The following is a 101979-nucleotide window of genomic DNA, read 5'->3' on the forward strand; positions in this document are numbered from 1 at the left end:
AAAATAATTTTGTACTTCTAGGGGAAAAGGATTTTCATTTAAATTCCATAACACTAATCAAAATTTGGAAAACAACAAAAAGAATCTTCTACATTACTAATATAGACAAATCACCATAAACTCACAAAAGTTAGAAATCCATCCCTTCAAACTCAATCTAGAAAAGGTTTGAACTCCCAATATTTAAACAAAATTTAAATCAAAACAAGGATAAGGATTCAATATTAAATCCGAAACCAAATTAAAACCTGCATGCATGTACAGTAAAAGCCAATTCAATTCAACATGCCCTTGCAAGAGAAATTTATACTAAAATCAGACCATCGAATGCCTATCCGGGAAGCAATTATAGCAACACCCAATTAAGGGGATAACAAACAAATACTCAGAAATGAAAAACAATCACAAATTTAATAGTGATAACTAGCAATCAAGAGAACACCTTTGAAAAATCCTACCAATCAAAAAAATAAAAAAAAAAAGTGATACATGCAATAGGAAAATAAAAAAAAATTAACATTGACATAAATTTGAAATAAAAGATTGATCATTATACATTAATTGCCCTCAATGGTCAGAATCTTTACATGCATTCTCTTCAAAATATAACCTAAAATGAAAAAGGGAAAAGAACTCATTAGGAATTATCTCATAACAAGAAAAACCTAAAAAACCAAACCAGAAAACTTACAGAGTAATCTGAGCATAGTCTTTGATTGTAACTACCAAAAAGAACAAATTTCTGCCAAAAAACAGAGAAAGAAAAATGAATCTATAGCTAAATTATTTCATCAAGGCCACTTTGGAAACTTCTTTTATTTGCATTTGAGGCCCTCTCAAATCTAAACTACAAAAAAAAAAAAAAAATAGTTCTCTCTTAGCTGTAATGAGGACTGAGGAGTGAGAAGGAGGAAGAAGAGTTGGATTTTTTTATTGGATGAGTTGAATATTGGCTAGAAGTAGCAGTATTTGTAGTAGTGAACTAACGGGAAGAGGTTGACGACGGTAACTTGGGAAATGAGATGGCTGTGATAGCAAGGGGTTAAGATTTAATGGAAGATAATTTAATGGCCGTCATTTGCACGTGTAAGCATTTTTTTTTTAAAGGTTGACACCTTTCGGACCGTTCTTCCTTACCAAACTCCAAACGAGTTCCATTCTCTGTACGGCTCTTCATTTCATAACATTTCTTCTACACCCTAGCAGCACACTATAATTTCCACTTTTCTCTTTTGTTTTTTCCTTTTGAGTGGATTTGATGTTCATTGGAGTGATTCTAATATGGTCTCTTTCCAATCTGATTACGTTGTACCAAAATATACACGTTTCCAAATTTAGAAATCTATTTTCCTGTATGAGAATTATGATTAAGGCTTTTAAAGGATTATAATGTATTTGGCATGTATGGTCTTATGGTTTTAATTATTTGCAAAAATTTCCCTATGTGCTATATTCATTGAAAATGGTTTAGGTTACACAATATGAACTCGATTATTTTATATAATTAGGTTATGGAATACAAAGTGTTGATTAGATATCTATGCACGAGTTCTGTCAAAAATATACGGCTAAAATAGCTTATATAATATTTGTCATTTGTAAAGATTTAGGTTAAGAAATACGAATTGAATCACTTTACGAATTAGGTCATGGAATACAAAGCATCAAAAAAAATTCATGCTCGAGCTCTATTTGTATATAACAGTTAAAAATGACATGTAGAGCGATTTGCCGTATTTGTTTCTTGCACACAAATAATTGACCAAAAAAATCAATAATTGATGATAGTTATTCCATCATTGAATAAAGTAAAACACCAAATCGAACTTTATCGAACGAATTACTTTTATAAGAGAATCTAAAATTCTATTGAATATTCTTCACGTAATAATTAATTATTTCATGAGTTAATTGAAAAGAAATCATCATCATCGTCATCATCATGAATATCAATTATTATGTGCTTAGAGCTCATAAAACTATTTGTGCAAAAAGAATTTTACTAATTTATGTACCTCTATGTTTGCAGCATCTCTCTTGCATGATAATAACAAACTATTTTTTCAGATTTTCCATTTAACTGATTTATTTATTTAAATTGTATTGCCTTTTAAATTAGGGTTTTCTAGTACCCAGTGCCAAAAACAAAACCATGCCTGAAATCTATTTGATTTATAACTATTACAATAACATATATAATATTTGTCTTGGTTTATCTTTTATTTGTTTATGAGTGAATGACTTGAAAATAGTAATTGACAATCAAGAGTCCAACCAGAAAATGTAAAACACCAAAATCAAACAAAATATCTAATGGTCTACCATTATACGAGCATCTAATAATTTTTTTTTCAGATCTCACAATGATTTTTTGGTTTAATAGTTAAAGAAGATAATAACCGTAATATATCTCAAAGATCATTTTCTTACAACTTGTAAAAACTTGTGTAAAGAGAATCCTCTAACCTACAAGCCACTCCATTTGGTTGAATTTCACCATGATATATAGTTTTCATCATTTTTTTTATTCAATCACCAATTTGTATTTCCTAATTTAGTTTGATATTTTTGCTTTTGCTGATAATTTTTAGAGATTAGTAAATTTGCATGTATGGTCATATTTCTTTTTTCTTGTTGTTAAAGTATATACAAAAGTTTCCCTATTTGGGAATTTACCTTCATAGATTCAATTTATACATAAAAATGGACTCAGCGTAAAGATTAAGTAATAGAATTCTAATTGTTGGAAAAAAAAATCTTGTTTGACCTCAATAGTGATAGATTTGTTGAAGAACATTCTGTCATGAATTATTTGTTTTTTATTTCCTTTTATGCACATATGGCAAAAAATCAACAATTCACTATCATGATTCTATCTTAATATAATTTTTAAAGTAAAAAGCCAAAACTATATTGTATCAAATGGACCACTTTTATAAGTGGATATAATATATTTTTGTTGTATTTTCATAATAACTATTTTCTTTCCTAGTTAATTAAATTGAAATAATGTTCTTGATAACACTGACTACAAGCTTAGAACTTGTAGAAATGGTTTGTGTATAGAAATCCGAGTAATACTACTACAGGAACATGGACATCTAAATAATTTTGTTTATTGATAAAACATTTTTGGGGTGAAACATCTAATGAGGGATTTCTAAGTAGAATTGTTGAACTTTAAACGTACACAAATATCATGTTAGGCATATTCTTCATAGATTCGTCTACCTTTCTTTCTTTTCACTTGAATATTTATGGATAAATTTTTCTTAACATTTGAATTTCTTAGTATTTACTTTCTAGTGGTTTTCATTTGGTTAAAAAGTAACACAACGTTTTTAATTTTCCTTTAGAAAAACACACAACATCATGTGAGCAAAAATCTCGTGCAGCTACTATGATACTACTACCAACAAATCCACTACTTAAATTCTCACACACACAAATCTATGATGATCATAGATGCACGGATGAACTTTCACATATTCAATGATATTTATCCATGCTTATCTAAGTATTTGCTGTGATAAATGTTCTTTGTTTTCTTTTGAGGTGGTTGGTGGGGTGAGATTGTTTTTTTTGTGGAATTTTGGATTAATTATTTTCTCTCACACACGCATTATAACATGTTCACATGTAGAATCAAAATCGATTTTAAAACACGTGTAGGACATGCATGAGAAAAATGTGTTATTTCAATTACAAAATAATAAGTAAATCCAAGAAAAAAGTGAGAATGTAAGGATAGATGTCAAGCAGGAAAGAAAAGCAAATTTTGCTTTAATTGAAAAAAGTGGCCATGTGAGAATAGATATCGTGGCAAGAAGAACAAAATTTGCTTCAATTGCGGGACAACAAAAGCAGTGGAGGAAAATATAGATAACCATTGAAGATCGGTAAGATGAGTTAGTCATAAATTAACTCTATTGAAGCAGATTCCAAGGATAATTTCTCACATAAATCTGAGTCTCTCAATCTTTGGTAAGATCTAGATCAAAGTGAACCGTTCTTGTACATTGACTGATCTTACACTTTTTTTTACATGCAACTATAATACATTTGCAAGGAAATGATTCCAAGGCGTAATTTAGGCTGTGCAAAATACTCTCAAGACTTCAAAATTTTTGGGATAGCGCCATTGACACTGTAATTTTAGTTGTTATCGACACATACTAATGTTTAAGTTGTTATTTGCATAATCTAATATCTATATCTATATTATATATAAAAGGAGAGGAGAGGGTTCGTGTTAACATTTTGTGTTACTTTATGTTATATCAAAAGCACCCTTTAAAGTTAGTTTTCAAACTATTCACATTTCCTCTTTTTTTCCATAGTTTCAATTCAATAACTTCTTCCAATGTCAAACTATTCAGATTCTCTCTTTTTCTCCACCATAATCTCAAATACAATAAATTGCTCTAAAAAATTGTAATTACAGATTTTCCAAATAAACAAATACACGTGTACCATGAAATGTAATAACTTAATATGATGGAAAAAATAATCATGTATTTTTTTAAAATAAACACAAACTTAAGGTTTGCCAAAAGCACTAGTTTTAAAAAAGTATGTGATTGCTGACAAAATAAGAAGTGAATAATTTAAATATTCAAGCATACGAGAAATACACGGTTAGGAGAATTGATATTTGAGAATCATCTATAACAATAAAAGATTTTCTATTTTCCTACACAAATTAAAAAAGAAAACGTTTACATGCACACAATAATTTATGTATATAGTAATCTAAATATCATGATTAACTAAAGTGGACTTTGTAATTTTTATCACAATAAGCAATTAGAAATTATAACATCTTACAATAATATATATAAACTCAATAGAACAGTTTATATATATATATATATATATATATATATAATTAACACATGGTATTAGCCCCAATCATTGAGATGTTCATCTGGCCTCTGATTACATATATATACCAGCTGATTAAACCACTAAATGTGAACTTGGCAATTGCCAATCAGTGGAACTGTGAAACTTGTTGGTCCTTTAATCAGAAAGAGAAAGCATATGTTTATCACCAGCTTTACCATATTTGAAGGATGACAATGTACAAGCAAGAAAATACATCGAACAAAAGTAACCAGGCAATTACAACTTTTCTACATCAAATTAAGATATTAAAGGAAATCAGAATAGTCTGTTTACATAGCATATTCCAATCTATTTATTGAAGTTTTACAATATTTCACGGCTAAAAGATGCACCTGGTGCTCTACATTATTTGTCTGTGCCTTTTGAATTTCTTCCAAGCTCTTGACTAGCCAAAAAATTTTTCTGAATATCAAATTAACAAGACAGATGAAAGTAAACATGTAAACTATTTTTTTTTGGTGAAATAAACATGTAAACTTTAAGTTGTTGCCAAATTAGGACACCTCAGCAACCCATCACAGCGCAATTATACACAAAACTACCTGAATGCTTTGTTCCCAGCAATGTCCACTCTAGGGGACCTTCACCTGGCTCCCAAGCATTGATCTCTATGTACCCTCCATTCAATGCCCTTGGTCCACCGATAACCATCAATTGATTACCACAGGCCCTGAATGCCAACCCCCAGCCATTCATGGAGGTTGCCTGTTCAGGCAATCTACCTATGGTAATCCACACATTTCTTTGCTTGTCATACTTCCAGACTTCCTTTTCATCGCAATAAGCTGCATATAACTCATTCTTCACCACTGCGAGCAGAGGAGGTGCTCTTGCTGTTGCAGGAGAATCATTAGTACCCTCTCTAGCACATTGAGGGTACATATTAGGAATTTCAAACCAGGTTCCTGTCCTCAAATCATATACCTCTCCACAAGTAAGCACCTTTAAGCTAGCTCTATCGCTTGCACTTGGGTTGCCTATTCCGACACCACCGATGACATAAAACTTGCCATCTATGAATACCCCTGAACATAGTTTTCTAGGTTTATGCATTCTGGGAAGAGTCAACCAACTTTCTGTCGTTGAGTTATAAAGTTCAGCAGAGCTCAGTAAATTGCCTTTTGAGTCACAACCACCAGCCACGATCGCAATCTCTCCAAGACTAGCAGAGCCAAATAGCCATCTTGGGATGTTTGTCCTTACGCCAGACGACCATGTATTAGTTAATATGCTGTATTTGTAGATCACTTGAGACTCTATTTCCTTTCCAAAGACAAGAAGTTCAGTGCCAACAGCCAGTGACTCCTTGTCAGAAAAAAGGAAACACTCGTTTGAAATCATTTTAGGCAAAGACATCCATCTACGGCGCAAAGGATCAAAAGCTTTCCATTCAAGAAGGCTGCTAGAAACATAGACCCAATGTTCTACAATACCCAGCTGCCTCCTCAACTTATAAAGATCCCCACTTCGGATTAGAGACCTGAAACTGTGATTGAGTGAAGCGACAGTGCCATAATCTGCCCTCGAGCAGCGAAGTAAGCAATTAATTGAGAGATCTTGGCCAAGTTTGAGGATGAGTGAACTTGTATCAGTATAATAACCAGGGTGGCCTTGGTCATCCTCTTGATCCATAGATTGCCCTTGGAATGCCAGTGGCTTGGATGGTTTTATCACTCCAGTCTCTTCCTCGAGGTGCTTTCGCTTTGAGTTCCCTCCCTTGGGGCATTTTTGCTTTGAGTTTTGCCCTTGGAATGCCAGTCGCTTGGACGATTTCATCACTCCAATCTCTTCCTCAAGATGCTTTAGCTTTGAGTTCTCTCCCTTGGGCCCTTTCGCTTTGAGTTCTCGATGGAAGAATAAGTATTAAAAACCCACTTGCTCTCTTCTTCACAGGTGCTTGGCAAGTCTCGAGAGACAAGAAATGATGGCCCCTCCAATATGATGGCTGAAAGAGTGAGAAATCTAAGAACTAAACTGGTCCAACAAAGTTAAGCCTGAAGACATCAGTCCAAGCGATATTAGTTAATGCTACAATCTGGAAAATAAAGAAGCAAAAGAATACCTAAACAGTTTAGCCATAAATATATGATCTTTATTGAAGATTGGGATAATTACAATCTATATCTCTCTTTGATATGCTAAGAAGAGCAAATTCCATAATCATTAGACATCTAAAATAGGGAGTAACAAAGTGGATGTAATTGGTTAAGTATTACATTTAAAAGGCGAACAAGACCCTCTGTGATAAAACCGCGCAACGCATCATGAAATTCATGATTCGAGGAAAAAGTTTCCCAAACAGTCAGTTAAAACCTAAATCTCAATTTTGAAGACATTGATTGTTAGAGCAGTTCTACATTTGCAAGGAAATAGTTGAGTGTAAACCCAGCAACAAGGGCATGAGCACACATCTTGATACAAGCCCCGAACAAGTGCTGACAATACTAGCATGTCTAGCTCAACGATGACTAGCTCCAAGTGCCAATCTAGATCTCTTTGCCATCGTCAATATCATATATTTTTCCAAATCATCAAAATAGAAAAAAATTGGAATTGAATAGGTAGAAACATGGTTATTTAAAGTTGAGTAGATAAAACAACAAACTCTAGAATCAACTTTGGACGACAGTGAATGCCAACCGAAAAGATCCAGTTATGAATAAGAATATATTCCTTGAGTTGGAAAATGTTTTTGTATTTCCAAAAAAGAAAGGAAAGAAAGATTTAAATTCCATGAAATAAAATCCAAATGTCGAAATCAATAGAAAGGATCTTATACATTGAAAAGAGCCACTGATGAATAAGAATAATTTCCTGAGTTGGAAAATGATTTTGTACTTCTAGGGGAAAAAGATTTTCATTTAAATTCCATAACACTAATCAAAATTTGGAAAACAACAACAAGAATCTTCTACATTACTAATATAGACCAATCACCATAAACTCACAAAAGTTAGAAATCCATCCCTTCAAACTCAATCTGGAAAAGGGTTGAACTCCCAATATTTAACAAAATTTAAATCAAAAAAAGGATAAGGATTCAATATTAAATCAGAAACCAAATTAAAACCTGCATGCATGTATGGTAAAAGCCAATTCAATTCAACATGCCCCTGTAAGAGAAATTCAGACTAAAATCAGACCACCGAATGCCTATCCCAAAAGCAATTATAGCAACACCCAATTAAGGGGATAACAAGCAAATACTCAGAAATAACAATCACAAATCTAATAGTGATAACTAGCAGTCAAGAGAACACCTTTGAAAAATCCTACCAATCAAAAAAATTTTAAAAAATAGTTATACATGCAATAGGAAAATAAAAAAAATTAACATTGACATAAATTTGAAATAAAAGATTGATCATTATACATGAATTGCCCTCAATGGTCAGAATCCTTACATGCATTCCCTTCAAAATATAACCTAAAATGAAAAAGGGAAAAGAAGTCATTAGGAATTATCTCATAACAAGAAAAACCTAAAAAACCAAACCAGAAAACTTACAGAGTAATCCGAGCATAGTCTTTGATTGTAACTACCAAAAAGAACAAATTTCTGCTAATAAACAGAGAAAGAAAAATGAATCGATAGCTAAATTATTTCATCGGGGCCACTTTGGAAACTTCTTTTATTTGCATTTGGAGCCCTCTCAAATCTAAACTAGAACAAAAAAACAGTTCTCTCTTAACTGTGATGAGAACTGAGGAGTGAGAAGAAGGAAGAAGAATTGGATTTTTTATTGGATAAGTTGAATATTCGCTAGAAGTAGCAGTATTTGTAGTAGTGAACCAACGGGAAGAGGGAGACGACGGCAACTTGGGAAATGAGATGGCTGTGATAGTAAGGGGTTAAGATTTAATGGATTTAATGGCCGTCATTTGCACGTGTGAGCATTTATCTTTTGAAATGGTTGTTGCCTTTGGGACATTTTTTCCTTACCAAACTCCAAAAGAGTTCCATTCTCCGTACGGCTCTTCATTTCGTAACATTCGTTCTACACCCGAGCAACACACTATAATTTCTACTTTTCTCTTTATTTTTGCTTTTGAGTGGATTTGATTTTCATTAGAGTGATCCTAATATGATTTCTTTCCAATCTGACTACGTTGGTACCAAAATATACACGTTTCCTAATTTAGAAATCTATTTTCCTATATGAGAATTATGATTAAGGCTTTTGAAGGATTATAATGTATTTGGCATGTATGGTCTTATGGTTTTAATTATTTACAAAAATTTCCCTATGTGCTATATTCATTTAAACTGGTTTAGGTTATATAATATGAACTCGATTATTTTATATAATTAGGTTATGGAATACAAAGTGTTGATTAGATATCTATGTACTAGTTCTGTCAAAAATATATAGGCTAAAATAGCGTATATAATATTTGTCATTTGCAAAGATTTAGGTTAAGAAATACAAATTGAATCATTTACAAATTAGGTCATGGAATACAAAGCATAAAAAAAAATTCATGCTCGAGCTCTATTTGTGTATAACAATTAAAAATAATATGTACAGTGATTTGTCATATTTGTTTCTTGCACTCGAATTATTGACCAAAAAAATCAGTAATTGATGATAGTTATTGCATCATGAAATAAAACACCAAAATCGAACTTTATATAATGAATTACTTTTATAAGAGAATCTAAAATTTTTTTGTATATTCTTCATGTAATAATTAATTGTTTCATGAGTTAATTGAAAAGAAACAATAATAATAATAATAATAATCATGAATATCAATTATTATGTGCTTAGAGCTCATAAAACTATTTGTTCAAAAAGAATTTTACTAATTTATGTACCTCTATGTTTGCAGCATTTCTCTTGCATGATAATAACAAACTATTTTTTCCAGATTTTCCATTTAACTGATTTATTTATTTAAAATGCCTAATTTAGTTTTCAATTTCCTCTTGATGAGATTTACCTTTCGGGTTTGGTAGGGCAATGATGCAATAACAAAGGCTCTCGTGGTTTTAATTCTATACAACAGTTCTCAATCTTGTAATTGATTTGCAAAAATTAAAGTTGCAGAATATGAATTGTATTGCCTTTTAAATTAGGGTTTTCTAGTATCCAGTGCCAAAAACAAAACCATGCTTGAAATCTATTTGATTTATAACTATTACAATAGCATATATAATATTTGTCTTGGTTTATCTTTTATTTGTTTGTGAGTGAATGTCTTGAAAATAGTAATTGACAATCAAGAGTCCAACCAGAAAATGTAAAACACCAAAATCAAACAAAATATCTAATGGTCTACCTTTATACGAGCATCTGATAATTTTTTTTTTCAGATCACATAACAATTTTTTGGTTTAATAGTTAAAGAAGATAATAACCGTAATGAGAATATGTATTTTGGGAGAAAAAATCTAGTCACCATATTATGACTGACCAACTAGTATTTATAGGAGTACAAACCTAACACTACTAAACCGACCAAATCAAGTTCTAGGAGACTGTTTCAATCCATATAAGGATTTTTTCAGACGACAAACCAACCGCGAATTCTTCCCCTGGACAACAAATTTAGGAGGTTGTTCCATATATACTTTTTCTTCCAAATCTCCATGTAGAAACGTATTTTTCACATTCAACTGATAAAATGACCAATTATAAGTTGCTGTCAAAGAGATAAAAAGACGAAACAAATGTAATCTTTGCAACAGGAGAAAATGTTTCTAAGTAGTCGATTCCATACACATGAATAAATTCCTTAGCTACCAGATGAGTCTTCAATCTATCAATAGAACCATTAGGCTGTACTTTTATAGTGTACACATATTTACAACCAACAACTGGCTTACCAGAAAGAAGAGGAACAAGATCTCAAATATTAATTTTCTCCAAAGCAAACATCTCTTCTTGCATGGCTAATCTCCAACCAGGATGATTGAGAGTATGGGTAATAGACTTAGGAATGGATACAGAAACAAAGGAAGCAACAAAAGAAGAATATGACAGAGAGAGACGAGAATAAGAAACAAAATTAGAAATAGGATGAGAAGTACAATGTCTCTTACCTTTGGGTAAAACAATAGGAAGATCTGACTCACAGGAGGGCGTCATACCTGAATTTAAAGATTGAGAGTTAATTGGTGAAGTGCGTGGCATATCAGGAGCCTGCTCAATTATGGAACGACAAGAATAAACTTAAAGATTAGGACGAGATAATCGAGTTGTGGAATCTAGTGGACTAAACAACTCAGATAATAAGATGAAAGGACTGGTAAAACAGGAGAAGAAAAAGAGGAACACTGGTCTAACTCACAAGATATACCTTGATTCATAAAATAAGGAATGGATTCAAAAAAAGTAGTATCAACACAAGTAAAAAACGATTTAAAACTTGACTGTTACATCTATACCCTTTTTGCGCTCGTGCGTATCGTAAGAAAATACACTTAATAGTACGAGAATCTAATTTATCCACCTCGAGAGCAAGCTGATGAACAAAACACACACCAAAAAATATGAGGAGGTAATTTAAATATAAGTTCATGAGAAAAAAGAATGGAGTGAGATAATTGGCCTCCAAAAATATTGGATGTCATGCAATTAATTAAATAACATGCAGTTAAAACTGCATCACTCCAAAATTGTTTGAGCATATTCATATGTAACAAAAGTGTTCGAGCAATTTCAATTAAATGTCGAATTTTTCTTTCAGCAACTCCATTCTATTGTGGAGTGTGGAGACAAGAAAACTGATGAAGAATACCGGACTTAGTCATAAATGTATCAAAAGGAGTGAAAAAATATTCTTTTGCATTATTGCTGTGAAGTATACGTATAGGCACACCAAAATAATTCTTTATTTCTATAACAAATGCACAAAAAATGGAATATAGTTCTGAACAATCTTTCATTAAATAAAGCCATGTAACTCTGAACAAATCATCAACAAAGATTACAAAATATTTAAAATCTAACTTTGAAGTGACTCGACTAGGATCTTAAACAATAGAATAAACTAACAAAAAGGGTTCAGAAACCCGTTTATTGACTCTAGGGGTAAAAGAAATACAATGATACTTTCCTAATTGACAAGACTCACATTCTAATGAAAACAACTGATTCAAGGTAGGAACCAACTTTTTCAAATTTTGTAGAGACGAATTATTCAAACGACAGTGAATTTCAAGAGGAGAAACAATAGCAGGACACGCAATCGGATCGTTGGAGTCGATAAAATAAAGACCATTATACTCATGCCCTCCACCAATCGTTCTCTTTGTTTTCAAATCCTGAATGAAAAAAAAATCAAGAGAAAAAGTAACTGAACACTGTAGAAATTTAGTAACCTTACTAATGGACATTAGATTAAAAGGCAAAGTAGGTACGTAAAGAACAGAAGACAGTGAAAGAGATGGGTTAATTTCTACAGTGTCTAATCCTTTAACTTTAATTGTAGATCTATCAACTAAAGTAACATGAGGAAAGGAGATAGACTCTTGAAAATTAGAAAATTTTCTAAAGGTACCTGACATATGATCGGTAGCCTGGGAATTAATAATCCATGAGTCAAAATTAGAAGATGTGGAGAGACAAACCATAGCATTATTTTTTTGTGCTAAAGAAGCAAAGAGAAGAGATGCGTGATTTGTAATTTGGTACTACAGAAATTTAACATAATCTTATTAGGATATGGTAAAAGTCTTTTGGGACCCCCTTGTGCTGAAGAATTTGATTCAGTTTGGTCAGTAGTAACCACATTAGCAAATCAAGGAGGTTTTCCAACTAAATCCCAACAAGTATCACGATTATGATTTTTCAAACTACAATGAGTGCACTCACGGATGCCTCGACCTCCATGACCCCCACGACTTCCTCTACTTCTTCCTCCATGAGAGCCATGTCCAAAACTAAGTTGCTCATATCCAAAGCTAAGTTGCTCTATCTGATTGTTATTAGCAACTAAAGCAAACTTGTCATTAATTAGAGCACCATCACCCTGTGCATTGTCCTTAGATGTAGAACGTGAGACCCGAACATACGCCTCTGTAAAGGATGGTAATTGTTTACCTGCTAAAATTTGAGATTTGATTGGTTCAAATTCTGGCTTAAAGCCAGCCAAGAATTTGAGCACAAGCATTTGTTCTATTTGCCTCTGTATAACTGTAATATCACTTGAGAGAGGCATTACAACATTTAATTCTTCTGAAATTCGCTTGATATCAGCAAAATATTCAATTACTATTTTGTTATCTTATTGCAACTGAAAATACTCCAAAGAAATATCATACATCTGTGAAAGATTACTGCAGTATAATAACCGGACATAATCCCAAACTTCTTTTGTTGTCTCACAATGAGTACACATGTAAGCAATTCGTGGCTCCATAGAATTCCATATTGCTCCAAGAATTTTGGCATCCTTTTGAATCCACATTAGTCTCTTGTTGTCCTCCATAGGAGAGTCATCTGTGAGACATCGTTGCTTTCCTAGACTTGTCAGACAAATTTTAACGGCTTTTGACCACGGTTGATAATTAGTATCATTTAACTTCCAATTTGTGATTTGAGACATCACCATTGGCATAATATTAGTAGATGTCACGATACTTTTTAATAAACTTTTAACCATAGCGAATAGCAGTTCAAATTAAAAAACAGTCAAAACTCGTGATGAACAGTACCGTGTAAACAATACGCGATGAACAATGTTGCGTGAGCAGTGCATGATGAACAGTATCGCGTGAACAAGACTTTTACTAGATATTTAACCCTAACCCTAGGATTTTAGCTCTGATACCATGAGAATATGTATTTTGGGAGAAAAACATCTATTCACCGTATTATGAGTGACCAACTAGTATTTATAGGAGTTCAAACCTAACAAACTATTTACAAGAATACCCTTACTAATTTATTATCTATAAGAATACTTATATTCTCTTAACACATAATATATCTCAAAGATCATTTTCTTACAACTTGTAAAAACTACTTGTGTAAAAAGAATCCACTAGCCTACCAACCACTCCATTTGGTTGAATTTCACCATGATATATAGTTTTCATCATTTTTTTTATTCGAACACCAATTTGTACTTCCTAATTTAGTTTGCTATTTTGCTTTTGATGATGATTTTTAGAGATTAGTAAATTTGCATGTATGGTCATATTTCTTTTTTTTTTCGTTAAAGTGTATACAAAAGTTTCCTTATTTGGGAAGTTATACATAAAAACAGACTTAGCGTAAAGATTATGTAATAGAATTCAAATTGTTGGAAAAAAAAATCTTGCTTGACCTCAATAGCGATAAATTTGTTAAAGAACATTTTGTCATGAATTATTTGTTTTTTTATTTCCTTTTATGCACATATGGTAGAAAATCAACAATTCACTATCATGATTCTATATTAATATAATGTTTAAAGTAAAAAGCCAAAACTAAATTGTATCAAATGGACCACTTTTATAAGTGGATATAATATATTTTTGTTGTATTTTCATAATAATTATTTTCTTTACTAGTTAATTAAATTGAAATAATGTTCATGAAAACACTGATTACAAGCTTAGAACTCGTAAAAATGGTTTGTGTATAGATATTCGAGTAATACTACTACACGAACATGGACATCTAAATAATTTTGTTTATTGATAAAACATTTTTGGGGTGAAATATCTAATGAGGGATTTCTAAGTAGAATTGTTGAACTTTAAAAGTGCACAAATATCACGTTAGGCATATTCTTCATAGATTCGTCTACCTTGCTTTCTTTTCACTTGAATATTTATGGGTAAAATTTTTCTTAACATTTGAATTTCTTAGTATTTACTTTCTAGTGGTATTCGTTAGGTTAAAAAGTAACACAGCGTTTTTAATTTTCCTTTAGAAAAACACACAACATCACGTGAGCAAAAATCTCGTGTAGCTACTATGATACTACTACCAACAAATCCACCACTTAAATTCTCACACACACAAATCTATGATAATCATAGATGCACAGATGAACTTTCACAAATTCAATGATATTTATCCAAGCTTATCTAAGTATTTGCTGTGATAAATGTTCTTTGTTTTCTTTTGAGGTGGTTGGTGGGGTAGAGATTGTTTTTTTGTGAAATTTTGGATTAATTATTTCCTCTCACACACGCACTGTGACATGTTCACATGTAGAATCAAAATCGATTTTAAAACACATGTAGGACATGCATGAGAAAAATGTGTTATTTCAATTACAAAATAATAAGTAAATCCAAGAAAAAAGTGAGAATGCAAGGATAGAAGTCAAGCAGGAAAGAAGAGCAAATTTTGCTTTAAATGAAAAAAGTGGCCATATGAGAATGGATGTCAGGACTCCCAAATTTTCTTACTTTAAATTCCTATTATGAGTTCATTTAAATATTTATTTGGTCGTTTATTTCGAATATTTTATTTCAGCCTCTTTATACTCAATTACATGGGACTATGACCTATAAGTATTTTAAAAATGTCTTGATTCGAAAATTTATTTTTGAAAGCTCATTTAGAGTGAATGGTCGATGCACGTTTGGAGACATTAATTGATTCGAGGACACAATAAGTTTGGAAAATTGGAGACTTGCACATTAGTCTTGAAATAGGTTTTTTTACGTTTAAGTACTCAAGTGTTAGTTATTTATACTATCGTTATAAGAATTTCTTGGAAGTTTCGTCGTAATGTGTGCAAATAGAAAGTTCACGTATATTGAACCGAAGCGGTAAATTGGAGATTTGAGAAATTCATTTTAGACTATTAAGAGTGAATAATAATAGTACGAATGGAAGTGCATTAGAGGTTTAGTGCACTAATGAAACAAACTCGAGAGGAATCGAGCATGAAACACGTGCATGCGCAAATAGAGGGAGAGTTGACTTTTGAGACAATTTGAACCACACATTTAAGCTTCCCAAGAAAGCTTCATTTTTAGCAAACACACCCCTCTCTCTTCACTCATAGCAGTCGGCCACAAGGAGGAAGAAAGAACCAACATTTCTTCTTCATTTCACCACTCAAATCTCACCCAAATCACTTCAAAATTTACACACACTTTGCAAACCACTTGGAGATCAACCTAAGTTAGGAAAAGGGCTTGCTTCTCATGGTTTTCTTTAGCTTCCAAGGACTGAAGTTTTCTGTCTTAGTCATCTACAAAGGTAAACAACGATCAACCTCTTAAAACTTGGTTTATGGAAGTTATCTTGCACTTGTAAGCTCATAAATTCATGTTGGTAGCTTTATATTGTTCGAAATCTTGTGAGTGGACTCTATGAAATCCCACAATGGCTTGATGAACTGATTTGATGTTATTTATATTGGATTAGTGCTTAATCTAGTGAAAATAAATTGTATTGTGGAAGAAAGCTCAAAGGAAGTGAAAAGAGAATTTTACCGTTTCTACCCCTGCTATTGCCGTGCACTTTGGTGCATTTTTTTGTGGTCCAATTGACTTGTTTATGATTTAGATATGTTGTGTAGGTTGTGTGGAAAGTTTCACAAAAAATTACGTGATTTGGATAGGTAAATGTTGAGATTTCAAATATGTAGAAAAACTAGAAACGTAACCAGAGCCTCTCTGGCAGTGATTTTGTTTCCCATAACTCTTTGTTTCAATGTCGAAATCAAGTTCTGTTTGTGGTATTAGAAATTAGACACTTCCAGTTTTCCAACAGTGTAAAATGCATGCCCTGATTCCACCTGAGTGAGCCGTACCAACCTTGTAAATTTGCCTGTTCTGTTTCTCGTCTGTACTGGAAGCCCTGTTTGAGCTGCGACTTGATGCTCAAATATGAGTTAGTTGTGGACAGAATTTTTAAATGATTCCTTCTGAGAAATTGTAGCCTTATGAATGTAATTTTCAACGCCACCAACCACGCTCAATTCTGAGTTGAATTGAGTGAGTTGTGACCGGATTTCAGATCTGTCTTCGTAAAAGAAAACCCTAATTCTGGACTGATTTATAGCTAATCTTGATTTGGGACTTGTTATTCGAAATCTTTGGTGTTAATCATCTACCAAATGTATCTTGGATATTTATTAGACCTTGTTTTCATAAATAAATCATGTTCGAGGAAATTTTATTGGCCAAATGTTTGAAAAAAGGAAAACGCAAGTGCAGGGAAGATTTGCCTTAGCAAATTGTGGAATTTTAATGGTTTTGTTAACCAACTTTCCGAACGAATTTTTGTATGAAATTTGACATAGAAATAGCCCTTATATGGTAGTGTAATCATACCAAATTTGGTGCCATTCCGAGTCCATTTCGATGCTCAACCAAAGATTCAAAGTCTATGTTTTAATCCTAGAAAATGGTCTAACAGTCGCAACTTTTGGGTAAATTTGAACCACCATATCTTGATGCTCAAAATCCCAATTTTTGTTTTGCTTGTTTTGTTTTAAACTTTGATTATAACTCTAATTGATTTCCATATTTCAAAGGCTAGTTCGCATTGTGTGAATTTTGCCGAATTTCCAAAGTTGGCCAAAAACCAACCCCAAAAACTGCCTTAGTATTCAAAACAGCATTTTGAACCCAAAATTTGAATGTCTTTCATTTGGAATCATGGAAAAGTGTCTTGTAGAAACTTTTAGTACTTTGTAAGTACTTTCCAACGGTACCAAGTTTTCCAATTTTGGACTTACAAAGAGTGAGTTACGATTTTTCAAAGATCGCTCGACAAATCTGAAATTTTCGAACTTAAAGAAAATTGAGGGTTTCGAACTCTCCATTTTTCTTTAATATTGATAGACCATTTTACACTTGATTTCAAAGATAAAAATCAAATTTTTCTTGTGTTTTAAAACCCCACCTTTGAGCCTCAATTTGCGAGTAATTAAGGCTCATTTTCATGAGATTTTCTTAGATTGTACTCTAGTGCAATCCTCCTCGATAATTAGGGGTTTTAAGCGATAGTGTGTAATAGTTCATTATTAATTGATCAGGCATTCAAGAGAACCTGCAAGAGGATGTCACGAAAGACGCCTAAACAATCGCTTGTCATTGCTTTTTAAATTACTTGGTGAGTGTCAAGTGTATGTAAACTTGATATGTGTTTAATTGTTATTAGTGATTGGGAATTTTGAAAATACTGAGTCGAGTGTGTATCTTACCACACTCAGTCTCATTTGTATGAATCATGAATGACTTAATTGAATCGAAATGAATGAATCGTGAATGACTTGATTAAAATGAAATGAATGATTGAATGTATTGAATGATTGAATGAAATGATTAATTATACTATGGCTGCATAAGTCGATTGGAGCGATGCCTCATCGACCGCTGAGCGATTGTAAGTACCACACCGATTTGGTGGGAGGTACCTCTCGAGTCATCTCAGTACCGTAAACCATGCTAAGTCGATTGGAGCGATCCCCCACTGAACGATTGTAAGTACCATACCGATTTGGGGGGAGGTACCTCTCGAATCGTCTCAGTACCCTAAACCTCTGAACGATAGCAAGTACCACACCGATTTGGTGGGAGATGCCTCTCGAATCGTCTCAGACCTATAAACTAAGCGATAGTAAGTACCACACCGGTTTGGGTAGGAGGTGCCTCTTGAGTCGTCTCAGAAACCTAAATGGAATAGGTAAAGTGCTATGAATTTAATTATCTACCCGAGTGACGGGGTATTGTCACGAGAAGGTATTGGATTGAATTTGGGCAAAGTAAATAAAGATTAAACTCCTGAGAGATCCTACATCCTTCTCAAGGGGGTTTATTATAAATTGTGAATTTCTTAAATGTTATAGTTTTCACTATTGTGTAAGTGCTATTGCTATTGAATTACTTGTCTTACATGTTTTCTTGACCTCACGAGTATTCGCTCACCCTGTTAGATTTTTTTTCCTTAACAGGAGCTGAAATGGGAGGAATTCTGGAGAAACTTACTTGATGCTACATTTGATTAGAATTGTGAATGTATTTGTTTAGAATTTGATTTTGGAAGCTGTATATTTTGGGAATGTAAAGTAATTGGGTAGATTAGGATGTAAGACTTGAACGTTTATAAAGGAATTGACCTTCCTTTATCTCTTTGATATTTAGTATCGATTGGTTATTATTGAATTTAAATTGAATTAGTACGGAGTTCTGGCGAGAGTTGGGCAGGCGTTTCGTCGATACCCTTGAGTTCGCCCTTGGGAGAAGTGGGGGTGTCACAATAGACATCGTGGCAAGAAGAACAAAATTTGCTTCAATTGCGTGATGATAAAAGCAATCAAGGAAAAGATAGATAACCATTGAAGATCGGTGAGATGAGATAGTCATTAATTTACTCTATTGAAGCATATTCCAAGGATGATTTCTCACATAGATCTGACTCTCTCAATCTTTGGTAAGTTATAGATCCAAGTGGTACATTCTTGTACATTGACTGATCTTACAATATTATTTTTTGACATGCAACTATAATACATTTGCAAGGAAATGATCCCTAGGCATAATTTAGGTTGTGCAAAACACTCTTAAGACATTAAAATTATTGTGGTAGCACCATTGACACCATAATTTTAGTAGGTATCAACACATACTAATGTTTAAATTGTGATTTGCATCGTCTAATTTCTATATATAAAAGGAGAGGAGAGGGTTGGTGCAAATATATTGTGTCACTTTGTGTTATACCTAAAGTAACCTTTAAAGTTAGTCATCAAAACTATTCACATTTCCTCTTTTGTTTTCCACCATAGTTTCAATACAATAAATTCTTCCAAAGTCTTTTTTTTTTTTTGAATGTTTAAAATCAATGTAACATTCATAATCAAGGACCAGAAAACAGAGTTGATGGCTGAGTATTCCAGAACAAGAAGCTATTGACTCCTAGTCCAAGATGATTACCTTTAGGCAAAAATATTTCTTAGTACACTGAGGAATTAAGTCACTGCAGTCTAAGCTCTTGCACGTCTTAAATTACCAAATAGCCTACTTGAAATAAAACAAAACTGAATAAACACACGAGATTTACTAAACTTCAAAGTGAAACCGATTACTGTGAAACGCCCAACCACTTTGAGAAGTTCTCAAACTCGGTGTAATCACTATCTGAGATCATTGTTTTGTACCATGACTTTCCAGCAGCTTTTACAGCAGACGTCTCCTCCTTCGTCATTGGACTCCTCTTCTTGGCCAGCTTCTCCCTCTTAGCCTCAACACGCTGTTTCTCAGCCAAGAGAGCCATCCTCCTAGCAGTCTTGGCATAAGGATTGAGCTTGAGCAAACAATTCAAATTCTTCCAAAGTCAAACTATTCACATTCTCTCTTTTTTTCCACCATAATTTCAAATACAATAAATTGCTATAAAGAAATAGTACTTACAGATTTTCCAAATAAACACTTACATGTGTAGCATGAAATGCAATAACTTAACATGTTAGGGAAAAATCATACACTTTGTAAAATAAACACACACTTAAGGTGTGACAAAAGCACTAGTTTTGAAAAAGTAGGCGATTTGACAAAATAAGAAGTGAATGATATTAAAATTCAAACAAAATAGATGGCTAGAAGAATTGATATTTGAGAATGACTTATAACAATAAAAGTTTCTCTATTTTCCTTAGTTGAGCCTTGAATTCTCTAATTAAAGACCTAATTAAAAAGAGCCAACACAAATTATAAAAAAGAAAAGTTTACATGCCAACAATAATTTATGTGTATAGTTACCTAAATATCACGAATAACTAAAGCAGATTTTGTAATTTTTTTATCACAATAAGCAATTAGAAATTATAACATCTTACAACAATATATATAAACTCAATAGAACAGTATATATATGCATATATATATATATATATATATATGCAATCAGAGGCCAGATGAGCATCTCAATGATTGGGGCTAATATCACTTGTTAACTGACACAACTTTTAACCATAAAAGAATGAGATGTGGCAGCCCGACTACCTAGAATTTAGAACATTTCAAAACTTTTGAACATTTCAGATTTGGTTTTTGCTAAAATGTACACAACCTTCTATATTTTCCTATAGCCTATGGGAGCCAAGAGCTACGGGAAGACATTGCAAGATTTGCAGCTTAATGTCACTTATATGTACTAAAGTACTTGCTTGGTTAATGCGCATGAATTGAAGAATCTAACCTTATGACAAATGCATCACATGGTTTATATTTTATGGTTAATCCTTTTCTGGTATATATTTTATAGTTTTGGTCATTTATTGACATTAAGGATGGTGATGTTGCCTCGTGTAAGATTGACACCTCCTACCATCACATCCATAGCTATCACCCCTTTTTCAATCTCATCTATTTGAAAGAAAAGAAAGTGGCCATAACCATCTGTTGTTTTCCAAACATAGTTACCTAAGTTTGTTGAATAAAGTAATTGACAAACATGAGATTCTCGTACGAATTTTTTTAGTTGGCATCAAAGTCTATGGCTTAAATTATATACTGTGACAGGTTTGTCAGTTAGATACATTACGAAACTCAAAAAGTACAAACTTATTTCCTTATTCTGATGGAAAGACAATAATTTAAAAAAATTAAGTCACGCAACATGGGTTTTTTTTCACGCAATATGGATTTAATAAATCAAGTGCTTGGAAGGATGATTCTTGAAAAGGTGATTATGAATGTTTGGAATGCATTCCTAATGCACAACAAAGAGCATATTTACTTCCACTGACATACATTGAATCTGATATATTAGTGCTTTGGTATCTGGGAAACTGTTGTAGGATTAGAACTCTTTCGTACATTAATGATTGATGTATCAATATTCAAGGATATATGCTCAAGACTTCAAAAGGAAAAAAAATTAAATAAGAAATGAAGATCTTTCTGAATTGGTATATGTCGTGTGTTTCAAAGTTTGGCTTTGGAATTGGATATCTTGTCTATTTTGAACATTCAGTGTACTGATTTTGCTGGTATCCTTACATGACAAAGAGTATCAGTAATTAATTTAGTGACATGCATATATATAAACGTATATGTACCAGAAAAGAGTTTTTCGATTAATTTTGGATTAGAGTTTTTGGTTTCAAAATCACTTTTAGCACAAATTCAAAATTAGCAATTTTGGGATAACTTTTATTCCTTAAAAAATTAAAAATAAATTTTGACTAATTTATCATTCTATTCAAAATGTTATAAAGATTACAAATATAATTTAGAATTCAAAATCATACATTATCCAACAAAAAAAACTTACGTAAGTATAACGTTAAACGACTGAATTAGATATACATTAAAGTGTATCTAAAGTGTGTACTTTGGCATAAAAAAGTTAAAAGTTTGCAAGCGAAGTAAGATTAAGCTTACTTCTTCTCGTGTTTCTTAATAGCAGATAATTGAAGAATGTGAAGAAAAAGAAGTTCTTATCATCTAAACAATGCAATTTGTGATAGCCTACGTGCTCCCGAAAGGATCTAACTAACTATATCTTTAACGTAGTTTAAAAAAAAAAAAAAGAGAGGAAAACTTGCATTTGAGTTCTCATGTTGAACATGCTCATATCATGTTTTTGGCGTCTACAATGGAACTCGAAGTTGATCTCTTCCTCTGAACATCTTTCTCGTAGGAAAATGACATATTTTTGTCATCGCTCAAATGCCCCACAATCGGTGCGCTACATCATTACCTTACGAGTGTTAGTACCGACAAAAAAAAACACAGAAACGTGTATGCATGAAAAACAAATCAGAAAGGATGTGTTCACATAGCTCAATTGAACATGCTGTCATGAACTCACTTCTGACAAGAAAACTAGACTTCCCTTGGTTGCTGATGATACAGCTATTTGGTCCTTGCTGGAAAGCACAGGATTTTATAATCCTACCAAGATGGCCATTTTTGGTTGTTGGAAATATTTGGCATGTAATGAGAAAAAGACTTAGTGTTAAGAGTTTCTTTTGTAACGCCCTTGGATTTGTAAGAAATTAAGTTAACACAAGTTATAAAGAAAGTAGGGTGTTATTTATAAAAATTAACAAGAAAATATAACCTGACCTATACATTTATGAGACATGCTGTTTGAAGAAGCGCAGAGCTTCCCCGAGGAGAGCTGACTGATCAGCTCGGGGTGTCGATGGGAGAGCTGATCCAAGACCTGCAAAACAGAGAAGAGGGGCTAACAAAGGGGCCCCGAGGTGGTCCCCGAGGGCACTCCGACGGCCAAGTTAGTTCTCCGGTGAGTAGGGTTCACGGGGAGTGGTAACAGCCGAGGGTAATTGGCCTATAGCGAGCGTACCTTGGGCAATGGGTGTGTAGCACTATTTATACCTGGGCCAGAGTCCGACCTCCGTACGTTCCGGGACCTTCCTGATATAATCTCAATCCCGCGCCGAGCGGGATCTCCTCCGACCTCTGCGGGACGGTCTCCTGATCCCCCTGGAGCCCTAGCGGGGGTGCGGCCCAGGGCGGTAACCAGGAGCCTGGGGCCGGAACCCAACTCGGCTATACCTGGGCTGCCACGTGTCTAGGCCCAATACAGGGCCTCTGCACTAGCCCCCTAGATTAGGTAAGGCTTCCAGGCAAACCTAATCTATACTCTGTCACGTGGGAGACCAGCGTCGCGCACTGCTCTGCCCCGGTCACCTCTGGTACAGTGCTGTCACTGAGAAAACCGCGCCGATCTCCTAGGTCGAGCGTCAAACTCCCAAGTTTCGACAAACTTGATCAATGCGTGCCGACCTCATGGGACCGAGCATCAAATTAACACTAACATGGTTTAAGCCCCCGACTTTTAAAGATTTGAGCCTTGCCGACCTCTTGGGTCAAACAAACTTATTCAAGTTAAGGCACAACGTGCCGACCTCTTGGGGCCGAACATCGCACTTTCCGACTTCAAAATTTCAAGCCGTGCCGGCCTCTTGTGGCCGAGCATCATACTTTGAAGGCAGTCACGCCAACCTCCCGGGTCGAGCGTCAAACTCTGATTTTAGCGGATATGCCAACCTCTTGGGGTCGAGCATCACATTTCCAAGGCAGTTATGCCGACCTCCTGGGTCGAGCGTTGAACTCCATGATTTTAGCAGACGTGCCGACCTCTTGGGGTCGAGCATCACATTTTCCAGGCAGTCATGCCGACCTCTTGGGTCGAGCATTACATTCTCAGGGCAGTTATGCCGACCTCCTGGGCCGAGCGTTGAACTCCATGATTTTAGCAGACGTGCCGACTTCTTGGGGTCGAGCATCACATTTTCCAGGCAGTCATGCCGACCTCCTGGGTCGAGCATTACATTCTCAGGGCAATCGTGCCGACCTCCTGGGCCGAGCCAGCGTGCTCCCTGGTTTTGACAAGCTGCCTCAAAGTAAGTCACGGCGTGCCGACCTCTTGGGCTCGAGCATCACACCTTCAAGACGGTCATGCCGATCTTTTGGGTTGAGCGTCAAGCCCCCCGTCTTTAACAGGCGTGCCGACCTCTTGGGGTCGAGTATCGCACTCTCAAATTTCGCAATTTCAAGCCGTTTGCGGACCTCATGGGGGGTTTTTCCGTCCTCTCCGCTCTCCGAGCCCCCCGCGCCCCCGGCCGCCTCGGTCTCCGCTCGCTAGGATCCCTCGCCGGCTCTCGGGCCGGTGCTCTCAATGGTTCGCTTGGATCGTGTTCTTGCCATCAATACAACAATAATTACCTTGCGTTTCCCACAGACGGCGCCAACTGAAGAAGCGCAGAGCTTCCCCGAGGAGAGCTGACTGATCAGCTCGGGGTGTCGATGGGAGAGCTGATCCAAGACCTGCAAAACAGAGAAGAGGGGCTAACAAAGGGGCCCCGAGGTGGTCCCCGAGGGCACTCCGACGGCCAAGTTAGTTCTCCGGTGAGTAGGGTTCACGGGGAGTGGTAACAGCCGGGGGTAATTGGCCTATAGCGAGCGTACCTTGGGCAATGGGTGTGTAGCACTATTTATACCTGGGCCAGAGTCCGACCTCCGTACGTTCCGGGACCTTCCTGATATAATCTCAATCCCGCGCCGAGCGGGATCTCCTCCGACCTCTGCGGGACGGTCTCCTGATCCCCCTGGAGCCCTAGCGGGGGTGCGGCCCAGGGCGGTAGCCAGGAGCCTGGGGCCGGAACCCAACTCGGCTATACCTGGGCTGCCACGTGTCTAGGCCCAATACAGGGCCTCTGCACTGTTTGACAATTTTAACTAACCTAAGAGTTTTATAATGAATAATCACTGGTCAATGATACAATAATCATCCATTAGAAACCTATTTACTTAATGTCGTATTCGCGTGCTTATCAAATTAGTTAGACCAAAGTAAAAAAAAAAAAACTCCGATCCAAGTTTGTTATCTATTATCTAATAAGCATTGTTTTATAGAGGGGTGTCAATTATTAGTTTTTTGTTTAAAAAATTAAGATTAAATAAAGAAATTATACAAATACTAATGAATGATATGTGATATATATAGTGTGTGTGCACTTAAATGATTAGATTAAAATAGATATGCTAACAAATACCTGATAAGCATTGATTTAAAAAAAAAAAGTCCTTCAATTAACATGATTTTCATATTTTCATGTTATTAAAGGGAGGTTAAAAGTACAATGAAATTGAGTTTAGGTCCTAAACACTCAAAGCTGGTTTTAACAACAAATGGAGGGTTAATTCCATTTTGCAGCCTTCAGGTATAAATTGGAATATTTTAGTCCCTAAACTATATCCTGATTCTCACTTCAATCTCTAAACTCGTTATTTTGAGATTTTTGTTTATTGTTTGATTGCATATTCCTTCTGTGCCCTTACAAGATGCAACCATACTGCTCATGTGACTAACATTACGTTAGTTTTGCAGATTTTCTTAACAATTATACTTAAGTAGGATGAGTGGAACTAAATGTCCCATTCATGTTCAAGGATCAAAGTCGGAATTGAGATAAAGTTGACAGGTGCAATATGGAATTAACACACAAATGAACGAGTTAAAACAAACTCATACATTTATGCTGTTTCTCTTTTGTTACCGATACCGCACTAACTGTTTGAAATTCCAAAATGAGAAAAAAGTTAACATCTCTAAGTTATACATTATGACCAAACAAACAACTTTTATTGTGAACCTTTTATGTTTAATTTGGCATACGTTGTGTCCGAATCTCCTATCATCCAGCATAAGTTGGGGTTAGATCTACTTCGCATTCTTAACTATACCTGAGTTTTAACTTTGATTGCTAAACTTTAAAATGAGACACTTTAATTTCAAATTATCCTAAAATATAAAACTTGTCCATTTTAGTCCCTAAAATATAAAATTTGTTCCAATTTAATTCCTAAAGTACATCCACTTAGGCATAAAATCTATCTCATTTTCTTAACGACGTTACTTAAGTGGGACAAATTTTATAACTTAGGGACTAAAGTGCCTCATTTTTAAGTCCAAGGACTAAAGTGAAAATTTAGGTATAATTGATGGGTGCAAAGTGAAATTAGCCGTATAAGTTGAGAATAGGTGGTTGTAATACGAATACACAGCAGTAACGACTAATAAGCTCAAGAATACTTTCCTTTTGATGTACAAAGGTGAAGATTATGAACCTTTATGCTTACGTGAAGTTTGTGAAGGTTATGAACATTTATGCTTATGTATAAAGGTGAAGGTGAAGGCTATGAACCTTTAACACCTTCTCTTTATGCTTGGTTGACAAGGATAGCTTGAATCACATCTTTCCTCATTGCCCTCTTGCAGTGCAGGTTTGGGCTCTGTGTTATCTTTACAGCAAGCTACATCTAGATAGGCCCCAAGTTTTTTCTTCTTGATTTCCTTCCCTTCTCCTTTTCCTGCCTGCGTCAGACATGGAACTTGTTGCTACTATTTTGTGGAGTTTATGGAATAACAGGAATGGGAAAATATTTGAAGGGACTTCTAAAGACCTTCGGTACCACTATTCGGTTCTGGTATTTTAAAATACCTTCAGAACTAAAGTTGAAATAAGTCGTTTCCCCTTTTTCCACCTTCTCTCCCTATTTCCGCACCATTGAATCCCCCTTTTGAGCTTCTTTAATCCGCTCCAGTAGGATGGAGGTTACCCTAATATTACCAAAAATCACTTTATGACTTCCAAGGCAGGGTTTTCACTCGCAAACGGATTCCAACAAATTCCATTCCTTGATCATCAGTCCTGCTACCTGAGTCTTGCGACTTAAGACATCGGCTACCACATTCGCCTTTCCCGGATGGTAGTTAATGGTGCAGTCGTAATCCTCTAAAAATTCCATCCACTGCCGCTGTCTCATATTCAATTCCTTTTGAGAGAAAAGATACCTAAGGCTTTTATGGTCGGAATACACCTCGAACGTTACCCCATATAAGTAGTGTCTCCATTTCTTCAAAGCGAAAACAACCGCGGCTAATTCTAAATCATGGGTTGGGTAGTTTTGCTCGTGGGGTTTTAACTTCCTAGAGGCAAAAGATATCACATTTCGGTTCTACATCAGTACACACCCTAAGCCTTTTTGTGAAGCATCGGTATAAATGGCAAACCCATCAACTCCGTTAGGCAGGACTAAAACTGGCGCCATAGTCAACCTTTTCTTTAACTCCTGAAAGCTCGCGTCACATCTGGCATTCCACACAAATCGGCCGATCAACTTTCGCTAGTCTCTTTAGCAACTAGCTTTTGGAAAGATTACCAAGAAGCCGTCCAGAGTTCGCTACATGGTTCTCCTGTACCTACTTCAGCCCCTACATTTTTTAAAGGCCAACTTTGATGGAGGAGTTTTTCAAAACGAAGGCTGCTGTGGCATTGGAGTAGTTATTAGAGATAATTCTCGTAATTTCATAGCTAGACTGACAAGCCAAGTTGATGGTGTTTTATCAGTAAAGGCTATAGGAGCTTTAGCTGCTAAAACTGCATTTCATGTCCTACTTCAGCTTCAAGCTACGGATATTATCCTCAAGGGTGATTCTCAAGCAATCATTGAGAGCATTATTTCATTGGAGGATGATTGGTCCAGTTTTTAGATGATCCCAAGAACTTGGGAAGCCAATTGGATCCCAAGAACTTAACAATGTTATGCATATAGCAGTTGGCTTGTCATGCAAAACATATAAGCTAAATGCTTCTAGGTGGGATTCTACTCCGCCCAGACTTTTGTTATTTTCGCTCTTAATGTGGACATTAGTTGATAATAAAATCTATGGTTCTTTATCAAAAAAGAATGTGAGCAAATTGGTCTAAGGGGAGTTGGTTGTCAGTCTTATTTATGCGATTTACATTATCTACTTGGATCACGCTTGGCCATCATGGAAGCAGGCTCAAATCTTGGTTCAAAGTCGCGAACGTGGTCCGAACAGTTCTACATCGGTTTCAGCATATCGGTCGTTGTCTCGTCGATCGAGATGCAAATTTTTGAAATATTTAATATTTTAAAAAATATGATAAACAAAAATAATTAAAAATAATAGCAAAAATAATAAAAATTCGAATTGATTCGAAAGGATTCGACCATTTCTATTCCGTCTCGATCAAGTTTTCAGCGATTTATTATCTCGGAATCATCTTGTCCTGATATCGGATCGGAAAGCCCCGTTCTAGTGACGACTCGACCGAGTCTTTGAACCATGGCTCAAATGCGGTGTTTGTAATCTCTGCAACTGATAGTTGCTCATGGTGTGCCTTTTCTGCAGAAATAACAGGTGCGTAGGAGGAATGCATGAAATGGATGCGTGGGTATGGCACCAAGTTTGTTTGGAATTCAGTAACATCCACGTTAAGAGCACCATCAAAGCGAAAAGATGCTGTCAAGGAGGAGATCACCTGCATGCAAAAGACAGATTATGCTCGAAGACATCCATCAATCAGGGATCTTTGTTGGTCAGCTGATCTATTTCCCCATTTGACATCCATTTCTACTTCTAGTTGACATCAAATTCTAGAATTTTCAAAAAACAAGGCACAACATTACCAAAGATACCAGCAAGATAAATGAATGGACTAGCCACGACATGTTGTGTTATTCCATATTTAACAAGTGCAAACAGCTTTACCTTTCAAACAGTAATAGGGGTGGCCAGAATAAATGTCATTATATTTCATACCTGCGAAACCAGCCTGTTCAGATTGATGTAGGTAGGCCTCTCAATATCCAGTGATCTACGACAAATATCATAAATGGCTTCATTGTCCAAAAGCATTGAAACATCTGTGTGCTCAAGGAGCGAGTGAGTGGAAAGAACGCTGTTGTAAGGCTGAACAACAGCTGTTGAGACCTGGGGAGAGGGACAAATTGTGAACCCAAGCTTTGATTTCTTGCCATAGTCGACTGAAAGCCTCTCCAACAGTAAGGAACCAAGGCCAGAGCCAGTTCCACCACCAACAGCATGAAAAACTAAGAATTCTTGTAATCCTGTGCTGTTGTGAGCTAGCTTTCTTTCTACTTCAACATTTATAGATAAATTTTTCTCAACGTTTGAATTTCGTAGTATTTTCTTTCTAATAGTTTTTACTAAGTTAAAATGTAACACGATATTTTTAATTTTTCTTTTAGAAAAACACAACAAGCCTCTAAAAGAGGATCCCGTGCAACTGCTATACTACCATCAAATCCACCACTTGGATTTTTACACACACTAATTTATGATGATAAAAATGCAACTTTCGCAAATTCAATGATATTTATCCCTGCTGATCTAAGTATTTGTTGTGATAAATGTCCTTTTGATTTCTTTTGAGGTGGTTGGTGGGTTGGAGGTTTTTTTTTTGTGGAATTTTGGATTAATTATTTCCTCTCTCTCTCTCTCTCTCTCTCTCTCTCTCTCTCTCTCTCACACACACAAGCGATATATACACTATGACACAGTCACATATAGAGTCAGAATCAATTTTAAAACGTGTATGACATGCATGAGAAAATTGTGTTATTTCAATTTAAAAAATAATAAGTAAATCCAAGAAAATAGTGAGAATGGGAGGATAGACATCGAGTTGGAAAGAAGAACAAAATTTGCTTTAAATGAAAAAATTGGCCATGTGAGAATAGACATCATGGCAAGAAGAACAAAATTTGCTTCAATTGCGTGATGACAAAAGCAGTCGAGAAAAAGATGGATAACCATTGAAGATCGGTGAGATGAGCTAGTTATAAATTAACTCTATTGAAGCAGATTCCAAGGATGATTTCTTACATATATCCAAGTCTCTCAATCTACGGTGGGTTATAGATCCAAGTGGTACATTCTTGACATTGATTGATCTTACAAATTCTTTTTTTACATGCAACTATAATACATTTGCAACGAAATGATCCCTAGGCGTAAATCGACACATACGAATGTTTAAATTGTTATTTGCGTTGTCTAATATCTATATCTATATTATATATAAAAGGAGAGGAGAGGGTTGGTGTAAACATTTTGTGTTACTTTATGTTATACCAAAAGCAACCTTTAAAATTAGTTTTCAAACTATTCACATTTCATCTTTTTTTTTTCCACCATAATTTCAATACAATAACTTCTTCCAATGTCAAACTATTCAGATTCTCTCTTTTCCTCCACCATAATCTCAAATACAATAAATTGCTCTAAAAAATTGTAATTACAGATTTTCCAAATAAACAAATACACATGTACCATGAAATGTAATAACTTAATATGATGGAAAAATAATCATATTTTTTTTAAAAAATAAACACACACTTAAGGTGTGCCGAAAGCACTAGTTTTAAAAAAAGTATGTGATTGCTGACAAAATAAGAAGTGAATAATTTAAATATTCAAGCATACAAGAAATACACAGTTACGAGAATTGATATTTGAAAATCATCTATAACAGTAAAAGATTTTCTATTTTCCTACACAAATTATAAGAAAACATTTAAATGCACACAATAATTTATGTGTATAGTAACCTAAATATCATGATTAACTAAAGTGGTGGAATTTGTAATTTTTATCAGAATAAGCAATTAGAAATTATAACATCTTACAATAATATATATAAACTCAATAGAACAGTTTATATATATATATATATATATATATATATATATATATATATATATATATAATTAACACGTGGTATTAGCCCCCATCATTGAGATGTTCATCTAGCCTCTAATTGCATATATATACCTGCTGATTAAACCACTAAATGTGAACTCGGCAATTGCCAATCAGTGGAACTGTGAAACTTGTTGGTCCTTTAATTAGAAGGAGAAAGGACATGTTTATCACTAGCTTTACCATATTTGAAGGATGACAATATACAAGCAAGAAAATACATAGAACAAAAGAAACCAGGCAATTTCAACATTTCTACATCAAATTAAGATATTAAAGGAAATCAGAATTGTCTATTTACATAGCATATTCCATTCTGTTTATTGAAGTTTTACAATATTTCACAGCTAAAAGATGCACCTAGTGCTCTACATTATTTGTCTATGCCAGTTGAATTTCTTTCAAGCTCTTGACTAGCCAAAATTTTTTTTTGAATATCAAATTAACAAGACATTTGAAAGTAAACATGTAAACTCTGAGTTGTTGCCAAATTAAGACACCTCAACAGCCCATAACAGCGCAATTATACACAAAACTTCCTGAATGCTTTGTTCCCAACAATGTCCACTCGAGAGGACCTTCATCTGGCTCCCAAGCATTGATCTCTATTCACCCTCCATTCAATGCCCTTGGTCCATCGATAACCATTAGTTGATTACCACAGGCCCTGAATGCCAACCCCCTGCCATTCATGGTGGTTGCCTGTTCAGGTAATCTACCTATGGTAATCCACACATTTCTCTGCTTGTCATACTTCCAGACTACCTTTTCATCGCAATAAGCTGCATATAACTCATTCTTCACCACTGCGAGCAGAGGAGGTGCTCTTGCTGTTGTAGGAGAATCATAAGTACCCTCTCTAGCACATTGAGGGTACATATCAAGAATTTCAAACCAGGTTCCTGTCCTTAAATCATATACCTCTCCACAGGTAAGCACCTTTAAGCTAGCTCCATAGCTCGCACTTGGGTTGCCTATTCCGACACCACCGATGACATAAAACTTGCCATCTATGAATACCCCTGAACATAGTTTTCTGGGTTTATGCATTCTGGGGAGAGTGCACCAACTTTCTGTCATCGAGTTATAAAGTTCAGCAGAGCTCAGTAAATTGCCTTTTGAGTCACAACCACCAGCCACAATTGCAATCTCTTCAAGACTAGCAGAGCCAAACAGCCATCTTGGGATGTTTGTCCTTACACCAGACGATCATGTATTGGTTAATATGCTGTATTTGTAGATCACTTGAGACTCTATTTCCTTTCCAAAGACAAGAAGTTCGGTGCCAACAGCCAGTGACTCCTTGTCAGAAAAAAGGAAACACTCGTTTGAAATCATTTTAGGCAAAGACATCCATCTACGGCGCAAAGGATCAAAAGCTTCCCATTCAAGAAGGCTGCAAGAAACATAAACCCAATGTTCTACAATACTCAGCTGCCTCCTCAACTTATAAAGATCCCCTCTTCGGATTAGTGACCTGAAACTCTAATTGAGTGAAGCGATAGTGCCATAATCTGCCCTCGAGCAGCGAAGTAAGCAATTAATTGAGAGATCTTGGCCAAGTTGGAGGACGAGTGAACTTGTATCAGTATAATACCCATAGTGGCCTTGGTCATCTTCTTGATCCATAGCTTGCCCTTGGAATGCCAGTGGCTTGGATGGTTTCATCACTCCAGTCTCTTCCTCGAGGTGCTTTCACTTTGAGTTCCCTCCCTTGGGACACTTTTGCTTTGAGCCTTGCCCTCAGAATGCTAGTCGCTTGGATGATTTCATCACTCCAGTCTCTTCCTCGGGATACTTTAGCTTTGAGTTCTCTCCCTCAGGCCCTTTCGCTTTGAGTTCTCGATAGCAGAATAAGTATTAAAAACCCACTTGCTCTCTTCTTCACAGGTGCTTGGCAAGTCCCGACAGACAAGAAATGATAGCCCCTCCAATATGATGGCAGAAAGACCGAGAAATCTGAGAACTAAACTGGTCCAACAAAGTTAAGCCTGAAGACATTAGTCCAAGCGATATTAGTTAATGGTACAATCTATAAAATAAAGAAGCAAAACAATACCTAAATAGCTCAACCATAAATATATGATCTTTATTGAAGATTGGAATAACTACAATCTATATCTCTCTTTGCTATGCTAAGAAGAGCAGATTCCATAACCATAAGACATATAAAACAGGGAGTAACAAAGTGGATGTAATTGGTTAGGCATTGCATTTAAAAAGTGAACGAGACCCTCTGTGAGAAAACCATGCAACGCATCATGAAATACATGATTAGAGGAAAAATTTTCACAAACAGTCAGTTAAAACCCAAAACTCAATTTTGAAGACATTGATTGTTGGAGCAGTTCTACATTTGCAAGGAAACAGATGAGTGTAAACTCAACAACAAGGGCATGAGCACACATCTTGATACAAGCACAAACAAGTGCTGACAATATTAGCATGTCTAGCTCAATGATAACTAGCTCCAAGTGCCAATCTAGATCTCTTTGCCATCATCAATATCATATATTTTTCCAAATCATCAAAACAGAAAAAATTGGAATTGAATAGGTAGAAACATGGTTATTTAAAGTTGAGTAGATAAAACAACAAACTCTATAATCAACTATGGACGACAGTGAATTCCAGCCGAAAAGTTCCAAATATGAATAAGAATAAATTCCTTGAATTGGAAAATGTTTTTGTATTTCCAAAAAAGAAAGGAAAGAAAGATTTAAATTCCATGAAATGAATTCCAAATGCTAAAATCAACAGAAAGGATCTTATACATTGAAAAGAGCCACTAATGAATAAGAATAAATTCCTGAATTGGAAAATAATTTTGTACTTATAGGGGAAAAAGATTTTCATTTAAATTCCAGAACACTAATCAAAATTTGGAAAACAACAACAAGAATCTTCTATATTACTAATATAGACCAATCACCATAAACTCACAAAAGTTAGAAATCCATCCCTTCAAACTCAATCTAGAAAAGGATTGAACTCCCAATATTTAAACAAAATTTAAATCAAAACAAGGACAAGGATTCAATATTAAATCCGAAACCAAATTAAAACCTGCATGCATGTACAGTAAAAGCCAATTCAATTCAACTAGACCTTGCAAGAGAAATTCACACTAAAATCATACCACCGAATACCTATCCTGGAAGCAAATATAACAACACCCAATTAAGGGGATAACAAGCAAATACTCATAAATGAAAAAACAATCACAAATTTAATAGTGATAACTAGCAGTCAAGAGAACACCTTTGAAAAAACCTACCAATCAAAAAAATAAAAAAATAGTGATACATGCAATAGGAAAATAAAAAAAAATTAACATTGACATAAATTTGAAATAAAAGATTGATCATTATACATGAATTGTCCTCAATGGTCAGAATCTTTACATGCATTCCCTTCAAAATATAACCTAAAATGAAAAAAGGAAAAGAACTCATTAGGAATTATCTAATAACAAGAAAAACCTAAAAACCCAAACCAGAAAACTTACAGAGTAATCCGAGTATAGTCTTTCATTGTAACTACGAAAAAGAACAAATTTCTGCTAAAAAACAGAGAAAGAAAAATGAATCAGTAGCTAAATTATTTCATCAGGGCCACTTTGGAAACTTCTTTTATTTGCATTTGAGGCCCTCTCAAATCTAAACTACAAAAAAAAAAAAATAGTTCTCTCTTCGCTGTGATGAGAACTGAGGAGTGAGAAGGAGGAAGAAGAGTTGGATTTTTTATTGGATGAGTTGAATATTGGCTAGAAGTAGCAGTATTTGTAGTAATGAACTAACGGGAAGAGGGAGACGACAGTAACTTGGGAAATGAGATGGCGGTGATAGCAAGGGGTTAAGATTTAATGGAAGATAATTTGATGGCCATCATTTGCACGTGTAAGCATTTTTTTTTTTTTAAATGGTTGTCACCTTTTGGACCGTTCTTCCTTACCAAACTCCAAAAGAGTTCAATTCTCCGTACGGCTCTTCATTTCATAGCATTTCTTCTACACCCTAGCAACACACTATAATTTCCACTTTTCTCTTTAGTTTTTTCCTTTTGAGTGGATTTGATGTTCATTAGAGTGATCCTAATATGGTCTCTTTCCAATCCGATTACGTTGGTACCAAAATATACACGTTTCCTAATTTAGGAATCTATTTTCCTATATGAGAATAATGATTAAGGCTTTTGAAGAATTATAATGTATTTGGCATGTATGGTCTTATGGTTTTAATTATTTACAAAAATTTCCCTATGTGCTATATTCGTTTAAAATGGTTTAGGTTACACAATATGAACTCAATTATTTTATATAATTAGGTTATGGAATACAAAGTGTTGATTAGATATCTATGCACGAGTTCTATCAAAAATATATGGCTAAAATAGCTTATATAATATTTGTCATTTGCAAAGATTCTAAGTTAAGAAATACGAATTGAATTACTTTACAAATTAGGTCATGGAATACAAAGCATCAAAAAAAAATTCATGCTCGAGCTCTATTTGTATATAACTGTTAAAAATGACATGTAGAGCGATTTGTCGTATTTGTTTCTTGCACACAAATAATTGACCAAAAATCAATAATTGATGATAGTTATTCCATCATTAAATAAAGTAAAACACCAAAATCGAACTTTATCTGACAAATTACTTTTATAAGAGAATCTAAAATTCTATTGTATATTCTTCATGTAATAATTAATTGTTTCATGAGCTAATTGAAAAGAAATAATAATAATAATAATAATAATAATCATCATCATCATCATCATGAATATCAATTATTATGTGCTTAGAGCTCATAAAACTATTTGTGCAAAAAGAATTTTACTAATTTATGTACCTCTATGTTTGCAGCATCTCTCTTGCATGATAATAACAAACTATTTTTCCAGATTTCCATTTAACTAATCTATTTATTTAAATTTCCTAATTTAGTTTTCAATTTCCTCTAGATGATAATTACCTTTCAGGTTTGGTAGGGCAATGATGCAATAACAAAGGCTCCCATGGTTTTAATTCTATACAATAGTTCTCAATCTTGTAATTCATTTGCAAAAATTAAAGTTGCAGAATATGAATTGTATTGCCTTTTAAATTAGGGTTTTCTAGTACCTACTGCCAAAAACAAAACCATGCCTGAAATCTATTTGATTTATAACAATTACAATAGCATATATAATATTTGTCTTGGTTTAACTTTTATTTGTTTGTGAGTGAATGACTTGAAAATAGTAATTGACAATCAAGAGTCCAACCAGAAAATGTAAAACACCAAAATCAAACAAAATATCTAATGGTCTCTCTTTATACGAGCATCTAATAATTTTTTTTTCCAGATCTCACAATGATTTTTTGGTTTAATAGTTAAAGAAGATAATAACCGTAATATATCTCAAAGATCATTTTCTTACAACTCGTAAAAACTACTTGTGTAAAGAGAATCCTCTAACCTACAAGCCACTCCATTTGGTTGAATTTTACCATGATATATAGTTTTCATCATTTTTTTTTATTCAATCACCAATTTGTATTTCCTAATTTAGTTTGCTATTTTGCTTTTGATGATGATTTTTAGAGATTAGTAAATTTGCATGTATGGCCATATTTCTTTTTTCTTGTTGTTTAAGTATATACAAAAGTTTCCCTATTTCGGAATTTACCTTCAGAGATTCAAGTTATACATAAAAACAGATTCAGCGTAAAGATTAAGTAATAGAATTCAAATTGTTAAAAAAAAAAATCTTGCTTGACCTCAATAGTGATAAATTTGTTGAAGAACATTCTGTCATGAATTATTTGTTTTTTATTAATTTTATGCATATATGGCAGAAAATCAACAATTCACTATTATGATTATATCTTAATATAATTTTTAAAGTAAAAAGCCAAAACTATATTGTATCAAATGGACCACTGTTATAAGTGGATATAATATATTTTTGTTGTATTTTCATAATAATTATTTTCTTTACTAGTTAATTAAATTGAAATAATGTTCTTGATAACACTGATTACAAGCTTAGAACTCGTAAAAATGGTTTGTGTATAAAAATTCGAGTAATACTACTATACGAACATGGACATCTAAATAATTTTGTTTATTGATAAAATATTTTTGGGGTGAAACATCTAATGAGGGATTTCTAAGTAGAATTGTTGAACTTTAAACATACACAAATATCATGTAAGGCATATTCTTCATAGATTCAATTTTTCATCTATCTTTCTTTCTTTTCACTTGAATATTTATGGATAAATTTTTCTTAATGTTTGAATTTCATAGTATTTACTTTCTAGTGGTTTTCATTAGGTTAAAAAGTAACATAACGTTTTTAATTTTCCTTTAGAAAAACACACAATTTCACGTGAGCAAAAATCTCGTGCAGCTACTATGATACTACTACCAACAAATCCACCACTGAAATTCTCACATACACAAATCTGTGATGATCATAGATGCACAGATGAACTTTCACAAATTCAATGATATTTATCCATGCTTATCTAAGTATTTGCTGTGATAAATGTTATTTTATTTTCTTTTGAGGTGGTTGGTGGGTGGAGATTGCTTTTTTGTGGAATTTTGGATTAATTATTTCCTCTCACACACGCACTATGACATGTTCACATGTAGAATCAAAATCGATTTTAAAACACGTGTAGGACATGCATGAGAAAAATGTGTTATTTAATTTAAAAAATAATAAGTAAATCCAAGAAAAAAGTGAGAATGCAAGGATAGATGTCAAGTAGGAAAGAAGAGCAAATTTTGCTTTAAATGAAAATAGTGGCCATGTGAGAATAGACATCGTGGCAAGAAGAACAAAATTTGCTTCAATTGCGTGAGGACAAAAGCAGTGGAGGAAAAGATAGATAACCGTTGAAGATCAGTCAGATGAGTTAGTCATAAATTAACTCTATTGAAGCAGATTCCAAGGATAATTTCTCACATAAATCCGAGTCTCTCAATCTTTAGTAAGATCTAGATCAAAGTGTACCATTCATGTACATTGACTGATCTTACAATTTTTTTTTTACATGCAACTATATTACATTTGCAAGGAAATGTTCCCTAGGCGTAATTTAGGCTATGCAAAATACTCTCAAGACTTTGAAATCGATCTACTCCAGCCGTTGCCATCATGCGCATGGATTGGCAATGGGAATATGATGGCTTCTGGCAGAACTGTGTTCTCGAAAATTTCCCCAAGTACTGCTCGCACTGTTATCGGCAGGGACATGGGAAGGATGAATGTCATGTTCTCCACCCTACGCTCCGCCCTCCTAAAATTGAGAATCAGCGTCACAACAAAGAACGAGCCACGGCAGCGGAGCCAGGTGAGATACGGTGTGCGGAGGACGCTTTGGGCAGTGTGAGGCTGCCTGCCGCATCCGTTGGGAGGGGTGACTTTGGAGGAAGCCCATGGCCTGGGCGAGGCTGCTGCAGATTTGGGTGTAGAGGAAGGGGTGGTGTTTGCGGGTGACCAGACTGGAGATGCTCAGCAGCCTGCTGTGCTTGGTGCAGTGGACTACTTTCTGGTGGCACAACCAGACCAGCGGTGTGACGGAGGGCACGACCAGCAGGTGCCTCCTCCTCAGGTTGACACGGTGGAGGTGAAGACTAGTGGGGATGAAACTGAAAGGCCAGTGACGCTCCATGCTGGTTCTGAGGTTGACCAGGGGTTCATAGTGGATCTTCGAGACTTCCAGGGGAGATTTGGTAGTAGTTCTCCTCAGGGCACAGTAGGTTGTGGGTCTTAGCAAAGAAGTGAGTCATTGCATTTCCCTCGCCTAAGGGAGCTACCTCCCTCGCCTAAGGGAGTAGGCCCTCCGGGTGAAGCACAGAACACACAACGAGGGATGCGGGCTCGCTTTCCACTTGATCGCATTTTATGCTCAAGTAAGTCCAGCTCTTCTAACTCCTTCACCGTGTTGTCCGATGATTAAAATGCTATTTTAGAACATAAGGGGTGTCACTCGCATCCCCCATCTTAGAAGGCTAAAAAAATTAGTAAAACTTCACTCGTTATAGTTGGTTGCAATTTGTGAACCAAAAGTGGGTTTAGGCCATATGAGTCATGTGCAGTTGACGTTAGGAATGGACTTTTGTGTCTCAAACCAATGGGGGACCATTTGGGTCTTCTATAAATCCCCTCTATCTTGTACTGTGATTGGGGAGTCATGTCAACATGTCTCGCTTCAGGTTCAATGTCCGATGTTCCCATCACCCGTTTATTTTTCTTTTGTTCATGCCAAGTGCACCGTTCATGAGCGGCAGATGCTGTGGGCGGACTTGACGAAGGGTATTCTACCTGATACTCCTTGGCTTTTAACTGGAGACTTTAATATCATTATTAATGAGGGGGAGAAGCGTGGGGGACTGCTATTCCGCTTGACCGAGGGGGAGGATTTTTTGCATTTCATGATGGAAGCGAGGGTCTCAGACATGGGTTTCTCCGGGTCCAACTACACTTGGTTCAACAACAGGTAAGGGCGAGCCTGAGTCTGGAAGCGTCTAGATCATTTGCTTCTCAATTTGAAGGCCCTCCGTATGGATTCGGATATTTGGGTATAGCACTTGGCAAGAGACCCATCGAACCATGCCCCACTTCTACTGACGACCTCGACTCGGTTGGACAATAAGCCAAAGCCTTTCCCCTTTTTAAATTTTTGGACAACCAAAACAGGGTTGTTGGACGTGATTAGGGATGGGTGGCAGGAGGAGATAGTGGGATCTCCTCTGAGTGTGCTAGCTGCTAAACTACGTACAATCAAGCAAATGCTGAAGGGGTGGTCCAAGGAAGCCTTTGGTGACATCTTTGAGGCTGTTAAAGAAGCGGAAAGTGCGATGGCGGAGATAGAGAGGGTTCAGGAGAAGGACTTGTCCGACCAGGCGACGAGAGGCTTGAATGAAGCCCGTGAGCGGTTGAGGAATACATTGGCTATTGAGGAAGCCTTTTGGAGACAGAAGGCAAGGGCCAAGTGGTTGAAGGATGGGGACTACAACTCAAAATATTTTCATACTGTGGTGGCCGAGAGGAGAAGTAGGGCGGTCATTCATAGGATCCGTGACTCGAATGGTGCCTGGGTGGAATCGAAGGACCTCATTAGTAGGGAGGAAATTTCCTTCTTCCAGAGGCTCTTTACGGTGGAGTCGCCCTCCTATGCTTACGGGCTCCTGAACACTATTCCAAAACTTGTGACGGAACAGGACAACTCCCGCCTAATGGAACCCCCTTCTATGGCAGAGGTGAAAGAGATGGTCTTCTCAATGGATGGGAAAAGTGCAGCGGGCCCAGATAGGTATACAGGAAAGTTCTTCACCTTCGCTTGGGAGGTGATTGCAGAGGATGTCTACAGGGCTGTCTTGAGTTTCTTCTGTGGTACAGAGTTGCCCCGAAGTATTACTGCCACATCCATTGTCTTGATTCCTAAAGTTCCTTGTCCGCAGGACTTCACACAATATCGCCCGATCAGCCTATGCAATTTCATCAACAAGGTGATTTCCCGCATCCTAACGGATCGTCTAGCTCCGCTACTACCTCGAGTCATTTCTCCTAAGCAAAGCGATTTTGTTAAAGGGCGTCAGATCTCTGATAACTTCCTCCTAGTACAAGAGATTGTGACGGGCATTAGGAAGTCTGCCTACGGCGGTAACGTGGTACTCAAACTAGACATGATGAAAGCCTACGATAGGGTGTTTTGATGTTTTCTGTTGCAGGTTTTGAGGCGATTCGGTTTCTTGGAGGCCTGGATTGATTCAATCTGGAAACTGATCTCGAATGTTTGGTTCTCTGTCTTGGTCAATGGCACTCCGCAGGGTTTTTATCGGTCGTCACGTGGTTTGCGGCAAGGGGATCCAATCTCTCCGGCCTTATTTGTGATTGGGACCGAAGCTCTGTCGAGGGCTCTGAATGCCTTAGTTAGGCAACGCCAGTTTCATCCGTTCAAGGTTTCGCCCGGATGCCCGATTGTCACCCATTTATCTTTTGCGGACGATGTGGTCATTTTCTCGAGTGGCTTGAAGCCCACTTTGCAACTGTTAATACGGGTCCTGGAGGAGTATTTTGCAGTCTCGGGACAGAAGATCAATGAGCAGAAGAGCTACTTTTTAGTGCACCCTCGACTCGGCCCCCGACGCAGCAAGATTATCAGGTAGATTACAGGCTTTTAGAAGAGGGAGTTCCCGATCAGGTACCTAGGTTGTCCCCTGTTCATTGGCAGACAGAAGAAGGAGCACTTCGTGGAGATGTGTAAGGGTGTTGTCAATAGGATTTTATCTTGGAAGCATCGTATTTTATCGCCTGGGGGACGGATTGTGCTGCTAAAGCACGTTTTGTCCTCGATGCCCATTCACTTACTGGCGGTAACAGCGCCTCCCAAAGGGATGTTGCGGGAGCTAGAACGGGTCCTGGCTATCTTCCTGTAGAGCTCAACAGAGGTTGGCCCACACTTCCATTGGATGAAATGGGCGACCCTATGTCGACCCCACAGCGAAGGGGATCTAGGTCTCCGGCGAGTGACGGAGGTTTTTCAGGCCTTTTCCATGAAGCTGTGGTGAAAGTTAAGACAAGGTCGCTCGCTTTGGGCTTCTTTTATGTAGGGGTGGCAATTCCTAACACGACACAAATCTAACACGAAATTAATGGATTTGGGTTGAGGTTTCGAGAGTTCGGGTCAGAATCGGGTCAAACCCGATGAACCCGAAAAGAAAACAAGTCAATTTCGGGTCAATCCGTAATGACCTGATATGACCCGATATGACCCGTTTATAAATTAAAACTAATTTAATAAACATGAAAATTATTTTATCTAACTAAACTAAATCATTCTTTTTTTCCAAAGGCATTAATTACTTAATCCTAAATGAATTTATTAAACTTGTGTGAAGTTAAAATTATTATATTTGGACAAATAATATATTATGTTATTTATTACTTTTATGCTGTTTTAATTTATTTTATATTTGGTTTGGGATAAAACACTTTTATGGTGTTTAATTTATTTTGGATTTGGTTTGAAATTATTTATTTAAATTTTTATTACTTGATGATGTAATTAATTTTGTGAAAATTTGATTTTATTAGAAATTACAGTGATAAATTAATAAATTAAAATTAAATTTCGGGTCGACCCGCCAACCCGAAATTTTCGGGTTCATGTCAGGTACCCTGACCCATTTCGGATTGGCGGGTTGGGTTCAGGTCAGCAGATTCTTTGTTATACTTAGGTCTCAACTCGACCCGCCAACCCGAACCCTTTCCGATTGCCACCTCTACTTTTATGGCATCCAAGTATTATAAGGGCCAGCACCCTTGCCTTGTGGAGGAGAGACTTGGCAGTTCCTATACATGGAGACGATTGTTGAGGTCCAAGGGGTCATGAAGGAAAACACAGGCTGGATTGTGCAGGAGGGGTTGATGGATTTCTGGCACGATAACTGGGCAGGGTCTGGTCTGCTATGCCACCAGGTGGAGATTTTTCAGGATCAGCAGGTGGTGGATTTTGCTTCTGGAGGGGAATGGGACATCCGAGCTCTTTCGCAGGTACTGTCACCGGAATTGGTGCAACTTGTGTTGGCTTGCAAGCCTCCGTCAAGCCAGGAGGAGGACAGGATGGTATGGATGTAGACATCCAATGGGGAGTTCTCGGTGGCCTTGGCTTTGGCGCTTATCCGAACCCGCTCTTAAGGATCTCTTGGCTTTGCTAGTATCTGGCACAGATCACTGCCAGTCACAATTTCATTTTTCATGCTCCGCTTGCTATGGAGTAGACTGCCTCTCCTGGAGTAGCTGCGTCACTTCGGTGTCCATGGTTCTTCTCGGTGTTGTTGTTGCTCTGATCCCGAGGAGGAGAGTTTGGACCACCTCTTTTGCACTGGTGAAACTGTCTGACAGGTGTGGGGGGCATTTGCGGTTCAGGAGGGGATGACGTCGCATTGCTACACGGCCTGGCATATGGCAATCTCGTGGTGGTTACGCCCAATGCCGCAGAGGTACTTGGCTTTTGTGTATCAGATCATTCCTTCTATCATCTATTGCGAACTTTGGCGGGCGAGAACTAGGGCGGTGGTGCACGGGGGGAGGATAGTAAGGGGTGGTGGTGGCCTAAACCTTATATCGTCTTAGGGAATTATTGCAGATCCAATTCCCATCGCAAGCATGGCCACACGGATCTTGGGAGAGCTTGTATTCGACCTTGCAAGCTCGGCAGAGGATGTTGACTGTTCGGCCTGTCAGATGGGCGTCCCCGGGAGCGGGCTATAAGTTGAATACTGACGGCTATTCGCTTGGGAATCCAGGGCGGAGTGGAGGAAGAGGCGTGGTGCCGGATTCTCAAGGGGGTTTTCTGCTTGGATTCTCATGTTTCTTTGGCGCCACTAAGAGCCTCCATGCCGAATTGAAGGCTTTGGTTTATGGGGTTAATCAATGCATTGCTCGGGGATATTTGGAGTTGCATCTAGAGGTGGACTCACTATCCCTGGTTCGCATTATATTTGGGGACCATGGGTGCCCCTGGCATTTGCAGGTGGAATTGGACGATCTCATGCAACATCGGGGTCTGTTTCGCTCCGTTAAGCATTGTTATAAAGAGGCGAACAAACCGTCGGACAGGCTGACTAAGATGGGTGCAGCGCTAGGCACCGCCTCTGCATTTGATTCCTTTGCAGCGCTTCCCCTGCTGGTCCGCGGGGATATCTGACTGGATAGATTAGGGTTCCCTAACTTCCGTAAGAGGGCTCAATAGCCGTGCCTCTATGTTGCTTCTTACTATGTGTGACTTTCTTATGATTCAATAAAGATAAGTTTTTCAAAAAAAAAAAATTTTTGGGATAGCGCCGTTGACACCATAATTTTAGTAGTTATCGACACATACTAATGTTTAAATTGTTATTTGCATCGTCTAATATCTATATCTATATTATATATAAAAGGAAAGGAAAGGGTTCGTGTTAACATTTTGTGTTACTTTATGTTATACCAAAAGCACCCTTTAAAGTTAGTTTTCAAACTATTCACATTTCCTCTTTTTTTCCACCATACTTTCAATACAATAACTTCTTCCAATGTTAAACTATTCAAATTCTCTCTTTTTCTCCACCATAATCTCAAATACAATAAATTGCTCTAAAAAATTGTAATTACAGATTTTACAAATAAACAAATACACCTGTACCATGAAATGTAATAACTTAATATGAAGGAAAGAATAATCATATATTTTTAAAAAATAAACACATACTTAAGGTGTGCCAAAAGCACTAGTTTTTAAAAAGTATGTGATTGCTGACAAAATAAGAAGTGAATAATTTAAATATTCAAGCATACAAGAAATACACGGTTAGGAGAATTGATATTTGAGAATCATCTATAACAATAAAAGATTTTTTATTTTCCTACACAAATTAAAAGAAAACGTTTACACGCACACAATAATTTGTGTATAGTAACCTAAATATCATGATTAACTAAAGTGGACTTTGTAATTTTTATCACAATAAGCAATTAGAAATTATAACATCTTACAATAATATATATAAACTCAATAGAACAGTTTATATATATATATATATATATATATATATATATATATAATTAACACATGGTATTAGCCCCAATCATTGAGATGTTCATCTGGCCTCTGATTGCACATATATACCAGCTGATTAAACCACAAAATGTGAACTTGGCAATTGCCAATCAGTGGAACTGTGAAACTTGTTGGTCCTTTAATCAGAAAGAGAAAGCATATGTTTATCACCAGTTTTACCATATTTGAAGGATGACAATGTACAAGCAAGAAAATACATCGAACAAAAGTAACCAGGCAATTACAACTTTTCTACATCAAATTAAGATATTAAAGGAAATCAGAATTGTCTGTTTACATAGCATATTCCATTCTATTTATTGAAGTTTTACAATATTTCACGGCTAAAAGATGCACCTGGTGCTCTACATTATTTGTCTATGCCGCTTGAATTTCTTTCAAGCTCTTGACTAGCCAAAAATTTTTTCTGAATATCAAATTAACAAAATAGATGAAAGTAAACATGTAAACTATGAGTTGTTGCCAAATCAGGACACCTCAGCAACCCATCACAGCGCAATTATAAACAAAACTACCTGAATGCTTTGTTCCCAGCAATGTCCACTCTAGGGGACCTTCATCTGGCTCCCAAGCATTGATCTCTATGTACCCTCCATTCAATGCCCTTGGTCCACCGATAACCATCAATTGATTACCACAGGCCCTGAATGCCAACCCCCCAGCCATTCATGGAGGTTGCTTGTTCAGGCAATCTACCTATGGTAATCCACACATTTCTCTGCTTGTCATACTTCCAGACTTCCTTTTCATCGCAATAAGCTGCATATAACTCATTCTTCACCACTGCGAGTAGAGGAGGTGCTCTTGCTGTTGCAGGAGAATCATTAGTACCCACTCTAGCACATTGAGGGTACATATCAGGAATTTCAAACCAGGTTCCTGTCCTCAAATCATATACCTCTCCACAGGTAAGCACCTTTAAGCTGGCTCCAACGCTTGCACTTGGGTTGCCTATTCCGACACCACCGATGACATAAAACTTGCCATCTATGAATACCCCAGAACATAGTTTTCTAGGTTTATGCATTCTGGGAAGAGTCAACCAACTTTCTGTCATTGAGTTATAAAGTTCAGCAGAGCTTAGTAAATTGCCTTTTGAGTCGCAACCACCAGCCACGATCGCAATCTCTCCAAGACTAGCAGAGCCAAATAACCATCTTGGGATGTTTGTCCTTACGCCAGACGACCATGTATTGGTTAATATGGTATATTTGTAGATCACTTGAGACTCTATTTCCTTTCCAAAGACAAGAAGTTCAGTGCCAACAGCCAGTGACTCCTTGTCAGAAAAAAGGAAACACTCGTTTGAAATCATTTTAGGCAAAGACATCCATCTATGGCGCAAAGGATCAAAAGCTTCCCATTCAAGAAGGCTATAAGAAACATAGACCCAATGTTCTACAATACCCAGCTGCCTCCTCAACTTATAAAGATCCCCACTTTGGATTAGAGACCTGAAACTCTGATTGAGTGAAGCGATAGTGCCATAATCTGCCCTCGAGCAGCGAAGTAAGCAATTAATTGAGAGATCTTGGCCAAGTTTGAGGATGAGTGAACTTGTATCAGTATAATACCCATAGTGGCCTTGGTCATCTTCTTGATCCATAGCTTGCCCTTGGAATGCCAGTGGCTTGGATGGTTTCATCACTCCAGTCTCTTCCTCGAGGTGCTTTCGCTTTGAGTTCCCTCCCTTGGGGCACTTTTGCTTTGAGCCTTGCCCTTGGAATGCCAGTCGCTTGGATGATTTCATCACTTAAGTCTCTTCCTCAGGATGCTTTAGCTTTGAGTTCTCGCCCTTGGACCCTTTCGCTTTGAGTTCTCGATAGAAGAATAAGTATTAAAAACCCACTTGCTCTCTTCTTCACAGGCGCTTGCAAGTCCCGAGAGACAAGAAATGATGGCCCTTCCAATATGATGGCTGAAAGAGTGAGAAATCTGAGAACTAAACTTGTCCAACAAAGTTAACCCTGAAGACATCAGTCCAAGCGATATTAGTTAATGCTACAATCTGGAAAATAAAGAAGCAAAAAAATACCTAAACAGTTTAGCCTTAAATATATGATCTTTCTTGAAGATTGGGATAATTACAATCTATATCTCTCTTTGATATGCTAAGAAGAGCAAATTCCATAACCATAAGACATCTAAAATAGGGAGTAACAAAGTGGATGTAATTGGTTAGGTATTACATTTAAAAGGCGAACGAGAGCCTCGGTGAGAAAATCGTGCAACACATCATGAAATGCATGATTCGAGGAAAAAGTTTCCCAAACAGTCAGTTAAAACCCAAAACTCAATTTTGAAGACATTGATTGTTGGCGCAGTTCTACATTTGCAAGGAAACAGTTGAGTGTATACTAAACAACAAGGGCATGAACACACATCTTGATACAAGCACAAACAAGTGCTGACAATACTAGCATGTTTAGCTTCAAGTGCCAATCTAGATCTCTTTGCCATCGTCAATACCAAACACTTTTCCAAATCATCAAAACAAAAAAAAAATTGGAATTGAATGGGTAGAAACATGGTTATTTAAAGTTGAGTAGATGAAACAACAAACTCTAGAATCAACTGTGGACAACAGTGAATGCCAGCTGAAAAGATCTAGTTATGAATAAGAATATATTCCTTGAATTGGAAAATGTTTTTGTATTTCCAAAAAAGAAAGGAAAGAAAGATTTAAATTCCATGAAATAAATTCCAAATGTCAAAATCAACAGAAAGGATCTTATACATTGAAAAGAGCCACTGATGAATAAGAATAAATTCCTAAATTGGAAAATGATTTTGTACTTCTAGGGGAAAATATTTTCATTTAAATTCCATAAAACTAATCAAAATTTGGAAAACAACAAAATGAATCTTCTACATTACTAATATAGACCAATCACCATAAACTCACAAAAGTGAGAAATCCATCCCTTCAAACTCAATCTGGAAAAGGGTTGAACTCCCAATATTTAAACAAAATTTAAATCAAAACAAGGATAAGGATTCAATATTAAATCCGAAACCAAATTAAAACCTGCATGCATGTATGGTAAAAGCCAATTCAATTCAACATGCCCCTACAAGAGAAATTCATACTAAAATCAGACCACCGAATGCCTATCCTAGAAGCAATTACAGCAACACCCAATTAAGGGGATAGCAGGCAAATACTCAGAAATGAAAAAACAATCACAAATCTAATAGTGATAACTAGCAGTCAAGAGAACACCCTTGAAAAATCCTACCAATCAAAAAAATAAAAAAAAATAGTGATACATGCAATAGGAAAATAAAAAAAATTAACATTGACATAAATTTGAAATAAAAGATTGATTATTATACATGAATTGCCCTCAATGGTCAGAATCTTTGCATGCAATCCCTTCAAAATAAAACCTAAAGTGAAAAAGGGAAAAGAACTCATTAGGAATTATCTCATAACAAGAAAAACCTAAAAAATCAAACCAAAAAACTTACAGAGTAATCCGAGCATAGTCTTTCATTGTAACTACCAAAAAGAACAAATTTTTGCTAAAAAACAGAGAAAGAAAAATGAATCGGTAGCTAAATTATTTCATCAGGGCCATTTTGGAAACTGCTTTTATTTGCATTTGGAGCCGTCTCAAATCTAAACTACAACAAAAAAAAAAATTCTCTCTTAACTGTGATGAGAACTGAGGAGTGAGAAGGAGGAAGAAGAGTTGGATTTTTTATTGGATGAGTTGAATATTGGCTAGAAGTAGCAGTATTTGTAGTAGTGAACCAACGGGAAGAGGGAGACGATAGCAACTTGGGAAATGAGAAGGCTGTGATAGCAAGCGGTTAAGATTTAATGGAAGATAATTTAATGGCCGTCATTTGCACGTGTAAGCATTTTTTTTTTTTTGAAATGGTTGTCACTATTTGGACTGTTCTTCCTTACCAAAATCCAAAAGAGTTCCATTCTCTGTACGGCTCTTCGTTTCATAACATTTCTTCTACACCCTAGCAACACACTATAATTTCCACTTTTCCCTTTTGTTTTTTCTTTTTGAGTGGATTTGATGTTCATTAGAGTGATCCTAATATGGTCTCTTTCCAATCCGATTACGTTGGTACCAAAATATACACGTTTCCTAATTTAGGAATCTATTTTCCTGTATGAGAATTATGATTAAGGCTTTTGAAGGATTATAATGTATTTGGCATGTATGGTCTTATGGTTTTAATTATTTACAAAAATTTCCCTATGTGCTATATTCGTTTAAAATGGTTTAGGTTACACAATATGAACTCGATTATTTTATATAATTAGGTTATGGAATACAAAGTGTTGATTAGATATCTATGCACGAGTTCTATAAAAAATATATGGCTAAAATAGCTTATATAATATTTGTCATTTGCAAAGATTCTAAGTTAATAAATACGAATTGAATTACTTTACAAATTAGGTCATGGAATACAAAGCATAAAAAAAAATTCATGCTCGAGCTCTATTTGTATATAACTGTTAAAAATGACATGTAGAGCGATTTGTCGTATTTGTTTCTTGCACACAAATAATTGACCAAAAAAATCAATAATTGATGATAGTTATTCCATCATTAAATAAAGTAAAACACCAAAATCGAACTTTATCTGACAAATTACTTTTATAAGAGAATCTAAAATTCTATTGTATATTCTTCATGTAATAAATAATTGTTTCATGAGTTAATTGAAAAGAAATAATAATAATAATAATAATCATCATCATCATCATGAATATCAATTATTATGTGCTCTAAGCTCATAAAACTATTTGTGAAAAAAGAATTTTAGTAATTTATGTACCTCTATGTTTGTAGCATTTCTCTTGCATGATAATGACAAACTATTTTTTCAGATTTTCCATTTAACTAATTTATTTATTTAAATTTCCTAATTTAGTTTTCAATTTCCTCTTGATGAGAATTACATTTCAGGTTTGGTAGTGCGATGATGCAATAACAAAGGCTCTCATGGTTTTAATTCTATACAACAGTTCTCAATCTTGTAATTCATTTACAAAAATTAATGTTGCAGAATATGAATTGTATTGCCTTTTAAATTAGGGTTTTCTAGTACCCAGTGCCAAAAACAAAACCATGCCTAAAATCTATTTGATTTATAACTATTACAATAGCATATATAATATTTGTCTTGGTTTATCTTTTATTTGTTTGTGAGTGAATGACTTGAAAATAGTAATTGACAATCAAGAGTCCAACCAGAAAATGTAAAACACCAATATCAAACAAAATATCTAATGGTCTACATTTATACGAGCATCTAATAATTTTTTTTTTTCAGATCTCATAACAATTTTTTGGTTTAATTGTTAAAGAAGATAATAACCGTAATATATATCAAAGATTATTTTCTTACAACTCGTAAAAACTACTTGTGTAAAGAGAATTCCTCTAACCTACAAGCCACTCCATTTGGTTGAATTTCACCATGATATATAGTTTTCATCATTTGTTTATTCTATCACCAATTTGTATTTCCTAATTTAGTTTGCAATTTTGCTTTTGATGATGACTTTTAGAGATTAGTAAATTTGCATGTATGGTCACAATTCTTTTTTTTTTTTTTGTTAAAGTGTATACAAAAGTTTCCCTATTTGGGAATTTACCTTCAAAGATTCAAGTTATACATAAAAACGGACTCAGCGTAAAGATTAAGTAATAGAATTCAAATTGTTGAAAAAAAAATCTTACTTAACCTCAATAGCAATAAATTTGTTAAAGAACATTCTGACATGAATTATTTGTTTTTTATTTCCTTTTATGCACATATGGCAGAAAATCAACAAATCACTATCATGATTCTATCTTAATATAATGTTTAAAGTAAAAAGCGAAAACTAAATTGTATCAAATGGACCACTTTTATTATAAGTGGATATAATATTTTTTTTGTATTTTCATAATAATTATTTTCTTTACTAGTTAATTAAATTGAAATAATGTTCTTGATAACACTGATTACAAGCTTAGAACTCGTAAAAATGGTTTGTGTATAGAAATTCGAGTAATACTACTATACGAACATGGACATCTAAATAATTTTGTTTATTGATAGAACATTTTAGGGGTGAAACATCTAATGAGGGATTTCTAAGTAGAATTGTTGAACTCTAAAAATACACAAATATCATGTTAGGCATATTCTTCGTAGATTCAATTTTCATCTACCTTTCTTTCTTTTCACTTGAATATTTATGGATAAATTTTTCTTAATGTTTGAATTTCGTAGTATTTACTTTCTAGTGGTTTTCATTAGGTTAAAAAGTAACACAACGTTTTTAATTTTCCTTTAGAAATACACACAACATCACGTGAGCAAAAATCTCGTGCATGTACTATGATACTACTACCAACAAATCCATCACTTAAATTCTTAGACACACAAATCTGTGATGATCATAGATGCACGGATGAACTTTCACAAATTCAATGATATTTATCCATGCTTATCTAAGTATTTGCTGTGATAAATGTTATTTTGTTTTCTTTTGAGGTGGTTGGTGGGGGTGGAGATTTTTTTTTTTTTGGTGGAATTTTGGATTAATTATTTTCTCTCACACACGCACTGTGACATGTTCACATGTAGAATCAAAATCGATTTTAAAACACGTGTAGGACATGCAAGAGAAAAATGTGTTATTTCAATTACAAAATAATAAGTAAATCCAAGAAAAAAGTGAGAATGCATGGATAGATGTCAATTAGGAAAGAAGAGCAAATTTTGCTTTACATGAAAAAAGTGGCCATGTGAGAATAGACATCGTGGCAAGAAGAACAAAATTTGCTTCAATTGCGTGAGGACAAAAGCAGTGGAGGAAAAGATAGATAACCATTGAAGATCAGTGAGACGAGTTAGTCATAAATTAACTCTATTGAAGCAGAATCCAAGGATAATTTCTCACATAGATCCGAGTCTCTCAATCTTTGATAAGTTATAGATCCAAGGGGTACATTCTTGTACATTGACTGATGTTACAATTTTTTTTTTTTTTGACATGCAACTATAATACATTTGCAAGGAAATGATCCCTAGGCATAATTTAGGTTGTGCAAAGCACTCTTAAGACATTAAAATTTTTGTGATAGCACCATTGACACCATAATTTTAATAGTTATCGACACAAACTAATGTTTAAATTGTTATTTGCATCGTCTAATTTCTATATATGAAAGGAGAGGAGAGGGTTGGTGTAAATATTTTGTGTCACTTTGTGTTATACCAAAAGTAACCTTTAAAGTTAGTTATCAAACTATTCACATTTCCTCTTTTGTTTTCCACCATAGTTTCAATACAATAACTTCTTCCAAAGTCAAACTATTCACATTCTCTCTTTTTTTCCACCATAATTTCAAATACAATAAATTGCTATAAAGAAATAGTACTTACAGATTTTCCAAATAAACACATACATGTGTACCATGAAATGTAATAACTTAATATGTTAGGGAAAAAATCATACAATTTGTAAAATGAACACACACTTAAGGTGTGACAAAAGCACTAGTTTTGAAAAAGTATGTGATTGTTGACAAAATAAGAAGTGAATAATATTAAAATTCAAGCAAAATAGATGGCTAGAAGAATTGATATTTGAGAATCACTTATAACAATAAAAGTTTCTCTATTGGAGTTCTTGACAGTTCGGTGGCGGCTTTGAGAAACAAACAAAAAGGTATTCGTGCACATTTCCCTTCTGATAGGCAATTACGTTCTAAATTGATAAATTCGCAGAATTCTCTTCCTGCTTTGTCCCATGATTAAGGGTTTATTTTGGAATGTTCGGGGCATTTCTAAAGCCCTGAAATTGAGAAGGATTAAAAAATTGATTCAACTGCACAATTTACAATTTTTGGCTTTTTGTGAACCTTGGTTGGAGGTTGATAAAGCCGAACGGTATAGACATAAATTAGGGTTTCATGGAGTGGTGCATAACTTGGTGGGCTCGATCTGGGTGTTCTTCCAAGAGCCTTTTTCAGGCTTGGTGGTTGGAGAGAGTCCCCAGCATGTGTCAGTGCGCCTTTCTCACGATCATGTGCCGGGCTCCCACCTTGTTGTCTCCTTTGTGCATGCGCGGTGTACTCCTGTGGAGAGGTGTGAGCTATGGGAGGGTTTAATGCGGGATAACCCGGGTTCCGCTGCATGGCTTGTGGGTGGGGATTTCAATGTAATTTTAGATGCTGAGGAGAAGAAAGGGGGTCGGGCTTTTACTCTTGGTGAAGCTATGGAGTTTAGACAGTTTATCAATGAGGCGAATCTCACGGATGTCGGTTTCTCAGGGGCTCGGTTTACCTGGTGTAACAATAGACATGGCAGGGCAAGAATTTGGAAAAGATTGGATCGGATTTTAGTGAATGAGGGTTTTTTTGACACAGGGATGTCATTGGCGGTGTCGCACTTAGCCCAGGAGTCGTCAGACCATGCTCCGCTCCTTCTTTCACTGTTAACCAGGCTGGACACTAAGCCGCGGTCGTTTAGGTTCCTTAATGTCTGGACGAGGCATGAGGATTTCTTGTCTATGGTTCAGGCTTCTTGGGAGCAGCCGTGCGCTGGTTCCCCTTTGCAAGTTCTTTGTTGCAAATTAAAACGGCTGAGGGGCACTATACGGGATTGGAGTAGGAGAGTTTTTGGGAATATCTTTCAGACAGTTAGGAATAAGGAAGAGGAAGTACGGCTGGCAGAGGTCCGTGTAGAAAGTGATGATTCAGATGCTGCTAGGGTGCATCTACATCTTGCCAAAGGTCAGTTGCGGGCGGCCTTGAGAGTGGAGGAGTTGTTTTGGAAGCAGAAGGCTTGGGTTAGGTAGTTTCAAGAGGGAGACCGAAATACAAGGTTTTTTCATTCTGTCGTCAAAAATAGAAGGGTACATTCGATCATTCACACGATTAGAAATGGCCAAGGGGAATGGGTGGAATCGGACGAGGGGATTGGAGCAGAGGCGGTTCGGTATTTCGAGGGGTTGTTTACGGCTCAGCGTCCACCATCTTCCTCTGAATTGCTTCAGCATATTCCAACACTTTTGACTGATGAGGAGAATGATTTCCTGGAGCAGTTTCCCTCTGAGATGGAGATTCGGAGTGCGGTGTTCGCAATGGATGGGGAGAGTGCACCGGGGCCGGATGGTTAAATGGGTAAATTCTTTACGGTAGCATGGTCAGTTGTTGGTGCGGATGTGGTTAACGCAGTTTGTAGTTTTTTCTGCGGTGCTGAGTTGCCTCGTGCTGTTACAGCGACTTCCATTGCGCTCATTCCTAAGGTGGGGCACCCACAGGATTTTTCGCAATTCCGGCCGGTTAGTTTGTGTAACTTTGTTAACAAGTTAATTTCGCGAGTTTTGGCCGATCGCTTGACCCAAGTCCTTCCAAAGATCATATTCCCACAGCAGAGTGGATTTGTTCGGGGGAGGCTTATATCGGATAATTTCTTGCTTGCACAAGAGTTGCTTTCTAATATGGGGAGGACCTCTAGAAATGCCGATGTTGCTCTGAAGTTAGATATGGCAAAGGCTTATGATCGTGTTTCATGGGTCTTTTTGACAATGGTCTTGAGAAGATTTGGGTTTAGGGAGCAATGGATTGATAGGATTTGGAGATTGGTCTCGAATGTGTGGTTTTCGGTTCTAATAAACGGGGCCAGTGTGGGTTTCTTTAAGTCTACGCGAGGGCTTCGTCAAGGGGACCCATTATCTCCAGGTTTGTTTATTATTGGCGCGGAGGTGTTGTCCCGTTCTTTAAACAAGTTAGTGGAGCATCAGGGTTTCAAGTGCTTTTCTGTTCCGCGGGGCAGTCCTAAGATCACTCATCTCAGTTACGCAGATGACGTCCTGGTTTTTTCGGGTGCTTCATCCTCTTCGCTGAGATGTGTTATGCAGACAATTGAGAATTATGAAGCAGTTTCGGGACAGGAGATTAATGTTCAGAAGTGTGGGTTCATGGTGCATGCTAAACTGCATAGGCAATGTGTGGCAAGGTTTCGACGGGTAACTGGGTTTGGTCTTAAGTCGTTTCCTGTGCGTTACTAGGGATGTCCGCTTTTTGTGGGGCGCCGGAAGTGCCTATACTTCATGGAGCTAGTACAGTCAGTCATTTCTAAAGTTTCATCATGGAGTTCCAGATTTCTATCCAATGGGGGTCGGATTGTACTCATCAAACACGTACTGTCAGCAATTCCAATTCATTTATTGGCAGCTTCATGTCCTCCAAAGGGAGTCCTAGCCTTGGTTGAACGGGCTATGGCAAATTTTCTCTGGGGGGAGCGTGAAGGTGGCCTCCGACATCATTGGATCAAGTGGGCAGACCTCTGTGCCGACTCGTCACAAGGGGGGTTGGTGTTCGGTCGTTACTGGATGTTTATACAGCATTCTCGCTCAAATTGTGGTGGCGGTTTCGTACGGGTGAGTGTCTATGGGCGACATTTATGAGATCCAAGTATTGTCGTCAGAGTCATCCATGCATGGTAGGGGCGGGTCAAGGCAGTTCATATATGTAGAGGCGCTTGCTTCAAATCCGCGAGGTGGCGGAGCAAAACCTTTGGTGGGAGTTGCGGTCGGGACAGTGTAATTTCTGGTTTGACAATTGGATGGGTTCTGGCCCTCTGTGTCAACGGTTACAAAGTGTTTCTGATCACTTAGTTAGGGATTTCGTATTGAATGGAAGGTGGAATCAACAGTTGCTGCGGCTTTGGGTTCCTGATGACATTGTCTCAGAGATAGTTACTAAAGTTGCCCCAGTGGGGTCCGCGGACGATCGTGTGGTGTGGGCCTTGACGGAGTCAGGGGATTTCTCCATTGCTTCCACGTACACGCTGGTTGGTAGCCAGACCCCCTCGTCTTTCATGTTTGATAGGGTTTGGCACTCTGTAATCCCAATCAAGATATCTTTCTTCATGGTAAGGCTCCTGCTGGATCGGTAACCGATGGCGTCGTCACTAGGAAGATTGCAAGTGTATGGTCCATCCAAGTGTTTTTGCTGTTTGGCCTCGCAATCTGAATCGTTGGAGCACGTCTTTGCGGAAGGTGAGCTAGCTCAATTTTTGTGGACCTTTTTTGGAAATGGCGCTGGAGTGAGGTATAGAGGATTAGGGGTGCAGTTGCGTTTGGCGGCTTGGTGGTGCCTACCGGTTCGGCACTCTCGTATGGAGGCATTACACTCGGTTTTGCCTTCCATTATTTGCTGGTATATTTGGTTGGCACGGAATCTGGCAATTTTTTATGGGCAGCTCCTGCGGTGACAGACCATTTGTGATCGTATCTTGGCAGATGTCGTAGGGCTATTTTCCAGAAAGTTTGCAAGTGAGTTTACTGGGGTTGGCTCCTGGCCGGCGGTCTACTCCAACATATTTGGGTGGAGGCCTCGATATTCCCATAGAGTTGTTTGTTGGGAATTTCCAGCCCAGGGGGTCTTCAAGTTAAATACCGATGGGTGTTCGCTTGGCAACCCGGGCGTTAGTGGCGGGGGTGGTGTGCTTAGGGACTCTTCTGGTGCTTTGTTGTTTGGATTTTCTGTTCCGTTTGGGGAGCTGACTTGTCTTCAAGCGGAGATAAAGGCTTTGGTGTTTGGGATTCAGCAATGCTGTCTTCGGGGATTCTCGCGGATTCGGGTGGAGGTGGACTCTCTTGTGTTAGTCAACCTACTTGTAAGACGATGGAGGTGTCCGTGGTTAGTGCGGTCAGATCTGGATGCGTTACTGGCAATGCAGGGTGTGGAGTGGACGGTGGGGCATTGTTATCAGGAAATGAATCAAGTGGCGGATGCCTTAGCCAAGGTGGGGGCACTGTCTGAGGGGATTATTTTGTATACGTCACAGTCTGAGTTGCCAAGATTGGCAAGGGGGGCCTTAGGGTTAGATAGGTCGCAAACTCCTGCTATTCGTTCTCGAGCTGTTTCTCACTAAAGTCTGTGTTCTTTGGTTTTCTTGCTTTTAATAAAAAAAAGTAGCCACATTGGTTGGAAAAAAAAAAGGTGTCAATATATGGAAATTGTGATGTATAAATAAGTGTGATTCTATATATATATATATATATAAAGTTTCTCTATTTTCCTTAGTTGTGCCTTGAATTCTCTAATTAAAGACCTAATTAAAAAGAACCAACACAAATTATAAAAAAAAATATTACATGCGAACAATAATTTATGTGTATAGTTACCTAAATATCACGAATAACTAAAACAGATTTTGTAATTTTTTTTTATCACAATAAGCAATTAGAAATTATAACATCTTACAACAATATATATAAACTCAATAGAACAGTATATATATATATATATATATATATGCAATCAGAGGCTAGATGAGCATCTCAATGATTGGGGTTAATACCACATGTTAACTGACACAACTTTTAACCATAAAAGAATGAGATGTGGCAGCCTGACTACCTAGAATTTAGAACATTTCAAAACTTTGGAACATTTCAGATTTGGTTTTTGCTAAAATGTACACAACCTTCTATATTTTCCTATAGCCTATGGGAGCCAAGAGCTACGGGAAGACATTGCAAGATTTGCAGCTTAATGTCACTTATATGTACTAAAGTACTTGCTTGGTTAATGCGCATGAATTGAAGAATCTAACTTTATGACAAATGCATCACATGGTTTATATTTTATGGTTAATCCTTTTCTGGTATATATTTTCTAGTTTTGGTCATTTATTGACATTAAGGATGGTGATGTTGCCTCGTGTAAGATTGACACCTCCCACCATCACATCCATACACTACAAGAAAATTGTTCATCAGTGACAACACAAAGTCATCACAAAACATACAAATATCGTCACAAATACCTTTCATTGACGACTTTTTGATCGTCACAAAGTCGTCACTAAATCCCCGTCGGTAAAAGTAAACAGTGACGACCTAAAATGTCGTCACTAAATAGTTGTCATTAGTGACGACTTTAAGTAGAGCATTTTTTACAAAAGATCAAGTCGTCAATAAAACACTTCCAGATTGTCGTCACTAATGACAACTATTTAGTGACGACCTGAAATGTCGTCACTAAATAGTTGTCATTAGTGACAACAATCCGGAAGTGTTTTATTGACGAATTGACCTTTTGTCAAAAATGCTCTACTTAAGGTCGTCACTAAAAAGCACCGAAAGCCATTGTATATAACTATTTTACTGACAACAATTGTCGTCACAAATGTAGCTTAGATTTAGTGACAGTCTCTGTTGTGACAAAGAGTTTTTATTTTCTATTTTGTGACAACTTTTTTTTGTCATTAGATAATTTCTCATTAGTGACAGCCTCCGAAGGTTGTCACTGAGCTTTGTTTTGAAGAGTTGAAATTAACCATTATGAATATAGCATTGTCATAGCAATTTCAACAAATTATAGTAGAACATTCAATTTGACTAAAGGCAAAATTCATGTAGAATGAAGCTACAAATTCATATATATGGCCATAAACATTTGTGAATTCATCAAAATAGAAGTTAACCAGAAATGTTGTGTCCCAAAACCCACATAATCAATTCAAGCACTAATGGCCAATATGCATCCTTCCCAAAAAATAGAGTACTAGCTTTCTAAACTAAAGCAAAGATTGCACCACCAATGTCGGACTTCAACCATCTCTATCATCATATCCAACAATCTCCTCGTGATCAATATCAAACTGGACTGCATTGAGAATAAAATATTATATGCATTAGTATAGACTTTAGTAAAAAAATATGCTATTACAACCTTACACAAGTTATCTAAGTACAAGAAACAGTTAAAAAGTTGTGTATTATCTAAGTACAAGAAGTTAACAAGAAGTTTAGATTATAAGGACTAGAAACTGACAATGAATTGAGTTTCATATCATCTACATGCCATTTTAAATTATTCACAAGCATTATATTGTGATATTGGATATCTTCTTTATTAAAAAACTTGTTCAAATCACATTATGAGAACATCTAACTTTTTGATTATCAAAGTAATTGACTTCGAGGCCTGGAACAGCAAGTACTTTTGTCAGTGGACAAGGTTAGATCATATTGGGTGAGTTTGCATTGCTCCATAGTTGAAGTGATTTTACTTGAGTTCTGTCCACAAACTCTTTGGTTGTCACAATGAAGTAATCTCAATTAGCCAATACGGCATAAATATCCACTTGTGAAAATACATAAGGAGTTCCTCAAAAAATAGGTAATTTTGGAAATTTACTGATTGTTGCTAAGTGTGGTTCCTAGCACAGATCCACAGATGTACTCTTAGTGCTAGCTATGGTCCATCCCAAATTCGATAATCAGAAGCAACTCCAATCTATTACTTACTCACACAACCATCTAACAATCATAGGACTTCTGATAGTCATCAAATAACTGACGTTCTACTTCATGTACTGGTCATATCACTTATACCAATATCACCAAATCCTTTAAGCAAACAAGAAAACAAAAACAGATAACCAGCATGATAGCTGTTTTGAAGACAAATTTATAGTAACAAGGTCGGAATTTGTTTACCTGCTTGGATGAAACATCGTATTCATCTTCCCAACCAGTACAGGCCTTCTCTGATGAAGAAATCTTCCGAGACTTATCCTTTAACACTCTCTACGTGGCATCTCCTTGGAAGATGAAAGAACCAATGAGGGAGCAAGAAGAGAGAAGAGATTTGCAGCAGATAATGAGAAATGTATATTGATCTGGAAGGTTGCCAAAGAGAAAATCATTATTGTCAAATGACCAGGATAAATGTTTCTTGGTATACCACTAGGAACATGATAAAAAAGATACAAAGATAAATGTTCACAAGTAAATCTTGGAAGCCCTTGGTAAGTGTCTTGGCAAGTCACATAATCATACCTGACCTAAAAAATATCATTTCATTTTACTGGTCACAAACCCATAGCAAGTTGAGAGGCCAAAATGCCATACCTCAATATCGTAGCTCAGTGAATCACACTTGCTTACGATATATATACTGCCCAATATGTAATAGAAAGAGACCTCCCCAACAAGTGAAAAAAAGTAATCAGACATCAAGAAAATTGATTGCGAGTAAGTATTTGGGGTCTGGAGATTACAAAAAGGAGCTTACACAGTCATTCAAACGTTACTTACACTCATGATAGCAACAGACTGGCTGTATATTTCATGGCTAGAAACAGTAGCTAGTTTCAAGTACGAATTGGTACAAATGACCGTGATATCATGATCCAAAAGGTTTAAATTAAAAAAATCTTAAAGGTAGTTATGAGAATTAGAACAAGTCATGTAGGTGCAACTAAAGACAAAGGACTTGATAAATAGACAAATAAAAAGAGATGGCCAAAAAGGTTCTTTCTGGAAAGATTACTGTAACTTTTTACAATTAGCTGCAAATCCACAACTGGACGAGAATGACCATGGCAAACAAGGGGAACATCACCCTTTTCTTATCCATTACTTAACCGATCCAGCGAAAAAGAAAAAAAATGAAAGAAAATTATAACTTTTGGGATCAGCAATCATAAAAGTACATTTGGAAGTAGCAGACACATGGGATGAGAAAAAGTAAACTGCAAGTTTTCATTTAAAACAACCGTTTATATCCAACTCCACAAAAGGATGAAAAGCAACAATCTTTCTTACTTTTACCAAAAAACCAAATCAAGACTGAAGCGTTCACCTCTTAAAAATAACTCAGGTTTCAGATTTTATGAAAAGCCAAAATGGATCAGCTCGTTCATTATTCTTAGCTATAAGAAATAGCACTTCCAAAGAGACCTGACGAATTTGACCAAATTTTGCTAGAACCCAAATCAAGATTCACATCATTCTAGCCAAAAATCACTAACAAAGAATCAATTCATGAAAATCCAACAAATCTATAAGAACAGAACAGAAGGGATTCAAAACTTGTTGATGCTTAAATCAGAGACTAACAAGATTGAACCTAAAAACTAAATCTGACGAAACAGAGAAGGTGCAACTAGCCGTACCCACAAAAAATATATACCATGCATTGCAAAATCAGACACATAATATTGAAATTACCTCAAACTATACCTTCATTCCCTAACTTCTCATTTTTCCCAAGCTTCAAGCTCTAAACTCCAGCTTTCACCCAAATTTTCAAGCCCTAATTTTTTATTTCTTGCCACCAAGCCAGTGTAACAGCTGAATTAGGTATGTTGGTGGTTCGAACTTGATAAAGTTGCCTAAATTGATGACAATGGCAAACTTCAGTTCATGATGGATTTGGTAGTGCGAGCTTGAAAGAGAGGAGTGCACCTACATATGCATTATATACATAGTGCATTTAGTAGCTGTATAGCAACATTTCAATTTTTAGGATGATTTAGAAAGTATAAATTTATAGTGAATTGGATTGGCTATAAATAACAGAAAAAAAGAAGCAAAGAGGAGATAGAGAGTATAAGGGTACCACAAGCGAAAATGGTAGCTTGATTGGTAGATTGTAATATCCTAGACCCAAATCCGAATCCGAAGCCTCTGCCAACAGGTTCAATTGCTGCAAATAATAACAAAAATCAGTCGACTGCAGGAGACATTAAGAAGCTAACTTGAAGCTAATACTAGCACTAGAAAACTATAGAAGGAATTCTTGGTCCTAAAACTAATTGAGAGCCCTCTTGGCCAATAAGTCAGCAAACAATAATGCAAAAAAAAGGAAGCTGAATCAATTACTCTCACACAAACAACTCAACTAAACCATGCAAAAACTTCCAAAAGGAAGGAAAAGAAAATTACTCCTATCATATTCATTAATTGGCAGGAAAATCAAACACAAATCAGAGACCACTTGTAGCTTGTTTATATGCAAATGTCTCCTAGAACAAAGTGAAAATTGTCACTTTTACAGAAACTTTGTTGACAAGACCCAACCATTTGAAACAAGTCTAACATAGATAGAAAGGAGTATATACTTACCCAAACATCACAATAATTGGGAATTCCATCGCAGGGACCAATAGCATCAGCATAATGAGCTGCAAGACAATAACAAACCAATGATGTCCCTGCGAAATGATAATGTGCATTATAAGCTCGAAGACAATGAATAAAATGGTAGCTGTAGTTCTTAAAAGAAAATGTTTGCATATAAAACATATGTTTTCTTCTTTTAATTTTGATACTAATCTATACTTGTACCTAATTACGTTACAACTACATATTCCAAGAGCACTACATAATCATCAAAACTTACATATTCATTCGATTTATTTATTTATATTTTTTTTAAGTCCAAATATAAGCAATTGGAACACCTATTCATATCACAGTAATAATGATACACAACTTTCAGGCTGAGTTCCAAGTTCAAAATAAGCTACTCATTGCTCGCGTATAATCTACACCTATACCTACATAATTCTACATACAAACTCACATTCAAGAATTAAAGCAAATTATCTCATTCACTTTTGATATCACTTAGAAACCAAAAGGATCTCAGGCTTTTTAGCCTTACTGGGTGTATTAGCATTGGAGGTAGCAGTGGCAGCTGCAGTTGCAGCAACAGCCTCGCGTGCCCTGTTATCTAGCTAAATCAGACTGCTAGTCGCCAAAATGGCCTGCGGCTTCAGGTCGTGGGAGGCCCAGCATACAAGCTCCTTATTGCCACTGAAGTTGCTGCTTTCACATCCTCTGTAATCAAATGCCCTAGCAAGCAGTGCCCCAAAATCCTCAATGCCGGCTGTAATAACTCCCATGGCAGCGGAATTCTCACCCCCTGTGACCTCAACTCGTCATCCCTCCCCTCACTTCGCAAATGCCGAATTTCTTCCACAACATCCTCAATCTCATTGTGACCCCTCGAGTCACCCGAAAGCCCATGGCTACTTTCAGTAAAATTATTAGGTTTTTGGGTAGTAAAATCATCGAAATCAGATTTACAAGGGCAATCCTGACTTGCCCAATCTGCCGAAAATTTGCAAAAATCAAGCTTTGACCAACTGGGCATTTGCGAGATCTGCTTATAATAACAATCAAGGGCAATGCCTACAATGGAAGCTCGTTTAGTAGACTTCACCGCCATCTGGGGTTCGAGAGGAGGCGATAGAACGCCGACTAGAGGCCGAGACAAGGGGTTATTGTTAATGGGGTTCGATTTATTCGAAGGGGGATTTCGAGAAGAGTGATAAAGAGAAGGTTGAGAGAGATCAGGGATTGAAATGAACACGGGTATACCCGAATGAGCCGTGACTTCAGATGAGTAGAGGACAAGAAGGACAGCTTCGAAGCCGGCGAGATTAGTGGTGGGGGAGATAGCGGATGTGGTGGAGGAGGAGTGGATGCGGGATAGATAGAAGGAGGAGAGGAGAGGGATATAGCAGAGGACAACGAGGCGGAGTTCGGAGTCAGCGGAGAGGAAGGTGTCGTATAGCCACAGGCAAAGAGAGTCGTCGTCGGAGCCGGATGAAGGGGAGGAGAGGGAAGATGAGATGGAAGAATAGGCGGCGGAAGAGAGGAGGAGGGAGCTGGCAGGGCGGTCGGAGTCGGCAAGGAACGAGAGAACTGAGGAGGTTTCGGGGAGAAGAGTGGAGAGGAGATGGATTCGAGTGCGGGCTTTTGATATGGACTCCCACCAGGAGTGCATCGAGTCGGAGTTATTTGCTCCTGCAGCGATGCAGTGGGGAGCAGGACCACCGTTTTGGTGGTTGAAGGAAGTGGAGTTAGATGGGTTAATCTCGGTGGAAGAGGTGGATGAAGAAGGGGATCCACTCCTACCACTATAGCTAATTAAAACCTTCACCTTCGTCCCCAAACTCAATCTCTCAAACCCGTTTCCACCACCAACTCCGCTAAAAACCTTTATCTTGCACAATAAAAAAATGAAGTAATGGTATTCACAACTAAAATAATTCTAGTGGAGATGATTTCGCCCATAACTCAAACAATATCCAAAAAACTTGGGCACAAATTTTCATATCAAATTAACTGATAATCATTCTAAGTTAAGTAGTTACAAGTTTATTTACACTAATGAATTATTTATTTATTCAATTATTTTTATTCTAATGAAGTTATTACATATACAAGAAAATTAAATTAATAAGGAGGCTCATAAGTATATAACAGTTAAAAATCATTAGAGAACACATAATGATTACAAAAACACAATGCTTTTTTTTATTTTTAATTTGGTTTGAAGCATATATTTTATTGATATAGTATTATTCTTTATTTTTTAGTACAAAAACACAAATTTTCATCAATATAGGTGGCAAAATTTGTTAATTACATATAAGTGAAAATATACTTTTATAATTTGTAAATATTTTAGCCCTGCAATTTTTTATAATTGCAGCACTAAAGTACATCATTAATTGAAAATAACGAAAGTTAAATTCTATGGTTATAACAGACTTTCATTAAAAATAATCAAATGCTATTAATAAGACATTATTGTTAAGTCAAAATCAAAGAAAATTTAGTGATGACATAATGTTATCACTAATTTATTCAAGATTATAATGACAAGAAAAGTCGTCACTAATTAAATTGCTAGTTTTTAATATTGTCAATTGCTAGTTTTTAATACTTTTGTGAAAATATTGATAATGGTTGAGAAAAATTTGTTACATTACCGCAAGTGATAAATGTACTTTTGTTCTTTTTGAAACATTTATTTTAATGTTTAATTTTGTTTAAAACTATTGTACTAGTATAGATTTGCAAGACAAAACTTAAGTTCTCAATAGTTAAAAAATTCATTACAGAGAAAACACAAAGTAGTAGTTGCAAAATGTGTATAAATTACAAATATTTTAATGTGTATAAATTACAGTTTATTTTAATGTTTAATTTTGTTTGAAACTATTTTACTAGTATACATTTGCAAGACACAGATTTATGGGTAATTTCTTTTTTTTTTTTTTGCTTTCACATATTTAATTTATGTTAAATACAAAACCTACCAGTTTCCCTTCCATAAAAATATTAGTGCAACACTTTTTGAATTTTACTTACAAACATTTATGTATTTAACATAAATTAAATGATTCGTAGTGAAATGCCCATAAAGACCAGAATATTTGTTCATATAATGGAGGAAACCCACAAAGAGTTGGTACTTTATGGGCCATTTCTTTTTTTAAAAAAATTTAATTTATGTTAAAAAGATAACCTGCCAGTTTTCGTTTTGTAATAAATCAGTGTAACACTTTTTGAATTTTACTTACAAACATTTATAAATTTATCATAAATTATATGTTTGAGAGTAAAATGCCCATAAAAAGTTGGTACTTTGAATAGATAATGCTCATTTGCCCATAAACTACACTCCCTGAAGGCTATTTTGTTAATTACTTTGTAGTACTTTGTTATTCCTTTGCTAATACTACTTGGCATGTAGTACAAAGGATAAATCTGGCATAAATTTCTTATTCCATTGATAAAAAAACCTGTCTGCCTTATAACTATTGTAATGAAAGATATATCTTTAGAGTTTATAACAAATTATTACTTAAGTTTGAGAAAATTATAAAATATTTATGCATAGTTTATCAAGATACCATTCGCAATTTCCTAATAAAAAAATAGGGGCTAAATTGTAAAAGTTAGGGTGCCATAATAGAAATAATAAAATTGGTGTATTACATATGGGGGTTAAATTGCAAAAGTTAGAGTGCCATAGTAGAATTAATGAAATTGGTGAATTACATATGGGGCTAAATTACAAATGTTAGGGAGCAATAATAGAATTAAAGAAATCGGTGTACTATATATGGGGTTCAATTGTAAAAGTTAAGGTATAATAATGAAATTTTTTACAACATTTGGGGTTAAATCGCAAAAGTTAGGGTGGCACAGTAGAATTAATGAAAGTGACTTAGAAATAAGTACTTTAAACAGTGACGATCAATTCTTGCACTAAATCCGAATCGGTAGAGTGACAGTGACGATATTAGAAGTTGTCACTATATAGAGCATTTTAGTGACAACATTTTCAAGGTCGTCACTGAAGACTTAGTTGCTTTGAACAATTATGACAACTTTCCTTGTCGTCACTAAACAACCACGTTTTGTGACGACTTTTGTAGTCACTAGAAAATGTTGTCACTAATGACCATATTTCTTGTAGTGTAGTTTGTGACGAAAATAACGGGTCGTCACTAAACATTTAGTTGCTTTGATGCAATTGTGACAACTTTAGGTGTCGCGATTAAAGAAGCTCCTTTTGTGACGACCTATTGTCATCACTACAAAATGTTGTCACTAATAACCTTTTTTTTTTAGTGATCAGTGACGACAACAAAAAGTCGTCCGTAAATAGGCCAAACAATAGTGATGATGTTCTTAATGTCGTCACTATTGTGTGTTCTAAACACTCCCGCGCTCTTGCTAAATCTTGGCCGGAATTTACTAGTGACGACTTTTCTAAGTCGTCACAAATGAGTTGGCTCCCATTAGAGGTTTGTGACGAGCTAGAAAGTCGTCAATAAAGGATCAACTTTTGTGACAACTTTTTTTCGTCACAGAGAAAAGTTGTCACTGATGACCAATTTTCTTGTAGTGATAGCTATCACCCCTTTTTCAATCTCATCTATTTGAAAGAAAAGAAAGTGGCCATATCCATCTGTTGTTTTCCAAACATAGTCTACCTAAGTTTGTTGAATAAAGTAATTGACAAACATGAGATTCTCGTACGAGTTTTTTTAGTTGGCATCAAAATCTATGGCTTAAATTATATACTGTGACAGGTTTGTCATTTAGATAAATTACGAAATCAAAAAGTATAAAATTATTTCCTTATTCTGACGGAAAGACAATAATTTAAAAAAAAAAATTAAGTCACGCAACATGGGTTTTTTCAGTGCTTCATTCGGGCTTGGAAGGATGATTCTTGGAAAGGCGATTATGAATGTTTGGAATGCATCCTAATGCACAACAAAGAGCATATTTACTTCCACTGACATACATGGAATCTGATATATTAGTGCTTTGATATCTGGGAAACTATTGTAGGATTAGAACTCTCTCGTACATTAATGATTGATGCATCAATATTCAAGGATATATGCTCAAGACTTCAAAAGGAAAAAAAATTAAATAAGAATTGAAGATCTTTCTGAATTGGTATATATCGTGTGTTTCAAAGTTTGGTTTTGGAATTGGATATCCTGCCTATTTTGAACGTTCAGTGTACTGATTTTGCTGGTATCCTTACATGACAAAGAGTATCAGTAATTAATTTAGTGACATGCACATATATAAATGTATATGTACCAGAAAAGAGTTTTTGGAATAATTTAGGATTAGAGATTTTGGTTTCAAATCACTTTTAGCACAAATTCAAAATTAGTAATTTTGGGATAACTTTTATTCCTTAAAAAATTAAAAATAAAATTTAACTAATTTATCATTATATTCAAAATCTTATAAAGATTACAAATATAATTTAGAATTCAAAATCATACATTATCCAACAAAAAAACGCTTATGTAAGTATAACGTTAAACAACTGAATTAGATACACTTTAAAGTGTATCTAAAGTGTGTACTTTAGCATAAAAAAGTTAAAGGTTTGCAAGCGAAGTAAGATTAAGCTTACTTCTTATCGTGTTCCTTAATAGCAGATAATAGAAGAATGTGAAGAAAAAGAAGTTCTTATCATATAAACTGTTAGGGTCCAAGCGCAGAACAAACAACTATTAAGATATCAAATATACGATAATTTAATTATAATAAGTCACAAAAATGAAAGATAGACGACACATGATATTTAACGTGGTTCGACTCCACCATTAAATATACGTCCACGAAGAGAAATTCGTTCTTTATTATGAGAAGAAAACCTTATACAAGAATACAACTTGAACCCAAACCCAATCCTTGTATAATATCTCTTATCTCCTAAGAACCCTCTTTCACCACCCATGTATAAGACTACATTTTACCCTTGTGTGTCCTTGTGTGTCTCTTGTGTAGTATATCAACCCATCTATTTATAAGAAACATTATTTGGCCAAAACCCAAATAACAATCAAAAACCAATTCTAATTCCTAGACTTGTACAAAATAAGAAATAACTTCTAATTCTACACTAAATTAATTATTCCTTGGCTACTATTTCAAGTAACTAAAACCAATTAGGAAACTAGTTACTTCCACACAAAACAAAAAATCTACTTAAAAGAAATTAAGTCAATTTTCTAACAAATATCCACCTTGGCGAAAATTTCTTTTAGCTACCATTTGTTTTCAACTATCAAATAATATGGTACTGAACTACACACTCGAATCAATACAGTCCTGACACCAAATTGATTCAATCGACAAATGAACATGTATAGTTACCCCGAATCCAACCTCTAGTTGACTCGTGAGAAGGTGCCTCAATTCACCATCCCCATTTGCAGGATTTCTTTTCACCACCACTTGCAACTCGAGATCCCCTTCTGTGAGCTCTAACCCTAACCATTGAGGCAACTAAGTGGTAAAATCACCATACTTCTTCCCATTCTCAGGACTGTCTCGCCATGTGTGGTTTCCAAGATTCCATCTAAAATAAAAAACTTGTAATTGTCAGAACCTTTTGGTGCATGAAAATTAGATCTCTTTATTTCTTTAGGACACGTGTCATACCACCCAAAAAGCATAACTGAAATCTAAAAGCCACCGGAATGAAATATCAACCGTTGGAGGTGAGAGAAAATCTCCACCGATTCACTTTCAAAATCAATATTGAACTCCACCTTTTTCTTGACTCTTGAATCACCTGCCTAGATTCACCGTCAAGTATTTCTATACTTTTCATCTTCCCATCCTTCACCATCAATGCTTCTTACTAAGCAATTGAAACAAGGATATCACTCATTAAATTGTTCAATTAGTAACAGCCGCTAATCTACTTGATCTCAATATTTAACCAGGGCCCAACCTTGAACAACCACACTCTTGATCCAATCATTTAGTTTGTTGGGATTCAAGTGCTTGTAAACAGCCCAGTTTCGCAACCAAACCCTGATACCACTTGTTAGGATCCAAGTGCGGAACAAACAACTATTGAGATATCAAATATACGACAATTTAATGATAAATAAGCCATAAGCATGAAAAATAGACGACACACAATATTTAATATGGTTCGACTCCACCATTGAGCCTACGTCCACGGAGAGAAACATGTTCTTTATTATGAGAGGAAAACTCTATACAAGAATATAACTTGCATCCAAATCCAACCCTTATATTCCATCTCTCATCTCCCAAGAACCCTCTCTCACCACCCATGTATAAGGCTACATGTTATCCTTGTATGCCCTTCTGTATCTCCTGTGTAGTATGCCAATCCATTTCTTTATAAAGAACATTATTTGGACAAAATCCAAACAATAATAGGAAACCAATTCTAATTCCTAGACTTGTACAAAATAAAAAATAACTTCTAATTCTAAACTAAATAGAATATTTCTTGGCTACCACTTCAACTAACTAAAATCAATTAGGAAGCTAGTTACTTCCACACAAAACAAGAAATCTACCTAAAAGAAATTAAGCCAATTTCCTAACATAAACAATGCAATTTGTGATAGCCTACGTGCTGCCGAAAGGATCTAACTAACTATATCTTTAATGTAGTTTAAAAAAAAAAGAAAAAAAAAGGAGGAAAACTAGCATTTGAGTTCTCATGTTGAACAACATAATGCTCATATCATGTTTTTGGCGTCTACAATGGAACTCGAAGGTGATCTCTTCCTCTCAACATCTTTCTCGCAGGAAAATGACATATTTTTGTCATCACTCAAATGCCCCACAATCGGTGCTCTACATCATCATTACCTTACGAGTGTTAGTACCGAAAAAAAAAACACAGAAACGTGTATGCATGAAGAACAAATCAGAAAGGATCAGTTCACATAGCTCAATTGAACATGCTGTCATGAACTCACTTCTGACAAGAAAATCAGACGTCCCTTGGTTGCTGATGACACAGTTATTTGTTTCTGATTAAATGATCAGACCTCCTTGGTCCTTGCTGGAAAGAACAGGATTTTATAATCCTACCAAGATGGCTATTTTTGGTTGTTGGAAATATTTGGCATGTAATGAGAAAAAGACTTAGTGTTAAGAGTTTCTTTTGTAATGCCCTTGGATTTGTAAGAAATTAAGTTTATAAAGAAAGTAGGATGTTATTTATAAAAATTAACAAGAAAATATAACGTGACCTATATATTTATGAGACATGCTGTTCGACAATTTTAACTGAGCCTAAGAGTTTTATAATGAATAATCACTGTTCAATGATATAATAATCATCCATTATAAACCTATTTACTTAATGTCGTATTTGCGTGCTAATTAAATTAGTTAGACCAAAGTTTTTAAAAAAATAAAACTCAGATCAAAGGTCTGTTATCTATTAGGGTTAATACCACTTTGTCCCCCCAAACTTTGGACGATTACCCATTTCAGTCCCTAAACTTCAAAATTAGACACTTAAATCCCTAAACTTATAAATACCTCCCACTTAAGGAAAATTGTTAACAAATCCTGAATGCCGTTGGTGGTCGAAGTGTCCCATTTTATAAGGGTTTAGGGATTTAAGTGTCCCATTTTATAAGTTTAGGGACTTAAGTGGGAGATATTTATAGGTTTAGGGACTTAAGTGTTCCATTTTGAAGTTTAGGGACTGAAGTAGGTAATCTTCCAAAGTTGGGGAGACAAAATGGAATTAACCCTATCTATTATCTAAAAAGCATTGTTTTATAGAGGGGTGTCAATTGTTAGTTTTTTGTTTAAAAAAATTAAGATTAAATAGAGAGATTATACAAACACTAATGAATGATGTATGAAATATGTAGTGTGGCCGCACTCAAATGATCAGATTAAAATAGATATGTTAACAAATACCTAATGAGCATTGATTAAAAAAAGTCCTTCAATTAAAATGATTTTCTTATTCTCATGTTATTAAAGGGAGGTTAAAAGTACACTAAAATTGAGTTTAGCACTTCCTAAACACTCAAAGCTGGTTTTAACAACAAATGGCGGGTTAATTCCATTTTGCAGCCTTCCAGTATAAATTGGAACATTTTAGTCCCTAAACCATATTCTGATTCTCACTTCAATCTCTAAACTCTAAATTTAGATAATTTAATCCATAAATTATACTTTGATTTCCACTAATTGGTCCCTAAACTCCATCTTTATTTTGAGATTTTTTTTTATTGTTTGATTGGATTTTCCTTCTGTGCCCTTACAAGGTGCAACCATACTGCTCTTGTGACTAACGTTAGTTTTGGAGATTTTGTTAACAATTGTACTTAAGCAGGATGAGTGGAACTAAATATCCCGATTCACAGTTCAAGGATCAAAGTAGGAATTGAGAAAGGTGCAAAATGGAACTAATACACAAACGAACGAGTTAAAACAAACTCATACATTTATAATTGGTTGGCTGGTCATGTTTGCAGTTTCTCTTTTGTTACTGATACTGCACAACTTTTTGAAATTTTGAAATGAGAAAAAAGTTAACATCTCTAAGTTATACGTTATGACCAAACAAACAACTTTTATTGTGATTTTTTATGTTTAATTTGGCATACGTTGTATCTGAATCTCCTATCATCCAGCATAAGTTGGGGTTAGATCCACTTTGCATCCTTTAACTATATCCTGAGTTCTAATTTTGATCCCTAAACTTTAAAATGAGGCATTTTAATTTCTAAATTATCCTAAAATATAGAACTTATCCATTTTAGTCCCTAAAATATAAATTTTTTCCCAATTTAGTCCCAACAGTACATCCACTTAGGCATAAAATCTATCTCATTTTCTTAACGATATTACTTAAGTGGGAAAATTTTTATAACTTAGGTACTATAGTGTCTCATTTTTAAGTCCAAGGACTAAAGTGAAAATTTAGGTATAATTGAAGGGCGCAAAGTGAAATTAACCCGCATAAGTTGAGAATAGGTAGTTGTAATACGAATACACAGCAGTAATGACTAATAAGCTCAAGAATACTTTCCTGTTGATGTACAAAGGTGAAGGTTATGAACCTTTATGCTTATGGGAAGGTTGCGAAGGTAATGAACATTTATGCTAATGTATAAAGGTAAAGGTGAAGGTTATGAACCTTCAACACATTCTCTTTATGCTTGGCTGACAAGCATAGCTTGAATCAGATCTTTCTTTATTGCCCTCTGGCAGTGCAGGTTTGGGCTCTGTGTTATCTTTACAGCAAGCTACATCTAGATAGGCCCCAAGTTTTTTCAACTTGATTTCCTTCCCTTCTCCTTTTCCTGCATGCGTCAGACATGGGACTTGTTGCTACTATTTTGTGGAGTTTATGGAATAACAGGAATGGGAAAATATTTGAAGGGACTTCTAAAGATCAACTTTCACTAGTCTCTTTTGCAACTAGTTTTTGGAAAGATTACCAAGAAGCCGTTCAGAGTTCGCTACATGGCTCTCATATACCTACTTCGGCCCCTACATCTTGGATGAAACAGCAGCAAGGTTTTTTAAAGGCCAACTTTGATGGAGGAGTTTTTCAAAATGAAGGCTGCTGTGGCATTGGAGTAGTTATTAGAGATAATTAATTCTCATAATTTCATAGCTAGACTGACAAACCAAGTTGATGGTGTTCTATCAGTAAAGGCTACTGGAGCTTTAGCTGCTAAAACTGCATTTCATGCTCTACTTCAGCTTCAAGCTACGGATATTATCCTCAAGGATGATTCTCAAGCAATCATTGAGAGCATTATTTCATTGGAGGATGATTGGTCCAGTTTTTAGATGATCCCAAGAACTTGGGAAGCCAACTGGATCCCAAGAACTTAACAATGTTATGCATATAGCTGTTGGCTTGTCATGCAAAACATATAAGCTAATGCTTCTAGGTGGGATTCTACTCCCCCAGACTTTGTCATTTTCCCTCTTAATGTGGACATTAGTTGATAATAAAATCTATGGTTCTTTATCAAACAAAAAAAAATTGAGAAAATTTGTCTAAGGGGAGTTGGTTTTCAGTCTTATTTATGGGTTTTACATTATATACTTGGTTCAAAATTTAAATAATTATCAATTACTTAGAATATATGGTTTTGACATGGTTTAACTTAACAATAAGTTAACTTACTATTAGAGTTCGATTGTACTACATTAAAGTTTAAGAGTTATTCTGGTAAAAACAACTAAATGCAACTTGAACTTTTTGAAGCAATGAACCGTTTAGGTACTTCCATGCACTTTTAAGATGCACAATGTATCTAAAAACATATTTCTTGTATCTCATTTAGTCGAATAAATACAGAACTCTGTGGGATAGTGCTTGTCACAAAACAGCTGAGGTAAAAGATGAAAAAAAAAAAAGTGTAATTGGCTAGTTATTATCCCCCGGCTAGCTAAAAAGCACTGAAAAATCTTTGCCAATTTCCTATCAGCCAAAGATTGAAGTAAATGCCTGGAACTTTTTGTGCAAGTTCTCTTTTTAGATGTGTCCCTTTAGGTGTGCAACAAAACTAACCTGATTACATGTATAAACTTGAAACGAGAGTACCTCTGACTAAATTAGTTTACAATTGCTAAAATTACTAAAACTCCAATGTCCCAACACTAACTTGAACATATAAACTTAGAGTAACATACTACCAGACTGAATAAGTGCATCATTGCTAAAATTATTAGAACTACAATGTCTAGTACTAATATAGTCCCTAAACTTTTCTAACAGATAGTCTAATTTCCCATTGCCTGCGAGTCACGATTGGTGAAGTCAGTGGAGCCAAGTCTAATATTCTAAGCCCTCATCATCATCTTCACCGTCAATATCCTCTGCACCAACTTCTTCATAGTCCTTCTCCAAAGCAGCCAAGTCTTCGCGAGCCTCAGAAAACTCGCCTTCTTCCATTCCCTCACCAACGTACCAGTGCACGAAGGCACGCTTAGCATACATGAGATCGAACTTGTGGTCAATTCTTGAAAACACTTCTGCTACACTAGTAGAGTTTGAGATCATACAAACTGCCCTCTGCACCTTGGCCAAGTCTCCACCAGGAACAACTGAGGGAGTTTGGTAGTTGATTCCACACTTGAATCCAGTCGGACACCAGTCCACGAATTGGATGGTTCTCTTTGTTTTGATAGTAGCAACAGCTGCATTGACATCCTTTGGAACCACATCACCACGATACATCAAACAGCAAGCCATGTACTTTCCATGTCGAGGATCACATTTGGCCATCATGGAAGCAGGCTCAAATGCACTATTTGTTATCTCTGCAACTGATAGTTGCTCATGGTATGCCTTTTCTGCAGAAATAACAGGTGCATAGGAGGAAAGCATGAAATGGATACGTGGGTATGGCACCAAGTTCGTTTGGAATTCAGTAACATCCACGTTAAGAGCACCATCAAAGCGAAGAGATGCTGTCAAGGAGGAGATCACCTGCATGCAAAAGACAGATTATGCTCAAAGACAAGCATCAATCAGGGATCTTCATTGGTCAGCTGATGATCTATTTCACTATTTGACATCCTTTTCTACTTCTAGTTGACATCAGATTCTAGAATTTTCAAAAAACAAGGCACAACATTACCAAACATACCAGCAAGACAAATGAATGGACTAGCCATGACATGTAGTGTTATTCCACATTTAACAAATGCAAACAGCTTTAACTTTCAAACAGTAATAAGGGTGGCCAGAATAAATGTCATTATATTTCATACCTGTGAAACCAACCTGTTCAGATTGGTGTAGGTAGGCCTCTCAATATCCAGTGATCTATGACAAATATCATAAATGGCTTCATTGTCCAAAAGCACTGAAACATCTGTGTGCTCAAGGAGCGAGTGAGTGGAAAGAACGCTGTTGTAAGGCTCAACAACAGCTGTTGAGACCTGGGGAGAGGGATAAATTGTGAACCCAAGCTTTGATTTCTTGCCATAGTCAACTGAAAGCCTCTCCAACAGTAATGAACCAAGGCCAGAGCCAGTTCCACCACCAACAGCATGAAAAACTAAGAATCCTTGTAATCCTGTGCAGTTGTCAGCTAGCTTCCTAATGCGGTCCAGGCAGAGATCCACTATTTCTTTCCCAACTGAAGAGACCAAGAATGAAAGATACATTAAAACATTACCAAAGTTTTGGAATAAGTGAAAATGGAAAACCAATATGTGAATACTTCTTAAATTATCTCCACATAAAGAATCTTACAACCGAAAGGGAAATTGCTTTGGATGGTTAATTGAAGTGATTTGGCCACAAAATGGTGACACCATAGTCTCCTATACCACCTTCCACATTCAGATTGATTATTAAGGAATGATTAACTGCTTTCCATTATTTCCCACTCCCACAGTAATAAAGAGGCATACACAAAGTCTAATATCACAATAGCTCATGCATGATCCAATACTCATTTATCAGGAATGTTTGCTTCGTTGCTGTTGCGACTCAAACAAGCATGGCAGAACTAAATGGCTTCAATCACCATGAAATTTCTGAATCATCAACTGAAAGTTCCCATCATCATTGACAAATAAATTTAGTAATATCAAATAAATTGTTTTAAGCATAGAAGTTACTTAACTTAGCAAAACCAAACACCAGAAAAAGGAAAATGTGCACTATTAACACTAATAACCCATAAAAGTACAACCAGAAATCATAAATCAAATGAGCGGTAAATGGTTCTGAGTTCCTTACTGGTATAATGGCCACGAGCGAAGTTGTTAGCAGCATCTTCTTTGCCACTAATAAGTTGTTCAGGGTGGAAGAGCTGCCTATAATCACCAGTTCGCACCTCATCAATGACAGCTGGCTCAAGATCAACAAAAACAGCTCGAGGGACATGCTTCCCTGCCCCTGTTTCGCTGAAAAAGGTATTGAAGGCATCATGTTCTCCCCCAACTGTCTTATCACCTGGCATTTGTCCATCAGGCTGCATTAAACAATGTAACAACAATTAGATCAAGTCCAGTATAAATAAAAATCACAAAACCATGAAGGAAAAGAGTCAAAATAATTCAAGAAAAAAGACTTTATAAGGTGGTGGTTCAACAAAAGGGTCTAGCTAGCCAACAATAATAAACATTAAAAACCCAGAAAAGATGCAATTTTTGATTGTTCAATAGATGAAAAACTTAAGATGGCTTACGGAAAAAGTCAATCGCTAGTTCCATACCCCAATAAACATCAGAGACCGAGACAAAAGAAATAGACATATTTGAAGAAATGGCAAATTTATCAAATAAACATCACAAACTCAGAAAAGGAAAGCCGAAAATAATTCAAGAAATTGAAATCCTAGGGTGGTTACAGAAAAAAGGGCCCATCACTATGCCAAAACCGAACATAACAAAATCCGAAATATTTAAGAAAATGCAATTGTAAGGCGTCTCAAGAAAAGGGTCAATCCTAATTCATCAAATACACAAACCCAGAAAGAAAATGCAGAAATCATTCAAAAATATCGACATTGCGATGGTTTAAGGAAACGGTTAATCCCAAATCCCAATACTAGTTACAAAACAAACCAGGAAAATAAAATGCAAAGCTAATTCCAGAAAAGGTAGGTTCAATAAGTTAGAGTAAAACAAGAAGTAGAACTGAGAAAGAGAATAGGAAATTAGGTTACCCGAATGCCATGTTCAAGACAATAGAGTTCCCAGCAGGCATTGCCAACTTGAATGCCAGCCTGACCAATGTGGATTGAAATGCATTCCCTCATTTTGTTTCTTTTTTTTTTGCCCTTTTTCTTTGCTTGGCCTCGTTACAGAGAAATGTTTCTTTGTTTATTACTAAGACTGAAAATGAGAAAGTATTATCTTAAAAAGAGGATTAGGTTTTGTTAGGGGTTGAGAACCTTGATATATAGGCACAGTTATGAAAGGTAGCCGTTAAAGTTTTTCTTTTTCTTTTTTAAATTCTGCAACGGTATGAGCAAAACCGGGCTTTAAAGTTTTTGAAATTTGAATTGATGGATTGAGGATTAATCAAGCCTTTATCGACATTAGAGTTTTAATCAAGGGCTGAAAATAATGGACTCTTAGATTGGGACTATTTCTTGGACCATGTAATAATTTCAATCATTTGCAACGTGGACTCTTAAATTGTGATTATTTCTTAGAGGGGCCATAGAATTTCTCATAAATAATTAGGACATTACTAGCTAAAATCTAAACCAAGGTGCTCAAGTCATTAAACAGGATACATGGTAACTGTTCTAAAATCGTCGATTCCAATTTTATGAAGAAGTGAAATCAATATTGCAGCCTATAAGACGGTTTTGATAATGATTCTAAAACTGTTAGATTTGATTCCAGTTATATTTTTGATTTCTTACGATTGCAATTTTGATTCTTTTACTTTCGGTTCTAGTTACTTATGGTTATACTTAATTATTTATCATTCAAAATTTTGATGTGAAAGTAAGGTGACAATAGATTTAAGATAGAGAGAACGAGACCAAAAAAAAGTATTAAAAAAAACAAGATTTTGATTTTTTTAAGTACTGAATAAGGAAAAAAATGATACAAACTTTATGAAATTTTCATCACACTATTGAATGTTAGTAGCCATTTTAAATAAAAGATACACACGATTTTAGAGACATTAAGAGTATCTCCAAGGTGGACAACTTGGACTTAGGCCAAGCTTATCTACCTTTATCAGACTATTCCAAACTAGAACCGAAACTGGCGGTTCTGATTATACTTTTACAGGACCAGAATCGATAGCTTTATCTACAATTCCCTTCTTGGTTTCGGTTCCCAATTCCAAATTTCAATTCTGGTTCAATTTGGATACGGTCTAATTTGATGCGGTTCTCGATTCAAAATGGAACCCTAGCCATGTACACATATGGTTATGATTCTAGCCACAATGGTTTTTATAGGTAGGGTTAAAAGTTGAACTAAATTATTTGATACTCAAATCAAGCTCAACCTAGTAAGAGCTCGTTCAAATTGTCGTTAACTAGTCCAGTCTAATTTAAACAACATTTTATGTTTAATGATATTCAAACTCAATGAACAAACTCATTCTAGATCGGCTCGACAATAAATGAGTCTAGTTTAGTTAAAATAATCAAATAAATTCGAATACTAGATTGTTCGATTTAATTAGACTCATTTACACCCCTATTTTTTGGCTATAAACTGCCTAACTCGTGCCATGAGTCCATGATTCAATCACTTAGTCATTTAAAGTTCAATAATAGATTTCATTTTACCAAGAAGCGCATCTTTACAACTTATCATGCCTTGAGCACAATCAGATTGTACTGCAATGAAATTTACATGGTACTTCTAACACTAGATTTACATATATCCATGGTACTCAAACTCAGACGTACGGACATGTTGGTTAATATGGGTATTATCGTATTTTGTATTCAAACTATCATTCACAAATCTTTGTACATATATCTTACCCAATTCCCTTCACTCAAATTTGTTGGAATGTATGTCCTAAAACAATGATTTTGTTTAATACATTCCTTATTATGTTTTGTATCTTATAACTTCTTCTTTATATGTTAAATGTTAAATATAACTAATAAAGTTCTTAGAATACTTATTGATGTGATGGTAGTCACAAGTATTGATAACTATGAGATATAAATCACATTTATAGTAATATTTTTAAACTCTCCTAGTCATAGTACTAATGAAATAGGATATCATTAATACGGAAAAACTAGTATACAATTAGTCTCTACTTAATGTAAGTAGTGGTTGTTCTCATCAACCATGGTATATAGATACCTAGGTTAATGTGTAGATGATTTGTAAAGTACAAATACATTGGAATAATCCACTTAGAGATCCCATTAGGATATCTATCTTGTGCCAATGGTTGTATCTCTTGTGGAAAGTTATGTGAATGATCCTACAACTTGAGATCACCATAGTATATTGAGTGTGAATCACTATATTTTGACTCTATTGCTTGGTACTTATTGAGAGTAACTTAGAGAATAGAGATTGGGTGTAGTGTGAAGCACGGAAAGATAATGAGTGATCAAGATAGGATTCACCACTCAGATAGTAGGAGTTGATATCCGGATGGCCACTAGTGGGAAATTAACCCTAAAAGGTCGACTATGTTAGGTTAATTGAAGAATATTTTCAAGTTAACCTAATCTAGGGTTAATTCTAGAAACTAGTAAATTTAATTAGTCATTAGTGAATTGACACTTATTCCTTATTCTCTGACTAATTGGATATCGGTGGTGAAAAGATAATAATTACATGGTAACTTTTCATGGAAAGGTTAGGTCAAAATTCCCTTGACTAATTCCGGGTACTTGGGTGATCATGATGTGTCGCTAGACACCGCTCATGATTTATAATTATGAATTAATTAATTATTGTAATTAATGATAAAATAAAGTTGTTTATTTTATCTAATTCTTTTTGGGAATTATAAGTCATAATTATTGCCAATGTATTTGGAGGCTATTGAATCACACGCATTAGAGTTTTGATTCTGGATTAAAATTATGTGTCCGAGTGAAAACTTGGAAATAAAGTATAAGATACTTTTGGGATTTAATTACAAAGAAAATAAATTCCAAACCTATTTGAGCAGATAGGAGAAAATAGTTATCCCCTATCTATCAGATAGCTGAAAGATAGAGTTTGTTATTGGATAAATTTTCGTTTGATTTGTAATAAAACAATAAAAACCTATCTTTTCTTTTTCTTTCTGTCAATCCTATCTCTGTTAGTACGATGAAAAACCTATGACTTTTTTTTAAAGGAAAAAGGATTCGTGACAAACATAGAGAGTGGAGAATGAAAAGTATGTGAGACATACATAGAGAGAAAAAATAGACAAGGAAAGGTGAAAAGAAAGGCTAGCAACTTTCATCACTTTCACACAAAAATCGTAGAGACGATCCAGATATTACTCTCGTGTGGATTTCGATAGAGGTAGGACATCTGAACTGCTCAAGGGGTTGTTTGTCTTCTCCAATACCTCAGAGGAACATCACAAAGATTAAGGTAATCTGTTTTTTCCCTTTCTTGTTGAACATTCGCAAAACCTAGGGTGATCCTGAGTGGTTTTTTGGGAAATTTTTTTATTTTTTCTGCTGCCTTATGTCCCAAAAACCCATCAAAAATTTCCGCATAGAATAAGTGGAAAGTTGATTGTCAAAAAGAATATGCTTGTTTGAGAAGCAAAACATTTAGTTTAGGGTGACTAATGTACATAATGTTTATAGTTTGGACCCTTCAGTAAATTAGTTATTATTTGTCTAAAATTGGTAGTCTTTTAAAATTAGTATAATGTTTAAAATAGATAATCTTCAAAACCCAATATAACTGGTTTTAACGTTAGTTTAATGACCACGAGATCTACGATTCGAGACTTGAGACCTCTTATTCCCCCTTTCGCCTCATAAGCCCATCAATAAACTTGTCAATGGAACACTATAAGTAGGGGTGGCAATTCGGGTCCAAATCAGGTTGGCGGGTCGGGTTCTGACTCGACCCGTCAGAAAATTTGTTGATCCGAACCCGACCCGCCAACCCGTGACGGGTCAGGTATGCTGACCCGAACCCGAAAATTTCAGGTTGACGGGTTGGCGGGGTCGACCCGAAATGACCCGAAACTTAATTTTAATTTATTAATTCATCACTGTAATTTCTAATAAAATCAATTTCTTACAAAACTAATTACATAATCAAGTAATAAAAATTTAAATAAATAATTCCAAACCAAATCTAAAATAAATTAAACACCGTAAAAGTGTTTTATCCCAAACAAAATATAAAATAAATTAAAACAGTATAAAAGTAAAAAATAATATAATATATTATTTGTCCAAATATAATAATTTCAACTTCACACAAATTAAATAAAATCATTTAGGATTAAGTAATTAATGCCTTTGAAAAAAAGAATAACTTAGTTTAGTTAGATAAAATTATTTTTATGTTTATTAAATTATTTTTAATTCGTAAATGGGTCATATCAGGTCACCACGGGTTGACCCGAAATCGACCTGTTTTCTTTTCGGGTTCATCGGGTTCAACCCAATTCTGACCTGAATTCCCGAAACCTCAACCCAAACCCATTAATTTCGTATTAGGTTCGTGTCGTGTTTTCATGTCGTGTCGAAAATTGCCACCCCTAACTATAAGCCCGTCAATATTGCATACACCTGATGTAGATAAAACAAAATAATTTATAATTGTATGTTTTTGAATGTGTTGTGTTTCTTTTTTGAGTTTGAGTTTTACTGATGGGCTTAAAGTTTCTATGAAGCCTAACAAACAGTGTCAAAAGAAAATGGGCTTTTTTTCTTTTGTTTAGATCCCTCTGTATCATACTGGGATGGCTATAAACACCCTGTGAAAAAAGGAAAAAAGTCATTTTATGAAATACCTTGCAAAAAAAAAAGAAGAAGAAGAAGAAGAAAGCATCTCCATATTTTTCTAGTTAATCGAAGTCGTCCACACTTTTCAGATTTTTACCCTCTAAATCTTGGTAGAAAGCAGGTCCTAGTTTGAACATATTCTAACCTCTCTATGCTTCTTTTGTATACATCGATCGATCAACACTAATTAGTCTAAATCTTGTACGATGATTTCTGGCAAGGAAATTAAATTTGTCCAGCATATTGTGCAAAATGGGTATTTTGACAAACTAATACACGTTTCTACACCTGTTAAATTAAGTACGGCTTTACATTTTTCTCGTTCATTGAAGATTAATTGGTTTTGGTGGGGGAGGGGGGGGGGTTCTGACGATTTGCTCTGGTTTTATTATTAAAAAGGTGGGCAACTGGTCCAAAACTTGCATGGCCGGTGGATCCATAGCGCTTGCTTCTGTATAATCTCTTTTGGTTTTCTTTAGCGTACCTGTATTATCATGAGAACTTTCCAAGACAACCCCTTTGAGGCTTTGACATGTTATTTACACATCTATCTTTCAGTTATTTTAGCTTTGTTATTTGTTTTTCGAGATTATCAAGCACTTTTTTGTTCTACTGAAATTGATAGCTGAAATTGGAAGCTATCATCCTTCTGAAATTGATAGTTATCATCACGTTGCCGTAGAATCCTAATATTAGTTACATAGAATTTACATAGTTTGACCTATGTCTATAAGAAAATGCAAGGGAACCAACAAAAGACTTAACAGCTCAAAGAATTAAATAGTCTACTAATGAACTCTCTTGGTTTGGTACTAAAACCAAATATTTCTCTTGAATTGAGGCGTAAACCTCCCTAAAACTTCTTTTGAACCAGTGTCTTAGTACATTTAAATTCGTTCATACCCAATATATTTAAAACCACTACAAGGAGAGGTTTTTTTTTATATATATATAGAATTCTCGATTGTATCCACCAAGAGAAGAGATTTCTTTGTAAAATTCTCGATGTAAAATACAAAGATAACTCAATAATAGTGTTATGAATGAAATGTATGTGTACACATAATAAGTTTAGTATATTTTAAATGAGTAAATCTTTCCTATACTGAAGGTGTATACACTATCATCGTTGGATTCATGACATATGTGTAAAAGTTGAATTTCAAATTCAAATTTTGCATATTTGTCATTAATCCAACGCTGATAGTGTATACACTGTCAGTGCAGGAAAGATTAATCCATTTTAAATATACTAACAAGTACCTTAGAACCCCTAAACTTAAACTCTTGGCAGATTAACTTTAACCCATCCATCATTGGCTGTTTAACTCTTTGAACCATAATTCAACATCACCACTAGGTTTTGTGAGTCTCAACTCGGCCTTCACTTGCCAGGGACACCGATCAAATTGAGGTAACTCATAAATAAAAAAAAATATTGAAAAACAATTAAATTTCCATACCTAACAACGCAGGGATAAAGTGCCCCAAGATTTGAACCATGCAAATAAATCTGCAACATACCAAAAAATTAAATATGCATGCGTCCGAGACAAAATGTGCTCCAAGAGTTTGCATGCATAATTTACCTCCACTTGCATGTATAGTTGCAATATAGGACAGATGAGACTGAGTTTTGGAAGTGAAACTATGATATAATAATGTTAGAAGCAGTGGTCACTGTTAAGGATGAATGAGATGAATGTTTCCACGTACGAGGCAGTCTGCTAATTGCCTACTAATCAATAAAATTCTGCAAACTCGATTTGACATGGCCAATCTCCATATAGGAGTGTCAGCAAATTTATGCAACTTGCGTTACGTGATAGTAATTAAAGACAATGTGTACAACTAATTAAGAAGCTTACTCGGACATGACAAATTAGATGACTATGTTAAACTGCAGCTTCCGTTTTCTAGAGTGTAATTGTATAATAAAAACAAGAATAGTATGTACTTGTTGGTCCTAGAGCTTTCACGTCTTCTAACAACTTGATCTTTCTTTATGAAACCACAGATCGAGCATAACAGTAAAGTTTAGTGTTAGGGACAATTTCACAAACCTCCCCTGAGGTTTTTAATAGTTACAAAGAGCTCCCCTCAAGTTTTAAAATTACACATACCTCCCCTACTTTTATTGTTTATATAACAATATAGGTCCAACAAATTAGATTCTCTCAAAAATCCTAAATTCATCTTTTGTACAAAACTAAGAAAGCAAAATATAGTATGCTTAATCATTTTCTTCCACACTTTGTACAAATCAACAAGTATAATCCTTAACAGCCATCCAAGCATAAGTTCTAAATCCAAATAACTATTCAAAAAATTCCAAATTACATATACAACATTAGTATTTGCCACGTAAAAAAAAAAAAAAAAAACTCATACAGACACACACCTCCTATTATCTCAACGCTCAAATACCTTTTCAATACAAGATACTCTGATCTAGAACCAGCATTACAACCTTCTTATGGTCTTAAAAATATTAATATTCCAAAAGTAGAGAATAAATTCTGTCTCCACAATAAAATCATAACCAAAAATTTCCAATCCAATGAAAGAAATCCTTATGTAATTATTGACATTTTATAAAAAATTTTCATGACAACAAATAAAATATGACAAATTTCACATCTTTAATTCTTCTTCCTATTTCAATCATCAATTTCATTATTTATTTCTCTATCACTGCGAGTCTCTTCATTTCCTTTTAGTTTAATACATAATCTACTGTCTCTCTATTAATTTTGTAATTTCAATTTACTAATATCTACAAAACTAAAGATAATAAAAAAAGGGTATAGCAGTATATTAACTATAAAAGAAAAGAGTGAAAGTAGACAAGATACAAAAAATAATTTTTTTGGGTTTTGTAAATCTATTGCCTTAAATTTAGAATTGTCTACCAAGTGGAGGGTATTATAGGTATTTTTTATGCCAAGGGAGGTAAGTGTAATTTCTTAAATTTGAGGGGAGCCGAGTGAAATTGTAAGAAACCTCAAAGGAGGTTTCTAAAATTATCCCTTAGTGTTATGTAAAATCATAAAAGGGAAAAAATTCTTATGACAAGGAAAAAAACAAAAAAAAAAGTACGTTAAACGAACAAAATTTACATCTAGCTATTTTATTTTTATATCTGAGGTGCCACAGTCCAAATCATACACTAGTTTTTAAAAGATGAAGGGTTAAAAACAAAAAATCCCCCTGTGGTATATGTAATATACAGAAAAGCCCCCCATAATTTCAAAACATACAAAATGACACCTCATGTTTTGAACTAAATTATAAATTAACAGAATTCGTTAAATTTAACAGAAAATTTAACGAAATCCGGTAAATTTAACGGCAAACTTAACGGAATCCGATAAGTTTAACGGCTGAAACCGTCATTTTCGTTAAATTTAACGAATTCTGTTAGTTTACAATTTAGTTTAAAATATGAGGTGTTGTTTTATATGTTTTGAAATTACAGGGGGTTTTTCTGTAGATTAGGTATACCATAGGGAGCTTTTTTGTTTTTAACCCAAAGATGAATTATATCACATATTTTAAGAGAGATTTGGTCTGTTTAACATTGTCATTTAATTTTCTATACATGAAAAAGAGATAAAAAATTTCTCATTTAATTTTCTAGCACAGTGATATTTTCGTAATCCCTTTACTAGGAGTATTTTTCATTCAACTTGTTTCTTTATGTATCTAATTTTTTATTTTAATTATCCCTTTTCTTCAACAGCAAACGATGACAGTTTTTCAATACGTCTTTGTTAAATGGGCAAAAAAATGTATATAAAAGCTCTTTTTGCACGTAATTCCCGCATAATTTGGCCAGCAGTACTCATATATTCATGTGTTGCAAATTCGTACGACTATTACAAATAGGATTATTGATTAATCACTATCCTACTCATTTGCTAGGCCATGATTATCAGGTTACTCCAATCTATCGGAGAGGTACTTGAAAAGGAGAAGCTTATAGCAAAGAAGATAGACGGATGGACTAAAGTTTATATTGCAATGAAGTCCAAAATTTGTTCAAATTAATATATGGAGATTTCAAGTATTATTTTTACCATCATATTCAATTTTGACAAGAAAACCAAGAAAAGATAAGTTTTTGGCTTATATTTGTGTATCTTCGTGGTCTTGAATCTTATTCCTGCCCTCAGTATTTATCAAATTATGAAGATGGAAGGGTAAAGCAATACATTGGAGAAACGGGAGACAGTTATTTTTGTTTCTTTTTTCTTTTATGGTTATGTTTCTATCACTAGTTCTAATATCTTTTTTCTGTTTATCGTTTTCTAGCAAAAGACAGGTGAAATTTAAGAAATGCGGAGGAAGCAGAGGAGCTAGGATTCAAAACTTCTAATTTTTGGAGTTTCAATATTAGCCACTAGACCAAAGCTTCTTCGACGCCAGTTCTAATATCCTAACACTTGAATTAAGCGACACAAAGACAAGGACAATAATTAATTTCCTTTTATTTGTTGCCTTCACAAATGTTTTTGGCATTTATGATAGACATTCTTTCTAACTTTTTTCGGTTGCCCTTCATGTATTATCATTAATTCTGCAATAAATTTCTTTTGTTAAGTTATCTTGTATGTATTACCAATACGACTTTACTAGATATTCATAGTTACAGGAAAAAGATTAATCCTATAATTTGCTCAGACAATCCTTTTTTTTTTTTTTTGTGGGGGTAAATCAAACTAGTCAACAACTGACCATTTGACTAAACAAATTTCTACCTTAGTACAGGATGCCATGTTCTATCGATCTGTTGCATACGAATTTTTTTACTGTGATGAAAGCTTAAGCTTAATCTATTCAACGGAATAGGAAAAAATTTCTAGTCCATTGAAACTAACCCATGGTCTAAAATTTGGAAATATTTTGCTCTTTAATCGATGTAATCACTGAAGAAAGGACAAAATGGTTAGATTCAATTCCTGATTAATGTTGCAGTTATACATCGTAATATGCACATTTATAGCATAATATTATTTCTCTTCCATCAAGGCATGGATCGAAGAAAAGATGCTAAACTATGACTACACGTGCTCAGGTTATTAAACTCTTTCCTTCAAGTTCAATTTTACGAAAACCTTCACCGGCCAATCTATTTCTTCTAGGCAACCTTGCTTGCCAGTTTATTATGGAATCAATCACAAAAGATGATGGTATATTCCAATTTTTGTTTTTTGTGACAGTCCTATAACTATTAGGTGTTTAAAATAGAACACAAAATATTATAGGAAGTAATAAATCCTGAGACAGGCATATATTGGCTTCTTTTTTTCTTTTTTTTTTTTTGGCTATAGCACAATAATCTAGGTAGGGAAATAAGCTTCTAACGTCATACTCAGTATCCTACTTAGTTAAATCTATCCACACTTTATTAACTCATGTATCTTAGATTTTTTTTTCTTGATGTTAATTATTTATGGGACTAATTATCACCCTATAGAGACCAAAACATGGCACATTGTTCAAGAATGATGAAACTAATTATAGCTGTTAATTATAAGATTCCCCAACGGACTAGAACATAATTAATTATACCTAGGAACAAAAATTCCAACTTATTAAATTACGCTCAGTAAAATGACACAAACAGTTGAAATGGTCCCCCAGAGAAAGTATCTATGTATAATTTTATTTTCTAAGTGACGTGCGCGGGATATACATATACAATTTGCTCATCCATAATCGAGTTTTACATTTATAAATCCTAAATACCCCACACGCAATTTATTGCAAGTATCCGAATTGTAAGCGAGTATAAGGTATTAAAGATCGATCCCGCAGAAAAGAGTGACAATTATCGGTAGTTTTCAAACTCCTTATTATCTAGACTACCATAAACATAAAAGTAATGAAAATTAGAACTAGAAAGCTCCTAGAGATATAGAATTCCTTACTACTCTTGTAAATAAGATTACCGGTTAAGTGAATGCTATTATCTTAGCTAGTTATGGCGTAATTTCCTAATGTATGTGAAACCTACTCTCGTAGTGAATCAACTATACTTGTAGTTAAACCATACCTACTCTCATGGTTATGAAATTAACTACAAACTCATTTTTTCTATGAAATTACATGAAACAAGTCACTAAAGCCACAAAGGTGTTCCTCTACTCTCATGAGTGAACTCCCTAGATTTATCACTTCCTTAAACTAGTGTTAAATTCCAATTCTTATTGTAATCTTAACATCTTAAGATTATTACAATTAATGGCCGGTTAATTATGATTAGAAAAGCAAAAGTGATAAATAACTTGCTCAAAATAATATCATCAAATAACCAAGTAAACATCACAAATAAGATATAGAAAGTTCATCCATACTCTAGGCATAAACTTTAACAAAACATGAAAATAAAATCCAAACTTGTATTATAATTAAACATGAATTCAAATACAAAAGAGAAAGTGATATGAGAGATGTCACCCTTGTCACATGAGCTCTAACTCTCTATCTTTGCTCTTCAAATTTTCATTCAAATCTAACTACAAATTAATACAAGATGGAAAAACTACACTAACTATACTAATCTACCCTAATTAATGAACTAAGGAAATTCTAGTGAAAGCTACATTTTTTGTGAGTTTCTCTAGTCTTCCAAAGTTCTGAAAATGTCTTCCAAATGCTGCTATTTATAGAGGAATTCAAGGTCAAGAAGAGTTGTTAAAGTTGTCATTTTTTGACACTTGAACTCCTATGAGTTGTCTCTCCAACTTTCCACCCTTTTCTTGGTCAGATACAGCCAGAATTGCTAACTAGAATTGAGTTGAAAAAGTTGTGTGAAAGCAAGGCAAGTTGATGAGCAAGTTACAGAAATCATGTGAGAATATGCGACTTCTTCTCGTGTATTGAATAGTCGCGTATTGAGTTTTGCACACTTCAACTGCTATTTTCTCAATGATGGAGGTCAAAATAGCTTTCGTGCAAAACATGAAAGTTGTAGCCCTTTGGGTTAGCTTTCCAATGCCTCAAGAATCATCCAATTTGGATCTCGGGAGAGATGATCAGAATACCATCAACTGGTCAAAGATCTATTTCAGCTTTTGACAACAGAGTTGCACTTCTATATTTTGACTTTTTAACAATGAAAAAGGCTGAACTAGACTTCGATGTCTTCATACCAAATGTAGATCCAACTCTTAGTTTTAACATGGTTTAGGAATCATTTCAATCCAATGCCTGTAACTCAAGATATAGCCAAAATATCACAATGTGTCAAAGTAAGAAAACTTTTCTTCTTTTGTTCTTGATTGCATTTCCTCTCTTGCGCTTCATATTCTCTTTTTATCACTTCAAACCATCATCAATCATCCAATTATCTTCTCAATTCACTCAATTTGATGATTGACTCATTAAACCTACAAAAACATAAAGTTTTCACCATAAAAATCCATAGAAATACAATTTTCACACTTTAAACCATAAAATACATTTTTTCACTAAAATCCTAGTTCATTAGCTAAAAACATAACTAAAACACACCAAAACTAAATAATAAAACACGTAAAATATATATTTATCACTAGGAATAGGAATTTCAAAAGTTAATCACTTGAAATTCAGTAATTAACCAAATTCAAGTCAGGTATCAGGTGTAAAAAGTTCATTTTGGTCGGTGTCACCGGTTTAGTTTGGTAGTTGAAATGCTCAATTATTAACCATGTACAAGGGTGGTCACAATTTAAGATTGAACCACAACTAGATCGGTAGTTTGTTGGATAGGAATTCGAATCAAATTTTAAAAATCAAAACCCAAATCATAATTGTGACAAAAGAATTAGGTTTATGTTCACCAAAAATTTGAATCAGAATTGGAACGGGAACCGAAACCTTCGGTATAGGACTGATTCAAACCGTCTAAAAAAATACTTACTATCTAAATCTATTTAGTCAGTTTAGAATTCAATACCAATAGTCAGCACTCAACACCAGCAACTCCAATCCTAACCAACAACCCGTTGTCTCATTCTATTAGTGAACCTAGACCCCATAACTAATCTAAGTTCAAGACCAATCTAATGTAATCAACAATGAAGAATTTTTTTTTTTTTTTTATAAAATTTGCATCACTTTATCATTTTCCTTGCACATGATAATACAATAGAGTTCTTATTTTCTTCTACATTTATTGTCATATTTTTGTTAAATCAATTTTATAACTAAAAGAACCAAAACTGTAATTGGAAGAAACTGAAACTATAATCAGAATAAAACTGAAATCGGAGGTTCAACAACCGTAACCACAACCGTCTTTATAAAGGTCGATTCAATTTTCACCTTTTTAGAAGAATCGGAACCGTAGATATTAAATAGGAAATGATAGTTTTGAAACCGTGGCCATGTACAAATGATAATGGCGTCCATACCCAAACTAGATTGTAATAGTGATACATTTACAAAGGGATGTTTATTTGAATTTACTAAATTTGTTTGCGTTCAGACCACATTTATTGGATATGGGATACCACAATTTACTCGTATAGTAAAGATGTACAAACAAGTTAATTTGGATTTTGAAGTTTTATGAGCTCTATTTGTTTCAGTTGCACGTACGCTATGAATTAATGTGACACATTTGGACTGGCATATTTTGTAGGAGTGAGTCACAAATTACTAATTTCAATTGTAGAAAATAAGTTTTTGAAAATATTAGTAAAAAAGAAAGTTCTTTCATATTTTTATCTTTATCTTTTTATTTTTAATCTAAAATAGTTTGGGAGATGGGGAAAGTTACCAATTTCGATATCAAGACAGGTCATCAAAACATGTTTTCAACCGTTTATAGGGATTCTTATAAGTCACTTATCAATAAGAGATTAATCGAAGTGAAACTTAAACCAAAATCTTCTTTATATACGGTGAACAGATTTTACCAACTAGACATATTTCATACATTAATAGTTTATGATTATATCACCCCACAGCACCAAGCATATGCAAAGAAGATTATTGAGTATCTTTCTTGGAGTCTCAAAAGGACTAATTAATTATCATTGTAAGAGAAACAGCCAGCCCATTGGATTTTGATGGAAGAAAATGAAGGGAAAAAAAAAATGGTTCCTCGTGACTTCGACTTCAGTCCTCGCTGTCTATTGGATCAAAATCATGTGCTCCGAAAGGCACGCTGAGCATTCCTTTTTTTTTTTTTTTCTGTCATCTATATTCTGAATAAATTGGATTAAAAAAATGCTACGATTTTTCATTTATATTAGTCTTTTTTGTCGACACACACAGCCATGTAAGAAGACTAGATGAGAAGATGTTCATGACACATTAAAAATTCAACCAGCAACTTTAGGAAATCGGTTAATTTATAGGAGTAGGTTGATTGTAGTAATATTCCTGAACATGTTTCTGAGGTAAATGATGTTTCCAACTACCACAGCATATTCATTTAGGCATTGGGTCAGGGTAAAAAAAGAGCTTTACTTTTCTGGTTATTTGTTTTTTGAAATTTAGCTAGGAAACTAAAGTTAGGGGTGGAAGAAGCCGGAAAGTGCAATTAATTAGAGGCATATATCAATTGAACTTTAGTTCCAAGAAGAAAGACAGATTTTAGACCATAAACTTTATTATCATATGCAGAAACAATATTTTTTTTCCTCATATTCGTTTTTGGAGAAAAGTATTTTGCATTTTGGATAAATTTAATTTAATTTAAATTTAAATTTGGATGAATATAATTTGTATTTTGACCAGATTTTTGCACATTAGAGCAAGTAGAAATAGAATGGTCCAGCGGCAGCGCCTCTCACCAGTGAACCTTGAGATCACAAGTTCGAGTCTCCGCTCCGCTGGATTCCTCCGCACACTTAACGTGTTCGGGCCAGGTTGGGGCACCGGGTCTGGGCCGCAGGGGATTAGTCGGGCCCCGTAAGGATTGACCCGGACACCCCTGTGTCGACAAAACAAAAAAAAAAAAAAAGTAGAAATAGAGAACAGTAACAATTGTACACCATAGATTCAGGATGAGATAAGGTCTTTTGATTTTTTTTTTTCTGTAAAAAAAAGGTTGAGAAGGAGGCGAAACTTACATCATTTTAAGGTAAACCAATAATATTTTTCGACAGTTTTTATAAATCATTTACCAATTAGAAACTGCTGACAAAGAGACTCGAATTTGAGTTTTTCTTTGGCAAGATAAACTAGTCTTACCAGCTAAACCAATCCATAGCATCATCTGACTATATTCGCTAAATTATTCCACTTACGAGCATAAAATCATTAAAACCTTTTAGGTTTTAATTCTGCATAAGAATTACTTATTATAATTTTTAAATGAAATTTCATGTTGAAGGCATCTCAAGTCTTTCGATCATTGGATGCCTCACAAGCACGTGTTCATGAGAAATCATGTCTTTCCAATCATCATGGCAGTTGTACATAGCAAGTATGAATCTGAAAAGTATCAGAGAAGTTTGCAGTCATGAAGAGCTTGAGAGAATATATATATATATATATATATATTTACACACACACACACACCATGTTAATTTGCCAACTTAGACTTGATCAGTCTTTGTACGAGTCAGAATTAAAATAGAATGGAAACATTGTTGCATTCGTTAGATTACCAGGTGATGAGCATGTCATAGGATTCCCTTTGTCTTGGTACTTATATTCTGAACTTAATTAACAAGAGTTTGATAAACAGCTAGATGAAGCCCATGTATCTTGAATAAGCAACCTTTTTTCGTTTTTGGTTGGTTTTTTTTTTTTTTGGTTTGAAGAAAGGGGGTGGGGTGATAAAATACTCAGCATGCTTTGGTAAAATTTTTCCTTTCTTTTTTATTTCTTTAAGAAAATAAGGATGGCTATCAAATTAAATTTTAAATCTTAGAAATGAAACTGATAGAATTGCCATTGTTTAGTAAATGCAGCGAGTGGCATTTCAATTTCTATTTGACATGATTTGTTGAAATTAACATCATCATATTTTACAAAGACCAAATAAGAAAAAAGAGTTATCATGCAAACCATGGTCTACGTCATCTAATAATTCTAATAATCAAGCCAAGTGAAAGGGGAAACAATTAGTAATCAATTTTTTGACCATTAAATCATAATTTCTTGTTTTAAACCACAAAAGAGAAAGATTGGCAAATGATCAAATCCACTTGCTGATCTTGTCGTATGGGAATTTAGAAGTAGCAATCCTATAATCTCCTTCAATTTTATCTCGTTGTATTTTTTTTAGTAAGTTTTTTTAACCCTTTCCACCGCTCCCCAAACTCTTCATATCTCCAACTGATTGACATAAAATTCAAATCTTGAACTTGACAACGGAAAAGACATATTTGGTTGTACTCTTAAGTGAATTAGGCGAAAACTTTCATGTATATTTTTTGTTTGCTTTAAAAAGTAATTATTTATTGACTAAAGAATCCTTCATTAACCAACTTAATTTCTTTTCCGTGAAACAAACTCTCACAACTTTAATGTCTAATAATAATTACTAAAACTGATCTACCCTCGAAAATTTTATTTAAATGGCCAAGTAACCACCGGAGTTAATGCAACACAGTAGTGGACAAAATCAGCATTTAAAGTTAAAAAAATCTGTCAAAGAAGATGACCTATAGCTGTGTGGCTACAATCTACGACTGATGAAGATAAGGTATCGATATTGATATCTATAAGAATTTTCTGTTCCACCATAACCGCTGGAGAGTGACCTCAAATCCAGCAATAAAAAAACTATTCCTTTATGCCGAAAAAGAAGAAAAGATCTTCATGAGTTGCTCAAAAAGAGGCAGGCATTGTAACTCTTTGTCCTATGAGTTATGAATTGTGAGTTGTGGCCTTTACGTGTCAGTTCTATGTGCCTTTCTAATTTCTATTTGAGGAAACAACCAGGTTGTGGAAATTAATCATATGGAGATTAATTTGACTAGTCAACTTTCTTGAGATTCTTGATCATGATTTCATCTGATTCAGGGCTGAAAACAACTGGGGATTTGATATTTTTGAAGGGTTGATGGTGATTTTAATCTTAGTTAATGGTGTAATCAAAGGGTTCTGTTTTATAATGTAGAAAATGGAGATTGTTGTAATAAAATAGCATGATATTCCGTGTATAGTTCTGACATGCACAGCTTTACTTGCTGGCTTAACAACAAGAAGCTACTAGCTCTCCTTCGTTTGTCTGTGGTATTTGTGTGTGTGTGAGAGAATGTTTGTGGTGTGTGAGAGTGTGTGCGTGACCATTCATTTTGACACCGTCCAAACCCTAGTGGTGAGAGCACAGAGAAGGACAAAAATTTAAGCATGCCCCTCAAGAAACTTGAATGTTTTTCCCCAACTCCCCTTCTAGGGAAAGGAAAAAAGTTCTTGATAACAAACCAATTAATCTAACGGATATTCCAATAGTTAATGCAATGAAAGAAGTTCATTTGATATAGGTTTGTGCGTTATTGTTGAATCAAATGTGTCCAAAGTCCAAAGTTTTAGTGTGAATTGACTAAATTTTAATTAATATATTTGATTGATTACAAGTAAAAATATCAAGCTACTCTGCATTTAAGGTGGCTCGACTCGAAAACTTCTTGAAAATTACACAAGTGAAGCTTGAATTGGTTCGGAACTTATATCAAGCTCATATAGTACACTAAACAAGTGAAACTACTTGAATTCGTTGAGAATCCAAATCAAGCTTGAACATTTTACTATGACACTACCCGAATTTTTTTACACATTTAACCACCGTCTTCCTCAGGAAAACGTCCCTATTTAAGACAAGATCAGCCCACAGTTTTCTTCCATTCACCATCACTCTGCTTAGCTCTAGTTGTGTGTTCTTGTAAAGCACTAGCACACTCCCTCTCCATCCCTCCTTCTTGTACTTGTATATTGGAATACTCCACCTTTGAGCTTATCCTTAACACTATAATTCTGTCTCTTTCAATCCGGATCGCTACAATAGTATATAGAATCCCAAATTCTTCGAGCATCATTACAAAAAAAGATGTCAAGCCGAAGGTCGAGGTCAAGGCATTCAGCAGCTTCAAGGATCACTGATGATCAAATCATTGATCTTGTATCTAAGTTGCAGCAGCTTCTTCCTGAGCTTCGCAATAGATGCTCAGATAAGGTAACTGTCCTTGCCTCATTTCTTCTCTGAGCCTATCTCCATAATTTTCCTTTTTTGTTTGGCTTGGGTGCTAGAAACGCAAAAGATAACAAATTGATGAAGAATAATATTTCTTTAAAGCACACTTGAGCTTAGTATAGACAAGCTTATGATGTTATTAGAAAGATCGCTTCTCGAATTAAGAAATGATTCCATATGGAACATGATTATGGTGTCCATCCAATATTTCAAGGCTTTCTTTCTTCTTTTTTTTTTCTTAATTATAAAAATGAGGTCATAGTTGCTCTTTCCGGATCTCATGTTTGTAAAATGAGGTATCTAGCTGGCTAAGGAAATCGACCGATTCTTGCAGGTTTCAGCAGCCAGGGTCTTGCAGGAGACATGCAACTACATCAGAAGCTTGCACAGAGAAGTTGATGACTTGAGTGAGAGGCTGTCTGAATTGCTTGCAAATTCAGACACCAGCCAAGCAGCCCTAATTAGAAGCTTACTTAGTCAGCAGTCTTAATCAATCCAACTGCTGCTTCCTTAATTACGTTGTACTTTCAGCTTCTTTCCAGGTTTTTGTCACTCGCATTTGACTAGCTAGATGAGTTCATCTGGAATGATCAAACAACTCCTATGGAGAGCTATTTTAGATGTATGTAATAAAGGAGTCTTAGCATTTAGAAATGCTCCCAATTTCCTTATGTATCAAAGTTAAGAATTCAGTCGCACATCCTTTAAGTTGGTGATCTATATTGCTTCTGGTACATCTTTGGGACTGAATTTTACTTTCTTATGCTTGACATTATTAGCTTTAAAGTTGGGCCTAATTCTTAGCAAATTGCAGTTGTATTGCAAAATCTGCACCAGGTTATTTCGTGCAAGAACACTGAAGGAAATTTTTTTGTGCTCGCATTCAGTCAAGCTGAAGTCAAATAATATTACGAATTTGATCAAGCTGAACAACTTATGAATAACTATAAAATGTAAGCTTAACTTATGTACAGAAACTTCAATGAAATCATTTACATTAGTTTTCAGAATGACCCAGAAGGCTATTAAAAATAATGTTGAAGGAATTAAGTTCTAACCAGACCAACAATGAAAAAAAAAAAAGGAAGATATAAAGCCAGAGTAAGAGATTAAAGCTAGTAATTGTGGATATTCCTCATAAATTGACAAAATGCTTTAGGCCTATTTTTCATGCCTATTTTTGAGGCGTCATCGTTTTGCCAATCCATGCACTGATAGTTCTTTAGAACCCAAATGATAAAATTCATATTTACTCGATATGTTCAAGAATCTCAGCTGAGTAGCTGTTACACAAACTATACTGAGACTATATATTTTAAACACATGGAAGTAAAAAGGATAGCCAGCAGTATGAGTTGTGACATTGTAACCTTGACTTAGTAATTTCTTGAACGGGTTATTTTTTTTTTAAATATACTTAGATATAAATATAATTTTCTGAATTAACATCTGTCAAAGCCTGACATATTCACATAGTTTTTTTTTTAAAGGACATATTCACATAGTTTACCTACCTAACCTTTTAGATTTTATTACCTGATTAAGTCATGAAAAGATGTGAGAAAATTAAGTCAAAACCGGCAACATAGATCGGCACATGGAAGTAAAAAAGGATAGCCAGCAGTGTGAGTTGTGGTGTAGTCCCCCGACAATGTAACCTTGACTTATTATTTTTTTTTTTATATACTTTGATATAAATATTTTTTTCTGAATTAACGTCTGTCAATGCATGATAAATTCACATAGTTTACCTACCTAAACTTTTAGATTTTTTAAAACTGATTAAGTCATGAAAAGACGTGAGAAAATTAAGTCAAAACAGGCAACATAAATCAGCTCAATTGACAAAAACGGGTGATTTCCTTATCTCTGAGCCATGATGGTGATCAGAGTTGAACCTATTCAATTTTTTTTTTCCAAAAAAAAAAAGGTCAAGACCAAGAATAAAAGCAAGCGCCAACTTTCACTCGGGAAGAACCTACCATGTCGTCCATGTTCTGGATTTTATATGCTACGTCTCTAGAACGCTGTACAAATCAACTACTAAAATTTTTAATATGTAAATGATGAAAATCAAGGTCAATTATTATTTTGCACTAACATTATCTTTTTCCTTCCATGTAATGATGTGCACATAAAATTATGCATTTTATACACTGGTGCTAGCTTCATATGTGCCTAATTTTGGGGAAAATAACAATCATGAGCATCAACATCTGCCGCTCCCAAGAGAACTATACGGGGAACAATAATTACAAAACTACAAAGTAGAAAAAATAGCAAGAAGAATTCAATATGTCCCTCATTTTTTCGACCTACAACTGCATCATCTTCTTGTTGACTTGAAAATTTTATGCTTCATTTCATTATGTATACTTCATCCTTTGCAGGGTTTCTGGCTCTACTTGTCTAGGCCATGCAGCCACATTAATTATCATGTTTTTCTTGATTTGTTTTTCTAAAGTTCACTAAATACGAGATTGATGTGGCTACCGAACTGTTAGATTTGTGACGACCCTTTCTTACGTAGGTCTTATATTTTCGATAGTTAAGGCTCGATTCTATAACCTTCCACTAGCCGCAGTTGGTGATTGAATCATGTTCTGGAGCAACATGTGAATTTACAAGTAAAAATAGTGGGAAAAACCCTTTATAAGAAAGAGCTATGTTGAACAGTTACCACATTTCTGTTTGATATTGTTATGGCCAATCGCAGTTATGTGCCCATTAGGTAAGTTTTGGATGTCCCAATGAGTTCTTGAAGTATCATGAGTTAGGAGTAAAAAAGGCATTGAATGATGGTTTCAAATTTGTAGGCAGTATATAACATACGGCTAAAAATACTAGGTAAACCTAATTATATAGACTATGTGCTTCAAGTAATTGTGTGTTTTCCATTATTGTTTGTATCTTCTTAAAAAGCACAAAAATTTAAAAGCACGTTGGTCTACAAAGCTGTCTATTCATGTATTTTTGTAACAGTTGTTGTGCTTGTGCATTGCCGTCGAGTATAATATTAGTGGTCATACCAAGTTTTTTTTTTTTCCTATTTGAGTTTCAATCGACTCGAATGGTTGCACCAAATTATGCGTGCAATATATTGTTATTGGCTACTGTAATAGGAATAATAACAATAATAATAACAATAACAATAACAACAATAATAATAATAACAATAATAACAATAATAAGAATAAGAATAATAATAGCAATAACAATAACAATGACAATAATAACAATAATAATAATAATAATAATAATAATAATAATAATAATAATAATAAGAAGAAGAAGAAGAAGAAGAAGTAAGTGATTGATGAATGTGGGCAGAAATTGACCAGAGGAACCATTTCGTTTGATCAATTACTCTCTAAGATATATGATTCTAAAATGTGTCCAAGCAATTTAGGAGGGTGATTTCTTATATGAAACATAAATTTAAGCGCCAATTAGGATAAGTTGGAGAGGAATGAAATCAATTCTTACAAGCAAAAGTTCAGGATTGGAAGCGACCAAAAGTCTAATATCTTTCATTTTTTGAGGTTTCAAAAGTCAATACTTTAAATAATTGAACAATAAGAATATAAAAATTTGAACTAAGTACTATGAAAGTTAACATAAAAGTTTAGTCCAAAAACTTTGAACCTCTTGTTTTTTTTTTTTTTTGTGTGTAAATTTAATTTTGATTTTGGAAAGGCAGGAAAGGAGACTAAAAGTTTGTCATAAATTGGTAATACTGAAAAATGAACAAGTTAACAAACTATGAAAAATAAAATGATAAGATAAAACCAACAAATAATAATATTAATGAAACAAAAGTAGTTAACATCATGACAAACTGAAGAATCTAAAAAAAAATCAAGTAGGATTTGCATAAAAAATGCATCAAATATTTGTTAAGACTGAAAAATAAAACATTCCACTACATATAAGGTTTCAGGAATATTAATGCATGAAAGTCTCCAACGATGAGTTCAATAATCAAATGCAAGCCTCAAATTTCTTCTAAATGGGTGGGGGGAAGAGAGGAAGTTTGGGGAAGACAATTTTAAATTGGCTAATTGAGTTTGGTGGATTACCCAATTATACTCATTTATTAAATGGGTATCATCGGATAAGTGAATAACCCATTTATATCCATATGTAAAAACTTAAGATATCCATATCCAGCTATTCATGGGTAGGTATGGATAAATTTAGTTAAATGGATTTATTTGCCACCTATAATTTCAAGTTTGCAAAATCACAGTGAGTTTCCATAAGTTATTTTTTTACCATTTTGTCTCAATAACTTTACTCTTACTACCTCCCTTTTCTTCAGAATTGATGAGAACAATCTAGGAAATTGTGCCACATTTCAATTGACATCAGCATCAGTGCATCACGGGTGACTTGAAATAAGTAATACAATATCAAACTTCAAATTAAGAAACTTAATATAACTCCATTAGAGACGTGTGTTGATTTAAGACTAACGACACGAAATGACACGGTATGGAACCGTGATATACCGGAGGGGCTACATGATTCCAAAGAGAAACAAGATTCAGCAAGAATCTTAACCCAAATAACATAACAAGTGTTAAAATTCAATAATATTGTCAAAAGTCTAAAATAGTGTTCGTTTGCCCGGAAAAGGGAAGAAAAGTGAAAGAAAATAACTTTCATGCAAGTTTTGAACGTTTGTTCGTTAAGAAACTTATGGGACTTACCACATAAAATTTTTCTGTAAAATTTTGTCCTGCTGAAATTGAAAGGAAAGTGAGTAACAGGAAAGTTTTGACTAATTAGATTTCTTTTACAACTCCTTTCTTTCAGAATACTCCATCAATAGGAAAAACTCATTTCTTATATGAACACCCTCTATGTAGGGAAACCAAGAAAATACTCAACCAAGAATCTTAACTTGGGGCGCACCCAGAGGAACAAGGTATAAAATCCAAACAACACAACACGTGTTAAAATTCAATAATGTTGTTAAAAGTCTGAATGATTACAACAACCCTAATAAACTTATCTATAGGCACACAACCACTGCCAGAAATACGATTTAACTATTTAACTAACAAAAGACTGCTAAACCTTCTAATTACAATAGAATATGAAATAATAAAGAAAACTGTTAAAGCTACATTTTTGTTCTTGAGCAGATCAATGGATGGAGACGATGAGTTCGTGAACCCCGGGTTCTTCATTCCGTATCATGAATGGTCCATAAAATCTCCTCAAATTAAAGAACTCTTTTGACCACTCAACACTGTCAAAATTGGGACTGGTTATCTTGCACAATAAAAGTTGGTTAAGATTGGACCAGAAGGTCCAGGACAGTAAATCTTCTCCGAATAATTCGTCATATTCATAACACCCGTAATTTGTCCGAAGAAAAAAAATGGTATGATAGACTTTTAATGCCTGAAAGTAGAGGTGGCAAAATGGGCGGGATGCGCGGGATTTGCTTGGGTTTGAGATAGAATCCAGTCATATGGGTTCGGAGCTAACCTTATCCATATGTGTTTTGGGACTAATTTGGGCGGGATCACTTTGGAATGGGTTTAGATTGATCCCGCCCAATACCCAAATCTATTTTCTACATATTTTTTTTCTTTTAATTCATTTTTATTTTTTAAATAACTTTAATATTTTTTATTTATTAAATTTCTTTTAGTCTTATTGTGAATTTATATTTTCATGAACTCATTTTACACTCTATGCAAAGTTCTTAGGATAACTACTCTGCTGCCTTGATATTTGATAACATAAAACATTTGATTAAAGTTTTGCAATTGAATAGAAAATTACAAGATAAGCTCACAGCAAGAAGGGATCCTTCTCTTTGATCACCCGAAGAGAAATTGGCATTCCTAGATGTAAGTTAAGCCTATGTGAACGCTGCTTCGATTTCTTTGTACAATATTGGAACATTTAAAATACAAAGAAAATGACAGAAGAAAAATTTTATTGAGATCTACCATGTAGAAATTTTGTCAACCTCAACATTTCCATTGTTTTATTTCATGATTCTCGTCAGGGGTTTCACTCTGGATACAACACAAAGTATTCAATGGAAAGTCGTGTCAAAGTACTTGTTTATACACCATTAGTTCCATTTTCAATGAGTAGGACCCGGATTAAATTTTACGAAATCCCGCCAAATGAGCTTCTTGATATTCTCTTCAGTGATGGATGGCTGCTCAAAATAAAAAACAAAAGGCCTAAGACAAACAGGCTCCTATCAATGAGGTGCCAAATATGGGTGGGGAGATATTTGGGCCCAATGGGTACCCAAGTATTTCCTAACATTTTTCATCAATTAATGGTTACAATTGAAATATGTTCCATTTTAAACCCAATATCAAATTATAATACCCATTCCGCTCAAAGTCCCTTTGGGCATAGGTAACACATTGGGGTTTGGGACAAATTGTCACCTCTACATGAAAGTATTGCTTGATTTGTTATTTGGTCTTCCGTATAATTGACCACAAATCTCTAGCCATCAATACTACCAATTGACTACTTTCCCCTGCTATCACTAATTGGCTAAATCTAAGGAGTCGTTTGGTGAAAATTCACCAACTACAATCACTGTGATTTTAATTTACTAGTTAATAGTAATGGACTGTTGTTATGGTTCAGGTATGGGTTTTCCTTCTTCTTCTTTTTTCCCCTTTTCCTCACTCTTTTTCTTCTATTTTTTAGCCACTCTCTGTTTCTTCTAGTACTTTTTATTTTTTATTTTTAATTAAAATATGAGATACATGGATAACTAAATATTACTGAAAAATAGTTAATAACAAAACCTATAGAGTGGACTCAATATATATTAACTCACTCCGATTGACCTTAACCAAACTATAAGTATCACTATCATTAACTTTCAAACTAATTCCTCAGTGTGAAATCCACTTACCAAACACTGCCTAAGTTTATGCTGTTTAAATTGCTATATATAATTAGTTCTATAGTAATTATGGATCTTATAGAGGAAGTTTTTTAAGTTGATGTGGTCAATCAGTAAACTACAATTTTAAGTGCTTGTATTAAGGCCCTGTTTAATAATTCAATTCAGCACTTAAACTTAAGGGATTCAGATCTTAATATATTCAGACGGTTTGATAACTAAAAATTGAAATTTGAATTAATTAAGTGACACTGAATTTTTTAGGTAAAACTTATTCCCAAAAGTAAGTAAAAAATTATTTACTTATCACTGAATGTAATATGCACTTAAATATATTATATTTAATATTTAACAATTCAATAACTTAATATATTCAGACTTCAGATTTCAGATTCCAAATTTCAAATTTCAGTTTTCAGATTTCAGTTTTATTAAACACACCCTTATAACTTAAGTGCATCAAAGTTATACTTTCAAGAAGATGCAATGCAGTTACTATGATGTACTGGTAGAGTAACAAGTCTAAACTCTAAACATATTTCCAAAATAGTAAAATGTGGAAAGAAAAGCAACCGCTTTCCGTTAGCTACATATACAGCTACATCTTTGACTAGGAACTAAACCCTTTTTCCTTAATTCGATTTCTGCCAAGGAAATATTCTCATCCTATGCAAACACAAAGTGGGAAAACTTGATTCATCTATACCGCAATGTTCGTTCAAGGTAGCTTCAATTCGTTGACTAGATTCAAGTATGCCTTTCTAGCAAAGCGATAATTTTCTTGCCAGAGCAATTTTTATCCAAATACCAATATTACCCTCAATTGGTCAATCTCATATATTCCAATTAATTTTGATGGAACTCATTATCCACTAATTACCTTTTATCTTCCTCTATCTCATTAAACCAGTGATAGTTTTAGCTCTCTCTCTCACTTCCCCTCCTAATACTCCTTCCCTTCTCTTTGCATCTTTTTTATTTTACAATTTCTTTTCATTTTTTTTGAGAACTTTGCAGAATGTGATTCAAAAAAATTTTTTTTTTTTTTTGCAACCAGTACATTATTATAGATTTTTATCAATTTGTTTCCATCTCCTTCAAGGTTCTAA

At 35.0% G+C, this 101979-nt stretch overlaps 6 protein-coding genes and 2 pseudogenes across 16 annotated transcripts; 2 read left to right on the top strand and 6 right to left on the bottom strand.

Moving 5' to 3' along the window:
• Positions 1 to 5113: 5113 nt before the first annotated feature.
• Positions 5114 to 8798, bottom strand: LOC113699805 (F-box/kelch-repeat protein SKIP11-like). 4 transcript variants are annotated; one of them, XM_072046327.1, is made up of 4 exons: positions 8417 to 8798; positions 8313 to 8335; positions 7979 to 8021; positions 5114 to 6902 (listed from the first exon to the last, which is right to left on the bottom strand). In XM_072046327.1, the coding sequence occupies exon 4, from the start codon at positions 6682 to 6684 to the stop codon at positions 5413 to 5415; it is 1272 nt and encodes a 423-aa protein (XP_071902428.1). In that variant the 5' UTR covers positions 6685 to 6902; positions 7979 to 8021; positions 8313 to 8335; positions 8417 to 8798; the 3' UTR covers positions 5114 to 5412. The 4 variants fall into 4 exon arrangements, with proteins under 4 accessions (XP_071902428.1, XP_071902426.1, XP_071902429.1 ...); XM_072046325.1 differs by having other exon boundaries at positions 8282 to 8335; XM_072046328.1 differs by lacking the exon at positions 7979 to 8021.
• A 19567-nt stretch (positions 8799 to 28365) lies between these two features.
• LOC113739330 (tubulin alpha-1 chain-like) lies at positions 28366 to 31134 on the bottom strand. Its single transcript, XM_072045014.1, has 3 exons — positions 31119 to 31134; positions 28920 to 29254; positions 28366 to 28638 (listed from the first exon to the last, which is right to left on the bottom strand). Exons 1-3 carry the CDS (start codon positions 31132 to 31134, stop codon positions 28366 to 28368), a joined length of 624 nt encoding a protein of 207 aa, XP_071901115.1.
• Positions 31116 to 34750, bottom strand: LOC113739331 (F-box/kelch-repeat protein SKIP11-like; annotated as a pseudogene).
• A 9977-nt stretch (positions 34751 to 44727) lies between these two features.
• LOC113738533 (F-box/kelch-repeat protein SKIP11-like) lies at positions 44728 to 48355 on the bottom strand (annotated as a pseudogene).
• Positions 48356 to 52647: 4292 nt separating this feature from the next.
• On the top strand, positions 52648 to 53658 carry LOC140004861 (uncharacterized). The gene is made up of 2 exons (XM_072045016.1): positions 52648 to 53333; positions 53421 to 53658. The coding sequence occupies exons 1-2, from the start codon at positions 52648 to 52650 to the stop codon at positions 53656 to 53658; spliced, it is 924 nt and encodes a 307-aa protein (XP_071901117.1).
• Positions 53659 to 57912: 4254 nt separating this feature from the next.
• Positions 57913 to 63364, bottom strand: LOC113739332 (uncharacterized). 7 transcript variants are annotated; one of them, XM_072046333.1, is made up of 6 exons: positions 61952 to 63364; positions 61411 to 61469; positions 60905 to 60991; positions 60514 to 60677; positions 58999 to 59180; positions 57913 to 58162 (listed from the first exon to the last, which is right to left on the bottom strand). In XM_072046333.1, exon 1 carries the CDS (start codon positions 63077 to 63079, stop codon positions 62063 to 62065), a length of 1017 nt encoding a protein of 338 aa, XP_071902434.1. In that variant the 5' UTR covers positions 63080 to 63364; the 3' UTR covers positions 57913 to 58162; positions 58999 to 59180; positions 60514 to 60677; positions 60905 to 60991; positions 61411 to 61469; positions 61952 to 62062. The 7 variants fall into 7 exon arrangements, with proteins under 7 accessions (XP_071902434.1, XP_071902433.1, XP_027122351.2 ...); XM_072046332.1 differs by having other exon boundaries at positions 58999 to 59102; positions 60526 to 60750; XM_027266550.2 differs by having other exon boundaries at positions 60526 to 60750.
• Positions 63365 to 72943: 9579 nt separating this feature from the next.
• LOC113738419 (tubulin alpha chain-like) lies at positions 72944 to 76251 on the bottom strand. 2 transcript variants are annotated; one of them, XM_072046335.1, is made up of 5 exons: positions 76074 to 76251; positions 75143 to 75377; positions 74164 to 74534; positions 73421 to 73879; positions 72944 to 73335 (listed from the first exon to the last, which is right to left on the bottom strand). In XM_072046335.1, exons 1-5 carry the CDS (start codon positions 76164 to 76166, stop codon positions 73231 to 73233), a joined length of 1263 nt encoding a protein of 420 aa, XP_071902436.1. In that variant the 5' UTR covers positions 76167 to 76251; the 3' UTR covers positions 72944 to 73230. The 2 variants fall into 2 exon arrangements, with proteins under 2 accessions (XP_071902436.1, XP_027121416.1); XM_027265615.2 differs by having other exon boundaries at positions 72944 to 73879.
• A 17180-nt stretch (positions 76252 to 93431) lies between these two features.
• LOC113738714 (transcription factor PRE3-like) lies at positions 93432 to 94703 on the top strand. Its single transcript, XM_027265954.2, has 2 exons — positions 93432 to 93951; positions 94304 to 94703. The coding sequence occupies exons 1-2, from the start codon at positions 93826 to 93828 to the stop codon at positions 94457 to 94459; spliced, it is 282 nt and encodes a 93-aa protein (XP_027121755.1). The 5' UTR covers positions 93432 to 93825; the 3' UTR covers positions 94460 to 94703.
• The last annotated feature ends 7276 nt before the right edge of the window (positions 94704 to 101979 follow it).

Source organism: Coffea arabica, chromosome 4c (genome assembly GCF_036785885.1).
Source record: "Coffea arabica cultivar ET-39 chromosome 4c, Coffea Arabica ET-39 HiFi, whole genome shotgun sequence".
Lineage (NCBI taxonomy): Eukaryota > Viridiplantae > Streptophyta > Magnoliopsida > Gentianales > Rubiaceae > Coffea > Coffea arabica.

Bases quoted from the DNA above. Each gene is read 5' to 3' on its own strand.
- LOC113699805 (XM_072046328.1), bottom strand. From the start codon at position 6,684: ATGAAATCGTCCAAGCGACTGGCATTCCAAGGGCAAAACTCAAAGCAA.
- LOC113739330 (XM_072045014.1), bottom strand. The intron at 28,639-28,919 runs GTATGAAATATA...TTTTGCATGCAG, and splicing joins TGAACAGGCTGGTTTCGCAG to GTGATCTCCTCCTTGACAGC.
- LOC140004861 (XM_072045016.1), top strand. From the start codon at position 52,648: ATGCGGGATAACCCGGGTTCCGCTGCATGGCTTGTGGGTGGGGATTTC. The intron at 53,334-53,420 runs GTAGTTTCAAGA...TCACACGATTAG, and splicing joins AAGCAGAAGGCTTGGGTTAG to AAATGGCCAAGGGGAATGGG.
- LOC113739332 (XM_072046334.1), bottom strand. From the start codon at position 63,079: ATGCACTCCTGGTGGGAGTCCATATCAAAAGCCCGCACTCGAATCCAT.
- LOC113738419 (XM_027265615.2), bottom strand. From the start codon at position 76,166: ATGAGGGAATGCATTTCAATCCACATTGGTCAGGCTGGCATTCAAGTT. The intron at 75,378-76,073 runs GTAACCTAATTT...TGTTTAATGCAG, and splicing joins GTCTTGAACATGGCATTCGG to CCTGATGGACAAATGCCAGG. The intron at 74,535-75,142 runs GTAAGGAACTCA...TGGTCTCTTCAG, and splicing joins CGCTCGTGGCCATTATACCA to TTGGGAAAGAAATAGTGGAT.
- LOC113738714 (XM_027265954.2), top strand. From the start codon at position 93,826: ATGTCAAGCCGAAGGTCGAGGTCAAGGCATTCAGCAGCTTCAAGGATC. The intron at 93,952-94,303 runs GTAACTGTCCTT...CGATTCTTGCAG, and splicing joins GCAATAGATGCTCAGATAAG to GTTTCAGCAGCCAGGGTCTT.